Source organism: Pseudopipra pipra, chromosome 1, assembly GCF_036250125.1.
Source record: "Pseudopipra pipra isolate bDixPip1 chromosome 1, bDixPip1.hap1, whole genome shotgun sequence".
In the NCBI taxonomy this organism is placed as follows: Eukaryota; Metazoa; Chordata; class Aves; order Passeriformes; family Pipridae; genus Pseudopipra; species Pseudopipra pipra.
Window position 1 is genome coordinate 118,122,464 of NC_087549.1, and position 144,179 is coordinate 118,266,642.

The 144,179-nt window shown below is 38.4% G+C and overlaps 5 protein-coding genes and 1 long non-coding RNA gene across 12 annotated transcripts; 4 read left to right on the forward strand and 2 right to left on the reverse strand.

Moving 5' to 3' along the window:
* The first annotated feature begins 39,768 nt into the window (after nt 1-39,768).
* SGO1 (shugoshin 1) lies at nt 39,769-47,885 on the forward strand. Of its 2 annotated transcripts, none has more exons than XM_064673314.1 (9): nt 39,769-39,900; nt 40,250-40,392; nt 40,476-40,672; nt 41,072-41,176; nt 41,630-41,697; nt 41,862-41,998; nt 42,546-43,475; nt 43,979-44,150; nt 44,407-47,885. In XM_064673314.1, the coding sequence occupies exons 2-9, from the start codon at nt 40,257-40,259 to the stop codon at nt 44,483-44,485; spliced, it is 1,824 nt and encodes a 607-aa protein (XP_064529384.1). In that variant the 5' UTR covers nt 39,769-39,900; nt 40,250-40,256; the 3' UTR covers nt 44,486-47,885. The 2 variants fall into 2 exon arrangements, with proteins under 2 accessions (XP_064529384.1, XP_064529374.1); XM_064673304.1 differs by having other exon boundaries at nt 39,770-39,900; nt 41,859-41,998.
* On the reverse strand, nt 46,573-87,002 carry KAT2B (lysine acetyltransferase 2B). Of its 2 annotated transcripts, XM_064673251.1 has the most exons (18): nt 86,772-87,002; nt 78,226-78,352; nt 73,301-73,446; nt 72,709-72,798; nt 70,767-70,948; nt 68,309-68,500; nt 65,722-65,828; nt 64,916-65,041; nt 63,406-63,542; nt 61,796-62,004; nt 59,384-59,510; nt 56,925-57,035; nt 55,157-55,300; nt 52,999-53,113; nt 52,211-52,247; nt 51,803-51,866; nt 51,621-51,705; nt 46,573-48,562 (listed from the first exon to the last, which is right to left on the reverse strand). In XM_064673251.1, the coding sequence occupies exons 1-18, from the start codon at nt 86,985-86,987 to the stop codon at nt 48,369-48,371; spliced, it is 2,409 nt and encodes an 802-aa protein (XP_064529321.1). In that variant the 5' UTR covers nt 86,988-87,002; the 3' UTR covers nt 46,573-48,368. The 2 variants fall into 2 exon arrangements, with proteins under 2 accessions (XP_064529321.1, XP_064529332.1); XM_064673262.1 differs by lacking the exon at nt 51,621-51,705.
* A 2,156-nt stretch (nt 87,003-89,158) lies between these two features.
* LOC135423267 (uncharacterized) lies at nt 89,159-117,864 on the forward strand. 3 transcript variants are annotated; one of them, XR_010434757.1, is made up of 5 exons: nt 89,600-90,258; nt 91,638-91,792; nt 92,719-92,789; nt 115,382-115,554; nt 117,676-117,864. It is a non-coding gene; the product is annotated as an uncharacterized LOC135423267 (long non-coding RNA). The 3 variants fall into 3 exon arrangements; XR_010434760.1 differs by lacking the exons at nt 89,600-90,258; nt 91,638-91,792 and adding an exon at nt 89,159-89,564; XR_010434758.1 differs by lacking the exons at nt 89,600-90,258; nt 91,638-91,792; nt 92,719-92,789 and adding an exon at nt 110,145-110,745 and having other exon boundaries at nt 110,799-115,554.
* PP2D1 (protein phosphatase 2C like domain containing 1) lies at nt 96,836-103,290 on the forward strand (the record flags this gene model as incomplete). The annotated part of the gene is given in 10 exon segments (XM_064634924.1): nt 96,836-96,941; nt 96,944-97,137; nt 97,140-97,471; nt 97,571-97,573; nt 100,762-100,850; nt 100,853-100,996; nt 100,999-101,310; nt 101,855-101,870; nt 101,872-101,952; nt 101,954-103,290. Coding segments are annotated over 10 exon segments (1,413 nt in total), but the record flags the coding sequence as incomplete, so codon positions are not given.
* RAB5A (RAB5A, member RAS oncogene family) lies at nt 102,928-112,990 on the reverse strand. Its single transcript, XM_064673326.1, has 5 exons — nt 112,828-112,990; nt 109,345-109,496; nt 108,243-108,365; nt 106,273-106,366; nt 102,928-103,818 (listed from the first exon to the last, which is right to left on the reverse strand). The coding sequence occupies exons 1-5, from the start codon at nt 112,988-112,990 to the stop codon at nt 103,703-103,705; spliced, it is 648 nt and encodes a 215-aa protein (XP_064529396.1). The 3' UTR covers nt 102,928-103,702.
* Nucleotides 117,865-125,703: 7,839 nt separating the features above from the next.
* On the forward strand, nt 125,704-140,331 carry EFHB (EF-hand domain family member B). Of its 3 annotated transcripts, none has more exons than XM_064673284.1 (13): nt 125,704-126,051; nt 126,280-126,342; nt 127,255-127,398; nt 128,723-128,903; nt 129,504-129,614; nt 131,379-131,505; nt 131,873-131,956; nt 133,487-133,554; nt 134,937-135,091; nt 135,803-136,010; nt 136,402-136,596; nt 137,110-137,291; nt 140,082-140,331. In XM_064673284.1, the coding sequence occupies exons 1-13, from the start codon at nt 125,869-125,871 to the stop codon at nt 140,226-140,228; spliced, it is 1,848 nt and encodes a 615-aa protein (XP_064529354.1). In that variant the 5' UTR covers nt 125,704-125,868; the 3' UTR covers nt 140,229-140,331. The 3 variants fall into 3 exon arrangements, with proteins under 3 accessions (XP_064529354.1, XP_064529362.1, XP_064529344.1); XM_064673274.1 differs by having other exon boundaries at nt 125,707-126,051; nt 136,390-136,596; XM_064673292.1 differs by lacking the exon at nt 135,803-136,010 and having other exon boundaries at nt 125,705-126,051; nt 134,937-134,984; nt 136,390-136,596.
* The last annotated feature ends 3,848 nt before the right edge of the window (nt 140,332-144,179 follow it).

Sequence of the window (144,179 nt, forward strand, 5' to 3'; positions counted from 1 at the left end):
ACATGATTTAAATAGAAAGTATCTACAAAAGGTAATTCTGGTAGAGTCCAGACTAGGATTAAAGTATTAAAGTTAGCTTTAATATTCAACTGGATAATAGTTAGAACATTCTCATTTACAGAAGTGACCAACAACACAATTTCACTCTGTTTATGCAAGACTTTATCTAAGTGACATCTAGGCAAGTCCAGTGGCATTTGAGATCAACACTATTTCCAAATTAATAAGCATGGAAAAAAAAAAGGCAACTTTACTCCAAAGTGAAACATTGCAAGATATCTCAAAACTAAATTTGCAGCTTGCTTAGCTTCTAAATAACTCTCAGGTGATCAAGAAATTTTCCCACCCATTACAGATTTACGTATATTATCCACAGATACAGGCAAAAGACTAGGAAAAACTATTAGGACATTGTGAGAATTGAAAAAAAAAAAGAAAAAAAGAAAAAAACGCCGCATCACCAAGTCAGTTTCTTACTTTTGTCTATCATGAAAGAAAAATAAATCTAAAGACATGTCCTACACTTACTGTAGAGCATCTAGGTGCTCTACTAACAGCATCTGAGAAAGTATACACAATTTACTCTCATGATAATTTTTTTCCCAAACATTGCCCCTCAACAGTATGCAGTTGAATTTCAGAATATAACAAGGCGATGCACTTCAACAGAATCAATGATGATATGAAACTAACTCTAATGAGTTTCTTCCAATGTGTTACTATATCAACAGGTACATACCAGCATATCTCAGCAGAAAATAGTAAGTTGCTTTACTCTGTTTTAAGAAGTTGAACATAGAGTTCTGTAGAGAACATAGTTCATGTAGCCACAAAGTGCACACAGCTGAACCAGAAAGAATTTTCTCTAAGAATTTTCAAAAATAAGCACTTCCTTCATGCATCATCTTTCTTTTTTCCTTTTTCTCTTTTTCCCTGCCACTTTATATGATTACAAATTAAATTAAAACCTCATGTCATTAAAAGAAAATAAAAGAGTATAAATCAGAAAAGTTAAAGAGAAGTAAAACAGAGAATTGTGAGGATGGTCAGATCATCTCTAGCCCCTTAGTTTTCAAAGTGCAGAATTAGAGTCTGGAAATAGAGAACAGAGTTTTCAAAGTGCTGAAATAGAGTCTGGACTTCCTGCATGTAACATTAGGGGTGTATTAATCACAGCTTATTGCCAACCCAATTCTGAAGACATAAGCACAAGTTATATCACCTTAAGTGGTATATGCAGAAGCTATTGTCAGAAGTAAACCACTGAACACCTCCTGTTTCCCCTTCTGCTTGCATAAGAGTTTATTTTTCTTTAGATTGATATTAGAAAAATTTCTTCTTTTCCACAGAATATGTGTTCTTCATTTTCTTTACTGGCATGATATGAAAGATGCTCTTGTTCAATGTATAAATATATAGCTAATGCTTCCATGTGCTGACTTAGCATGCACCAAAGCTAGTGCTAAGCAAAACTTTCCCAATGGTTACTCATTTAAAACGTGGTTTCAGTTTGAGAGTCTCCAGTTCTAAATGCTAAAGCCTAAAAAAAAAAAAAAAGGAGAGTATTTCTAATACTTCTGTGTTGCTTCAACTTTCATTAAGCTAAATATTGCTACTCAGGATCATATATAACTCCATTGTACTGTTAGAGAGAATCCTAAAAGTCAAAAGAAGGATTTACCTCTCCAGTGCCAACAGCCAACTGCATATATGTGACTAGCTACTGAAATTCAGCTGGTGCATGGATACTGGTTAAGAATAACTCATATATCTCTGCCCTCAAGCTCCTGCCTTCTTTTTTCATTTTCTTGTATCTTCATCTTTCACACATAATTGCATAATTATTTTCACATCTACCAAAAAGGTCCTCCCTTTTTTATATAGAGAAGCTTAACATGTGTGCCTTAAGCTAATGCCTATCCTTTTAGCAAAGACGGATCCAGAAATAATAATGTATGATAATGGTTACTGTAGCATGTATATGACCCAAGCAGAATCAGGGGCACACCATGCTAGATCCTGTCCAAACAGAAGATGGCCTCAGGTTTGAACTATATTAAAGGATGACCAAACAGCATGGCTGTAGACTTCTGATCACAGAGAAATAAAAATGAGTTGCTGAAAAGTTAAGGACTAAGTCAAGTGCAGAATCAAGGATAAAATCAGATCTACAGAACCCTAATCCTAATGCTTAAGCATGACCTATTTTCCATAGTGAAGAGGCTCATGACAAATAGGATTTGTACTTCTGTTATGTATAGGGTACAGCCTGTGCTGTTAGCCCTACAATAACTTGGTGACTTCACAACTCAGAAGGTGGGCAGGATGGAAATATGTCACTTGGTCCTTTATGAGGAGCCTAGGACATCCTACGAAAATATCCTTCAATCCATGCTCTAAAGGTCATGGGAACATATGCTGCAGAAACATGTAATTATTTAACATCTGAAATGACAGAAATTTGTTGGTATTTTTCTTCAACTGAGTATTTTTCTCTTTTTCATTCATGGTTAGTGAACAGTTATTGCGAGTTGATGAATCTGATTGCATGAGCACTGTTAAATTTCTTGAACTGTTCTGGCTAAAAAGCAGCTGTTTGTAAAGCCTATTTTATGACATAATGTAAATTACTTACATTTTCCTCCCCTTTCCCTAAATAACCTTTTCATTGCCATCCCCTTCACCATCCCACAGTCTCTTTTGATAAGATGCCTTTATGCAGAATGAAAATCTTGCCACCCAGAACACTGGGTCTTTTTGCTCCAGTGCTGAGTAGATTTGTCATCTTTCTGTAAAATTGTTAGCAACAGCATCCACTCACATGTTAAGAGAAAAATAATGGGTTTTTCCTCCATAAATATCATACTTGACAAGTTACTCTATATATCAGGTTGTGCAAATGCTATGTTAGTGCCCATAAAAGATTTATGTGTTTATGGCAAAAAGTGTAAAAATTATGTATTTCTACATTTTATTATTCTTGCTGCATAATCCTAGCTGAAAGATGCTGGCTATTACCATGGTCTGTAATGCTGTATATGACTGATACACCCCAGCATGCTAAAGATTGATTGCAGATATTCAACTGTGTGACCTGAGGACTTGTCTTACATGTTTTATTTAGGGTATGTAACACATGGAGCCACAGCTGGGTTTGCTGAAGCACCACAATACATTATGTTGTTTGACCTATAAAAGAATCCTTGCACAGAGGAAATGGGGAAGAGCAAAAAAGATAAGTAAATGCTTGCTGAATATTATAATATTCAAGAGGTAAGAAACACAATAAAGAAAGGAGCTGCAATGAAGAATCAAGCTTCAACATCTAGTATATGAAATGGATAAGGATGTTGATATCAGTCAAATGAGGGAGGTAGTAATGTTTGTATTTTCAAAACCTTCTCCTTCCTCCAATATTTTTTTTATTTTTGGAGCCAGAAGTAAAAGGTCCTTTTATAATGCAGTTTGTATTTCACAGCTGAAAGAGTTCTGCCTCCTAACCTAGACCACTGTTGACCACATCTCCCTCTAATTTGTACTTGTCCATTTTATCTTTAAGCACAATGAGCCAGCCTATGATGTACTAGTAATAAGCTTTGGGATGGTAGCATAGTTAATATAATTTTTTATTTTACTGATTTTGAGAAATCTGGCATCCCATTTTTTGAGATGAGTCTTTAGCAAACAGAAGAAATAACCAGAGGGAGAGTCAAGATCTGTAAGTATTCCCTGTTGTCAATTAATATCTGTTGCAGAATTACCTAAAATAGTTCACGTGCCTCATTATAGCCTTATTGTCACAGATCACCTTCCCTCCCACTAAATTTTAGACACAAATCTATGTAGCCATATCATAGCACAAGGATTTTACTATCTAGAAAGCATTCCAGAAATGAAGTTAATTGCATTTATGTTCATAAGATCCAGGGACAAGTAGGTGGCTCTATTTTAAATCACTATTTTTATTTGCACTCAGCCAGGACAGAACCACAGGATGCACTGAAGAATGAAACTGCACTGCAAAGCAAGAGTAGCCATGGAGAGCTCTTTTCCAGAATATCTAAAGGGAAAGTTCCCTATGGACATGCATCTGTGCCATAGTCTAGCTTCCCCAAAGATAACAGTAAAATTCTGTGAGAGTTGTTTAGCCAATACATATCTTCCAGATAATAAAAATCTTACTTGGGAATCAATTCAAATTCTTTCTTTTATTTGTGTTTTATAACTATGTCCTTAACTTATTTTTACATGATCTACTTGTTATCTATCCTAAAGTCCAGGACACAATTTTTCTCCTACAGGGATAAAAGTGCACCTGACAGGACTGGGATCTGATACTGTAAATTATGACTACAACACTATGTAGATCAAGTGCTGTCACTTGCTGAGCATCCTTATCTCCTTACAGAGCTGAAACCAGTGCAAGGATTTATACAGGGAATCCCAGTGTAAGGCATAGAAGCTCTGCTATGCATCCTATCCAAGTGTTGGAGGAATTCCTACTGATGGGAACAGTAGGGATGGGAGAGAAGAGTGGGGAATGAAGGCATATGCACAGTTCTGTTCCTTTCCTATGACTCTCCACATGGGAATGAGGTATTGGAGAGCTGGAGACAATCTGCAGAGCAGCATAAGGAATGCAGGAATTGTTACTTTCAGAGCAGGAGAATGGAATTTCGGGTGTACACAGAGCAAGAAATGTGAGTGGAGGTCCCTTTACTAATTGCCTCCTGAGGAAGACTGCTCCTGATCATCACTGAGATGGCTTGTCAGTATAAATTCATAAAAACCTTTGTAACTATTTAGAAGTTAATATTCCCAGGTCACCTTTCTGGGGGAAGAAAAAGGAGGCTTGGTTTTAAGCCACAGTTCCTTTTGCTACATTTAAACAGAAAAGGTACAACTTTTGACAAGTGACTTACTTGACATTTTATATCAATCATGTCATTCACACTGTATTTCCTAATGCAAAGTGACATGGGCAGCACTAAGTCAGAGTCACCCATCACGCTGTTGTGTCTGCAAGAAGAATTCATATGAGTTAGAATTTGCTTAAATTCAGAAGTGGAGTAAGGATGCCTTACAATGAACTTTTCCTTTTCTTTCTGAAAAGCAGACAATACAGTGGAGCACATTTTTCTGATCCCCTAACGTTTTATTCCCTGGCATAGGAAATGAATTATTCCCGTAAATAGCAAAGGCAATACTGACTCTCCCCTCTATTTAATAGATTTGTTTTTAGTGAGCATCATAATCATTAATAATCTACTCTATTAAGATTAAACTAAACTATGCCAGCTGTTAAAACAAAATATTAAAAAGTCAACAGTTGAAATGGGAGTGAAACAGTACCAGTACAAATTAGCCTTCCAGTACCTAAGATGTAGTTATAAAGAGGATGGACAGACTCTCTCCAGAAGGAAGGAAAGCGACAGAGCCAGAAGCCACATGCAGAATCTGGGATTTTACATTGAAGTTATTTACTGTGAGAACACTTAAACATTGAAAGAGGTTCCCAGAGAAGTGGTGGGATCTCCTTTGCTGGAGATATTCAAGAATTGCCTTGACAGGGATGTGTTTAACCCAGTCCAGTGCCCTGCTTTCAGCTGGAGCTTGTACCAGATGAACTCCAGAAGGCCTTTCCAACCTAAGGTTTTCTGTCACGCCAAAATTCTAAATAATTATTTGTAAAAAATTTTTTTTAATTTGTAAAAAATATTTTTTTAAAAAAATCACTATATGCTACTATCTTCATGTGTTTCTTTTTCAAGTATAGCATAGCAATGTGTCACTAAAATGTTTCAGACACCTTTAAAAACAAAGACTAAGCATGAAAGTCACTGAGGCAAAAGCTGTCGTTCACTAATGGTCTGTATAGCACCTTGCACAATGCTGTTCAAATGTGTATAGGTACAGGCACTGTAACTAAACATTTTATAAGTCCTCCAAAGCACTTAATGCATTTGGCAGGAGCACAATTGTTGTTGCACAAATATCTTGCACGTTAGCCTTTTTCCTTATCTACAAAGAAAACCCAGTAATGAACCATAACCCAAAGGACTACTTAAAAACACAGCAAAGAAAACAGAGAGATCAAAGCTTCTGTTTAATCAATCCAGCCCATCCTGATGCTTTCTGATCTGCTTACTGACACTTACCTAAAAGCCGTAACACTTGGTGTTTAGCTGTAGAGCCACATCGTAAGAAGCTTAAAAATGTTTGTTTGTAATAAAAATAATTTACTTGATAAATAAAAATCAGGGACATAAGATGAGATTCTGGAAATAAAACTTCATAAGATTTTCTGGAAAGACAATTTTATATATAGAATGGGACCAGTCTACTGACAATGCTGTCAGCAAACTTGAACTCTTTTGTATACCAGTGCAACTGGTTTTTTTAGTAACTAATTTATTTCCCCAAAGTGCTTATTCAGTTGGCCTGGCATTATTGATGGAAATGCTTAGGAACTGGCAAATACTTCTGGTTAAGTTAAAAACATATTTACATAGAAAATACATTTATCCATTGCCCTTGAACTTTCTCTTGCCCTTGAACTTTCTGGGAGATCCTGTAACTCAGTTTTCTGAATGATTATTTCTTGAAAGATGAAATTAAATTCTCCTTTTCCAGTTGCCCAAATCATAGTAGATGTCTTAATCAAGACACCCCTATCTATCACTGGCCTAATTAACAGACCATGTGAAGAGTTATCCATTCTCTCCTGCTGTGTTACACTTAATATTACTTAATATGCAAATAGGACAGCAATATTCCTATCTCCACCAAAAGAATATGCTACCCATCATCCCTTCCCTCCCTGATACAGCAAGTATTCAATTATTTATGTCCCAAAGAAATTTAAAAATCAACACCAAGTGTCATACATAATGAGTTCTTTCTCTCTTTTTCGAATCTTTTGTTTATGTTTGCATGTATTTCAAAAGTAACACTACCTAAATGCAAAGCAGTGGAAGATTCAGAAAAGTGGTCATAAGATAATTTTATTCCTAAACAGACCAGTTCAAGATCTGCGTATTTTTGTATTGACCAAATTTACATCAAATGATCTGCTATGGTTTTAACTTTGTTTCCAGTGGAAATTTGGTATTTGCTAGCTCCTAACCTGTAAGAAAAACCACAAGCAGACTATAAATACACAATTGTGTTCCCTCTGGGTCAAAGTCCCAACTGGCTGTTTAAAATTTCAAGGACCTTTCTTAAGGAAACAGCAAATCAGACAACCATATCTATTTGATTTTAGGAAAACAAAACTCTTTGGGTTTGCTAGAACAGAAAGCAAAATTCAGAAAAGCCATGGGCATTCCTTGCCAGAGATGCATGCGTGTCTGCACCAGACCCACAGGAAAGACAATAATTTCAGGTCTAAAGGAAGAGTTTTCTTGAAAGAATCAGTGGTTTCTATCAGGCAAAAATCAGTTGACTTCAAGAGCCTTCTTTCAAATGATTTCTCATGATATGTTTAATTTTAAAGATATTGAAGAAGTTATGATTGTAAGATCCAAGCCTGCTAATGAAATCTAGCAGGTTTTCCATAGGTTATCCAGGATATTCTTTCACATCTGTCTTCCCAAACATTTTTTTTCCTAACTCTCAGGAAAAAAAGAATATAGCCCTTGTGCATGTTATAGCTTTCCAGGTAGGATGTATCTTTCATTCCCTTAATATTATTCTAGGTTCCTCTTGCTCACTCTTACCCATCGCTACTCAATAGAGCTTCGTTACTGAATTATTTTACCTCTTTTTTTTCCCCATATATTTTTGTGGTTATGTTAATGTTCTGAGGACAGTTTTCTGAAAAAATTATAAGATTTCTGTAAGCAAACATTACTACACCACTTAGGGTTGGGGGTGAACTGATAGAGTTTGGTTTTTTTTGTGTGGGAAGGTTCAGCTATAACTCTCAATAAATAAATAAGAATCCCATTCATTATGCTGGATTAGTCCTTGGCTATTTCCCTGGCCATAGGTCTTTCTTTGAACAATTGCACTACAAAACTAACAGGTTGAATAACCATGCTGTAGGTAAATTTAACAAGTTAAATTTATTAACTTTAAACAAGTTAAATTTATTAAACATATTGTTACAAACGTGTATAAATAGAACAATTCAAGTGTTCAAGGAGGATTTAAAGGAAAGGAAATTGCAATTAGCTCCTGAAGCTACCGGAGGAAAAACTGAGCTATTTGAGTGTCAGGGTCACATTATCCTTACTATAAGATGAATAGCCACATAATGCTCATAATTTAAAGAACAGTTGAGATTTAAGGACAGCACAGTAAATATCTTCAATAGTCCTGCACAGATCTTATTAGATGAAGGGATTGAGTGTACTCTCAGCAAGTTTTCAGATAACACCAAGCTGAGTGGTGCAGTTGACACACCTGAAGGATGGACTGCCATCCAGAGGGACCTGGACAAGCTCAAGAAATGAGCCCATGGGAATCTCATGCGGTTTAACAAGACCAAGTGCAAGGTGCTGCACCTGTGTTGGACATGAGCTGGCAATGTGGGCTTGCAGCCCAGAAAACCAACCCTATCCCGGACTGCATCCAAAGCAGAGCGGCCAGGAGGTCAAGAGAGAGGATTCTGCCCCTCTACTCTGCTCTGGTGAGACCCCACCTGGAGTACTGCATCCAGCTCTGGGGTCCCCAGTACAGGAAGGACATTGATCTGCAGGAGCTAGTCCAGAGGAGGAACACCAAGTTGATTAGAGGGAGGGAGCACCTCTCCTACAAAGACAGGCTGAGAGAGTTGGGATTGTTCAGCCTGGAAAAGAGAAGGCTTCAGGATGACCTTAATGTGGCCTTCCAGTACCTGAAGGGAGCCTACTAGAAAGATGGAGAGGGACTTTTTACAAGAGCATGTAGTGACAGGACAAAGGGGAATGTTCCTCTCCACTGCAGGGGTTTTGGAAGTCAATGATATTTAAGATCCCTTCCAACCAAAGCCATTCTATGATTCTACGATAGAATCATAGATTTTGACTTGGGATACATGGATAGAACTGCAAATAGGTATATTGGAGACACATTAATTTAGGATGAGAAAGAAGGCTCAAGATCAAGCTAGACATCAGAATTAGAATAAGGCCAAGTAGAGATTTCATAGAATGATAGCAAAGTTAGCTTAGCCTTTTCTTCTGTGCAGAGGTCAGCTGCACTGACATGAAAACCCAAAGAGAGTCCTGAGCCTGCCAACAAGTCTGTGATTTCCATTATAATAGGGACAGATCACAAACTGTACAGGATTAGATCCATTCCAGACATTAGTCATACTTTTTAGACATTTCCAAAATTATTGAAATGATACATCAAGAACCCCATGATAGTTGTAAACCAGACTCCTGTGGCATCACAAATTTCTCATCACAGAAGTACCAAATACCATGGATTGTTTTAAACGTGCGCAATACAAACACATGATGGGTCCTTCCGCAGAAATTACCGTATGTGGTTGGTTAGTGTAATGACCTTTAAATTTTCCTAAGAGAAGGTTAAACCAGAATAGTGCCCAGGTTCTCCAAACCTTTAAAGCCTACTTTGGAATTATGGTCATATGTCACTCAATAAAAGCACTTGGAGTCCTAGGCACCACATTTAATCAATGGATATCACAGGCTTTCTACAAGCCATTGGGAACAGACGGACTCCTACAGAAATCCACAATATCCAAAATGAACTCACAATTTGAACTGTCCTTTCGTACAATCCTGTGATCACGCTTTTTATCCAGATGCAGAGAACATAAAGGAAGAGCAGTAAGGTACTTGTTCTGGCTGTCATTCTCCAGCAGTGACACTGGCTTCCCATCCCAGTCCAGAGTCATGCCTTACCAATCTAGCAGATCCAGACTTGCTTCAATTTATCATAGGGTCATTTAGGACTCTGCTGCATGCTATTACCTTCTTATCACTGTCAGGAAGATGCACAGAACTTTTTACAGCCCTGAAAGATATAAGAATGTCATTAAAATGAACATAATATTACTAGAATAGCAGAGGGGGAAAATGAGCTCTTACTGTTTAATCAGCCCACATAACAGTTTAAATTTGTTTTATTATTCTAATTTTACCACAGTAATTTTATGAACATTTACCCTAACCTTCAGCTTGTTCAGATTCCTCCTCAAGTCCCAATTCATAACTGTTTGCTTAATACTTGAGGGATTAAGCCAGTGAGACTGAAATAATTTACCATGGTCTTTAAAAGGCTACTTTTCAGTTTTACTAGTGCCTTACACACTTGATAGATCAGCTTGCTTCAAAAGCTTGCCTCAGGTCCTGAAACATTACTGCAGCAGGCGAGCGGATTTATCCAAAAAAGGTCTTCCTGAACTCAAATCTCAGGCTGCAGTGGTTGCAGGCTCAAGACTGAAGATCTGCTACAATTTCAGTGTCCTGACAGGTTGTCAGAGATCCTCTGTCACAGGGGACAAGAGGGGAACAATTGGTCTGAAACACATGAGAATGAAATTGTAAATTGAGGCTATGCAAACTGAAGAGAAATGTGTAAGTTCAGGCATCCTTCTTTAAAGTTCCCCTGATCTGGTGGAGAATTTGAACTGGAAAAAAGGGTGGTTGAGCAGAGTATAGAAGTCTGCAACACACAGAACACACTGCTTGGGCCCAACTATCTGTAAATATATTAATACCCATGAAATGGAAGTATAAAATAAAACTGATATGATATTGTGTCTGTGCATACTATGGTTTGATAGAGGTAGCAACGTGAGACATAAATTAGTTGAGAACTGGAACATGTTCATGATCACACACGACTCACCAGAGCTTGGCTATGTCTGAAGGTAAATGGAAGTCAATCAAGTTAACTCCTACCCTGCATTTTCCTAACCTGTCAGTCATATAGACAGACAGAATGCAAGCCTGTTAATCTGACGTGAACTGAAATTAAAAAAAAAGTCAATAATGACACCAGAATACTTTGAACAAAACCTCAGACTTGCATTCATTTGATTTTCTCATTTTCATGCATTTAAAATTTATGTTTTGCTTCATGTTATGGGAAATGTAATAAAAGCAGTTAACAACATGATGTTAAGCTTCATTTGTGAACTGTTTGAGAAAAATCAGAATCTGCCCAGCCCATTAGTGAAATGAAAATTGTACAGGCAGAATTCCAGCACTTTTGAATAATTGAATCTAGATTTGTTCATTAGAGTAACCTTCAGGGAACTATAATGCAGATACATGACATCAGCAGCTTTAATAGGAACAAAACCATGAATTTGTTCAGAAGAGCACCATGAAGCTGATCAGAGGGATGAAGTACCTCTCCTATGAAGACAGGCTGACAGAGTTGGGGTTGTTCAGCCTGGAGAAGAGAAGGCTCCAGGGACACCTTAGAGCACCTTCCAGTGCCTAAAGGGAGCCTACAAGAAAGATGGTGGGGGATTTTTTACAAGGACTTGCAGTGACAGGGTGATGGCTTCAGACTGAAAGAGGGTAGGTTTAGGTTAGATATTAGGAAGAAATTCTTTACTGTGAGGCTTGTGAGGCACTGGAACAGGTTGCCAGAGAAGCTGTGGATGCCTCATGCCTGGAAGTGCTTAAGGCCATGTTGGATGGGACTTTGAGCAACCTGATCAAGTGGAAGGTATCCCTGACCATGGCAGGAGGGTTTGGAACTAAATGATCTTAAAAATACCTCAAACCCAAACCACTCTATCATTCTACAGTGATAGATATTCTTAAAATCTTTCAATGTTAAATTGCCTTTTTGCCTACATACAAGTATACACTCTTTATATCTCTTTACACGCAAAGTCATTAACTTTATCTCATGTTACATGTAAGTGGGAGAAAGTAACAAAAAGAAATATATATAAATGGTTTTGCAGACACGAGTGCAGCAGCTGGGGTGTAAGGCTCCTCTGCCATCTCCTGTTACAGGGTTCTCAAGAGGCAATGACTGTGACAACATCTCAGTTAACCATCTATACCTACCAAGTATCGGTCACACTTTGCTACCAATTTCTCCTCTGCCTGAGCCTATCTTCATTTTTTGCCCAATCCTATGGCCTATCAGGAATCTCTGTTTTCTAGGCCTTTATGCCTGTAAGCAGACTGCTAAAATCTTGTTCTCAACTTCTATTTCTCACTTTAGCTAATTCTAAAAGTTTGGCACAAAATCAGATGGGGAAAAAAAAGTTTCTACGTAGAAGTATTTGGACCTCTTGCTGTACTACACCTTAGCCTAATGACTGCATGTCTTAGTCCTGCTCTATCTTGACTCCTTCCATACTTGCCTTCCAGGATGAAATCAGATCTCTTTGGAAGGGATAGTAACATTTCCTTTGATGTGTTAGGAGGGTGGCACAGGAAGAGCAAAACTGATATCACATCTCCCAGATCCTCTCTCTCTTTTGTAGTCCATCATTAGGATAGAAAGAGACATTTGAGAATTGGCTGTGGCAATGCTTTCTTTGGATAGCTAAAGCAGAAATGTGAAAATGACAAAATACATCCTACATTTGTAAGCAAGTGATGCTGTATTTGCAGGTACATTTGGTCTTTTGCTAAATTTGGCAGACCATGCAATATTCCCCAACTACAACGCTGCCTGAGTTTCTCCACTTTGAAACTATTACATAATAGAAATGACAGAGCAATCAAAATGCAAACAGTTTTTACTGGTTACGGCTTTCCATTATTTATAGCTTCATGTCCCTTTCGGGAAATGCCATCCCAAAATTAAACTTAATTTTAGTCTCCAAAATTAGGCGAGTCCTATGACTCAGTGGAGGAGAGAATGTTACACATGCATGCTTCTAAATGGGGCGGGCAGTTTAGTCTATTAGAATTCATTAGAGACTGAGTCATAATTGTGAAACTGAATTTACTTAGGACAATAACCTTCAAGTGAAAATAAGTATGACAGTGAGCCAGTTCTCATTTCAACAAGAAGTCAGGCAGCCTCCAAGCTTTCTTAATTGCAGTAATCCCTTCAAGTTCCTGCCTAGCAGGATTTAGGCCTCCTCTGCTTTCATATATAAGAACTTTACCACATATGACACCTGCAAAAAAATGTCACATGAAACTGGCATTTGGCTGCCTGGAGTGTTTAGACTGTATAACATCATTATCAAGACACTAAGAATTCATTCCCAGTCTAGTTAAGGAGTAAAATTAGAAAGGGACCAAATACAAAAATAACACGAATAAGTGGAAACAGCTGGCATAATTCCCTCTGCACATAGCAAATAAAGTCTAATAATAATTTATTAAAACAAAATGTTAAATGTCAGCTGAAGATCCAAGACTAAAGTTAAATATTGGGAGTACTATTTCAAGAATGAGAAGGCTTGAGTACATCACTCTTGATCACAGATTATTGACTGTTGCTATAAAAAATAGCACTTAAAGAATCAACTCGTTGTCTGTCAGCAGCTTCTCAGTTTGCCAGAAGGGAGCTGCACCCCACGATGTGAGGGTATACTTCAGTACTTCAGTACTGAGAATTACTTCAGTAATTCTCCCATGTTAAGCACAAGAGAGTCAGATTCTTTCTCAGTTCTAACTTTGGAAAGTACTGGGGGAAAGAATAACAACAGAGAATTTCCAGCTATTTGGGCTCTGTTATGGGGTCATAGAAGTAACGACGCTGAGGACAGGTTAGCGCAGTTACAAATTTTTATAGTGACTGCAGAACAGCAAGCACTCACTTTTCATTCATTCCTGGTTGAGTGGTTGCGCAGTGTGTGATATTCATGTACACTCAGGTGGTTCTGAATTCAATTTTGTCCCTAAAGTACATAATTAACAATTAATACTGATGCTTCACAATTCACTTAAGCATACAGCAGTCTTCTGTTTTTCACAGTGGCAGTTGTGTTCCAACTCAATTGGGACCCTCCCTAAATCTATCCTCTAATAGCTTGCCTAATTTTATTTTTGTATTCCACAGTCCTTGATAACGGCAAGCTAATTTCTGTAACTCCGTTTGATGAAAATGTGCTGATGGAACTCATATTTCACTTCATTGACTGTAATGAGCTATTTCATCAAACTGTCCATGTGACACTATTATAGAGAAAATGACAAATTTACTAATTTATTCACTAGAAATTCCATTGGAAATTTGAAAAGGAAAAGAAAAGAGCCATGAAGTGAGTTACATTAGACTTCCACCAAATGATATGTCAGGGTCTACACAAAACAAAAGCACTGACTACTGCTACACTTAATGGAGTGTAAACATTAAGTATGTGTTGATTAATCAGTAGGTTGGCTGAAACTCAGAAGAACAAAAACATGCACCAAAATGCAGGTTTTCCCTTGTAAATATTTTCAAGCTTTACCTTTTCATCACATGTGGCACTGCTGCCATTAGAAATCAGTTTCATTTAAACACCTCCTCCCCATCTGTGAGACCTCTTACTCATGTTAGGCACATGGATTTGGATAAATTCAGCAGCTGACAACCAAGCTGTCATAGCAAAGAAGGAATTCCTCTAAATATCATTTTTACAAAGATTATTTGCATTTACCTGTTTTAAAAAGGAGGTATGTGCAACTACACTGTTGTGTGGGATGAAACTATTTTGGAAGAACATTAGAGAGTATGTAATTACACAATTCATCTCATGCTAACATTAGGCCTGAAAATAGAGACAGTATCACATGGCCTGCCTGGCTTATTTTAATTAGATGTCCTCCACCTGCTATAACAGTTATGAGCCACAAATTTGATTGCTTTGCCACAGACCATCCCAAAACCCAGGCATCAGCCTGGAGAGCAGACAAAGGGGAAAACCACAAAACCAACTAGGACAATTACTGACATTCTTCCATGCATCCCATTTTGTGCCTATAGAGGGGCTTTCTTCATCTGTATTCAAACCTGTAGCACACTCCACCTGCAATACTAATTTCCTGCACTTGTTTATTGCGGAAAGGGATTTTGTAAAAGGTTAGAAAATAATATTAAAACTCACATAATTTCAATTACCTTCAAAAAAGTCTAAAAGTAATAACAAGGTTCAAAATAAAATAATATTTCATATCATAGAAGATTCATTTACTGGACTTTTCTGGTCCACATAGTTCAGGTGAAACTATTTTATGCAGGGAAGTGTGGGAGGGGCTTTTTTATTTGGCTGGTTTGGGGTTTTAAATGTACTTGACTAAGATTGTTACTTTCAAGTGACAATCTGGAAGACTAAAATCCAAAACAGATGATTGCATAAAGGGCTCAAACAACTTATTTGCACAACTTATCTTGTAGTCACTTAAGGATGCACACATAAATAGAAAAATCCCACAGGGAGTCAGCAAGAGGGCTTGTCTTTTTCCTCAGAACCTGAACATTTTAAGACAGCTCACTCCCTACTCAAAGCTGGAGACAGCTGGCTGAAGGTAGTGACTGAGGAACAATCACCTTGCTGCTGCACAAAGCATGTCTTGTCAGGGTACATTACCAGGAAAAACTGCTCAATTCACATGGTTTAAATCAATCAAAGAAACCAATGATTTAATAACAATGTGATTAACTGGCAATTGGTAAGCTACACATTCAGGATCAGCATCAGGAATATAACACATAAACCACAATATTAGAAGTTTCTGGAATGTTAGTAAATACCTATAAATTTCTAAGCACACTGTAACTAATCCCAAGAGTTACAGCATCCCCCACATTCGTAGTTACGCACACACACCACTCTCTCACAGGGCTCAAGGATAATGAGCCCTCACCACTCTCTTCTGGAAGTGCAGTTCCTCCTATTCACACCACCATATTCCTGGAAATGTGAGTTCTTTTGCTTTGTTTGTATCCATGCTACCCTCTACAACCCCTATATGGCTGAGAAAGCACACAACAAGTTCACTTACACAGGTCCTTTCTTTTTGCTCCCTGTCTTGTCACTGCAGTGACTGGATTGCTTCCATGTGGAGGATGCTCTGTTAGGTCTAGACAGAAGTGGTCATGCCAGAGGGTGACTTTTGGAAGTATCAATATAGGTTTTGACTGCTTCTCTCTTTCCACTTCCCCCTCCCTTCCTGTACCAAATTTACATGCTTCTTTTACACTTCTTTTCAAGTTGACTCATCCATTTATTTCAAAAATCTCTTGGTTAGATGGCAGGCCATGTGGATACCCCAGTGAGGTACACCAACAGGTCCAAATGGGGAAGAAGGCAATTAAGAAGGATTTATCAGACTCAGCATATTTCTACCCTTATTCATCTAAATAGCATCTAGCCAGAAAGAGCTCACATTCCATCAGGGCAACATATGGAGAAAGCTCACCACTGGTGTTAGCAGAAGAATGAGGGCTTACATTGCTACCAAACTGACTGCTGGATTGCACTCTCCCTGCTTGGACTGGGCCTCTGGGGAAGTGCCATTTAACCTTCCACTCTGTCTGCAGCTTTAATTAGTCCTAAATTGTGACAACATTTAGACATATGAATGATCAGCACCTTGTTCTGCTAAAGTATCTAGTCCTTAGGAACATAACCTCCATAGATCCTCTAGAAGTACAAACTTTGCTTTAAAAGTAGGTAAACATTGAGAAATGGAAGCTGCTCTCTTTTTATGAGAGCAAGTTCACCCCTTTATAATTAAGATATATAATTATATAAGTCCTGAGTGCATCAAGTGCCAAGAGAGCTTCCTAAGAGACTTGTGTGTAATAGGCCAATTAGTCCCCAGACCCCTATCCTGGATTTTGAAAACAATGAGAAGATCCAAGAAAGATGGATTTTTTTTTTGCTATTAGTAAAATATATACCACATACCCATCTTCTGCATGGCCATCAGTAACCACTATGCTGCTGATACTTGTACAATGTCTGTCTGAGGAGAAAAGTTCCCTTTGAGCAGGCTTTTCATAAAGCATAATTAGATGAATTAAACTGCCCCTGGTAAATCTGCAATCTCCAGAATGCCACTGTATGGTTAATTTACTTGCCTTTGTTCCAGCTTTATTGTGCTCTTTTTTGTATTACATGAATTGATGTAGCAACGATCTGTAAACATGAATATAGTCCTGGAATAATAGGGAAAACAAGCAAACAAACAAACAACAGTTTCCTCTGCCATGCAACAGAATACCTTTAGATCAGGCCAGACTGTCAGATAGTTTTTATGCAGAGCATGGAGGTATTAAGGAGAAGCAAGTCATCTCTCTGAAAGTCACTTTTGTTCTCTGTGCTATGGCAGGGAAGCAGAAGACACAACGTAATGGAGACATTAAAGATATTTTAGTCCTCTTTGCCAAAGATCTGAGTCTGAAGGCTGTTACTATCAAACGTTACTGTAGGGTATTTTTCTGGGTGGAGTTACAGTCTGTCAACAGTAAACAGAATGGGAACACAGCACAAAGATCATAACTATCCCATTTCAATACAATCAGTATTAAATATTTGATCAAGTCTATTAAAATGGATAGCAATGCAGGTCTTCAAGGAAAACAAGAGTAAAAGTAATTTAACAGAAAAGACTTGTAAAATAGTCTTCAGAATCTGATTCTGTAAGCAGAGTAGCCAAGCACCAGAGAAAACAGACTAGCCAAGTCTTTCCTCTTTCCCAGTCTCCTTACACATGTTCCAACTCATATTCAACCTTATAGCAAGACAGGTATCACCCATCTGTATGAATATGAAATCACCTATTTGTCACTCTCAGATTACACTCTGCCCACAGTCCCTCGAGCATCAACCATGTGCATCATCACAATGCCTCTAATTCATGTCCTGTTTCTTAACAGCAGTGAAGAGAGTGATCCCAGAATCACTTATGTGATTCTGTTTGGACTACTAATACAAGTAAAAATTGATCAAAGGAAAGCTTACATTAAAAAATAAACTCCCCAGCTGTCAAACATCTGAAACATGCGTTCTTTTGACGCGGTAAGATGTTTGAAATTGGAGGGCTATGTAAAGTAGAGGCATACAGAAGTGAAGAATTATTAACAAATCTCATGATGAAAACTACATGTTGATTTTGATTTGCCAAGTTGCTGGCAGTGGAACCGAAACAGCCATTCCTTGATTGAAGTGCCCTAATACCATACTGAAAAAATACAAAGCAGACTTAGGAAAGAAGTGACCACCAGAATAGAACAATATGTAAGAATCACCAGAATACAGTTCAACCACAGGAAAATTATCAGCATTCAATGCAATAATGAAATACATTGTTTCACAACGATTATAACACAATTTATATAGAACAGAAATTATTTCAAGTTACGAGTCATCATAAAACACATTCTTTCTACAAGGTGATGAATTCTACCAACACTAAGGTTTGACTATTTCTTGGAGTACGGAATTCAGCTGGAATTTCAAATTTAAGCTCCAGTTTCTAACATGATGCCAAAAAACTCTTGATCAGCAACCCTGGGAATAAAACATGCTTATTCACTGATTCAATTGCACTCTTTCTTTGAGTTGGCACAAACTATTTGTTGAATAGTTCAGACAAAGTTTGCAAGCCAAACCAAACAAACTATTTAATCAGCTCAGAAGAAACTCTTGTTGACATGGCTTTCCACACGGCAGTGTAACTTCTATCAGTCCGGTTTGCACAGACAAAATCAAAACACTTGTCATGGTGCTTGGAAACCAACTAGAACTTGCATGTTTTATATCTGTATGGAAAATAGAAACAAATTAAATTTTAAGAATGCTCCTAAAAATGCCAAGTTTTCTTTCAGAAGAGAGAGCAAAATACTTAAACACTGTTTTGGACAAGTAATCTGAGTCTTATTAAACCTCTAGAGCTCAGAAAGAATAAATTAACAGAATTTAATAAAAGTACAATTTCTTTGGCAATTTCTGTCTTGCTAATATAACCTTAACACGCAAGTTCCTAACTGGATTCAGATGATACTTTACTGGTACAGATGCCTATTTCTTGCACTCTATCACTGTTTGGCAATGGACACTTAACAACCTGGCCGATCTGAAGTGTATTAATGAGGCACTAAAATGTTTTAAGGCATAAAGTAGGTGTTGAAATTTCTTTGATACATTGTATTCATCTAACGGCAATTAATTTAAAAGTTGCAGGTCTTCTTGATGGGCATATAAAAAGCTTTGTTATCTAGAGATTTTTCTCATTATTCACTTTCAGAGTTCATTTTCCTTTGATTCTCTTATTAATTCAAGCAGGCTTCACTGTTCTCAGAAAAGGAAAAAACACACCATTTAATATACTTTGGCACAGTTAGGGTGGATTAGGAAGGAAAAAGACAGGATACAGAAGAACAATCCATAACACAAAAATGACAATATACTTTACCTATACTACTACCTATACTACTCATTTCTCCTCTAATTTGTCTGTCCTATAACAATATAGGTAAGGGCTGAATCCAGAAGGCTTTGGAACAGAGAGACACTACTCCATTCAGGGGCAAGGTGAACTGGCCCTAACTCTTCCAGGAATAATTACATTTCACTAGAGAGTGAATAGTTTCAATGAACCTGTTCATTAATTGAAATTCAGGGAGATTTTTTGCAGTGCAAACCAGCAAGAATTTTGCTTTGTTTCCTGCACAAACAAGCAGAAGGTAGGAAACTAAATTAACTGCTCTTCAATAAGAAAGGAAATAACTAAGCAAGGCTCTGAATATCTATCAGCTAGAGAAAAGCTGTGGGGAATAGAAAGCAACAACAATTGTCTGAATTACAATTGATCACCTTACCTACTCCTAGAGAAATATTACAAAAATTTAGGGAGGTTTTCTGGACTAGATCCTCAAAGTGTAGAGGCTTAGACTCATGGATAGCATCATACAACTATTTTCTTTTAGATTTAAGGAGTTCCACTTCAGGGCATCTGCAGTTTTGTTTACTCCACTGTCATAAACACTCTGTCCTAAAACCTGCATGCAACAATAGTTAGAAGCCTTTGTAAAGTCTAAGCCTACTCTTTCTTGTAGACAGATTTTATTTATTTCCCTTTATATCAAGGTTAGCACTTATCATTCTTTTTCCTTTTTTTTTTTTTTTGTCTTCTTTATGGTATATCTGGACTCAGAGGCTTTGTCTCCACCTGTTGTTTGTTTTACTAAATTAGAACATCAGGTTCTCTGAAATACAGAAATCATTACCTTGGCAAGAGCTGACCACAAACAATGTAGGGATATTACAACTGCTGTAATTAGCCCTGCTGAGAAACACCTTTCATTAGCCCAGGGATTCAGTTAACACACCCGTACTGCCCAAGACAGGCTCTGATCATTGGCAGAGAAGGCAGGTACTGAGAGTTGCAAAACAGGCGTGATCCTCTACCTAGTTTGTTTATGCCAGGCACCTGGAGCACCAAGCTGACTACTTTTTCTGGGGGAAAATTAGGGATATGTAGACTGCTGGTTGAGCCAGCAAGTCAAATTAGCATAGCTGTTCCTCTGCCTTTCCCTCTTCTAGCTGGCATTTCTGTAGCAAAAGCAACTTAGCCTTATGCTCAGCCTTCAAGTGACAAAATAAATTTAGTCTATGACAATGAGCAGCCTCGAGCTACCACTGACACTGCCTTTGGGATCACGACTCTGTGCACTGCCATTTTGTTCTGGCTGTTTCTGGGATCTGCCAACATGTCCCTAGTTTCCTTTTGTATGACGTAATTTCCACAGAGCTCGCCAAAAGTCTAATTTGGCTAACTGATCCATCAGGAAGAACATCAGTTCTCTGTGAAACTGTGTAAAGGACAGAATGGGAGCAGATATTAAACACAGATAAGCCAAGATACTTTTGAGGTACTGAGGACTGGATTGTGCACTGTTTCAAGGCAGAGTTGCATGACTGAATTCTGTTCGAAAATAAATTCCCAATGTTTTACTTGCTTTACTTTTGCTAATTGTAATTTTCTGTTTGTAGTTTACTACACTTTGGGACAAAAGGCAAATGGAACGTGAACAGTGGTTAGTTTTTGTTACTTGTTACTTTTTTTTGGAAGGGATTGATGGAGGGTTTTCTCCCCCAGTTATGACTGCTGCTTTGAGAAGACAGTCAAATAACAATTCCCATAACCATGGCATAAATCTTTTTTTGTTAGGCGATGTTTGACCATTAGCATTTGGCCTTCCTATGAAATTACAGTTCATCAAGCACAAAAAGTATTCATCAGTCTATTAAGTTTCCGCTGGAATCCTCCAATATTGCTCACTTTACTGTGCAGCCTAAGCTTCTTCAGGATCCAGCTGGTAAGTGACCACTGCCATCAAAGAGGAATTTTAACCACTGCTTAGCCCTCCCCTTCATCAGTGGCTCCTAACTTTCTCATGCAAATTCTGTCAAGCCAAAAGTGTCTGCGCCTGTTCTCAGTCCAGTGATGAATTATTTTGGAAAGCATGAGTAAAATCAATTCAGTCACTTGAGTTAAGCCAGCATGAAAAATAAACTGCACTTTCGCCATATGTCCTGATTGAAATTTTCAAGCATGGAAATCTTAAAAATGGCTAATTCTCCACACGTCATTCCAGGTTGTTTTATAAATCCTCACAGAGGAAGGAAAATTATTCATGGCTAATGAAAAATGGCTCAGTAATTGTAAACTTACGTGCACTTAAAGTCACACATTTGTTTAAATTTTCCCTGAAATAAGGGATGAGTTAATGCTGCTCAATTTTAAAGCTAATCAATTACCAGTAATGCTCCTTGGCGAAGTCTATTTTAGCATACAATAAAAGTGTGGCTGTATCATATTTTTAAGTACTTTTTCTTAAAAACAGATACAATAAATAGCATGGACACAAAAATAATGGATGAATCTATGATTCTAAGATATCCTCAGAAATATGTTCTTCCTCCAGTATCAACTCAACACTATTCAACACAATCAATATTTACACTGACTGTCCTGCACTTGTGTGAATCTTGATGTATTATTTTTTTTCTGTTATTTAAACTCTGTACCTTGCATACAATACACAGAAAGAATATAGTGAAAACAAAATTATGTTACTGATTATGTATCAGGGATAGCTCCAGGGATGGAGGGAGGGAGGAAGAAGGGCTGTGGAGTCAAAAGGACCATATTACCTACAAGTCAGGGTAGACCAAGTTTGTGAGTTACTGATTACAGAGAAAAGGGGAGGAAGCCTTGAGCCTTTGGACCCCTCCCCAGTAAACTGGCATTTGCTCATTTAATGCAGGAGACAAAATTCCTTGGTACTCCATAGAATCAAATGGAATGAGAAAAATCCCGCTTTAAGAGCTTTCAGCTTTCAAGATAATTGGGTGCAAGGAAGAGTGAGATATCACGTAAGTGGATCATTAAAGGTATGACAGTGCCTGTCCTCTTGGATGTATTTTATTTGATGGCTGGGGGGGGAAAGTCAGGAATTATGGCAGGTATAGGGTTAAAAGAGCTGAAGTACAAAAAAAGACAGCAGGGTAGAAATATTAAGATGAAGCAAATGAAAAGAGTTATGGTGCAGAGCATATGAGAAGATTAAAAGACCTACAATCCTTTAAGGAAATACCACCACCTAAAATGCAAATCAGTGGAGAGTATTGAGCTAAAGACTATTTTTTTCTCCCAATTTCCTAACTGATCTCTCTGCTGAAAGCTTTATCTATCTAGAATTAAAAGGAGAAAAAATGCATGAGAATGAAAGACAGATCTTAGAATTTGGCCTCTAGTATTTTCACCTGACCTATTTTTCACATCATTACTAGCAAGCTACAGCTTTATGTTAGAAAGGTAAAGCATCTGTGTAATCGCAGTCAATAGTGTTCTCACTAATGTTCTTAAAATTGTTTGAAACACTTTGTTTGCTATAGGAACAAGGTCAAAGTCTTGCAGAAGTAAATTAATTGTAGCAGTGTTTGTCCTAGTTGAAAACACCTGCGGCTACTCCTGAGACCTGATGGTCAACATCACTAACCTAATCTGGGAAGCAATGACATGAAACTAATGATCTTGTCACAGAAATAATCTTGTTGTTTTTAAAGATGAGAACTTAAAAAAAAAAAAACAAAAACAAAAACAAACACAAACCTCAAAGAAAACCCACAAAACAAAACAATCACCCTACAACAATATTCTAGCATAAGTAATAACTTTTAAAAAACTTTTAAGTCACTGTAGAATCAGCACCATGGGATCAGTAGCTCCCCTGCTGCATTATCACCTACATTTATTCCTTTAAATTTCCTTTGTTTAGAGGAGTTGCATGTGTTCAACTGCGCTAAATATCCAAGTGCTTCATTGCTTCATGTTTATATTCCAGGCAACGCTCAGGAACCTGTCCCTACAGGTCTGTTTACAGGTCTGATGGATCTGACCACAGCATAGGCTCTCTCCCTCAAACAGTGTCCAAATGCTTTTGAAACAATCCATGTAATAGTTGATCTCAATTGTGAATTGAGTCTGTATGCTGCAGAGCTAATACCTTGATGTGAGTCAATCATGAAATATTTCTCAACAAGAAAATGCCTCCTGCCTCAGGCTATGCTTCAGAAAAGTTAAGTCAGATCCAGTACCAGGTTTTTATGCATTATATATTTGTGTTACATTTTCACTCTTTTCCTGAAAGTTTTTAACACCAATATAAACACATAACAGAACCATTTATATATTTTAACCACTTTTTCATAATTTTTCATAATTACGAAGTCATTACGTAACTACTTCCTGGGAAAATCAATACCAAAAAAAAATTTTCACCTCATTAATAGTGTGAATAGATGCCAGTAATGGTGGATCCTTCCACCTCTAACAGAGCAGACGTTATTGGACAGATGATCCATCTGCTATATGAGAACCTAGGAGTAGGACACCTGACATATATCTTCTCCATGGGAAGATAGCAGGGATTCTCCGATTTGCACAGGATTTTGAACCAAAGCGCAGCAGCTGTGTCTTTTCAGTTTAAGAGTTTTCGTTATGGCCCTATTCTTCTCCCAGCAATTGCTTAGTGGCCAGTAAGCTTACACAGTGTGGAAGAGAGGGGAACTCATTTTTCCTTTACCTCAGAGTTTTAAAATTTGTTTTGCCAGGAACTTAATCATTTGACTACAAGTTATGGGGGCAGAAAATGCTCTGCACTGTCTTGGTGTGGTTGTGCTACTGCATAACCAAGAGAACAAAGATTCCATTGGAGGCAATGTTTCAGCAAGACTGTTGCTGAGGGTTAAAGCTTTTCAGTTCCCATATTGAGAATAATGACACCTTTTTTTAATCACCTTTACTTCCCCACTGTGATTTTTACAAGTTGACAACCAGCAAGCTTCCAGAATGGGCAAAAGGACATACTCATCATGTGGCCATGTAGCATGCATGCCTGACAACCTAGTGTATCAAACCTCCTGGAATGTGACTGGACAGTTTTAGCTGAATTGCAACTCATGAAACCAGGACTTTAATATGTGGAGCTATAAATATTGGGTGAACATCTAGATCTTCACTCGGCTCAAGGATAGGGTATTCTAAGCATTGTCACTGAGGTGTCCTTTCACAAGTGTACAGGTGAAAATAAAAAACAAACATAGGGCCCTGAAGACCCTCAGTTAAACATACACCATTGCCATCTGTTATCCTTGGGTTAATTCAAACCTCAACTCCAACAACTACAACTCAGTGCCAAATACATGAAGCAGTGCTTCATGTATTCTTACAAGAATATGAGTATGTCCTGGGAACAGAGCATATACTCTGCATTCAGATACCTCACATTTAGTAAATAACTTCTGTTTCACATTAAACCTCCTTGTGCTTCTGATGCAGTTGCCTAGTTGCAAATGCAATGTCAGGTATTTTTATCTTGTATAAGACTATGCTTCCATGAGCAATTATAATCTAATTAAAGTCATTAATGTTTATGCCCTAGGGAAACATTCAGTTATTTGTAGGCATCTGAGTTTTTCCTGTCTTCCGATCCTTGTTGTAATTTATGCTTTATTGAGCATTTCTAAATATCCACAAGTTATTTCACTTGCCACCTTAAAGCACTGCCACCCTTAGCCTATGGCACTGTTTTCAGTGCTTCTATTTAGAATTTAGAATAAAAAAGGGTAATATATCTATTAAAGTTTCAGAGTTGGAGCTACAGCTTTTGAAGCCAGATTTTATAAAGTCTTTCCCTTATACCAAAGAATGTTCAAGCTTTCATATCATAACTCATGCCTTAATCAGAGTTCAGAATTATCTATGCCTTTTGAATGCAAGTAGACACCTAGGAGGGCCTGAAAGGATACACTTGTGATTTCAGAACCTAAAGCACTACTATAATGATCTATGAAAACTATTTTGGAGCTAGAAAGAGCACACTGCAAAGTTCAGTGAGGTAAAGATTTTAAAATAGTGTTGGAAAATTTCCTGTGATTTGCCAATTATCTAGCAAATATTTTCATCACTAAATTAATAATATTTCATAAAGTGATGGAGTTTTATTTTCAGGGTTCTGCTAGGACTTGATCCATAGACATTAAAGCCAGTCTAAAGGATCCCACTGTTTTAAGTAGCCCTGGAGCAAACTTCTGTGTATCTCTTAGTGCCAGTGCATTCAGGTCACAAGGTAAAAGAAGGAAGGGCGTCCCTAATAACATCCCAGGTTCCCAGGTTAGGACCTTTTCTACTTGGAACTGAGAATGTTTGGGTGCAAGGTGAAACAGCTGGCCAAAGAGCACACGATTTCATTTTCAAGCAATCCAACTCAATTACTGCAGAGGGTGTGGGAAGTGATCTGTGTGTATCATTGCTGTCAGCCCGAGGGAGGATCATTGCTGATGGCCTGTGACAAGTGAAACATTGTCATGGCAGCGTCTACTAGCCTATCACCAAAAAACGTTCCCCATCACTACAAAGAAAAAAGGAATTTCAACTGCAGCTGTGAAAGAAGTATTTTCTCATGTAATTCCACATTTCAAACATTTTTCACTCCATGTTGGTATGAAACCAAAACTTCTCAAAGGTTTTCACAAAGAGAAAGCATGCTTTCCCTGACACTCCCAGATCAAGTTCAATGTTTTGTACAACCCAGTCTGAACAAGGGATGTAATTTAAGCCTTTCTCTAACATATCATGAGCTCCAGGCTGTCTTGGGGTGGATTTTATTCCCTGCCAGTCAAACTGTTGCACATACATGCCATCTATAAACACTCAACCATCTTACTGCAGCCGGGACTTGATCCCAGTAGAGTTTGTGAACTTGATTGTTGTGTTTTGGGACTACATCTGCTTGTCCATCTTTATCTTTAGCCAGCACAGGGTCAAGGTAGCTGTCCCAAACTAAGCTAAATATAGTTCAGTTTGACAACTAGTCATTTTATGACAAAAATAATTTCAGTAAAATATTCCCAACCAGTGGCAGGAATGGTCCTTTTGGAACACATTCTAAACAGCAGTCAGCATGGCCAGCCTGACCTTATCTGAAATCTGTTCAGAACAGATTCAATTAACATGACTAGAAAGCTAGAATAGAGTCTGACATGGCCTGTATTCTCCACAGACTTTTGTTTTAGCTAGAGTTCTCTTTAGTAGGGGTCTGATGCCCAGACAGTACAGTCATGGTCAGGGCAGCACTTAATTGTGTCATTAACATGAAGTCAGTGGGACTTAAGCACATATTGTTATATACAAGTTGTCCTAAATTTGGATTATGAAACCACTGATCATTGAGAATTATTCTTAATATATGCAGAATTTAGAAACACAAGCAAATATTCTGTGGGGCTTTAATCTCAATAGTGTAAATATAACTTTACTTACAATGTTTTTAAAGCTGATTTAGGAATATGTACAGAAATTCCCTTCTTTCTACAAACTGTTCCATTCACTATCCTAAGAAAAAAAATTAAAATATTTTTCTCTGTTTTCAAACTAGAAACATATCAAGCAGTTCTGAACAGCTGAGTTGCTTCTATTACTCAGCAGAAGTGTTCATCAACATTTAAGCATGTAAACCCCACATATTTTAGGTTCCTTCATCATACCTTCTTTAGTGTGCATGTCAGGACACTGTAAATTTAAACATTATGCTGAGAAGGTTTAATTATCTGCTACTTCCATCACATATCTCCAGCCCACACTTTACTGTCCAAGTTATTAACTGAAAATTTGGAATACAACTACAGATTGAAATGGATTTATTTGATTAATGTGTGTATACAAGTGTGTGTTCTCTTGTGAACTATTCAAGTGTTGAGTTTAATTGAGCTACAGCTGGTGCTGACTGTGTTTTCAGAGAGTAGGGATTTACTGACTGATTGACTGTCTCTCCCTTTTAACCTGGATGAAGATGCATTCAGCAAGAAGTGAAATTTCCTGATGATACAAAACCACAGGGAAAATAGTAAAAAAGAGAAGAGCATTAAACTGAATGAAAATAAGAGCACATAAAATCAAATAGCTTATATAAAAGGAATGAAACTAGGCATACCAGTTAGAAAATACACTAAATCAGGGATTTTTTTGTAAATCTCCAATTCAACCAAGGAGGGAGGAAGAGGGGGAAAAAAACCCCAACAAACAAATAAGAGCTATTATTCCAATGACAATGCAAATCTCCTTTGGAGAGGCAGAATAAATTAAATTAATGAACTTTTAAAACTCTTCAGCTGAGAACCTCTTTCCCTTGTTGGCAGAGTTAGATACAGCTGTTCAAATGATATCACAGAGGAAAGGCAGAAAATCAGAAAAAGAAAGAAACTAAAAATATTGTCTTCCCTGTTCGAGCAAGTCAAACATCCTGTGTGACCTGACATAAGTACTGCTTATCCTAAGGAAAAAGGGTGAAACCAAATGCAAATTGCTAGGGTGCCATCAAAAGTATAAAAAAGCAATAATGCTATCCAGTTAGAAATAAAACAAAAACAAACAAACAAAATCTCCCATATCTCCACAGCCTTCATTATATGGAAAAACACTGAAAAACTTAATGTTTATCATCATTTTGCCTGAATGGAAGTTCTGTATGATCATCCAGAAAGAGGCCACCTCAAGGACTCTTCCCAACTATTCTGGATTTGCAAAACCAACACTCCACATTCATCCAGCCCCTATTTCACTGTCCAGCATAATCACACCACATCCTACCTTTCCGTAGGTGGGAAGGTCAACTTCTGCATTTCAGGTATTTTCTTCTGTTTGACCTTTGCTCTTTTTCATCAGTAATTTCATTGCTGTCTTTCCATAAACTATGATCTGTTCTTTACATGCAGATTTAATATACTCTTCTTTTTCTTTTTTTTCTCTTGTAGGGGAGAAATATGGTAATTTTTAATTCTCCATAAGGTATGTCTTGTTGATGTTCACAGTTATAAATTAAGATATTCCAGAAATATGGTTTATTTTCTTTATGAATGTTTTCATTCACTGGAAAAGAATAGGTTCTATGTGAAAATAATTGCGGAAATGTAATTACTTAGAAAATCTTAGTAGTTCTGAATAATGTCCCCAGTATGATTTTGTATGTAAAGTCCAGGAAGCGGTAACATCAAATTTTCATATACTTTCTCACTTTTTCATACTAGGATAGGAAAAGTTATAAGAAGGCTCTGCACCAGGTTTATCAGTATCTTGAAGGCTTGACAATCTCATCATCTGACTCAGTGGGTCATAGAAGCAGATGTACTTCTAAATACACACAAGAGAACTGCTGAGTGAAGACATACAATGTATGGGACTGTGAGGACATTATGGCACTGGGAATTTTGTCTTTTAACTTCGTTTTCAAAGCACAGATCCCCTACCTGGCTAATCTTAAGCTCCACTCTCCCAGTGTTGTGGCTTCTCTCCTATTCCATACCCCCAGTTGCCAGATATATCTGTCAACAGATGCCTGATTGGGACAACCAGCTTCTTTTGGCGTGTGGGGTCACAAACCAGGAAAGAGCAATGTTCTCAATATATTATGAGATAAAATATGACGCTGGGGCTCGAATGACAGAGTAAATGAGATCTGACAAGTCTAAAGAATATATTGAAAGTTTAAGACTTTATTCACATACTAGTCAGAACAACTCCTCAAAAGTATCTATCCTTATCCATCTGTCTCAGAGGAATTCAACGCACACAAACATTGAAAAGGGAGAATAATAAAGAAAAACCACAAAAATGCCAGAATATGCACACACTTCCAGTAGTAATTTCTGATGACTGAGTATCACAATGGCAGAGAGAGCTATAAATTCCCCAAGATCTTTGTTACAATGTGCACAGTACATATAATGCAGAATAAGAACAAGTTGTGACTTCTACTGTTGACACTTCTTTAAATAGCGTTTCATGCATATGGATAGAAAAGAAATAAATTGTAAGGAAGAGTTGCTGAGAGTTCTCTACACTTCACAGAGTATAGAGAAGGTGTTTACAGTTTAGTATCCTCTCCTCTTCTCCCTCTACAACAGAAATACATTAGGCGCTCTTCTTGATTTCATGAAGAATATTTAAAAGATAGATACAAGAATGGCACAAATTTAAAATATTAGCAGGAAAAATAATAATTAAAAAATGTATAAATTGCTAATAAGCTTAGCATTAGCAACCTGAATTTCTAAAAATTGTACAAAGGTTGACAGCTATTCATACTCACAGGTTTGCATGTACATTGCCAAATATACCTACACTATTCCCATTTTATTCTGGCAAAAGGAGATAACCTTTACTTAGGCCAGCAAGTCCTTTACTTCTCCTGTGCTAGAGTAATTAAAAGCAAAGATATAAAACTTCTAATTCCTCCAAGGGTTTATTGAAATCCCACAATTTCTTTCATTATCTTTCTCCAAAGTACTATTTATAAATCCTGCCTTCGAAAGCTTTTCTGCAAGCTATTTGTAAAGCATATTCATTTGCAGAGTGATCTGGCTCCACCAAGTGACGATTGCTGTGATTGCTCATCTACACCTGAACCAAAGATAACACAATTGGGTACTAAATAGTAAAATAATTTGGTACCATTGAGATTCTGTTGGAAAGCTTTGAACTTCAGTAATTCATACATTTTAAATAGACTACCTTGTAGTGTAGATGGCATTGGAAAGCATTGTAGCAAGGAACATATTTGCCCCACTGGATGATGATAAAATTTTGCTTACAGAAGTACACATACTACTAGTAACTCCAACAATAACAGCTATGAAAAAAATTGTAGTAAGGTAGGAGAGAGGCAGGAGAGCAAATTCTTTTCTCCAGATTCCTTCCACAACTTCCAGATGCTGCACAGGCAGATAACTAGAGAAAGTCTGCTGGCATACAAGGAATGTGTATGAATGAGCTTGCTATGCTGTCTTTCATGTAAGGTCTAAAAGAACATGCTTTAGAAGGTTCGAAACAAAGTGGATAAAAATCAGAGGTGTAAGGAAGGTTATTAAAAAATGTATTCTGCAATATTATTTTTGAATATCAGCATATTCTGAAAGGAAATATTTTTAAAGCACTCCAGACTGAGGAGACTGAAGGCCAGGGAGATACCATGGAAAGCCAGACAGTGAGACCGATGTTGCATTAGATGCTGCCTGCATTGGCTCTGTGAACCCACCCAAAGATCCTGGGCTTAGCTTTTGCAAGCTCACAGAGGCATGTAAAAGTAGATCTGCTGAAACTTGAAACTACCATGATGCAGTTGATATGCTTAAAATATCATTGTTAGTCAACTGTAAATTTTACCATAAACAGCAGGATCTCCTTTATCATCATTTTTACTTGCAGTTTTGTTACTTTTGGTAAGGAAGACTATGGAAAGGCTGAGCAAGCCGTCTTTCATTACCTCAGATTGATTAATTATTAGCAGAGAAAACAATAAAAGAGGTCAGTTGCTATTGGAAAGGATCATAAGCCCATGCACACAGATACGCATGTACACACACACAGAGGGCATATAGATTAATAGAAATTAATATTTTTGGCATTATAGTTCTGTCTGTCATTGCCTCTAGCTATACAGTAACACAGTATTTGTTTTATTTGTGTGTTCTCAGTTACATGTTCTGTTCCTTTGAAAAGACTGGATGAGGAGGAAGCCCACTCCAGATAATGGGAGATAACTCAGCATGCCTAAGGGAAAGTCAAAGTGGACCACAAGAAGGAGTAGACAGGACATTCACAACAAAGAACAGCCTGCTCCAGAAAGACTGAAAAGAACTTCCCAAATAGGACTACACAGAAATTGTAGGCACTCAGTAGCTGAAATCCATTCTTTATGCAAAGTGAGAGTGGACAAGAAGACAACAGTGCATAAATTTTATTTCTGTTCTATCGCCTCAAGTTGCCTTAAGTTTTATTTATATAAAAAAGTAGAGAGGCAACCTCTTGTTTAAATTAAGTGTAGCTACTTTTTAGTTTGGAATTTTTTGGATCTTTTGCAGGAGCTCATTATAAGATGAAAGTGTAAGGCATTTCCACATCAAAGCTGTACTCTACTCTGCATCTTGTCACGGGAGGGAACAGACAACCTTGCAGACCAATGGAAGCTGCTAGTGTCCTAGATCCTGGTGTTATTCTGAGAAAGGGCAGGGGATTGTGAAGAAAATAACAAGGAAAATCACCTTGGGACCTAAACTGATTCCTTTTGAAGAACATATTGAGGTGCTTCTTAAAGCCAGATTTCTGCTTAGATTCTTTGTTAATCTGACACTGCACATAAAGGGGGGGGAGAGGGGGAAATGACACTCTCCTTGCTAAAGATCAGGGGAAAATAAAAATCTTGGGGGTTTTTTTCTAGATTTTGAACAGGATTCTGTCCTTAGCATTCTGGCACTTTATTCCTTTGGAGTTATAGACTTTTATGACTCATGGACTTAGGTATCAATCAGTGGAAAAAGGAATCCTGAACAATGTGTTATTGTCTCTAACAAACACTAGCAACACCAAATTCCCAAAAGAAGACATCCACGCTAGGGTTAAAATCATATTTATCCCAAACTGCAAACTGACTATCCAGCAAATATCATCTTAATCAGGAAACAGAGAGGAATAGGTAAGTAGAATACAACACAAATTAAAAGAAGAAAGTATAGATCCGGGGAAAGTCTGTGCTGAAGGCTGAACTGAAGGAAAGAAATACTCTGTTGAAATGTCTGGTAATTTTGCATTAAACTGTACTTTGATGCAAGATTTCAGGATTAAAAAGAAAAGCCATAGTGAGCTTTCATGAGGCAATAGATACACTATAATAAACCAGTACTAAGGAAGACACATGAAACCATCATCTTCAGCAAAAGGATTATGGCAAATGCAGACTTCCTCATTGCTTCCTCACTAGTAAATACTTTCTAGCTGACTACAGAAGACCACATGCTAAGACTGAGCCTCTTTACTATCAACGAATGCACAATCTGATAAATTAAATAAAAATAACAGAATTAAAATGGGTTGGCAACTGGGTAATATGTGGTTGTTCAGCCTACAGACAATCAGATAAAATATAGTGTGCACTTTGAGCTTCTACTTTATGCATAGCAGTATCTTCATCCTATTTCTAGGACATCTGTGTTTCTAGACAAATTTTCCAAAAAGAAAAGAAAGAGTCCCAGATTCACTATAATTTCTTTGCTGGCCTAACTCATCCAAGAGACTGTGCATGTATGTGTCTTTTTATTTCCTTGGCTGACTGGGGCAGCAGCAAGCACACCTGATAGAGGTGTGACAGTATCTGTAGGAATGAAACTAGGAAAAGCAGAAATAAGTTTTATCTAAACGTACAAAACAGGAACTAAGAGAGACTCTCCTGTGGCAGTCTGCAGCTACTCTTCCTAACACAAAAATGGCAGGAGACGTGTAGGAAGGTAATTGCATGTTGAGTGGGCTCTGTGTCTGCAGTTTCATTTTCTCCACATCATATGCACAGATTCCATCAGGTCTCCTCCCAGCCTTTTATTTTAGAAATTGTTGGCTTAACTACAGCAAAAACATTTCTGGGAACATATTGATTACATCAAAATTTGTTATATAATTGCTTAATTACTTTTTTTACAGTAATATTCAAGCATTTTACAATTATTTTATAATGAAAAATGCTATGATCTACTTCTATTGACTTCAACAGCTGAGATTGAAGGAAATTTGGTCACAGTATCTCATTTTTCAAATGCTCTTCAATTTTTAAGTAGCTGAATCACACAAAATAAACTAGAAAAGCCATGGAACATCCATTAAAAACACAGACTTTTGCAGCATACTGCTTTTGTGCTTCTTCTTCCTTAATACAATCTCTAGTTCTTACCACACTGATTGTATCTGCATATGAATATAAAATACCAATATTGGTATGTTTTTATTATGATTTCTTCAACAAAACTGAGAGAAAATATTCTGAAAGGAAAGAAAACCAGGTGAAATCATGGGAATGAAAAGCTGTAACACCAGACACTATAATACAATTGCAAAGTAGGATTAATAGAATGATAAAAGGTAGTAAGACACAGAGAAGCACATGTTAAGAAAAGTGCAAAGATAAAAAGCTTGGAGAATTCTGCCTCTGTTCTGCTTTTGTCAGTCAAAAATCTTGTCATGTTTGAAGTTCACATCTGCTGCAGTTCAGTTGTCTTTCCACGTCTCTTTACCACTGTCATGCCACTTACAGCTTTCGTGGGTGACATATTTGCTTCAACTGTTAAAATAAACATCAATATGTTAGTGGCAGGCCAAGTTACAAAAACAAAACCTTATAAGCCATTTTAACTTCAAATGTTATAATGTGATTTTGGCCATATAGTTATTATTTCTGTGGATCCTAGTCATTCAAGCCCCTCATTTCTTAAAAAACAGCAGTCTTAGTGTGAGTACATACATCATCAACAGAAGCACCAAATGATGATTGCAATGTAATCCTTTATCATAGAACTGATCGTTCTGTTTTTGCCTCTGTCTTCTGTCTGGTAGTACCCACAGCATTTCCTACAAAGCCTTTAAGTAATAAAATTATTTTATTTTAATTATGCTTATTTTAATATGGGCAATGTACCCAGAGCAGAATCAAGAGGACCACTATGGGGTAATGATGTTTGCTTCTTTGTATATCCTTGGTTATAAATTATGCCCTATCTTCCCCACATTGCTCTCTGTGGTGGACTGAAGTCATTAAAGAGTGTTTGCGCAGGACTCCTTGTGACAGAAAAAAAGTGTCAGTCTATAACTATCTCTTCTACCTATGAACGATGATTAGTTCTTTGAAAGTCATTCACCCATGCCCCAAACTTCTGAGAGCTGACTGCAGCAATACAACCCCAGCAGGGAAGAAAATTGCTTTTCCACACTTCATAAAAATCCTCCTTAACTGAATATTCTGATCTAGAGTCAGAGATGGTTGTCAAGACATTTTCCTCCTTGCCCAGCGACAGTGTGCTCTAGTCAATGTGCATGCCAAATGCTGCTATTAATTTCTTCAGTCTTCTGTCTTTCTGTTTTACCAGTGGCTTTAGGAGCCAGTAAGGGTTGTACAGTACCTAATGCTATAAGACCTCAAATAAATACTTGTACATAATGTGTACATATAGAGTAGTTGTGTTTAAAGAGAAAGGTAAAAGCAAAAAGATCAGTTCTATCTCCAGGTTTACCCACACAAACCAAGACTCTCTCCATTGGCATCACAGTACATATAGAGAGAAGGTATATAAGAATGGGAAGATGGTGGCACTCTGTTCCATCAGGATCCAGGATTTCTGCACTTATTATCATATGCTTAATATTCACCACTCAGATTATGTAGCATCACAAAAAAAAACTACACTAAAATATGCTCTTGTATCCATGAAGAGTTTCATCCCATTATGTCTGATAGTATCATCATCATCATCATCAAAGATCCACTATGAAGGTAATTTTTGCCTTTGTCTCTTTTGCCACTATTCTACTAGTGGCATATTCTACTACTGAGCTATTTATTCATCAGGAAAAAATGGTAATTATTAGCGGAAAGCCATATATTTATACAAACACTAGATGGAAAAGAACCCCTGTTTTGTCAGTAAATATTCTATTCAATAGTTAAAAAAAAACTTTAAAACTTAAAAAGAAAAAGGTTTACTTACTTAAAATTACCTGGAAACCTAGAACCAGTAATAAGCCTCACTTCAGTAATGTGAGACAGAGGTTGGTATGAGATTTGGGGGTAGAAAATTTGAGGGGGAGGAGGTTGCTTCTGACTTCATGCTCTATAACTTCTGCATACTGGGGAAAGCCAGGGTTCTAGTCAACTGACAGATAATATAATAAAATTAAAATAGGTACTCAATGGAAACACTAAGAAAATGTTAAATGTTAATATACACTTTATTAACTTGTGATTCCTCCTTTGTTCATTAGATCCATGTATTTAAAGATCTCAGATTGGTACTTATATTGTTGTGATAGTGCTATGGATTAAGACACTCTTCTGGGATTCTGTATTTTCCCTGGCACTGAAAGGAAAGATTTTGTGGCAACTCAGACTGTTTATCACAGTGTCTATAGTGGAAAACATGGCTGTATCTCACCCATATAATAATCATTGCATATATTTTTGTCTCTGGAGTCTCCCTCATGAATAGATAAAGATACTTATTAATCTTTCACCTCCTTACATTAAACTGATTAATAATTGAAAACATTTTAGAATTATTTAGAATATATAGAATTGTGTATATACATAAATTTAGAACTATATAGCATACATATGTACATCAAAAAGACATTGACACTAATGTAGGTATGATGATTTATAGTTTATTAGTTTTATCTTAATGAAACACGTCTCATGCTTTAGGCTTCTTTTCCTCTTACATCTGTGGTTTTATTGTAAGCGGAATAACACTATTTTTGAGAAAGAAAAATATTGAAATTGTAATTAGAAAGTGGTTATGGATAACAGAATAGAGAACATAATACTAATAACACATTAAAAAAAAAGTGGTCTGAACTTTGGCAGCTTATGGTTCTAATTTGATAAATCTTTCTGAAATGTGAAAGAAATAGCACATAGGGATATACATAAAAAATAATGACACCCAAGCAACGCTCATGCTTCTTTTTAATCTTGATAAAGGACATGTATCAATTTTCTGGTTGTCAAAAGCTTTTCAGCTCATTATTTCTACAGGATTTTCAGCCAAACTTGGTCCCGTTAGTAAAAGACCTTTTCACTCAGATACATCTGTGCAAGCTTATTAAAAAAGTTTGCTGCTTTTCTGTTTTTAGAGATGAAATGAGTGCATCAGCATCTTGCAATTGCCACAGCTCTCACATATCAAACAGTCTTAGACTCCTGACATGACATTTCCAAGATGATGATAGCTACAAACATCCTATTCAAAATTGATTAGAACTGAACAGTTTGAGGGCAGTTCAGAAACAAGCCATCTGATGGTCAAGGGAAAAGCACTGCAAGGCAGCATCAGGGTACAAGTCACAAGAAATGAGAAACAGAGCCAACTCAGCAAGCCATAAGTGATCTTTCCAAACCCCAAAGGTAATGGAAGGCAAAACAGTCCTGTGTGTCACTAACCAGTCTCTCTCTCTCTAGCTAAAGGAAGGAAATACTAGTAGTGTTTAAGAGCCACTTCTAAGGATGTCCTCTAACAGAGAATACTTTGCAGTATTCATTAATGTGGTATTACACAAAAAAGTATATTGTATATACTTTTTAGTTTGTCATCACAGTATGCACTGCATTTCATACATTGTAGTTTCCACTTCTGCATCATTTTTGGTAGATGTAGTAAAATATGTGTCATATATACTACCCTAACTGAGCTACTCTGATGGTTGACAGTATAAACATCATCACTGTGGTTGCCTGATGTGGGGCTGGACGTTGAGCAGCTGAAGAGATGAGTGAGATATTTAGGGTGGGTATCTGGAGGTTATCCAGCTGCCCCCATCGACAAAAGCTTATCATCTGTCACAATATCATGGCTGCTCTTCTCTCCCCTACTGGTGATTACCAAAAATGAGTGAAAAATAGATAGAGCAACTCTAAACATATGTTCTTACAGAGCCATACAGTTTATCCTGTTATTAAAGCCAGTAGAAGTTTTAAAAATATTACTCAGCAAGGACTGGATTATCAATACCTCTCACAACCATCCACTAAAAAAGTTTAAATTCGATTTATTTCAAGACTTTTATGTTGGTAGCAATACAAGTAACTAATAGATATTGCATAGGATATTTCATATCTGATTGCTTGCTTAGTCAGGAAAAACCACAACTTTCTAACTTTGAGTCCTTTACATAGACCATTAACTAAGAATGTGTTGGACATCAGCATGTAACACCACACTCAGATGTGAGCTCTGATGAGAAGTATCTGGAATGCTCCCAGAATCACAGCTCTGATTCCTGTAATTTGCTGTAATTATATGAAGAAACTCTTCCCTTGTAATGCAAGTCAGTAAATCTCAGATGAGAGGAAATCTTTTCATACTCCAACTCCCGTCGCAGCAGCAGCTGTTTTGCCACGTGAGTACGCCCGCTAGAAATAAACTAATAATCCAGAGCAACTCTGGCATCAATGACAGCATCAATTTTTATAGAGGAAAATGTGAAATTGCTTACAGCGAAAAGTCAGTCAAGCTAGAAAAATTCACTACTTGGAATCCTACACTATAAATAAATAAAATTATATGGAGGATGTAACCCACAAATAATCTAATAGAAACACAACTGTCTTGAGATAAAAATAATGCAGAAATGAGCACACCTTGGTAACAGTGAAAATGTGGATATAGAAATTCAACATAAAAAACACAGAGATAATCTGCAGAAAGATCCCACAGTGTTTCTGAAAGAGGTGTAACAAAATTGATGGAAGCAATAGAAAGAAAAAAGGTGAAGAGAGGATTTCTTATCTTGATACAGGTATACTCACAGGATAACAACAAAAAAAAGTAATTAAGAGTAGTACTTAGATAGCAATAAGGAAAGCATTACTTTTTTAATCAAAATATGGTTCATTTTGTTGCCTAAAGATCTGGGGAAAAAAAACTCCAGGCAAATTTAGTATGGATAAGATAGAGAGCAGGTCTTTAATGAAGGCCTTCTGGCAGAAGGAGTACAAAAGGTGCATGCACTATGTCCAGTGATTCTACAATTTTATAGTATTAACCATCCAATCCCAGAACTATCTGCCCACCAGATCCTCCCCAAATATGCCCCTCTAGCCACCTCCCCAGAATTGAGTCAGAGATCTCAAGACCCCTTTCTTCCTCATCTTCACCTCCTTCACAGCACTACTGTCTTTAGAGCTTCTCCAAGGTGCCAGGCTTGAAGGCTGCTTTGACTATGACAGTATCTTATTGTTTAGGCCTGAGAAAAAAAAGGCTGAGAAAAAACAACCCCACAAGCCCTCAGAAAAGGAGTTCAACAAAGAGTTCCACAAGATTGTTTCATACAATGTTTAGAGAGAGCTGTTTGCAAGGGTCCAGGTGATGCTGTTAGCTGCTGCTGAGTGGAGGAGTGTGCCCAATTATTGCCTTTAAAACAGTATTTCGAGAGGGTATGTGAATTTTTTTTATTATTATTATTTTCTTTTTTTTTCCCCAGGTCTGTGGGCTTTTTTTTTTTTTGGTTTGGTTTTGGGATAGTTGTTTGGGGGCTGGAAGGAGGGGTTGGTAATTGTTTGTAAGACTAAGCAAACAGACAGAAACAAAAATATGTAATGAGAAACTGAAATTGTGTGTTGCTCTGGTTTTGTGTGACACTACTAAATAAGAGGGTCCATTGCGTTTAAATTGCTTATATCTTTTCATGCTGAATTCTAAAGAAAATACTAATTTCCTTTTTTACATGATCCTGCGTCTCAAAAGGGATTGTCACACTGCATCAAGAACTGTGTTTGCAGGGCAACTTATTTGCTGACAGGAACAAAACCACAACTGTAACAATGTCTATTAATGGAGTAAGAGAGCAAGTTCAATGCTATTTATTTACATTACTGCACAGATAAGGCCAGCTATTCTGAGAAACAAGTTACATAATCTTCCAAGGAGTGGGAAAGGATATATGCATTTACATCACGGACTGTAGTTTCTGTCACAATCCATGAGAAGTTCCCAAGTTTGAAATCAGCTCGCTACACCACATCCAAGCTGTAACAAATAAAATCAAGAAGTCAGGAGTAGCTGTAAGAAAGGAGAGTAGCAGATATGAAATGCTGATTTATCAGGATTGAGAATATCATTTATTTTATTGTTAATAAGGTATCGTGTAGCTGATTTTTTTTTTCCTCCCATCATAAAGCAGTGTTTAAACAAGGTTCAGCACTCCATGTTCAGTGTGGAGAGACACCAGGACGTGGAAGATCCACCTTCCCTCAGTGCCGGGCTGAGCTCAGCCACGCTGGTCCTGTGCTTCACCGCCTCAGACAGCACCCTCACAGAGCATCAGCTGCCCTCATCCATGGGATTTTGGAACAGGTTTTTTTCACCCACTAAGTGCTCGAAAGCATGTTTAACCCTGCGGCTTTTCCAGTATTTCCACTTCAACCTGCAGCAGCAGGATGCAGAAGCACTTCACAAGAAGCACGCTACAGGAAGAGCGAGAAAGGCTCATCCTGCTACTGCTGCAGCAACAAGCAACTGCTAGAAATAAAATATCCAAGATTAACGATTTTCATCCCCCGGTCTCGCTGTTCAATAACCAGCCGCTTTGGCCTCCCCCGGGCCTCCCGCAGCTCGGCGCTTCCCGACGCTCCGCCGGGCACGGGCGGGGCCGGGGACGCGCGGCGCGCGCGCTGTGACGCGGCGCTCGGGACGCGCCAATGGGAGGCGGCGGCGGCGGGGTTTGAACGGCGCGTGGGGGTGTCCGGGCGCGCGGGGCGGAGGTGCCGCTGCGGGGCCCCCCGGGCCGAGCCGCCCGCCTGCGGGGCCGCACAGATCCGGGCACAGCCGCCGGTCCTCTTGCGGGCCTTGCCGCCTCCGCCGGGGGCTCGGGCGCCCGCGGCCAGTCGGCAGTCGGTTCCCGGCGGCGCCCCCGCCTCCCCGAGCAGGTACGGCTCGGAGTAGTTGGGCCGCGCTGTCTGCGGGGTTAAGGGGAGCGGGGGGCTGGGAGAAACCCCCATGGCCCGGGATACCCCGCGATGCCGGTGTTTAAAAGCCCTCGGCGCGGCCCTGGTCGCGGGCACAGTGTTTTGCAGTTCAGACAATGCAGCGGCCGCGCTGCAGAAATCGTGGTGAAAATGGGCCCAGCTGCGCGTCTTTCTGTATTTGCGTGTCTCTGCTCTGTGTGTGTGTGTGTACGTCCGCTTAAAACTGCCGCAAGCTTTACTCGTGTATCTCCGTCTTTTTTCTTTTTGCGCTGGGTTCTTCGTGGGTTCTTCACCCTTTCTGTTTTTAAAGGTAGAAGATGACAGAATACTCGAGGAAGTCCTTCAAGGACAGTCTGAGAGACATAAAACAGCGTATGAGAGAGAAAAGAAATCAGAAATGGGCAAGGCTGGGTAAAACTATCCAGTTCTCCACCGTAAAGGCCAAAAGAGCAAGTAAGATGCTTAAATATCTTAATATTTGTAATCTATTTGTTTTCTTTTAAAAGCCAGTTAAAACACTCACTATTCTGCTGCAGCCAACAGCTCCTGCAAAATGAAGATCATTCAAGCAAACAACAGAGATCTAGCTCTGTCTTTGCAAGAAGAAAAGCTCAAATTGAGGGAAGCCGAAGCTACCATTCTTCAGTTAAGGAAAGATTATCACAATTTGAAGGCTCAGATGTTTGACTTGCAAAGAAATCATAGGTTCCAGCAAGAAAAAGGACTTGTGGAGGTATTTTTAATAATAACTTTATGAGTTGGTGAAGCTAAGTATCAGAATCTGAACCAATCCACTGACAGATGTCTTTACAATCTTAAATGTTTCATAAAAAATTAACTCAGTATATGCACCAAGTTTTTTTAGTGTTTTCACCTAACCTAGTGTGCTGGTTTGGACATCATGACACCTGGTAATTAACTATTTTGTTGTTGTTGTTGTTGTTGTTGTTGTTGCTACTCTTTCTTATTTACTTAAAATCTATCTTCTGTCAAATTTATGGGGTTTTTATCACATGTGAAGGCACCTGACAAAAGGTTTCTTCTTTTAGTTATCTTCTAATGCCAATAAGAAGTTTGTAGTTGGTACTAGAGTATGACAGTAACAGTTTACTGTCCTTCTTTTGTCCATTAGAATCAACTGTCAGCCTTGAATGAGATAATTTCCAAAGTCTCTCAGAATTTACTGGACTCAATTGATCTCCTTGGCCCAGCAAAGAATTTGTGTTCCATAGACATGGTAAGTACCTTTTCCTCTTGAGGAGCAGGACTTGTGTTAATTATTCCCCTCACTTGTTCCGCCATAGATGCACATAGTTTTGAGATTCAAGCCTTAGATTAGAGGATGGACTAGTCCTACAGTTCCCAGTATGCCGCAGGGTGCACACTTTGGGGGGGTGTCATTACACTGTGAGTGGGACTGAGGCTCTGATAGGAGGTGGTTGGGGCACTCTGATTTTCTGGAGTTTTGTGCACAGTTCTTTTCCCTGTCCGGTCTTTATAGGATTGGGCTGGTGATGTGTGTGCTGATGTGCAGAAGCTCAGTACGTGACATCCCACAGCACTTGGTGTTAACCACCCAGAAAGGGCCTCTTTGGTCCTTCACTGGGTAACTTGGCTGTTGTCTAAAATTTGTAGATGGTGCAAGCTTGTTTTAGTTATTTAGTCACGATAAGATTTATTTTGTTGACAGAATCAAAGAGTGCTTTCTTCAGGTCCTGAAAACAGTTGCTGCAGTGTCACAGGACCAATAGGTTCAACGTAAGTATATTTTATCAATGCTATGTTTATGTTTGAAAACTCTGTTACAGTAAGTTTAATTTTCTGACTGGAAGAAGGGAAGAAACCCAGTGTAATTAAATTGTTCCTTGTCATAAAATATATTGCTGTTCAGTAAATACTGTGTTTGGTATTTTCTCTAGAAGGCCTCTGCAGTGTGCTTATGGACATGATCCAGTGCTTCCAAGTAGGACAGAAGACAGTAGTGATAGAAATTCTTGGTCAAAGACCTGTGTGGAATCTGACAGTGACATTTCCTTACCCAAAATAATTCCAAAAAAAGGTAACTTAATCAAAGTATCAAACACTGCTCTGTTCTGAATTAGGAACAAAAGTGTGAGTACAAGTTTAAAATGTAACTGCTGCTTTTGAAGGAACTGACAGGTAACTTTTTACTTACTGTCATAAGGGGGAGATATTAATGCTGGCAACTGGTAAAATGTTTGAATGAAGATGCCCAGCAAAATCAGGAGGAATTTGAAACTTTTTTCTTCCCTATACCTGCAATCCAGTTTCATTAACTACCAAATCACTGTTAGACATGCATTAGCATTTATGAAAGCAATAAAAATTTGTTAACAAAGCAAACCAATCAGGGGAAAAAATGACCTGTAGATAACCTTTCCAAAAGGAAAATACTAATGCCGCATGCCTAATTGCTTTCTGCATGGAAACTGTATTAAACTCGATTTCCAAATCCTAGTGTATACAAATCTGTGGAGAAAACCCAAAGACTAGTCTGAATTTTTGACAGTTTTGGAATTTCTTGCACAAAACCTTAACATGGTGTTACTGTTAATTTAATATGACATTTTCTCTTGGATTGTAAGGATGGACTTTTGATATTCATCTGGACAACATAGAATCAGAACTGCAAAACATTTCTTCAAATGGAAAGGCTGGATTTGGTAGGGTGTTACCAAAAAATGTGTCCACCAGACGTTGCTTTTCAAAGATGAGAAACCTCAGTGGAATTTGCACTGGTGTCTTGGACCACTCAGAAGCACCTGATTCAATAGAAGAACTTTCTGAAGAGAAAGAAATTAGGCTTGAGGAAAGTCTAGAGGAGTGTGCTACAGAAAATGTAAATGCTGAACATCTAGAGGAGCGTGCTACAGAAAATGTAAATGCCAAAAGTCCAGAGGAGTGTGCTACAGACAATGTCAGTGCAGCTGTTTCTCACTTGAATGAAAGCAAGGTAGATTCAGAGCAGGTGTTGAGGCCGAGAAATTCTGGAACTGCACAGTTCAACTTAAAACATAATTCTAATCTTAAACAAACTGAGTGTAAAAGCAGAGAAAACTCTCAAGGAAGGAAAGAGAAGCACCAGAAGAGAGTACTGAAACAGCCTAAAAATACTTCCCAACAAGGACCAGGAAAACAGGATAAAGAGGCTTCCAAAAAAAAGCTGAATTTCTTGGGTGGCATCAGTGATGCTTATGACTTTCATTTGGAAGAGAGTGTCCATGTTACACCTTTTCGACAAAACAAGGTGAATGACAGAGATACTGCTGTGGATGACACAGAAGACTCAGATAAAACTGATTCCATCGAGTCGAGCGATACCGGAGATGATTCAGACGACAGTCTCTATGAGCCTTACAAGAGTAAATCAAAGAAAAGGCGAAGTTCAGCAGACGATAATGCTACATCGCCAATCCATCCAAGGCCAAGGTCTAAAAGATGTTTGGCACAGCGTGAGCAGAAATTCTGTCATGAAGAAGAGACTGAAAACAACAAATCAAGTGACAAGGCTATTAGTAAGTGCGGAAAGTGTTCTGGAATTGGCTTCGTTTCCTTGGAAGATAACATTGTTTAAGCGGTTAAGGCTTTTATATTTTAGGGTTTTTATTCAATAACAACAAACAGAATAATGTTATAAGAATGGTTAGATTTGTTCTGTCTGCCTTTTATTTTCACTTGGCAGATATTAGAATTAAAGATATGTTTTTAAGAAATTGGCCAGCAAATTAATATTTTGCTATAGCTATGTTAATGATACATTAAAGTTGGAAAAAGTGAGCAAGATATAAATTGAGACAGAAGTGGAATAACAAATGACACTTTGCCTGGCCCTGCTCAGTGTTATTTATTTTTCCAAATTAAAATCCTGAATCTGTGTTTTTTCTCTTAGGTATTTTAAAGTGCAAAAATGGAGATGATAGTGACAGCTGAGATTTAGTTCACATCTTGTATGTTCACTGACATTTTCTTTTAAGCTGACTTGTGTGAATGATCTGAAGTGTGCCTAATTTCTTCACAGGGCAGCCTTCTGAGCCACCTCGTGGGCATCTCTGTGATGTTACCAATACCACTGCATTGCTCCCCAGCACTGGGGATGCAGCACCTGTCCCAGAAGGAGAAGGACCACGGTCTCCAAAACGCAAGCGAAGCTGTACTGTTACTGTGAGCTATAAAGAACCAAGTATTACAGTGTAGGTATCTTTACTTTCCAATTTAAAATAAAGTACATGATAGTCCATCCACTGGAGGATTTGAGAGGCTTATTTAAATCTTGAAAATAAGTCCTTTAATGAAAGAGCTTATTCAAAGAGATCTGGAGTTAACAATACAGCCTAGTTCATGTGAAAGGGAACTTACTAGCTAAAAGTTATTGTTTTAAGTAATGTAGGGAGCAGAACTCAGTTTTTGCCTTTTTTTTTTCTTTTTTTTTTTCTTTTTCCTAAACAGGAAGCTCAGGAGAGGAGATCCATTTACAGATACACAGTTCCTGACGTCTCCAATTTTCAAGACGAAGAAAAAATGCTAAATGATGTTCTCCTAAGAATGAATCTCTGAAAAAAGACAATGAGAAATTGGTTACCTGTCATTTGAGATTTTCAGCAAAACCGTGCTCGTGCCGTGAGGAAAGGAAATCTTTCATCCAAATTGCTGTTGCACAATACCTTATATAAGTATGTGAATATTTGTGTATCTAATATTAAGGGTATCAGATTAAGGAGGTATAAATTTAATCTAGTGACTTGTTTTTAATGATACAGATCAATTACTTTTATAACTGAAATTATTACATTCAAGCTCTTTTTGACTGGATCTGGGAGTGTATGAGAAATCTGATGGATAAGATGCTGAATGTCATGTTATGACTTGTAGTCAGTAAGGTTGAACTTTAGGCACTTGATGTTTTGTGTAGGGAGTCTTTTTAATAACAGTTTTTGTACAGATGTTGTTTATGTAGTGGTTATAGTTTCATACTGAATCTTTATAATAAATGTCTTAGTGTTTGGAAGCAGCTCAGAGCGGGTTGGTGGTTTTTTTGCAGTTTCCTTATGTGCTCCAAGGGCAGTAACATCAGCAGTGGGCGTTAGAGGCTTATGTACTCTCCCTATCTCATGTGGTGACATAAGCACTGTTTAGAAGCATGATTGTCAGTTGTAGTTGGATTCTGTAGCTGCAACTTTCAAAAGCAGCAACTTAGGCTTGGTTGGTCCTGCTCTGAGTGCAAGCTAGAATCAACTTAACCAGACAGAAACAAAGCAAATTTCTCCATGAAGGTTGGTGAAGAGGGCTCTGCTTCGGTGGAATGTAAAGCAAACTATTAGTCTCAGCTGTTCTGGGACTATCATAATAATTTATTAATTTATAATAATTTTGTCCCTGCTTTGCCAAGTGCCTTTTGCAGAAGAAGAGCTGCCCCATCTGAGCTGGTGCTATTTGGTGCCACAACAGGCTGCATGTGAGAACACTGTTATCAACTGTCCAGCACACAAACTGCTTTTTCTTTGCTTGAGAAACACTTAAGTATTAACTGATACATGAATAACCCAATGAAAGCTACATTCCAAATAAATAATGGGAAAGTACAAAAATACAGGCTCTTCATTTGCTTTGCAAGTGTCTGTCTCACCTGTCCCGCCTAAACAGGTGCAAGATCTCTCCCTTTCTGTAATAAAAATGAATAGTGTTAATTACTATTTTACTTGTAACTTACATGTTTCTCTCAACAGTAGTAATACTAGCTGCAGCTACTGAGTGTTTGAACATAGTTGTTCACAACACAGCCTCTGAATGTTCATACTGAAAGTTTACCTTTGTATCCTAAAATTCTAGCCCTGAGTGTTACCATCTTCAGTCTGGAGTTCTAGTACTAGAGGAACTTCAGTAGAATGATTGAACTTCAGGTGCTGTTTCAGCAAACAAATCTGTAACAGCTGTTTATCAGGGGCAGTAAAAGAACAGCATGATTGCAGAGCAGCCCAGGGCAGGTGTACTTGGTCTGGGGTTTTTGTGTTTGTTTTTTTTAATTGGATTGAAAGCATTTGAAGAATTGAAGTGATGAAACTGTAGGGAAGGAATCAGTCCAGATTACCTAATCTCTACTGCTATCTCTAGAAGTGTTCAGGAAAACAAATGAGTGTCTTTTGACTTTTACATGATGTGACACAGGACCAAAATTTGAGTTGATGGGAAACCAAAAAACCTCTTCCTACTCTCTAATAACCTGTCAGGTATCAGACAGGTGCAAGGTTTATTTATGGCATGCAAAGTAAGTGACCATCTCAGTAACATCATGGTGACAGTACAAGCTCAGCATGGACTGCTACATATATTGTGTCTTGTGAGTAAAGGGGTCTCATAGGCAAGTATAAGCATGCATAGAGGTGAAAAAATCAAAACTTGGGAACAGCTAAGTCAAGGAAGTATTGGAAGTGTTGAGGAGATGGGAATAACAGCACTGTATCTCAATGTGGAGCTGGGAATGGTACTTGGACTGGTCACAGCTCAGCTTATCCTGACAGCACTCTTGTAGATCCATTGTGCTCCCTTGTGAGATTGCTTCACTGTGTACATTTGTACCACAAGTACTCATTAATGAAAAAAAGAGACCAAAATAAGTAGGGTTTTGTACATATATAATTTAAAACTATTCTGTACCAGTACAATATATTAATTTGACAAATGTAAAGTTCATCAGCTGTTAAAGCATTTGCAAAACCACATATTCTACCATAACTTTATTGCACAGTATCTAAGAAAATATTAATTCTTAAATTAGAAAACACATGTTTCAATATAGAAGAGACAATCTGATTGAAAGACAATAAGAAAATCTACTCTGAAAATAAAAAAAATTCACAGGATACCAAGCTTAACATGTGCATCTGTAGGCCCAATCTACAAAACAGGTTTATAGCGTCCTGTTCTGGCTGTTAAAAAAAAGTACTCACTGTACCTTTGTTATAGATCTCAATGTAGGTCAGACTAATCTCATACAAAAGAGGATGGCAAGTCCAGAGTTAACATTTCGAATACCTTGGGTACCACATTTGCTACTACCAGGTAGTTCCTGACAACTACTTGCTGAATTGACTTGTGATCTAACACTGCACAGGCATTTTGCAGGAATAGACTCTTTGACACAGTACAGGACTGGGTTTTTTTCAGTCTTATAGCTATTGAATTTTACCAGTGTAACATCTGTAAATATAAAACATCAAGAATGGAAGTTAAATCTGTTTCTCACGAAAGCAATTATAATTTACAGTTACAAACTCCAATTAGAAAACATAAGGGACAGGTTTTTGGCCTGTACTGATCTCCATTAAGGAGTTAGGTGTACCCCTTAAATGTAGTGTAAGCAGCAAAATACGTATATATACACATATATAATATATATATATATGTGTGCTCTACTTGAAGATATACCAACATGAGTTGTAAAATGTTAATATGTTCCTGGGTCTAAATAATTACAGTTAATAAGCGTTTACAATAAAGCTTGGTAGAAAATCCAGTTTATCATGGAGCCAAGTATCTAAGCTCAAAGCTGTCCTATATTGACTTCTTTTGTGTACAATAGTCTTATCTCTGCTGAATAATCTAAAGAATTTAACAGTGAAGAGTAGTAAGTAGGGTGGATCATGAAGTGCATCAAAACCTTAACTCTACTAAACCAACTGCAATTGTCTAGTAGATGAGAAGTAGTCTTTAAAGTTATTTTGGGTACTTATGTCCTGCATAAGCCAAGTCACTATGACATTAAACACCTAGCCAGATTTGGTTGTTTTTAAAAGAGTGGTTATGAGATTACAATTTGCAGGTAAAATATTTATCAAAACTGAAAACTAATAGAAAAACTTGCATCTATCAAAGTTTACAGGCAGTCCTTTCTCAGAACTGACTGTTCTCTCACAGCTTTTCAACCAGCTGTTTCTTTTAAAAAATAATATCTTATAAAAAGATTCTACAAAGAAACAAGTGTTTCAGAACCCCCCCAACTGTTGTTTTCCCTTACAATTTTCTTTTTTACTGGAAAAAAAATAATAAAACTATATCAAATAGGTACTGCATTAGGTAAGCTATAACATCTGTTGTCTGGGAATTTTCTTCATCTTCCCAAATATGTGCAACTTCCCCCATGTTTGTGGGGTTTCTGAGGCTGTAGCTGATAAACGTATTAGGAACATACGGTAATCGGCACACAAAAGAAATTTTCCGTAATTAAATACATTATAAAGCATTTTAATAAAATAATTTCTGTAACTTCAGTATAATACATGTCTTCAAAACTAAAAGGGTTTTTAAAAGTGCTAAGTATTAAACAGAAGTTTCTTGAAAGTCCCACAACTCATATATAGAACAGCTTCCCCTGCCCATTATGTAGGCACGCTATTTGGTTGTAAAAAAGGCTGTCATTTGTCAATTAATCCAGCTTCTTTAATTTTTGTGTAGAAGAATTTCTCCAGTATATTGGCACATTTGTAGTATTCACTCTCGGGGGGGTTGTACTCTCTGCAGTTTGTAAAGACTCGCTGCAAGTCTGCCATGAATAATTTCTTAGACACGTAGTACCTGTTCTTGAGTCGCTCACTCATTGTTTTGAGATCTGTACAGAAGAAAAACAGATTAACAGCATTTGATTCAAATAGTTTTTGTATGCAATATCCCTTTAGACTGATTTGCCATTTAACATGAACTGGCAAAGCTAGGAGGATTTGGAATGGAAATTGCCTTCATCTAAGGCATGGTCCATTTTTTAGCTTCAAAAGCAGCTGAGCCGCTGGAACTAAGCAATATTTCACTGTAAGGATGAATTTATGTAGAGTTTAGTTTTATTTCTTTAAAACATTAAAGCATAATTTCTTTTCTGTTCTCAGAGCTCTGAGTTTTCCATGGGTACTAGGTGTTCCTAACGCTCTTCTAACTGCTCTGTGAGGCAAACTGTTCTCAGCTCTGCTGGAGGAGGCCTTAGGAGTATAGGCAAAGAATTCAAACATCACAAAACACGTATGTTAACCTCAAATCCTCACTGCTGTGTGAACACAGCAGAGAAGAGACATTGGTCTATACTACAAGCAGTACTTGCAGCTTTGAAAAAAAAGATTAAATTTGTTCTACACTCTACATATATTTTTATTACCTCTTAAGAGTTTATAGTCATGTTTTCTTTTCAAGAGTCATGTGAGAACAAATCTCTCCTGCTTTCAGAGCATCATGCAAAATATTTACTTACAGAACATTCTTTAAGTGTTCTCCTTTATACGAAAATCAGTCATCCATAAAATATGTAAATCATCTCAGTGTTCTCCAGACAGTTGCTTTACCAGTCATTCTCATCAGGCATTTAAAAATTTTGTCTATATTACAAGTGTTCTAGGAGTGAGTACAGGAATAGAAGTAGTGGGAGGTGTGCTGGATGCCGTGGCTTTTCTCACCTCAGGTGCTCTAACAACTATTTTTTTTAGCAACGCTTGAGCCAGGCTTCAGCAGCACCTTTTTGAAACTGTAACAGAAGCAGCTGAAATGGGTCAACGAGTATTGCAAGGACAGCAGAGACCAAAGACCTCCAATGCAAAGTAATCAAACTTTTTAACACCAGATTTAAAAATATGGGGGGGGTGGTATACTTTTGGTGGGTTTGCTGGTAGGTTTTGGATTGGTTTTAAGGGAGATTTGAATTTGTTAAAAAAGAGGAAAACCCATCAAACTGACAAGATGGGATTATTTAAGAAAAGTTTGATGGATGCTCTCAAATCCCTTTTCCAATGATACACAACTTGCCATTCAATAGTTTTGCACAATATTTTGTAAAAGTAAAGGCTCATTCAGCTCTCATAAAGTCTGAAATTCAGGTGCCTACATCTAAACTGGATATCCATAGTCTAGTTATAGTACCCAGCTGAGAAGGCTGTTCAGCTTACCCTAAAGCAAACGTTGCCTAGCTGGTGAGTTAAGTAAGATGTTCTCCTCTGACTACAGTGGAAGTTTGGTTCCATCTGTCACTCAGCCACACAACTTTTGTATGGCAGATTAAAAGGAAGAAAACCTCAAAGTATTGCTTGAAAAAGCACCTGAAGAGCACTTAAAACTGAGGTTAAAAAGCATTTACACGTGAGAACTGACCTTAGGAGGTAGCCAAAAACTCTACAGCCATACCTCTCAAATACTGTACAATTTGTCTGTACGCAAACATAAAGGCAATTGTTATATCTTGTCTGAGCAACTTTTTACAGTGTCAGCATGCTGGCAGGGAGAGCAGAAAGGAATCTGAAGTTGATCGTGAATCAAGACATAGCTTAGTCATACTGGGTTCCTCAGCTGAAAAAACAAAGCAAAACTAAACCAAAGACCTCAGCTTAGTCCTCTCAAAGGAGAGCTGCTTCCCACCCCCCAGTGTAATGCATCTGAACAAGGAAAGCACAGACAACATTCCTACTTTGGGTTTGCCAGCTCAGGCTGGCTGTAACCACTGTCCAGATTAAACAGACACCTGGACCCAGCCTCTGCTCAGAAAAGCAGATGCAGAACACTCTGCCACAGGAGGGCGTCAACATTCATGGCTATAAAATACATTTGTGTCAGGGACACAGGAAGCCAGCTACTGGTTTATAAAGTTTATGTCCATCTGCTATTTGGAAATAATAAATTGAACATAAAAAAATCACTAAACTGAACTGATATACATGGGCTTGGAGCCTATGCAAAGCAATATAAACAAATACTTCCATTCTCTGAGAAATGGATTGCTAATAGCCTGCCATGAACCTGTATTTCATTCTCTAACAGTATTAAAAGGTTCAGAAACTGTAATCAGAAAGATAGAGGTGAGTATTGCATAAATAAGGAAGGACTAGCAGGAATCATTTTTAAAACTGCATCAGTACAAATCAAAACAAGCATCTGTTTAGAGCATTACTGAATTATCATTGAAACCTGCAATAAAAAGCTGGGTCATAAGAAAAGCAGTCAAAAGAAAAACATTATTAGTAGTTGTGTACTTCCCTTTGCAAGTAATCCTACATAAACAACAGGTGCATGACTTATACATAAAAATAAATAAATAAATAAACCACCTCAGACACCTGTGGTAGATCTAAAACACAAAGAAAAAAGTTAGCTTACAATCAGCTCACATGAAGCATTTTCCTAAACTTAAATTGGAGCAAACTGTTAAGACCTAATTAGAAAACCCTGATACTTTTGGAAAGGTTTTTTTTCCATGTGATTTACAAAGCTTAAGTCTGTATTTCAAAGCAACACAAATGCTCAGGTGTTCCTGAAAGTTTGCCTTGAGAGATTATTTAACACATCAGTAGGATCTGCAATGACCAGTTACCACACACAAGAACATATTCCTACAACTCACCCAACACCAGCTCGGTCCTAAAAGTTTCTAGCTGACTGCACCATTTAAGAGGTTGTTAGGGCTCTCTAGGGCATGCTAAGATTTCAGATGTATACACTGTAGATGTTTCACAGAGGTCACAGAACAGTCATCAATTCAAATTACAGCATCATTCTCTTGGTACTTCAGAGCTGCAAGGTATTCAGCTGCAAGTAACATATATCTTTTACCATTAAACAATCAGATTAAAATTTATCTGCTATGTCTCCAGCTATAATGATTTTTAAACTCTATACTTAAAAAATGTTAATGGCATTACCCATGGGAAACCTTATAACTTCATAATATCCAGGAGCTTCTGTTCTCTTCACAGGTTCCATGAAGGGCCAAGCGCTTTGATGGCTCTTTGGTAAAGAAAAGAGTAAGGTATCTAATATGGAAACTCTATATTGGAAATAATTTAAAAATCTTTACAGAAGATAAATTAAAACTAGCACTCACCTTCACCTGCTGCAGGATGGTTTTTAATGTGCTGTAAAGTTGGTCTGGATCCTTGGACTCCTTACTTGAAGGAAAACATGAATACAAAAAGATTAGCTTGAATCCCTTTTCTTCATTCCTACGATTTGCATCTTACCTAAAAGCAACTCCGAAGTTTCAAGCATTTTACAGAAGAAATAAAATGTAAAACAAGCAAAGAAACAAACACAAACCCTCAAAAAAGAACACCACCACCCAAACTGCACCTGCCCACAAAAAACCCAAACAAAACTACTTAAGAACTCTTCCCTTGCAGATTATTTATCTGTTTTCCAATGGATGGAAGGAAATACCAAATTACATTGTTTATAGACTTTTCTGAAAGGAATATCCCAACTGCTTCATCATTTTACTTTGTGCAGCACTTACCCTCTTTCTTTTCCACTTGGTTTCCAGCCAGTCTCTCCTGTACACCAACAACATGAGACATTACATGGGAACTACAGTAGGTCACAATATTAACTGAGTTATTGCAACTCTAAAAAGAAAAGCCATTTCAGCACTGCTGCAGTAAAATGGGTTTGTTTTAATAAAAGCTACTCCTAATAAATAACACAGCCTACAGCCCCATTCAATTTCCTACATGCTCTTCCTCCAGACTGCTGAAAAGACTCTAAAATATTTCTATATGAAACACACATTTTTTTTCAATAATTCAATACATATTTTACCACAACCCCTGTAAAGAATAATAATGACAAAGCTATTCAATTTGATTCCCTAGGGACAGAGAATAAATTGAAGAAAAGCACAGCTGAAAAAAAAAATCTCTCAAAAGATAATACTTAAATTTTTTAATTCTATTTTGTCCTCTAAGTTCATGTCTAGCACAAAAATCATCATTGTTCAGAAGTGCAGTGCATTAACAATGGTGCCAAAGGGAAATTGCTGCCTACACTGATGCAAATCAGAGGGATCACATGTAAATAAAATTACACACATGTACATGAAAGAGGATCAGCCTGGGATACCTTGGGGAAATCTAAAAGACAGCAATTGCAATGGAAACACAACAATCTCCACAGAAATCAAATCAGCAAACCAAAACAATTACATTCTAATCAAAAAGAAATATGTGACTACATTAGTATTTCTAGTCTTAGATCTTTCTTTGGCTGTTCTGCTTCTGTTCTACATTAGAAGAGGTTGATACATACTAATTCCAGGAATGCTTTCTATAGGAATCTGCCGTACTCCATCTTTGAAGCAAGAAAGGCCAGGATAAACTTTTCGTATTTGAGCTTGTTTCCTTTCAATAAGCTTTTTAATGATCTGTAATAAAGCAGCAGAGAAAACATTCAGACCGCTATGGTTTTACAGACTATTTTCTTTGGAAATAATAGAGATGAACATATTTTTGTTTTTAAGGACCTTCACTCCCTCACATGTAGTATTTACTCTCAAAGAAGAGGAAAAGATAAAACCAGACCTTCAATAGAGCTTAGAAATGTTAAGAGAATATACAACAACACCATGGCCAGATTCCAGTATAACATCAAAATACTTTCTGACTAATTGTCAAATTCAACTTAGACCCTTCTTATAACTTAGGAACTAGTAGCTGTTCCTGATTAAAACAAGCTGTTCAATCAGTAACATTGACTGCTCACAAGTCAGTAGGTCACAAAGCTTTGCATAAAGGGAATGGTCGTGTTTTTTCAGAATGACTGTAAATGAGCTAGAGGTGAATAGTGGCAGGTGACATGGTCTCAGCAGCCACAGACACATACTCAATTCTTTAAATAAAAATTTAGATCCCATGAAAAGCTTCACTTCTAAAAGAACAGGTCTTGAAAAGTATGTTGTCCAGTACTGGCCAATACAAGCACCCAAGGAAATCAGTACATAATCCAAACTGTCAACATTCAAAATTCTCCTTATTTCCACGTATCATCTTCACTGCTTTTGATATGAGCAGACAAGCAAATATTCTTCATAAAGCTGCAGGCTGTGAGGGCTCTTTCTAGATTTCCTTGGAACAGGGAGAATAAAAGGCCTGATCTGTGTTTTGAGTGTTAAACAGGCAATTCTAAGATGTACTTCCAAAGGGGTATATAATTATTCTCAGAGAAGATCAGCAGCATAGATCACTGCATAACAGCAGCTTTTTTTCTAATAATGTTAAACATGAGATATCTGGAGGACCAAGCACTTTCTCTACAAGTGGAATGTCTCCAAGTTCTTTAGAATAACATGGACATAACCCAACATAAGAGTGAAGAATGCTAATAGTGCAGTCCCAGAGCCAAAATCTTAGAAACTATCAAGTTTTTGGAAGTGACATTTTATGTTGATGGTTTGGGCCCAGAAATGTACTACTGAAGTTAAGCATGGCCTGAGATGTAACAGGCTCCAAGGGACGTGTCCACTATTCACACACACACTGACAACATCCCATCCCTGAGAGGAAGGTGGCATGTCCAGCAGTAGACTGGAATCTGAAGAGTAACCCAGCCAAGCAGAAATGAAAGGGAAAAAATTATGGTCTATGTTGTATGGACATACGAAAACTTTCCCAATGAGTAAAATTAAAAAATCTTGTAAAGTAAATGTATAGCAATCAGATTCTGTCTTTCTTTCTGCAAGCATGGACCAAATAGTTCTATTGGAAGAAAAATTATTGTCTCATAAAGAAGCTTTTTAACAAAATAAAATGTCAGGTTTTAATAACCTTGAAAGAACAAATTATCCTTATAATTTGTATTTCTTTAAAAACCCAGGAAGGTATTTAAACACAACTGGAAACATCTTAATTATTTTGCTAATAAACTACCTTATTATATGGAATACTACTATGAACTAAATAAAGAACAGCCCACAGAAACTGCAAAGAGGGATAGACTGGAAATTAAGACAGTACACTCTTGATTTATATATTAAAACAATGGCAGAAAAAATAATCATCTTTCTTTCAAGTAAAATAGAGGCTACGCAGTACAAACACTCCATTCAAATGTCACTCTAATGAACTCTACTGTTATGGGCAGGGGGAGAAATGACAAAGCCATAAAATATATCAGCCTCACAAGATTTTGCTTACTTATCAACCAGGACAAAATTTAGCTGTGAATTAGTCCTCAAAATATCAGTACTTTAACACTTCTGTTATCATTAAGTCAATAAGGTACAATATAATGCTTCAACTGCAAAATTATGGCACTGGGACTTGAATGAAAGGATTAGTCTAACTAATAAAAATATACATTCAAATGTTTTAAGCACCAAAGCAGAGAAGAGAGCTAACCTGGCACTGACTGAATTGTTTCTAAACATCTGAATAGATGATCATGTTAAGCATTTCATTTCGGCCTTTACCTCTTTTTGCTTTTTGATGATGACAGAAAATTCTGTGTAGGGGATCCTCGGATTTAATTCACATCCCATTAATGTGGCACCCTCATAATCCTTGATGTAGCCAACGTATTTCGCTTTTGGTACTTTAATGTCTTTGGAGAAACCCTGACAAAGAAAAAAAACTTACATTGTCATAATGCCTTTTTCCTTTTACATTTGTTTTAACTGAAATGCTATGAGGATTTAGAAACAAAATCATCACGACGTTCATATACAAACAATACAGTGGAGTGAGTTACAGGGCATGGTTCAGTGTTGTAAACACCTTCTTACAGGAGGCACATGAATTGCTAAGATACAAGATAAAAGAATTGCTAAGAAGGGAGATAGGAGAGACAAAAAGATCACAGAAAATATTTTTTCGGTGGACAAATTTCCTAGGTTTTTCCAAAAATTTGCTATTTAATATTAAAGAATGGCAGTCCTGTAGTCATAGGTCAAGGAAAGTTGCTGTTGAAGTTGATGAGATGATAGCAATCTTACAGCTGGAAAATTTTATTTTTTTTTTACTTGTGTATTTCAAGCGAAAAAAAAAGTTAACAAATTCTATTTAAAGTTCCAAAGTTAAAAAAAGTTTAAAAAGTTAATTGAAAAAAAAAGTTAAAGATCAAAAGTTAATTGAAAAACAAACCCACAAATGAATTGACCAAGAGAATAAAAAGCAGTGTAGGACTCTAATTTGGGCTGCATTTTATTTTTCTGTTACAGTGGTATCTATGAAACCTCAGTAATAAGCAGAAACCCAAATAGGACTTCTGCCTCACAATTTAGCATCAAAGACTTCAGACTTAGATGGAGGCTGAGCACTTCCAAACTGGGGAAGGGATATTGCATACATGAAAAGGGTCTGTCTGCACAGATCCAACAGCTGTATCACAAGCCCAGCTTTTATTCATTTTGAATGTGTGAAGAGTAAATTGGATCAGTTTTATATAGAGAATCATGGAACAGCTGAGGTTAGAGGGAATTTAAGGAGGTCATGTAGCCTCATCCCCACTCAGAGCAGGTCTCACCACATCTGGTTGCTCAAGGCCATGACCAGTGTTTAAGACTGTAAAGGACAGAGATTGTACCATCTCCCTGGGCAACATTTTTCGGTATTTCACCACCCTTAGAAAAGGAAGAAAAAAACACAAACAAAACATTTTCCTTCTATCTAGTTGCAATTTCCTGCTATCCAACTCATGTCCTGTTGCCTTTAGTCCTAATGCTGTACAACTCTGAGAATAATCTGACACAATTTTTGCTCTATCATCTGACCAGATAGTTGACACTTGTTCATCAAATTTATTTGACAGATTAGACATTGGAATCTTTCCTGAACCTGAAATTCATGCTTCAAATCAGGAGGAGCTGTGAGTGTAGGTCAGGAAAGGTCTATTCTGTCACAGATATGTCTAGTCCTTCTTTATATTTCTTATAGAATCAGTGAAGGAATTGAATGAATGAAGAAGCAGCCAAGCAATATTTGACTATTTTTTAGACTTGAGAAATTATAGGCTATACCATATACCTGTACTCAGACAATTCTATAAAACTAAAATGTGTTAGAAGCCAATAACATTACATATGATGAACACAGAGCACAGTTTATAGATTTTTTAAAAAAAAAACCACCTTAAAATTGCACTATGCATTTTATCCAACTACTTTGTCATGTCAAGTTGTTTAGTACATCACTGGCAGATATTAAAATTCTTGCACCAAGTAATTGCTTGCATTGACTTACTTGTTTTTTGAAGTAGCCAATAGCATATTCATCTGCATATGTGAGAAAATTGAGAATGTTGTGTTTGATGTGGTACTCCTTCAGGTGGTTCATTAGATGAGTCCCATAACCCTGTGTGAAACGTATGAGCAAAAAACATGACAGAGCCTTTGGGGACTGCACGTATTAGAAACTGTGGACTGAGGGTTATAACAGACTGTTTTGTAAAATGCAGTCTTTCCTCTAGATCCTATTTTAACGATTTTTTCATAACTAACTTGGTGAGGCATACTCAAGTGCAAACTCTTTTCAGCCTTGTAAGGGTATCTTTGTGACCCAGTATGGAACACAAAATACCAGTTTCTGGTGTCTGATTCACTTTTAATCTAAAGGAGACCAAAACCTGGACTCTTTTGAGGGGTAAAGAGGTACATTGTCCTGGAAATTGTAATTCAAGGTGCCCATCCTTTTTTTTCCTCTTTTAAATTAAATAATAACTATTAATAGTCACATATTTCACCAATAACAAATCTACATATACTGTAACAATAGGGCATTCTTTCTTACCCATATCACTTCAAAACTGCAAAGCAGCAGCAATACTGAAATTATTCCAGCAGTCTGTGCACCTGTAGCAGAAACAGCCTCTGCCTCAAAGGATTTATAATCTAAATTTATCACAAGGCATAAAAGGGAACAGTGAAAGAATTACCATAATAAGCAGCAGAAAATTATTGAGTCCACAATCAAATAAATAGCTATGCCTTCTGACTGCACACAAGCATGATTTCCATTTTCATTCAACCCCAAAGTAAACAAAAGGTTCCATTTATTCACATTACCAAGCAAGCTATAGCCTTCCCCTTCTGCTGTGAAATGAAGAAATGCAAAATAGACAGGAAAGCCCACAATAGTGTTTTGTTCCTGAATATGTTCCAATTTTATCATCAGGTATGCTGATGGATGCTTAAAGAAAGATACATGGATTTGTTTTGGGTACTCAGTTCTTGAAAACTGGGGAAATTTTATTTATGTACATAAGCCAGAAAAATAAATTAGAAAATACAAACTTCTGATTTAATTTACTATTTAGTATCCCCAAACATGGTAATAGCCAAATAAAACAATCCTAAAAGGAAACTAAGCCATGTACAGTAAAATTTAAAATAATTTTGCAACATAGGATCAAACGATCACAAAAACAATTGAACTTATATGGGAAAACAGTTCCTATATTTCTTATGCCAGCCTCAAACTGAATTAAAATAGGAATTTAATTTTCCCAAGACTAGGCAGAGGGAATGTGTGACCATTTATTTTTTTCTCAGTTACCTACTGACAGGGGTCACCTTACTCAGATAGAAAGTTGGGAAGGCACATTTTCAGAAATAGTCAACTGATACAGCGAGGCACCCAGAGAGTAAAAGAATAAATTGTGCATTATGCAACCTCGGGGGCAGTCGGATGGGTCAGAATTATCTGCTCTTTGATTTTGAAACATTATTCCTAGAAAATCACAACACACCTTTTGCAGCCCCATCTGTGCAGTGCAGTTAAGCATAATTTAAGTATATATTGTTAGGGTTTGCATTTGCTAAAACACTTCAGATACTTTTATGATAGGCCACTGCTAAGTGTAGGGGAATGTTCCTTTTTAACATCAGAGTTGAATAAAATTAAATATAAGCCAAGTACTAACAGTTGTCACAGGCTTTCAATCCCACTGTGTTACCCTTTCACACCAGGGTGTACAATTTCTGCATGTTAGCTGTTACAAACTCTGAATTAGCTCACATCTCAGCTTTCACTGCTTCTACTGAAAATCATGAAGCTACAGCACCATCTAAAGGCAAAATACTGAACCAAATGGCCATAGTTGATTGATTTACCTGCAGTCACTGAAAAAGCTGAAGGAATCTCCATAGGAATATGTATTCATAGTGCTCTGTATTTTTCCAACATAGATGCTAATTCTCAACATTCTGAGAACATTCTGTAAAATTAACTCAAAAAAGCATGCATAGAAGGGACCCTGTGCTTATTTTGAGATGCAAAACTCTACCTTTTTTTAAAAATATCTCATTTTGATTGAAGTCATTTAATATCACAAAGGGATTTAACATGATAATGTCGCATACAAGCAACACCTATTTCAGTAAACCATGAGGTGTTACACCACACAGAGACACAACTACTGGAGACACAGGAGTGAACAGTCCAAGAATGGGAGACGACTGACCAACTATTGCTGTGTTGAGAAAGATTTTATTTAATTAATTAATTACAGCTGCTCCTGCTATTATGATGATGATTCTAAATCTGCATATTTGTTTAGTTTTAGCGTGTTATATTCAGAATCACTTTATCTTTCAAACTCTTTCTCTCTGGGAACTCAACAGAATATTCATTGTGACTAACAAATTAGGAACACACGCAGTAGGGAATGCGTTTAATAAACTCAAATAGGGAATTATTTTTACCTTGACTTGCTCATTGGAAGTCACAGCACAGAAGACAATCTCCGTAAATCCTTGGGAAGGGAACATCCGGAAGCAGATACCACCGATAACACGACCATCTTTTATTAATGCAAGAGTTTTGTGTTTCCTGAGTAGACAAAAATAACAATCGCTTTAATTCATGTACATAGTACATAAAGTGCCATTACCTACCTTTTCTCAGAATTCTTGAATCTCTTGATTCACTTCTTTTCACAGTGCTAATGCAATTGTATATGCCTCAAGTTAGCCGCTTGTATCTACAGAAGAGTTGTTATTTTAACATCATGATTTGAATTTACTATAAAGATCATCATCATGAAGCAAAGTCCTGGCCTTGCCAAGTACTCTGATATACTAGGGTAATATCCAATAAATAAAAGTTGTGCTGCTTTTATTGAATCCATTGATGACAGTTATGCCACTGTGCAGCGCTCAGGATGATTTTACCCTGAGTAAATTAGAAATTAATGGAGTTACAGTACAGCAAGTCCTTTCTAAGGGATTCCTGTTTCCTTGCACGCATTCTGTTTACCTGAGCTATCAGTTTCAAATGCAGCTGATGAAGCAAGAGATGACATTTCTTATTTCGAATCACCCACTCCCAGCAGAATCAAGACCAGAAAAAATATCCTTTTCTGTTGCACTACCAGGGAAGTTGTAATGAGGTGCAGTCTGAACTCTTGTGTCAAGGATAAAGAATTTTAGTGTAATCTTCAAGGTGTGAAAAGATTTACACAGCATCTTTCTTTAGATTAGTCAAGACATAGTATCATATAAATTGTATAAACAATACAGTAAATTTGCAGAAGATATTTTTGGGAGGAAAGCTAGTGCCAACAGCAAGCCTCTGTCAAAGAAGTTAGTTTGAAGAATGCATGAAGGAGGTTTATACACACATTTTATGTATTATTCTTCTTCCTATACTTATTTTAGTGCTTTTTAGTTGTGGAATGACAGCAGCAATGTAGTAGCTAGAGCTTCTGTTGTGGTTTGACCCTGGCTGGATGACAGGTGACCACCAAAGCCTCTCTATCACTCCCCTAAACTGCACAGAGGAGAGAAAATATAATGAAAGGCTCATGAGTTGAGATAAGGGCAGGGAGAGATCACTCACCAATTACTATGACAGGCCAAACAGACTCAACTTCAGGGAATAAGCTGAATTTATTACCAATTAAAATCAGAGCAGGATAATGAGAAGTAAAGCAAATTCCAAAAATGTCTTCCCCCCACCCCTCCTCTTTCCCGATCCTCCAACTCCGTCCCCCCAGTGGCACAGGGGTACGGGGGGAATGGGGGTTACAGTCAGTTCATCACGTGTTGTCTATGTTGCTGCTTTCTCTTCAGGGAGAGGAGTTCTTCCCCTGCTCCAGTGTGGGCTTCCTCCTCCAGGCTACAGTTCTTCACAAACCGTCCTAGCATCCCCTTTCCATGGGGTCTCAAGTGCCGTTATCAAACCTGATCTAGTGTGGGCACTTCTCTCCACAGGGCTACAGGACCTGCCTGGAGCCTGCTCCAGTGTGGGCTTTCCACAGGGTCATAGCCTTCTTTTGGGCATCCACACGCTCCAGTATGCGGCTCCTCCCTGGGCTGCAGGGGGACAGTCTGCCTCACCGTGGTTTTCACCATGGAAGGAGAAACTGCTACAGCAGTTCATGAAGAACTGCAGCCTCTGGGAAGGACCCATGTTCGAGAAGTTCATGGAGGACTGTCTGTCATGGGAAGGAGCCTATGCTGGAACAGGGAAAGTGTGTGAGGAGTCCTGCCTGTGGAAGAAGGAGCAGCAGAGACAATGTGTGATGAAGTGACCGCAGCCCCCATTCCCTATCCCCCTGTGCTTCCTGGGGGTGGACGTAGAGAAAATCATGAATGAAACTAAGCCTGGGAAGAAGGAAGGGTTGGAGGGAAGATATTTTAAGATTTAGGTATTATTTTCTCACTATCCTACTCTGATCTGATTTGTAAAAAATTAAACTAACTAATTTCCCCAAGCTGAGTCTGTTTTGCCTGTGACAGTAATCAGCGAGTAAGTAATCTCTCCCTGTCCTTATCTCTACTCAAGAACCTTTTGTTGTATTTTCCCTGCCCCGTCCTGCTAAGGAGGGGAGTGACAGAGCTGGTTTGGTGGGCATCTGGCATCCAGCCAGGGTCAACCCACCAAAATTTTATGAAAAAGAAACCGTTTGCCATTAACATAGCCATCAAGATAGTATTTGGGTACAATCCAACTAGGCTGACCAGAAGCTATGAGGGCTTGAAAAGACAGAAAAGTGTAGCACCAGCAGAGCTGCCTCCATGCCACCTCTGCTGGCCCCTTCCTACACCACCGCCTGCAAAGAGCACCAGGCTCTCTCTGCCTCACCCACCAAACGCCTCTCCAAGGATACTCACGGATCAAAGACCAAGCGTGTGATGTATTCCTTAGGCATTCGAGGCAGCTGATGGGAAAACACATTCTGCAAACCAACCAGCCACATCATGATCTTCTTGTTGGGCTTCTGGTTCAGGGAATTGCCAACCACATGGAATTCAATCACCCCCCTGCGCTCCTCCAGCCTTGCTGCCTCATCCCGGGCCGAGTGTGCTGAGAGGAAGTTGGTCTGTACCACACCAAAGAGGAACAAAATTAAATTTTTGAGATTTCACATCCTCTGAGAAAACAGCGTTAATGAACAAACAAATAAAACCCACTCTTTTTTTCCAATGGAGCTATCAATGATTACCTTTGGAATGCACCTTTGCATAAGTGTCACCATCAAATAAGCCAGATATAAGTCTACATTACAGTGCATAAAGGCCTATTTGAACTTATATTGGTAAAGGCTAGGTAACACCTGCAATGGTTAGGACTCAATGAGTTCCAAAGCTCTCGAGGGACAGCACTCATCCAGTTAAAGCCTATGCCACTAAGTCATATTTTCTTAAGCCTTAGCCAGCTTGGGCAAGAGTAGTGGATCTGCCTGTGCATACTGAAAATCACATATTTTAATGTTGGTGTAGGAAAAGTCATGTTATTTTCATTTAGTGGTGCTTTCCACTATCTCTACCACTATTGTAAGAGCCTAAAAAGAACATTTTAATTCCTACAGAATTTGTTGTTACATCTAGCAATTGCATCCATATACCTGAAGACAGATTAAATTAATACAGAACATTTATTTAACTTATTTTTTCAAGATCATTTTACAATGCCAAAACATCTCTGCATGCACATACTGTTTACTTTTTAGAGAAAAGTTTGGCTGCTGGGTTTCTAGTCACTGCCAGCCTCAACAACCAGGCTGGCACTGCATTTACAGTATGCAGAGCCATCAGTCACAGTGCACAGTTTGAATAAGAAATGTAGGTGGTTCCAAATCTTCAGCAGTTTCTAGCTAAACCTTGGCAAATGAGCTGCTGGCAAAACATAGCCTGGCAGAGGGAACAGAAGGAGGAAAAGCCAGCCAAGAAAAAAAAAAAAAGAAGTTCGCAATTCTGTACCATGGCACAATTCCGCGATTCTGTTTGTTTTTCTGTTTCAGCAGAGAAAAGAGCAACTGGGGAAGACAGAGCAAATAACTGTCTAGATCAGTTTCTGCACTAGTTAACTAGTGGTTTTAACCAGAGGTTTTACTTTGGATCTTTCATTCTGCTGCAATATTTGAACCCCATTTAACCTTGTCTTATGAGCTATATCTATTATATTAACAATTAAAAGCATACTCTGGACCCATTCTGTAATAAAAATGCAAGGTATTTTAACCCGGGGTCTACTTTTTTACTATCACTACTTTCCAAGTCTCTTTGCTAGCCATACACACTGCATTAAAAAATTGTAGAACTATTCTTCATGTTAATGATGTATTTCACACAAATATTTTTTCACCTAATCATACTCTTTCAAAGTCTATTTTTCTTGACAGGACTTGCAGCTTATCATCCTCTATCCACGTGGAATATTTACTAAAAACAAACTGTTTACAAACAGACCATTTTCAACACCAAGTATATATATTTCTCACCTCTGGTCCAAGCATTGCTGCAGGATCTGTAATTGTTGACATTACTTCGTTGATTAACTCAATAGGAATATCTCCTACAACCCTTGGTCTTTTGGAATCCTCCATAGAATAGGGTTCATTATTTTTTCTCTTTTCCCCTATAAAAGAAAACTAGGACAAATTAGAAACCACCAAACTGTCACAGACTAGCACTATGAAGTCTAGCACTTCTGTTATATTTTTTAGTTTGTATGCAAGTTTTGGGGTTGGGTTTTTTTTTCTTTAATCCCCATAGGAAGGGAGAAAGAGAAATAAATGAAATCTGAACAATACTTATCACTGCTTGATTTTGGCTTTGCACTGGAATATTAGCATGAAGCAGGATGAATGTACCTCTCCTTTTCCTATACCTCCATGAAACTATTTGATTCAAAATCCTCTTCATGGAACCTCTGTGCTGCTGTCTTGGAAGGCCAGTGCTCAATATACATATTGTAGTGCATATTTCCACATAACATGAAATCCCCATTTTAGGATTCAAGGGAACTAAGTATCCGTTATATATTTCTTTCACCCATTTTGTAAACCAAGCAGCATGTACCCTCTGATGCATCATACAAATTTGAGTAAAAAATTCCATATAAAGTTTCCAAATCAAAATATGTCATGTTAATTATTAACCGCCCTACTAACTGCAGAGAAATATGTACTATAGCAAAAGCAACTAGTAAAAATTCATGAAAGAAAAGTTCACCAAGGACTAACAGAGGTACAGTAGCAGATAGAGCCAGCTGCTACCTCAGGATTACCCCACTCATTATGCTACTCATTCCCACTTCTGAGGGACAAGTTGAGATATGGCCTTAAAGAAAGCTGCAGATAGGAGCTGCCTTAAATTCCTCTGGAGTGAACCCAGGCTAAGAATTAATTTAGGCCACTTCTTTGAGGACTCATTTTATATAAGCTTAGGATCATCTCTCTGACCTACAAACTCTCTTGACAGGCTCATTAATTCTGAGGTGTTTGAAAAAGGATTTATTAGGAGAATTTATGCATTCACCAACTTTTTTCCTTCCAAGCCTTTTTTTTTTATTACCTGACCTCATTCAGGTTTTAAATTTAACCTTGTTGATGTGTTTATGCTTTTCTTTACTGCTCAAATGTAGGCACTTCCAGTACCTTGAAAGAATAAAAAACCAAATGTGATGGTCCCTTCTACTGTGTCATTATTTAAATTAAACCTTTTTTCAGTATAACAGATGTATTCCAAGTAAAGTCTTTTTCAAAAACCTCTGACACTAGCAGACCTTTCCCCATTTTAATTTAATTTAAACAAATTTCTTTTTCCAAATACAGCTGCCTCTCCTGCTAGTTGAACATTAACCATACTGGAGAAAAAGTATGTGTGCACATCTTTCATCAAAAACATCTCAGGTTTGCTATTGCAGAGTGAAGGCAAAGGTTACCATACACTGCAACTACCAGTAATATCAACAGAAGCCAAAAAAAAGCAAGTCTCTGTGCCCATTACCTAAGTTTGGGTCAAGGGCAGAAGAAACTTTGCAAGCTGGACTCATATTCCCACTGTTGGGTTGCTCCAGTGATGAAGGACTTGTACTGTATGCAACTGATCTTGCAACAGGAGGTGGACTGATAACTGCAATGACATAAAAGATAAACACAAAAAATTCAGGACATGGAACCCATTATGGTGCTGACTGAAGGACTATCACAAAGTTGGATCCACCTTCAAACTTACCTTCACTTGAAAAGTAACAATTAGCATTGTGCAACAGAGCAATGCCACCAGTTCGCAAGCAGAGACATTAAAGCTTTATCTCAATGTGTTTTTCTAACCTAACTTCTATCTAATGAGGGACTGCTGGATAACAGAGATTGCAAACATCAGGCTTTATTATTTTGCAGTGCTGAGCAGAAGCTAAGAAAACAAACTTCCTTCACATACCTGCCAAGCCTGCTGGCATTTAACTTCATGAAAGGGCTTTTTGTAGGGGTTTATTGAAAAGCAAAATCTCATCATTCAGCTTCAGCTGTCTGCTTTAACAGCATTCAAAGACTGGCTGGATAAATCACACTCAATAAAAGGACTTGTTTCACCAGTTAAGAAGATGAAACTATTATTTTAAAAGGCCACTGACTAACATATCTCTCTCTAATATTAGAAAATAAAAAAACCCACAAAACAAAAGGAACAGACAAAAAAAAAAAAAAAACCACCCACCCACCCCCACCCAGAGAAAAAAAAAAAAAAGAAACCCTACTAATCTGAAATTATCCGAGTTTCATTTGTGTTATTCACCACTAAATGCAAATTACCTGTCTGGATTCCTAGCTGGCCAGTTCGGGAACTAGACACCATGAAATCCTGATCCCAAATGGGAGAATTCTGGCTGTACACTTCTTCTTCCAGCATAGACAGAAATCTAGGCACAAAACCAGGTGAAATATAGGATCAATCAAAACAGGTTCTTTTTCAAAAAAAGAACTTGCAACACTTTTAAATTAAAAATATTTACTGAGTCAGTAAATGGCCAATTCTTTCAAAAAAAAAGAACACACACAAAATCACAAGCCAGAGTAGACATTAAGTATCTTAATTCGGTAGAGTACTTTCACTTACAAGAATTTATCTTTGATTATAAGTAATATTTATCTAATTTGCAAATGCAGAAAGAAACAGTTACAAACTACTTTTACAGAACAAAACTGCACTAAGAAAGCTATAAGCTGACTAATGTTGTACAATGATGAAAAAATATGTTTGGATAAACCAGTGTTTTCCAGATGTACTTGTTTTCTGCCTCTTACAGATTTATAAAATCCCAGTGTTAGTTATTAACAATGCTCTTAGGAAGATATTTTCAATCCTTTAAGTGTCCTATTGTAACATTCAATTGCATGTTTGTGCTTGCATAACAGTATTTTTAACCTTACTTTGGTACAGTTACAGAAACAGCACGATTTTAAACGTCTCTTGGCATTACTATATGGGAGAAATTCCACAGGTCAGATAATCCAGCACACTGGCCTTCTCGGGATACATCAATTCCCACTCAGAAGCAAGACAGCTGCTTATTCTATGTTCCACAAAAGGAGTTTTCAGAGCAGAAGTTGACATGGCACATTTTTACTCCCTAGAGTCATCTACATGTATAGAAATTAGCTGAAACCAAAAGGACTGTTGAGTAAGACTTTCTTGAACAGGATAAGGATTTTCAGGATCAAGTCGGGCTCTTGTATTGTATATATAGAACAGCTATACCTAGGCAATGAGCTGTGTTTGCTGCTGATTATACAGCTGATAATGGCTAGAAAGGTTTGTAACAGTGACCTGACCGACCATCTGTGACAGAGCAGAAGGACAAATTAAACTTTAGCCAAAGCTACATTTATAGGCAGTACAGAGGCTCTGCCTTCAGCCCCGTTAGTGACTAACTCCTAGGTACACAGACATAACTAGTGGGTGCTTCCTTTGGCCAGAAAGGAGAGTCTGGGGCAGATGGGAGCCTGTGCCAATGCCAGGCTCCATGCTCTGAGAATCAGCATCTCTGTAGGGTTCACTCAGCATAACGCCAGCAGAGAGAAAAATGCTTCACACAAGTACAGCCCATAAAAGATTTAAAATGTTATTCATATATCTCACAGATCATCTGCAAATAGTGCTTGTCTTTCTTTTTTTCCCCAGTAAAATATCAAAAGGAACTGCAGTGAATAATAATGCTTTTCGAATTGCTGCAAAAGGGTGTAAAAGGCACTGATAACAGGGGCATATGCACACCTACATCCTCCACAAATCTGCTCCTTGCATCAGTGTCATGTTAAATCCTTCTTTATACCTATTTCAGGACCAGGTCAAGATCCTTTTCTAAGATACATACAAACATTCCTGTATCCCTAACAGTCTACCCCAGAGACAGTGTACGTCTTTCAAAGTGGTAAAATATGCTATTAATAACAGTAGAAGCAACAAATCCTGGCTCTACTCAGCTTTGGAAAGCTCATGTTGAGCACTAAGCCAACTTGCAGCCCAACACAGTAGCTTGCATAGCATCAGTGCCACCAGGTCTCCTGAGGTTCAGTTTATTTGTTCTTAGGAGGGACAGGTTTTTCAAGGATGACCTAGAGAGCCAAGCCACCCTCACAAAATAAGGATATAAGGATACAGTATTTTAACTGGAAGATTACAATGAATGATCCCGTCACCACTACCTCCCCTCTTTATCACCAGTAAAATGTTTGAAATTAAGGACTGTCAATGTTGAGCATGTTTTGAGATAAATCATTCTCCCACATTCCCCAATGTGTAATTATTGTTGCTTAATTGTGACAGAGAGTTGTCAACATTCCAGTAGCAGAACAGGTAGTCAATACAAAATTTATGAGTTTAGGATTCACTGGTGCAGTTTTGCACTGACTCATCTCTTCTTTGTCAAATAAACCCATCTCTTCTGGGCATGGGGTGACTGCTTTGTTCCCTATTACAATGTTGAACTAAACTGAAATTCTTAGGTGTTTATAAACTGCTGTACAACACTCTCTTTTTTACTGCTCCATCACTAAAGCAGAAGTGAGCATGTGTTTTTGGAGATCTGGACCTATTTTGTTTCCAAAGACTACAGAAAAAGAAAGTAACTGACCAGTAATACCTGCTTAATAGGCAAAAAGCACAGTCCACCAGCAAGATGAACACTCCTTTTCATAAAGTAAACCCTAAAGTACCCAAAGCAAAGCAAGAGGTTTCTCTACATAAAATACACTAGTTCAAGCTATGGCAGTAAATAAAGCTGCAGTATCTACTTGTAACTGAACAAAAAGAGAAACTATTTTAAACCGCAGGTAATTTTCTGCTTTCCACAACAAAGTTATGGTTAACTTTGAATGCAGGCACACCGTGACCCCTTACTTTGGAAAATGAGTGAGGATTAGTGTTCGTTTTTCTTGAGGAAGCTTGTCTTTCTCTTGCCTGGCCTGCTCCAGCAGTTGCCGCCTCATTACGGTGAAAACAGAGCGAAGCAAGGTCCTACCGAAAACCTGGGTGGTTTCATACCTAGGTAGGCTGTCACAGAACTGAGGGACATTGCAATAACAAAGCCACCTGTAAAAAGGAAAAAAGATAATTATCACCATCTAATATAAGACTTAGTGCAATAAAACCACTGTCTACATCATTTATAACTCAGCTGAGAGCTATATGACTGTATAAATCAGTTCTACAACATGGCTGGACAGAATTAAGCAGTATGTATATTGCCCAGTATTTTAAAGAAATGACAGACAAGTAGTTTTAAGTCTCCATATATTCTTTTTCTCTGCAGTCTAGTTTCTACAAAGTGTTCTTGTTCCAGAAAATAATCATAGATTACAGAAAATTCATGTTGATGTCAGGGATTCTCTCCACAGCTTATTCATTCAGCCTCCCACATCCCCTGCCTCTGATTCCAAAGACCCTTACTATGGTCTGTTTTCCCCTCTTAAAACTTCTATGTTTCTCCACACAGAGGCAAAAGGGGTGACACTTTTAACTAGCTCCATGTTAAACTGCCTGGACTTCTGTCCGGGTTTCCCATCAGTTTTCTTCTTCCCATCACACCCTGACTTGTTACTCTTTCATTACCAGTATCTCCCTCCATAATGAGTTTTGCATTAAGAAGTATATACGAAAATTATAGCATGTCATGTTTCTCTTCTTGGAAAAGGGACCATGGTACTGAAGAGATAATTCAGGAGTACACTGCCTATGTAGGTCACAAAATCTGTTAATCTTACAAATGAGTCTTCAATATCTGTGTATAAGTGGTATCTGGTGCTGTAGCAGACTCAGATCACAACCATGATGAAAGCTCCAGCAATGACAAGAAAATGTTAAGAACTGGATGCAAACAGACTGTGTTGGATCCTACATGGATCCTCATCCAGACCCAAAGTACAGCCTGTCTCAAAATGGTCTCCCAAACTCTTGTTCCTTAATCTTTGCAAACATGAGTTGCAAAAGAGTTGTGAGATAGAGTTGTTAACAGACCTCTACTCCCTGTTCTTGGTTGATAAAGAACATCTCTCAAAACACAAGGATGCATGTGAAATTCTGATACGGTTTCATTCAGATCCTCAGGTTTTCCAGTGAAGTCGGTGACTGCAAAAATTCAGGAGGTATGCCCATGGTGCACAGCAGCACCCTGAGCAATGCTTCAAGCAGCACAGAGGAAAGAAGCTTACAATGACAGGTTAGATCCGATGGGAAGAGACGGCACTTTGGGTCGGAGGGAACCTTAGGGACTGTGGGCAGGTGGGTTTGAGAAATGACAAGTGACAAAATTATTAACAACAAAAGCCACGGACCAGAGCCAATTAGCTATTGATTCCCAATAAAAGTTAGCTCCTACCAACTCTGGCTGATATCTGTTATCACAAACAAATAGAGGCCAAACACCCACCAAACATGGTCTTAGGAGCCTCATGGATTATAACTGTCCTTTATGCCAGGCAGTTATTTAAGGTGACAAGTCATGAGAGCATCCCAGTCAGGCACAGACACAGCACAGTCTGCTGTATCACTAGCCACAGCCTCAACTCACACCAGGGTTTGCTGTTCACCTTCATGGAGCTGACCTGTGTCAGAGGAAAGGCCATCAGGAAAGCAGTCAGAAGGTGGTGCTCATCCTCAGCCACGAAAAGTCCCCAGCAGCTCCTGGTAACCAGGGTGCTGACAGAGGTTAGCTAACTGCTGCCTGCACTTAGCTGCTGTGACTATGCTAACTGAAAAAGGCACTGCACTACCGTTGTGAGAAAAAGAAAATTAAAAAAGACACGGCTTTTTATTCTAGCTCTTCTTCCCCCAGTGACTAAGTTATTCCTTTGAATTCTAACAATGTATTAAAAGGTCATAACAAGAACTACCATTTTAAGGAACTGAATAATATCTACTCCCCAGTCAGTATTCAAGCACTTGCAAAATTATTTTGATTTTTCAACTCCTCTGTGATTTGGTTTCAAACAGTGATGCTTTACAATGCTTAATGTTATCTTCTTTTTCTTTTTTAAGCTGAATAACAAATAGGGATCTTAGATACAGCTCAAATCTTATGAAGACCAAGAGCACTTCGCAAACACAGAACATGCAAAACCATTGTTAGATACAGATGTTCACAGCCTCTACTCCCTGTTGCTGGCTGATAAAGCACACCTCTCAAAACGCAAGGTTGCATGTGAAACGGATGTACTCTCATTAAAATCCCCAGGTTTTCATGTAAACTCCATGACTGCAAAATATTCACAAGGTACATCCACGGCACAAAACAACTGGTATATTCCTGAAAGTTGTACATGTTGTGAGGAAGACTTGTAACAAGCAAAGGCAGTGTTACCTGGTATAATTCACTTTATAGCCCGCAATATCGTCATTGGGTGATCGTAGTCTTCGCTGAGAAGGTGTCTCCAGGTGCCAGTAGTTAATGCGGTTCAGAAACATTTTAGCCAGTTCCACTATTGTTTGTCTTTCCTTCGACGGTAAGTGGCTAAATTTGTACTGCACGAAATTATTCACACCCTTAAGGAGGAAGAAAATCCTGTTTAAGTATTTAGCCATAATTTTTGTAGGAGAATCCTCAAATATTCCTCACTTTATGTTTATTAACCCTGAACTTGCATTACATGGGAAAGAAAAATATTAGAGACCATGAACTCCTTGCTCAGCTACTTATGTAGCTGCCACAGGCTGGTTCCTGTGTACACAGCAGCAGGTATATACAGATATTTTTATGTAATCCATCTCCAGCAGCTGATGTAAAGGTAGAAAAGAAAATTCTTTATTTTTCCTTGCTTCTCAAAGTCAGGGAACAGAGAAAGTTCTGGTAGGCTTTCTTCTATATGCTCCGTAAATCAAGTATCACCTACAAAACTCTCTACCTACTTTTCAATAGAGTAGGGCTTGTGGACTTCTACTTAAGTTTGTCTCTACACATCATATTACTTCTTCAAGAAGTGACACTACTTCAGAAGCATGTCTCCTCATTGCACTTTGGATACTGTCCACTTTAAAGAAAAATCTACTGAATATAGTTAAAATATGTGACTAAAAGTGCTGCAATATATATTTATTATAAATCAATTATAACACCTGTGCTTAGCAAATAATTTTGTTTGATTGAGTTGCTGAGCTGCTAAAAACAGAATCGAAAGTACTGGTCTATTTTAAAGCAAAAATTATTTCAAATAAACTGTAAGAAGAATTACTCTTATCTCTGTGCTTTATTTTCTTAGGCAAATTGAGCAAACAGTAAAAAGAAGGTGACAAAAAATTATATTGCATAATTTTTATTATGTACACCTTTTTAGTAGTGTATTTTAAGGACTAAGAGTATATGGAGATTACATACCCTCATTTTTTGTTTATATTCAAACTAAAGGAGAACTTCAGGTGAAGACTTCTCAGAAATTCAGCAATAAAGTGGTTTGATTTTCTAAATTATAAGAAGTGACAGCTGCAAGAAATAATTACTACACGTAACAGTCCTCACATTTAAAATACCCTGTTTAAGAATAGAGCATCCATTCATTCACTGATGGGAAAACATTGAGCTCCCGTTTCAGCAAGGTATGTGAGCCACTGCATAGTCTCACTGGAGCTAATGGGCCCACTTGTCTGCCAAAAGTGCATTCTTGGGAGCTCACTTCATTAAAAACTGAATTTGTCATATGTTCTTTATCCATTGTGAGTTACAAAAGCCTCAGTTATTCTTTGGTTTTGGCTTTGCTTATTTGTTGTGTACCCTTTGAAAGAGAAGGCTATGATCTCACTGAATTGGATTGCAACATTTTCCTTGATTTACAGAAGGCAAGTGTCATTTTAATATTGGATTTCAAAACTTCAACAGCATTTTTCATCACTTGAAACAAAGAAACATTAGAAGTGCCCACATAAAAGTAGCATTTCAAGTTAATTTTCTGAACTCACAAAAAAGTCAGTTTCATTAAAGCATAAGATGAATGATGAGAGAAGTCAAATAATGTAACTATTGTGCCAATACTAAAGGAGAATCAGCAGAAGTCTCCTATAGTCCCCCATTTGTCCTAAGCAATACACAGAAATTTCTGCAAAGTGCCTAAAATGCCCTGTTTTCAAAACCAGTGCACACATTTACCAAAAAAAAAAGAAAAATCCAACAAAAAAATCCCCAAACTCCCAACCCCTCACCAAATAATAAAAAGTAAATAAAAAATTAAAAAACAAACAAATAAAAACAGAACAACCCCAAAAACAAAAAAAAAGACCACCACACAAACCAAACCCACATCTTGACTCTTTACCTGTTCAATGCTAGGTTTCTCAAATGGAGGACTTTCCAAAGATCCTTCTACTACAGGTTTTCCCATTTGTAAAATGCACTTCCTCAAAAGCTGTTTGAAACATAGAGATTTTTTTAAAAATTAGTATATTTGCATACACAGAGTCAATGGAAGTCACAAGTGCATAACACACCGCGAGCAGTGTTGTAAATCTCTTGGCTATACATCTGCTTGTTTAGTCATCTGAATTTATAATTACTAAACTTCACTGTTAATTCACCTTCTTTGAAATGCATACAAGAGGCTTCTCCGAGGAAATGTAGGCAGCTAAGTTAGCTTTGATATTAACTGACTTTATTTTATGTAAGTAAAGAAAATTGTGCAGTTTATAGATGGGACTCAGGGTCAGTTCCTCTATCAGCTGGATGACTTTTGGAATAAGAATCAATACACTTCAAGTACCAGAATGTCCAGCCCACACTGATCTACTCAGTAGAGCCTCACCCTAGTGAAAAAATGTCCCATCAGATAAAGTCAATCCATGCATGAGTGAAATTGGCTTATGGGTGAGAGAGCGAAAAATCCAAGAAGACACTTCACAAGTTCAGCTTACTTTGAACAGGTAGAAATAAACTTGCTTGGTGTCTGCATCTTCTTCTTTGTGGACACAGGTGAACAGATACTCCACATCCAATACAATGCCCAGAAGCCTATTCATTTCTTCTTCAGACACATTCTCCAGGTGAGAAACATGAGCAGCTAAACAAAATAAAAACTCAAACTTGTTAAGAGCCTACTGAGAGAACCAATAACACAAGTATTCCCCAGGAGATCTCAAACAAAGCCATAACCATAAAGGCACTGATCCTGTAATAACCTATTTAAACAGAACATCTTATCAGAGGTAACTGAAACATGTGTCACATTGAAGCAATTTGCAAAGGCTGTCCCGTGGTGGTAATTTCCACAGCAGAGGAAGGATGGCTGCTTGGAATGATATCATCTGTTAACACTTAAAGCTGACCACACAAGTCCTGCTTGTATTAATATGTTGCACTATATAACTACATACATTTTTGTCCCTTTGAGACAAGGTTTCTTGACTAAAGAAAATAAATCCATAATTCCCATAAATTAGGTAATCCAGGTGCAAGTAGCACGACACTCTGTGAAAAGTAAAAAAAAAAAATCAGTGCCGAAAATCTGCCTGGAAAACAAAATTATTGGTTAAGTCTCTTACTTTCATATGATGTAAGATCAAACTATGCTTTGTGCACAATACATTAACAGAGATTTTGCAGACTGTACATGCTCATTTGTTTGGAAGTTTACAAAAGAGCATCTTTACATTTATTGTAATTTCCAAGTGACAAACTCCCTTTTATCATCTCCAAAGGTAAATACAGCTCCTCATCTGTAATTTTCAAAAGCTTGAGGTTTCTACATGTAAAACAGGGCATTCAGTTCAAGCTGGTTTGAACAACTGGTCCCAGGAAGAGAGAAGGCAATATAAAACAAGAGGTCAGTTCCCAGAAAGAAGATATTTGCATTACAAAAAGCAACAAGATCTTCAGTGACTCTTGGCCAATGTACATGGTATGCATATCCTTTCCTCTGAAAGGACAACAAAACATGTTACAAAGAAAGGGAAAACAACTTTAAAGTTTGGGCATTTCTTTTTGGGCATTAGCATTTCTATAATTTAATGAATTTTAATGAATTTTATCAATATTTACTTTTTAAGATTAACATCGTATCTTTTCATCAGAAACTTGAGTCCTCAGTTGGGGAGGTAGTGAGGAAAAATAACACCTGATTTGAAAACGATCATATTTATTGGCCACCCAAAAAAGATGGTTTGTTTTGAGAAGTTTAGTATGACACCAAAACATTTAAATTCAAAAAATTTGTTCAGCTTCAAGTAAAAAGCACACCATAGCTCAGAACATGAAAAAGATACCAGCAATTGCTTCTTAGGGGGTATCTTAGGGGGTTGGCTATCATGAGCCTCCTTTAAGGACAAATATTCAGCATTCTAGGCAGAATAAAATGATTTAATTTCTGTCCTTGAGACAGGCATGAAGGGTTAATATTCCAAGCTGTCTGTCCTGATGTTTTAAAAGTAATGACTAGCCTCCTAGATGAGCTTTGCATTAGAAACTGATAACATTCTAAAGAAACTTTGCATCAACTAACAAATGAATAAAATATCACCACAGGAAGCCATTTCTATGCAGTATCCATAACAATACTGAACCTTGACTGCTTAGTGGCCATGTTTAAACATTTTAGTAAACTAGACAATTATTACCCCTACTGTGAATTTAAAAGTACAATAAGAGTATTAACAGCATGTATTTAGTACCTGTCACCATTTCCCATAAAGACACCAGTGTTTGTACATAAGCTCAACAAACTATTGTTTTTTCAGATGTTCACAGCCCATTCCCGAATTCTGTGGCCATTAGTAAACCTTCTGTTAAAATCAAAGTTTTAGAACACTGATATCAAATACTGCATTACTCTTGACTAGAGTTACACAGCCTCAGTCACATGCACTGCCAGCTGGTACACCCTGCCTCATGCCTGAAAAAAAAAATCAAATATCACATGTATAGATTGCTACAGCATGCAGAGGAAACAAGTAGAAATAGCAAAGGTCTGCACTGATATGAAGACCTGCAAATTCAATAAGCAAGTACTGCAATTAGGAACAGTGAAAAAAGAGGAATGTGTCCAAAGTCTATCTCAAAATCAGTGCGTACATAAAAACACTAGCAATGTATATTGGACAGACAAACCAAGAAATACCCAAATATGCTCGTGAAGGTGCATAGCAGGAACTGAAGGCAGTGCTAGGGGAAAAAAAGGGGCTGAATGTGTATACAAAGTATTAGCATATTAATTAACTAGTTTTTAAAGTGATTCAAGACTGAAAATGTTTACCAACAGAAAAATAAACCCTGTAACACAGGAAAAACCAATCAAATATAAAAAAGAGCCTCTAACTACACAACACCTGGTCTTGAGGCTGGCAGGAAGTGAATTCTCCCAGCACTCAATTCAGTCACCACTTCACAGCAACATATCACCCAAATAAAAGAAATATTCATTAGAACAACCATATTGAGCCAAGTTGTGGGGCTGAGCACCAAAGAGATGAATACAAGTTGTAGGTAAGTAGACTATAAATTAATACACACCATTAAATAGATTTATGCACCAAAACCTGCACTGGCTTGAAGATCAAACCACACTCCCAAAAAGAGACATCTCAAGCAAGACAAGTATCTAGGATTACCTTACCTTTGAAAGAAAATAATAAATCTTAAAAAGGAAAAAAAAAAAAAAAGAACATCCTACATTTTACATCAGGTACAACTTTAACCAGTACAGGAATTTCTACATCGCTATGTCAAAGGCTTTCCAAGGAGGAGAAAATTCAGCACAGATAATCTGAAGCCTACACACCTTGTCATAAATTTGGTTTCAAAGGTGTTCAGCAGGAACACACTCATTTAGAGGAGATGAATAGGAAAATTATCTTGGAAAACACCACTGAAAGACATGTTTTTGCCAGTAGTATGAGGAAGCACACAGCAATTCATTTCAGTTATTTCAAATGAAACATCTTCCTCATTAGCTGCGGTCAGAAGAATAAGAAACTTTAACTTTCCTAAAAAGAGCAGTAAATAAAAATACAGTTTCTTCCATAAAGTACTTTTACTGGTTTTACACTACTGGATTTCCCTCGTTCCCTAGGTAATGAGTGAAGACCAAAACCAGCCTCAGCCTTTAGAAAAGTGAAGTTTTCTACACAAATACATAACATGCACAAATTCTGCTGAAGAACAGAGAACTGACAGGCACATCTTGCTACTTTAAAATAAAATAAAAAAAAAAAATAAATAAAAGAATAAGCTCTTTCTTCAAAGGCCAGGAATTAAAGGGATGGGTAACACAAGCCACCTCAACCACATAAACAGAAGCAGCACGGAGAAGCTATGTGATGAAAAGTTGGAACTAAGTTGGTTAAAGTGACTAAATTTTCTGGGATGCCATGCATTTCTTAATCTCCTGCAAGCAAACCCAGAGATTGGGAGTATCGGGAGAGGAAAGAACTGCTGAAAAGCCTAGAAATAAATTGCATGTAATGACAGCATAAAAAGAATAGAGAAGAAATGGAAACAAATCCCAACTAAAAAAAAAAAGTATTCCATACAAACTACAAGATTATTTTTCAAAACTAAAAAAATAAATGACCTATTGTGAAGGTTTTAAATTTCCTTTTTCTTATTTCACTGTCCTAAGTTTTGGACAGCAACAAAAATTAAATAGCAACTGCTCCTTTTCAATTAGTTCTGAATTATATTTTAGCTCAATTTTTATTTGATATTTGCTAAAAAGGACATGTATCAGTTGGAACAAGTCTAGAGGAGGGTGACAAAGGTGATCAGAGGGGTGGAGCACCTCTCTTACGAGCTGGGAGTATGGAGAAGAGAAGGTTCCAGAGACAGCCTACAAGAGAGACAGGGACTTTTTATAAGGACATGTAGGACAACGGGTGATGGCTTTAAACTGAAAGAGACTAGGTTTAGATTAAAAAGAAGGTTTTTTACAATGAGTGTGGTAGAAAATTGGAACAGGTTGCCCAAAGAGGTAGTGGATGCCCCTTCCCTGGAAACATTCAAGTTCAGGTCAGACAGGGCTCTGAGCAACCTGATCTAGTAGAAGGTGAACCTGCTTTAGTAGGTGTACCTGCTTAGTGCAGGAGGGCTGGACCTTTAAAACATCCCTTCAAACTCGAACTATCCTATTTGCAATAAATACAAAAAAAGTCATCAGCTTTTATTCTGGATAAGTATAAATTCTTAAAATAATACTACAGTGATTCACCACTATTTTTCAGGCTATGTAGGTAATAAATTGTTATTTATTCTAAGTCTGAAAAACAAAATCCCCAAAACCTCAACAGCATTTAACAGCGGATTTTGAGCAGTTGCTTCCAAGTTTGCAAGCTGTCTGCACATAACTTAGAAAATGCTAAGATGTACAACCTAGGTATTATTTTGCGCGACACAGAAAAGGCACAGTTCTTTTGATAGGTAGGAGTACCTGCTTTTGAGAATATTTTATACTTAATTCTAAAATAAGGAAACCTAATACAGCTTACCAAAGAGTCATTCATGTGGTATCTAAGGCAGCTGACGTAAATCTATGTGAGGTTAATGTATATGTAACACAAAATATTAAAAGTGCAATGGGTAGCTTAACAGTGCTTTTGCATTTTAACAGCTTTGAATGTCTGTGTTGTTAGAAGTTTTACCATAGCTGAATTTATTCAAAACTAATTTTAGGATATTTCTATGTTAAACATGCTTCTTAAATATTAAACATGTTTAACCTAAGTTATTGACATTTACATCTAACCGTAATCTCCACTTCTAGGTCTTGGCGTGGCATCTTGACTTTCATCTCGCAAAAGTAGAGATTTCGGGGCATGGGTGCACAGACTGCAGGAGAAAGGGAGACACTTACCCAGAGTGTGGCTGCAGCTGCGGCAGGGCTCAGCCAGGCTGACAGCCGCCTGCTGCAGCTCGGCCCGGGGCGGCGTGGGAGGCGGGTTGGGGTTCTTCCAGCCATTGCATTTACAGGATTCCTCAGCCTGAAATCAAAGCAAAGGGATATCGATCAACACTGTAAAACACAGGAACTTGATGATAGCGTGTTATTTCAAAAGCCATAAAAAGAAATACAAGTTGTTGTTTGTTGGGGTTTTTTTAATTACAAGACGCTTTTTTGGGGGGGAAGGGGATTGATGTTGAGGGGATGGGGACTTGGGGTGTTTTGCTGTTGTTTTGCCCGGGTTTGCATTTTTATCGACCACATTACTGGCCCTTGAAATAGTCAGAAACAGAATAGTACCCCAAACAGAGATATTAACACAGTTATGGTAAACAGAATACACACACAAACCCTGACTAATTCCTTTACAGAAAGCCCTCACTCAAGTGAAAGAAGTTTTCAAACACTGACTGGTATATCAACAGGTACAGATCCTACCACTGAGACAGTTTTAATGATTTAAACACAAACAGGTTACCTAGCAGGAAACACATTAATCACTGCCTCATCAGCTACACCGGCAACAAGGAATCATGCAACTGAAACCAAGCCCATGACAACCCAAGCAAGGGTTAACCAATGCTGAAATAACAAAACAATAACTGCACTACTGGAGAATGCTGTTCAAGGTAAGGCTTGGCCACAAAGGCAAAAGATGTCAAAGACACTTCCACTGTAACCTTCCGCTTTCCCTGGAAAGTTTGTTTACATTCACTGAGTGTGAAACATCAGCAACAGACTGCAGCTAAAAGGGAAGATCATGAAGGGAGAGGTTGTGACTTTGGTAATCATATCTCAAATCACTCAGAAGTTCAAAGCTCGGATTCCAGTTATCCAAAGAACAGCTTTAGAAGAGGGAATTTCCTTCTGCATATCCAAAAGATCTTATTTATTTTGATGGCAAAGCACTTCTAACATCATTCACGCTCCTATTTGAAGATCTAATTGGAAGGAAAGTTGCTTTTCTACTGTTCAGAGATATCTGTGCACTGGGTTGTAAAAAGATACTCAGGAAATTGCACTGCCAAGACCTCAGTGAGGAAAGTATGCCAAGTGCTGCATAATATTTATGGCTGAAACAATCTTAGTAGGAAAAATTGTGATGTTAATATATCCAGCACCCATGTCATTTTTCAAAAGCGATTCTGCATACATTTAATGCAACCTATTTCAGGAATCTATTTCATTTTCCTATTAAGTTTCCAAATCCCACACTACCTAAGGAAGAAGAACCCAGGAGAAGCAGAAGGGATCATAGCATGACAGCTCCTAACACTGACAGCTTTGTAGATGGCTGGTAAATTGTTCTTCTAAACTAATTTTAATATTCAGCAACCTGAGCACCAAGAAAACTGCTGCCTGCAGTTTGCTGAGCACCACATGATATTTTTACCATCTCTAGCACTTAAGCATTTATCCAGCTGGGCTCTTGGCCCTGAGTGCCATGCCCTTCTGCCTGCACCCAGGGCAGTCTGGCAGGTACTAAGGGCCATGAGTGGCATTTTCAACAGCCAGAGCCACCAAGATGACTCAGAAATTAACCTGTAAGTGCCCAGCAAAACCACATCGACATATTTCCCTTGAAAAAAGAACAATCTGCAGTGCTTGAACCTCCTGGCTCTCCAAACTCACTGTATGGGTGCAGACCACCTGCCACCCCATGTATTCAGGGAGGTTTCAGAACGAAATGAGGGGAAGAATAGAACATTTGTTTTTTAAGTCTCATAAAATGCAAACTGAAAAGACTTAGAAAAAGAACATAAACTTCACCCATCATGTTTTCTATGACTAATATGATTGGCAGAGAACTGAAGGCAGTCCAATGCTATTTTAGCATTTATCTATTTTATTTAGCTATTTATCTCTTACAGTTTCACGGGCATTGAGCCAGTTTTACTTTTGTTTGCCATCCAGCCCTACAGCAACTCTTAAAATTTAATTACTAGAGAGATCAGTGATTAAGTGATACCTGTGTACCACAGATTGCCCTAGTGCAAGAACTTTGGACATCTGCAAGATGACTTGAAACACCATTTTCAATTAGCACCTCAAGCTAGACAAAACTGAGGCCAAATAAACTTTACACGTTTGTTTTGTGGGAAAGGCAACGTTGCCATGAAAGTTTTTGCATTGAAAACAATGATAGAGAAACTGCTAGAAAAAAAAGTCTGAAAGTGAGATTATTGCCAAAGAAAATAAAAGACAATTGTGAAGGAGCTCTCAAACAAAAAATGATTGAATATTATTCTAGGGAAGTAAGATTTGTTCCTTCCCATGCAGCTGTCCAGACAAATGTTTAACACTCTAAATTAGTGACATAATATAATGCTTATTATTAATTGTCTTAAATCATGCCACAACGAAACGTGTCCTCAAACAAGGCACAAGCTTTTTAAGAATTTTTTCTTTGAGTGGAGGCAGTATTTCACAGAAACTCACCAAACAATGTTTACTATCAAGGCAAAAAACTATAAACAGCGAGTAACTACACAAACTTTAGTGTCACACAATAATTAGCAGCAAAGCTGCAAACAGATACACGAATAGTGATAACAGCTTAGTTAAACTGCCAAAAATAAATATCAACCCACCCACAGAAGAATAAAAACAGTGTGTTCAACGGCAAATTTTTCTGCCCTCGTTGGTATTTCCTCGCCAGATCTTTTTGCAGCAGCTGTTAATTTGTATTGTTCAAATTATTTCAGAGACCTTTCTCAAACAACCACCAGGGTGTTTGTTTTTTTTTAATCTCTCTACAAAACACCAGAATCAGAACAGAAATGTTCTGTTAACCAAGGGGAAACAGAACCCAAAAAGGTCCTCTTTAAAACTTAGCTTTCACTGTAGCTGTTGACAGTGCAAGTATTTTGCAGTGAATATGCAATGTGCATTCCTCAATGGCTTAAACTGCTGAGTTGTTTTAAATCCTCCACAGCATTTTGTTCATTCAGACCTTTCTTTGACTATCTTTAGCTTTTTCCTTTATTGCTTTTTTTTAATGTCACTCATCTGCTTTTCATTAAAAAATAAAGTATGACTTCACCTCCTCAAAAACTCAATTTCAGATCAAAACAGTTTTGAGGATAGGAAGGAAAAAAGCATTTGAACTAGCATATCTAGTCCTTAAAGCCTTTTTTCTGGGACATTTGCAGAGCTTTAATAAATCCACTGGAGAAAGCTAGGGATGACTTCTGCCTTACCAAGGCCTTCAGCATAATGACTGTCATCTTTATAGGCCCAGGGATCATGACCACTGCACCCTCATTGGTGGTTTTTAATAAAATTGGGTGAGTGCAATATAATAAAACACAACAGCTACACAACTGTTGCCTGTACTCTCCCTCCAAAAAAAACCCCAACCACAAAAACAAACAAACGGGTAAAAATTATGTACATTTTGCAATGCAAATGTAATATAATTGAAATATAAGTGAATTATAATTTCAATCTGGTTTGGGGGTTTTTTTGCCTTTTTTTTTTTAATCCTTCCATGTTCAGTTGAGTGCTACAAGGTGGGAAATCAAACCGTCCAGTAGCCCTAGGCAGGGAAATCTACAGGACTAGGTAAACTAGAGTTATCATTTCCTTTAGAATATTGAATATATTGATATATACTGAATATAAATGGACAGTGAAAAAATACAGCACATTTTACACACCTTGCTAGTATTTTCATTTAGAAAGGAAACACATGAATGTTACAACATTGCACATCTTAGCTCCTTTTAAGTGGATTCCAGGTGTCCAAATAATAAAGAATAAATGAAGAATGTTACAGTAACTTATGGATTTAAACATTCCTCCCCTTTTCAGACAGTGAAATGAGCCTAAGAACATGGAAACTTCAAGCTAACTTAATTATGAAGTAAAATACCCAACAGTTTTAAGACTGAGTTTCAAATAGCTGTTGTATTGGACTTTTCTTTCCAACTCAAAATCATACAGGTTGCCCTGCTTGGTAACTGAGATTCAAAGCAGACTCAACATATTATACACACAGTATTACAGATCTTTTTTATTTCCAGCAAGTATAATTACTCTAGAAAAAAATACTCATCCTCCCAACACAAAAGCCATGTAAAACACCCTATAAGCTTTTTCCTGCAAGCAACAAGCTCAAAGGGACGATTTCAAAGAACTCCACACAAATGATAACAAATACATTGATGAACTTAAAATAAATTTTTTTCCCACTCAAATGTCCAGTACTCAGCAACCAGACAGCTAGACACTGCTTGGAGAGCCACTCATACATATCAGTAAATTAGCTGACCCATTTATCTTTAAAAATACAAAATAATCAGTTCAATGGGCAGCTCTAAGGACATGCTCTTCATTTACTGATCAATCCAATTATTTCATTCCATGTATTTTACAGTTTTACTTAGAGAAGAAAATTAGGCTACCCTATATAGCTTTTATTAATAATAGGCACCCTGTTTCTACCTTGTAAAGTTAATAGTAAATTTCCTATTTAATTTAATGGAAGATGCTTTAATTGGGCCTGTAAGACACTGTAAAACAGATTTGCCCCAGCACAAAAATGATTACAAGAAAGTTTTAGATGTCTCGTATGCCTCCTATACACTTCTGCAGAAAATAATCTAAATACACATTTCAAGCTGAGCTTCAAGGAGCTCTATACAGAGCCCAGCAGGAACATGGTCAAGTCTGCCTCATCTTAATCTGCCTTTTAAAAATCAGGAAAAAAAACTTTCCTTATGAAAAGGTGGTACAAGTTTACCTTATGAACTCATGTGTGGGAAAATTCCATAGAGGTCACTCAAGTGGGAAGAAGTGCTTCTAGCAAGGGTCAGCAGATGGTCTGGAGCCTGGGACCCAGAGTTTACTCAGATCTGTGGCTCACCTGCTGCAGGTCTTTGGCCATGTCATCTCATCACAACCCTTCTCTGTCTACTTTGCTTATCTAAAGCACAAAGTCTTTCTTCAAGGAGGTATTATTACCTGTTACTTGTGCAAATGCCTCAGGCTACTGGGTTATAGTTATATTTATAAACACCCAGGCATTACCGTAAGATACATAAAATGAGAAATAAACAACTTTACAGAAAACTTAGTGTACTAAAATAGTACATATTTCACCTTGTTTGTAAAAAAAAACTCCCAGGGAGACTGGAGAGAGAGTTGTACTTTCATATACTGTAAAGCAATAGGGAAAAAAACTGCAGAGGAGTTTACTTTCGACATCTTCATTAAATATATGTATGTGTGTAAGTCACACAGTGCTGCTTTTATATAAAGTGCTGCAAGTTCGCATGCCTAATGCTCAATTTCACACTGAACAAAAACAAAATGATGTATGCAGCCATTCATACGTGCACAGATATTGCAAGTGCCAAATACGAAATCCCTCACAGCACACAGCGCTACTGTGCACCCCCAAAAGTCAAGAAAACTGTGCCAACTTCTAATATCTTGTTTAGAATGCCACCCTCCTCCTTGAAACCTGGGCCTTTTAAGAAGGTTTTTTCTACTCAAAAGAACCTGTCCTGTCACTTCCATCCAGACTTTCTGTCACAGGGGAACAAGTCAAGTGGAGCAGCCCAACACCTACAACTCTCTTCTGCAGTTCTTTTATCAAGAAAAAGAAGCAAACCCCACATTTGTCTAGCCTTGGTAACAGCTGCCTAAACTTCAGTCTCATTCTGCTCAGGATACATGCATGCTGAACATGTCTTTCCCATGGCTTTGTCCATGTTTCCTATGAAGAAAAGGAGTAGCCTGTAAAAGGAACCCTCTTGAAGAAGGAGGTCCCTCACTTGGGGACCAAGCACCCTACTCCAGAGAAGTGCCTTTCACTCTCTTCTGCTCGATCTTTCTGCTATCACCAGTGAGACTCACCTTCTGCATGGTCACTGACCTCTCGACCTTCATCCCTAGTAAACAGATGCTCCCTGTCTCTGTTACTCTCAACATCTCTGAAATTAGGCTCCTAATAAATTCTGCATGCTGAATCTTGCAATGAAATTTATGTGGGAGAAGGTGACTGACACTAAGGACACCATTACATATTTTAGCACTCCAACTTGTACAAGATCCACGTATGGTCACTACTTGAATGAACACAGACATCCCCAGCGGAGATGGCATAAGTCTTTGCCTTCTCTTACTGGCCTGCATTCACACACAGAAACACAAAACAAATGGAAGAGAAGTTGCAACTCAAAGTAAGAAAAAGTTCAAAGTTACACTGCACTGCTACAGTTTCTGGCAAACCACTAATGTTACAAGCCAATAAATGTCATTCTGGAGCACCTGCCAGGTCTTCCGGAAGGAAAATAAAACATTCTTCCATCCTGCTCCATCCTTCCCCCTTTATCCCATAGGAGAAACTGTGTGGTTAGTTTACAAGGAGCTTCCCATCTGCCCACTTGTTTCTGTTATGAGACCTGAAAGCAAGGTGCCTGCCACTGAATTACTGAAGAGAAGTCAAATACCAAAGGTAGAGTTTGCATTCTAATCTTAATACAAAACAGTGTTTAGTGCTGGTGCTGTGCCTACATCCTAGCAAGAGGAAGAGGCCCTGGTGTGCTCCCAGACATGGGTCCTGTTCCATTCATCACTGGAATGCCAATGGAACATGCATCCAGGACTTGTCGTGGATGAGGGCCAGCAAGGACACCCCAGCAGAAGACTGACAGTACGAGTGGTCCCCAATCTGCACTCCAGCACCAGAGTCCTGTGAGAGGAAAAGAGGGGCTGACAGCAAGCCACAGCGGGCCCTCCTCCCGTCTGAAATGGTATGTCTCCCTGACAACAAGGCACTGTGACAGCACATATGTGAGGCCAGTGAGTCCCCAAAAAAGCAAAGGGTTTGGGAAGAGACAAGGCTGCCTGCACTTCTTTATAGCACAGTCACCTCTGTGGGGCAAAGCACTACAGGAGAAAGCTTTTATCCTCAAAAACATCATCTGGAGACACATCAGAGGAAGAAAAAAAGCACCAATCAAGGAAGAAAAAAGCAATTCAAGCACACACGCATTTCTCTAGCAGCCCATGAAAAATTTACCCACTCCACAACCAGCTACGTTTAACAGCAAGTCTTAGTAACGTTAAAATATAGGGGTGCAAAGGAGACTCAACACTGGGAAAGCTTCAATTCATGGCACCCAGTCTGCAATGAGGGCCACAAGGTTCAAGTACACAAACTGCTGACACCAGTGTAATCTTGCAATGTCCCAGCTATGTGCCAAAGCTGAAGCGTAGGTGGCTGCACATTTGGAAACAGCTAAGAAATTGCAATATGTGTAATTTGCCCTCCTAGGACAGCATTGTGGCATGCCTTCAGCATATAGTTAAAGCTCCTCACACCACCACAGGACTACAGAGCCATACAGTGATGTTTCCTCTTGTATGTTAGCATTTAGTTTGGCCTTTCACTTAACATCTGCATGCGGAAGAGAACAGAGAAAATAAGACGCACATTTCTCACAAACAGCTATTCTTCAACTCTGAAAGCACTACTAGAGGATTTGACATCAGCACTGCCAATCTCAACATGTCAGCCCTCCCGTGCATCCAGGAATTGCCCTGACAGCAGCAGTGCAGTCTGTGTCCTGAGCTCCCTGGTCCTCTCCTGCACCCCGCACGTGCGCACAGGCGACAATGCCCGCGGTCACTGAGCTCCGGAGGCGGGAGCGACAGCTCTCACCGCGCTCTACAGTAAACAGGCGAGTCCTGTTTCTCTCACCAAGAGGAAAATCGCAGGTGGACATAAAGTGCTTGTGGAGGGAAACCCAGGGCAGCTCTCCTGAATGCGAGTGCCGGGCAGACAACGGCGAAGAGACCCCCACTAGGGCAGGAGCTCGCTGTCCACCCGGTCACCACACACCGGGCACCGGCCCGGCGCTACGTGACCGCCAGGGACACAACTTTCCCAAGCGCGGAGGCCGCGCCCCTCGGCTCCTCTTCCAGAGCGGTGGCGACGGTGCCATTCTCGGATCGGGGCAGCGGGTCCTGCGGGGTCAACAGCTCTGCGATGCGGGGCCGCAGCAGCCCCCGCCCGGGGCCGTCCCCCCCCGGTATGTCCCCGCTCCCCGCTGAGGTGTTTACGGGGGGTGCTGCGGCAGCCCTGTTAATTAACCCCGCGCTTACCGCCGGCCCGGGAGCTGCCCCGCCCGCCACCGCCTCCCTCGGAAGGACGGACGGACGGAGGGAGGGACAGGCAGACAGACGGGCAGCAGGGAGTTGGCACTACCCGTGTCGGGTGCGCGTGTGTTTTGTTTTTGCGACCGCCAGCCGGAAAGCTCCAGTGGGAGAAGGATCCGCCGGCACCGCCAGAGCCGCCACTTCCGCGGGCAGCGCCGGGCGGCAGCGGGGCCGCCTCCCGCGCCCGGCGCGGCGGGGCACGGCCCTTCCCCGCCACCTCCCTCCTTCCTCTCCCGTCAATCCCCACCCTCCGTGGGCGGGTGGGCGCCCGTGGCCGCCCGGCCGGGTACCTTGCAGGCGGAGTAGACGCCCAGCTTCTCCAGCTTTTTGGCCCGCGGCGCGGCGCGCAGCTGCGCCTTCTTCCCCGCGGTGCGCGCCGAGCCGGGCCCCCCGGGGCTCTCGGCGGCGCCGCGGACCGGCCCCCCGGCGGTCACCGCCGCGGAGGCCGGGGAGCCCTGCTGCGGCCCGCCCGCCGCCCCGGCCCCGGCGCCGCCAGGCTCCGCCATGCCCGCGGCGCGGCGGCAGCCGCCCGTCCGGCCAGCCGGCGCGGTGCGGGGCGACCGGCCTTAGACCCTCCCCTTCGCCGCTCCGCCGCCGCCGGCTGCTCCCCGGGGGGGGGCAGGAGGAGGGACCCGCCGCTCCGCGGGCGGCTCCTGCCCCGCCGGCGGCGGTGGCGGGGGGGCCGGCGCTCGCCTCCCGCCGCTGCGCACCGCAAGGGCGCGCCCGCCTCCCTGCGCGGGGGCTGCGCGGGGCGGGCGGCGCCCCCGCGGGAAGGGCGGCGGCGGTGGCGGTACCCGCTGGGTGCGGGAGCCGCTACGGAGCCATCCAGGCCCTCCGGGAGGCTGCGCGCAAAGTTGCCCCAGAAAGAGGCGGCATCGCTGGCGGTGTCGAGCGGTCCCCAGCCCCGGTGAGCCCGTGGTGCAGCCGCCGCAGCCTCTGTGGCCCCTCGAAGTGCCGCTACTTTGTTTGCCTTAACCATTGCGTTTCCACATTGTGCACTTTGAGGCCGCCTTTAAAGGGTCCTGTCCTTCTTTTTTCCCCTCCCCAGATGATTTCTAATTCAATAGATAAACATGGGTCAGTTTGAAATACCGGATAATTCAAAAACTCTCAGCTCAGCTCCTCGTGTCATGGTTCTGGGGCTTGATTTTTTTTTTTTTCATTTTTTTTTCTTTGTATCCGGAAACAAGTGTTGACAGCAGGTCAGTTTATGTCTTCAAGTGATTGCCTTTTAATTGAAAGGTAAAATTACGCAAATGAGAGAGAGTAATAGAGACTGTACTCCATATACAAGAGCCAAGTGCATTGAGTTTAAGGCGGTTCTGCCCCGTTGCACGTATGTAAAAACGTGGTTGAGCCGTGAGAAACCACAAATGGCAATTCTGTAGAACAGCACCGCGGTTTAAAAGGTTGGGATTGAGGCTGGGCGCTTGCGTAGGATCTACGACTCTTTGATGTGTAAACCTAAAGTAGTAGCATGAGTTTGGAAGGGAATCTCAGCGTAGAGACCTCTCGCAGGCACAGGGCCTTGCCACCTTGCATGGGGCAAGCAAAGATGACTCCAGACTTGAGCGAAGTTAGTTGTAGCATTTAAAGGTGGAAGGGGTGCGGGGTTGTGACAAAACCCTTTCCCTTCCTCTTCTCAGCTTCTGGAGATAGGTTTATACGGCGAGTTTGCACTTTCATTAAACGATAGGGAAAAAATGGAATGAAGTGCTACAATATTTCATGAAATGGGGGGGAGGGAGTTATGTTGTTTTCCTTTATTTAGTTATGTAATATTTTTATTTTGTTGAGGTCCTAAAATCAATAGTGTTGATGCGGGTGGGGGTCGGGACCTGCTCGCCGGCCTCCACTACGGGCTCCTTGGAGCCGGGGTACCCCGGGGAGCCCTCGGCAGAGGTCGAGACTGGCTTCGGGCTTCCCAGCAGCTGTGACAGCGACCCGTAAGATGGCTGCTGCCATCCCCGCTGCTTTAAGACGGACTGTTTAAGGTGGAGGAGCCGCTGCCCTTGGCGATTACTGCCCCAAGCTTGACAGCAAATCAAACGTGATAAAAAAAAATCCAGTTTCTCTGAAATTTAAGAATTATCCTTGTAATTTTTTTAAGTGTCCGAATCATGTTGTAAAAGAACAAATAGCCGCTGTATGGTAGCAGCTACCTAAGAAGTTCTTTGCATTTTTTTATGTTGTTCAGGTTTCTACTTTCGGAGTTGAAAATGAAACTGTTCTGCTTAGTTTCACTTTCAGCTTTCCCACGACTCCTCCTCGGCAGCAAATGTTATGAGCAAAGAGCGCATCTGTAACAATACTCTGGCTCCGATGGACCACTTAATACCCACGCCTGAACATACACTCCTGTTTTTTCTGGGAGTTGCTGTAGCCTTTAAATCTCCTCTGACGTTTTTTGTTTGTTTGTTTGTTTTCCCCCCCAAATTATCAGCTTCTCCTTTAACCAGTTAATTAATGATATTTAACCCAGCATTAAGTTTGCACACTTGCATATAATAAATTATAAATTTTGATGCTGAAAATACCTTTACTGTTTTCACACAGGTGAGTAACTCCACTGATGTTCATTAAGGCAACTTGCAGGCATTTATGTCTGAAGCTACACAGGTGAATAACCTTATTCTTTCACCTCATTCATTCTTCAGGGTCCTTAGAAGCCTGAAAACTTTATTGCTTCCATTAAAGTAGAATTAAATATGAAAGTTGTTAGGAAGCAGATACTGACTTTGGTTTAAATGCCTCAATGTTTCTTTACATTTTATGGTGTGTTTATGAGGGTCTAATGGAAAAAACACTGCAGTAATGCACACAGTAAGGCACTGGTTGGTATAAAGGCAAAAAAATACTTTTTCTGCAGTTCCTTCTTGAATCCTCCAGAGCATGGCTGTGTCTCTTTTTTTTTTCCATTATACCTTGTTGCTCACCAGATAACCAGAACAGTAAGTCTACCAGTCTGTGACTACACATACAGTTACTATAGTAACATTTATAAACACTAATGTCACTACACATGCAGAACTGCTGCCTGCTAGGAGCAGCTTAGAAAGAAATCACTCTTTAGCTGCATATAGGTAAATATTTTTCTTTTTTTTTTAACTTTAAACTCAATTTAAATCATTGCTCACATTCTAACTTTGTGCAAATATATTTTTAAAACCAAAAAGAAAAAAAGCTTGACTTTGTCTTAAACTGCTCCAGTGAAAGGTAAAATGTTGCATTCACAATTTTGGCAAGAATAAGGAGTGAAAAGACCATTTGCTGTCTGGAAATGTGTGACTATAACTTGGGTTATGTTGACTTGTGGTGGCTCCAGTGAATGCAATTAGGTCACAACAGGTTGCACTACAGTAGGAAAAAACCCAAAACAACAAACAAACAAACAAACAAGCCTATGCTTTGACATATGAGTGGACACATGTCATTGTTGATTGCATATCCAAGCTGGCTTTTTTTTTGGCTGAATTCACAAGCAGAGCACATACTAATTTTCTAATTATAATACATGCATAAATCTGAGCACCACACAATTCCTTTGTTGCTTGCTTTTTATCATTTAACATGCACTATGAAGGTATTAAATTAGATTAAAACTCAGAGCATTGTCTGAAAAGCCCTTGCCATCTTTTTCACTTTTTGTCCTTTGGGGCATATCAGTGGGTTTGCACAAGTTGAGCTGACTCTGAAACCCGCATTAGGAAGTCCTGTTGGGAGCAGGTGATCCTGGCTGCCTTTGGCCTGCCTGTGTTGCTCAGCCGGCAAACTCAGGTGAGTAGCCGGGTGACGTCAGGAAGACAACTCATCTACATCAAATTAAGTAAACCAGGAGCTGGGTGAGACACAAGTCCCGGCTCTTGTGGGTTTCAGGTCTCTCTCAGGTTACTCATAGCCCTGAGGAGGATAGCCTGCTCAGAGCCCTTGCTCCCAGCAGATCACAGGTGCATCTCATGTTTGTTGCTCCTGCACAAATTCCCTGTGAACACCTGACAGGCTTAAATGCAAGAGTATGTGTGTTATTATTATTCCATCAAAGGTTGCATTCTTGAGTCACAAAAGAGAAATTAAAATGCTGTTTAGGCTGTACCAGACTCCTGGTTATTACCTAGTTGTCATTTAGGGCTTTTGGGGCCTATCTTGCTCATATAAATAAAAAAAATTACTCAAATAATAGCAGCCTAATGCTGAATGCTACCTCTCTGACGGGGACCACCCAGCCTGCAGCCGAGCTCTGGGAGCCCACCTCTACCCCTCATCCCTGCCTCTCAGCCTGGTCAGATCCAGTGTGCCCAACCCAGCCTTGTCTCCCTTTTTATTCAAGATGGGTCTCTCTTCCAGTGCTCCCACCTGCTTTTACTCTTGCCATTCAATGCAAAGTGCAGCTCTTTCTCCTCCAGGGAATTTCTATGAGAATAAAATCCTGTTGTGTCCTTTCATTAGCGCATTCCTTATGGGTGAAGTGACCTCCCTCTTGGCCACCACGCGTTCAGGACTGCTATCAATATCTTATGAATCACTGGTAGTATTAACAGTGCAAAGGTTTTGTTCATTATGCTGTCTCTAGCACCTCATCTGCTTCCCATGGTGCTAACATGTGACTTTAATAATGCAGATGGCAGACCTTCCCATTAGGCTTTTGTCTGTCATAGGAAACTTCACACCCCAATTACCCAGTTTTTAAAGGAAAAAAAGAGGGAAAATAAATGGAAAAAATGTCATTGCAACACTCAGGGCTGTTTCAGTCACACAAACTTCTTGTTAGTAATGGAGCATTTAGCAGTTTTTATATGCTTCTTACACAGAAGATGCTCTTCTTGACTGCAGTCAGAGTTTTGGTTTAGCACAAACCAGGTGAGAAAACCGAAGGCTGGAATCATGCAGCACAGGACAGTCACTTGTGCCTTTACTCAATGTGAATTGTGCATGTCAAGTTCAGAAGCTGTTTGTTAAAGTTATTTAGCTATCAGCAGTTACTACATAGGCTGACACTGTTATTTCATGGTACTGAGAGCTCTGGATTGCTTCATACAAACGTGGGATATACTATCTTTTTTCCTTACCTTCTCTTTCCTCTGACTCCCCACAATTCTTTTGTCGATTCCTTTCTCTAACATATTTTTCTGTTCTTCCTTCTTCTTTATTTGTGGTAGAGATCTCCACAATTCTCTGGGACCCCACTTGGCATATTTTGACTGCCTGTGCTCTGACAGTTTTGCAAACCACCCCATTCCTATGTAGGGCAGGTCATTTGCTGCTGGAAGCCTGACAGACCACCAGGAGACTGGCACAGGCTCTGCTGGCAGAGGTGAGAGGAAAGGGACCTCCTTTTTGTTACCTGCACCCGAGTAGCTGCCAGCCAGCACCCTTAATATGATACCAATTTAGATAAAACTCTGCATAGAAAATTCCTATTATTTCTATAAGATGAAGTTACAGTGGCCTAAGAACATCTAACTGTGCAAACCCAGTCATGGGCCTTCCCCATATCAGTGTGCAAGGGCACTGGAAACCCTAGGAACTGGGAACACAACCTCAAGCTCCACAGCTTGGCCAAGCAGAAGAAATTAAACAGGTTAAAAATCTCCATTTAGATCAACTGTAATAGTGCTGTGTACAGCTGAAAAAAATAGAGGAACCCCAGGAATCCGGCAGCAACCCCAGATGTGGGTTTGTGAGGTGAGGGAGACAGGATGTCACTGGGAATGCAGAAGGCACAGTTACATTGTCTTCACCCATGTTCCACTTTCTGCCACAGCTTTCTCTTTGAGTATCTCCAAAACCTCCCATGGCAAGGCCAGCAGGCTTGTCGTCCCCACTCAATGCTTCACGGCCTCTCTGCCTAACCCAGGCACTTGGTGGGCTGCAAACTATTACCTTTGCCCCACCAAGACTAACCCACCTACAAGGAAGAGCTGCTAAATATCTGGAGTGTAAACAGAAGTAGGTTTGCAATTGTTTTGCTACTCCCATTTCCCAGTCTGATGCTTCCTCCCAGCTGAGAAGCTGCATCTCTGCCCAAGTGGACAGCGTCACAAATTATAACTCTTGTCCAAGAAGACCTAATGTTGGGGACTCTTATTTTATAGGATGACACAAAACCAGTGGGCCTGGAATCCCAAGATTATAGTTTTGGACAACACTTAGGAAGATAAATAAGGAGACTAATTATCTTAATTTATTCCATAATTATTTTAATTATTAATCACTTCCTTCTTTCTTGCCTATCATCAGGTCTAGAGGCAGGACTGTTCCCAAGTCCTGAATGCAGGCTCTGCCCGTGGCACGCTCCCGTGACTCACCAGGTTAGTCTTTATCTCTTCCCACACCTTTCATAACTAGATTTTCTTGAAACTGCATTGTTGCTTCTGGGGATGCAGTAAGTAGGCTATACTATGCATATCTAAGTTGACTCACTTGGGAGAAGATGTCTTGTTCCTTCTGCACCATTCCCTCTGCAGATGGTTTTAGAGAACAAGAGGGCCAGGTCTTCTAAAAGTAGTGAAAGGTATAGGGCATGGCTGCTGAGTTAGCAAGTGAGTTCATCTTTTCAGGTGAAGAGTTTTTCAGAGGTCTTATATGAGTTTAAGAAAGGCTACATAAGGGTTTTCACATAAGATATTTGCTCTTTGCTGCTTCGGCCAAAGGTATCCACATAAAGTTGGGACCTGCTAAGGCAGCACCTGCAAAGCAGAGGCTGGCTCTGACTGTGCCACTGGGCATGCACTGCACAGCACAGCCAAGCTGCACCAGGCAAATGCTGCCGCCTTACACGGTGACTCCTTGGCAGGTGCTGATGGTGTCAGGCATGCTGCAGCTCAGGGACAGACAGTCCTGGCAACGCTAGGAGTCCCCATCATGGTTTCTGTAAGTGGGCGTGATGCTTTTGCAAGCAGTTTTCCGGGGAGGTGCCACTGCCAAATTGTGTGACAGGGCAGAGGGAAGGGAGGTCAGTAAGAGGAGAGGAATTGGGCTGAACACCTGGAGGCAACGAGCCCATATCCTGGCATCACAGGCACATGGGGAAAACACGACTGAAAAGGAAGCGCTGGCTGAGGCATGAGCAAGAAGTAAAGCAGGGAAGAAGGAAAAGACAGGCAAAGAAGCTGATGCTCATTCAGCAGGGATTTGCAGCAGCGAGGCCTGTTTATACGTACTAGTTGATAATACTGTGATTAGAAACTCGGGAGACTGTGACCTTCATTTGTATCACACAGCCCTTCTCTGCCTCTTCCTGTCACCCACAGGCAGGCTGGCAGGCAGGCATCTTTCCAGTGCTGGTTTCAGCATCAGTAACAGGCACCATTTTCTAAGACCACAAATATGTAGCAAATAATAAAACACACAAAACTCACAGAGGAAGGAGTTCACAACTAGAGATTGGGCAAGTTAAGTTCTGATGGTGCCAAAGGTAAGTGAGGAAGAAGCACTCTGTGGGTGGAGATAGGAATGATGTGTTAGAGAGAGATAACTGCATATGGGACTCTTCTGTTTGGATACAAATCAGATCCTGGATCCTCAAAGCTCAGGGACATATTCCATCTTCACTAATTAAAAAATGAGATTGTAGTGCCAAACTGCAGAAGCAGAAAATAATCTTGCCTTACCATATTAACAGCAAGCAGCTCCAAGTGTCATAGTTAGAAAGGTTTTCCAGAAATATGAGATTTACTTGGACAACGGTATCCTCTGCCATGTAAGCCTCGTGCTCTGCTTCCATTCTGCCCCTGTTATAGACAGGCCAACGTATGACAGAGGTGGAGCAGCCTTCCTTTCCAAGTAGCAGGATTAAGCACTGACCAAGAGGCTCTTTGTTACGACACAAAGAGTAAATACAATTTTTTGCCCTTGAAAATATGTACAGTCTCAAACTGTGGTTTGCTCCCCATTCTTCTACATCTAATTTCTTTTTATCTGCTTCTATTTTCACCTCAGAACATTAAACTGTGTTGGATTTTGGCTCCCTAAATAGGCACAGGGAAACTGCAGTGAGCTAGAAAGCTGAATTTTATCTTTCACTCTCTGAGGCTAGAATGCTTTAGCTTCGTGTATTGTGCTTTCAATAACTCACTGTTATCCTTTAACCTGACAGCAAAATCCTCTGAGTCTGTATCTGTTCCTAATGAGGGAAATGCAAGGAGAGAAGGAAACACAGACTAATCTTTTTACTTCATAAGAGATCAACAAAGGAAATGTTTCATTTTTTATTCTATTTTTACAAGGTTTTCAGCTATTAACATAAGCAATTTATGCATAGTATAAAAAAGTATCGGGGTTGCCCTTTTAATAATTATAAGCAGATTTATTACAACTGAAGACTTGTAGCATATCTTGTTACATGAATTATTATGTATATTATCCTGGTTATTTACACATTGTAATTAACTGAGACTGTTCTGAGGCTTTGAAATTTGTGATTTGCTAGCACTTACACCATTTATGGAGATACAAACATCTCTAAAATGTGTGGGAGTGTTAAGAATTAAGTTTACTAAGGTCAAACTATCATTTTGCTCTCTCTAATCCAAGGGGGTTTTATATACACTAAATGTAAAATGGAATCACATTTAAAAGACAAAAAACCAGCTTACCAGACTTTCTATATATATTAGTCCTAATTTTTCTCAGGCCTGAATGGATCATCATAATGACAGCAGTGAAAAGGCTTTTGCTGCCTCCCAGTCTCAAATTCAAACTATGCAGAATAAAGGAAAAAGAGTTCTGCACAAGCCTATCTTCTGCTGGTGTTTTAACCATGTCTCCTTATCTTGTCCTGCTGAAACGGTGCAGCACTTTTAAAGGAGGCTGATGCTCACCTCTTGTTGAGAGATGGACTTTCCCATAAAGTTGTCCTACAGCAGACTGAGAGCCATAGCCACCAGCAAGCCACCTCTGCAATGATAAAGTATACTGCAGTCATGAGGGGCTTTTAAGTGGCTCTGCTAATACTGTTCACCCTCTACAGAAGAGATTTTCCTTTTAAAATGTTATAATTGATCTACCTCCGCTGATCAGAGGCACTTGATTCTTTAAGATGTTGGAGGAGGTGCTGGAGGAGGTTGGGGCTTTGACTACCATGAAATTTTATCAAACAAATGTCATCACAGGAAAGAGTGCACATGTTGAAACACAAACTGCAGAAATGCTTACAATACCCAGGCACTGAACAGAATTAGTGAGACAGAGGAAAATGTACTTCCTAGCTGAAATCCTGGAAGAGACAACGGCTGCAAAATAGTTATTCAGGTGTGGCCATATCAAGTGCAAAGAGAGAACCCCAGTAAATGGATGAGGTTAAAGTAGGATGAAATTACTAAAGGCTGCTCTTGTAACATGGCTGTGACAAATTGCTGCTGCTAAACTACTGTTATTTACCCTGGCAATGGATTAACAGCAGTTAACAAAGATTAACTGAAACAAAAATCTCAGATGAGAGAAACCTATGGATTTTTGTCTGATATTTCTCATATATACATATATAAATACTTAATCCTAAAAAATAAACGTAACTTGAATGTAAACACTATGTTTTCATACTTAGTAGATAGATGATATATAGGCTGGCAAGCTGAGCTGCTCACATGGTGTCAGGACTTTGTGTTGTTATGGTGTCTGTACACGTATGTCACATGCTGATTTAGAGTGAAAGCATATAATGCAAGAAGCAGCTCATATTAGAATTTTCCAAGCCTGAAGCAGAATAATTTGAAAAAATCCTAGATAATATGGTTCAGCTGTTTCTGAGAATATCATTTGGAAAATATGTTGTTCTGCGTGTATTAAACTAAAATCTTGATTATTTTCTAGAGAATGTCCAAGATCATCAGGTTTTAAACTACAGATTGGCAATTTGGCTGAAATGGCATCAGCAGTGCATCTTTTGTCACTCTTATCAATTTACCCAAATCAGAACAAGTTAAAATATTTAAAAAGCAGCATCAGTTTGCCCATGCCAAGTAGAGACATGCCAGTGGGCAGGTGCTGAATTTGGGCAGTCCCCTCTGCACCTGTTGGCCTCTATCAGGAAGCACCTCACTAGGAGTTACTCTTATAGCTCTGACTCCTGGGGTTGCAGGTGCCAGACCTAGGAATAGTGAGACAGCATCAAAGATGTAGAGTGAGGTGAAGGAGACTGAGCTGATGAGGGAGATTGGAGCAAGGACCTTAAATTTAAAAAACAGAGGTGCATAGGGATAGGAAGAATGTACGAGCTTCGGCTGGAGAATGGGCAGACAGGCTTGTGGTGATTAGACCCTATGAAGTCCCTGCAGTACCTAAATTCTAGATTCCTAAATTTTCTGACACAGATAAGCAGAAGATTATTCATTTGAATTCCACTCCCACTTAATATTGTGATCTTGCTAATATCAACAATCCTGGTCCTTTTAAGAAAGTAAATAATTCTTTAATAAAAGCTTTACCAATTTGCAAAGATAAAAATCCCACATGGCAAGGAGACACAAAGATAGGTTTATTGCACCAGACAACTATGGAAATAGGTCAGATACATGTTTTCTGGAAATTCTTGATGGCTGTCACAGTGTGACAGCTGCAGAAACAGTTGCAGCAGAGCTTCCACTTTTATTTCTTGATCAGCTTTCTCAAATAGGTTCCTCCTACAAAAATTAGAAGGACAAAGTGCAAATTGTAGATTTTTTTTTTCCACAGTAATTAAGGCAGATTACAAGGAAAAAGAGAAGATATTCTCTGACAAGCCAGGCAATGAGGAGACCAAGATGATGACCAGTCCTTACAAATGGATTCACAAAGTGTATGCCAAGTCCTTTAGGAAAATGCAGAGATTTTTACAACTGGGAAGAAATCAGGTTTCCAAAGCTCACTGGAGTGGCTGTTCAGTGGTTACCTCTTTGGTGGAAAGCCTTCCCAGCAAAGAGACAGATGGCACTGAAGTAGAAGAAAGAAAACACTGTGAAAATAACACACATAGTCAATTAGGCAGAAGGGCCAAAGGTGTTGCTGGACCACTGTACTTTGCTATTTATAGGTATGTACATAACACACCAGAATTTTTTTTCCCTTCATGCAACAAAAGAAAGTATTAGCTAACCTAGATGTTTGTTGGCAGTCAGTGTCTGGAGATAAAAAGCAGCAATTCCTTTAGCTTGACAATGTAAAGCAGATGTGATAAACTCCCTTGCAACTGATACTGCTATCAGACAATAGTATTCAGCTTATTAGATAAGTTGCCTAAGCATGATATTTGAATTAAGGCAGCAAAATCAATTTACTAATGTAAAAGTTAGGAAGCATTCCACAATACACAAGTGACTTCTGTAAGAAAATACAGAGTGGTTTCTTTTATATCAAGGGGTTTAGGTTGTCATCACTTTATGGCAGTCAATCACAAATCATCTGATTTTAGATCTGATAAATTCCTAATATCAATGAAACACGCTTAAGATATTCTTTTTATTAATTTGTTTCATTGGACTAAGTGCCACCACATTTTGCTACAGGCAAACTGAAAACATATTTTGAGGGAATCATCTGAATTACTAGTTTCTGAAATAGGCTTTTACTGTTGTTGTGGAAGATCTATTCAGACATGTTTTCTTATAAAGTAGGACATTGTTTTGCCTTTCTTTAGTATAGAAATCAGTTATTAATTACAATCAGAAACACTGATACATCCTTAATGCTTCTCCACCCACCCCTGCTGCAGCAAACACTAGACAAAGCTCTTGCAGACTAGCAACTCTGGTTACTGTATCTTTCCCACCTGGTGATTTTTATTACCAATTATATCCTGTTGTGGTCATAAGATAGCTGTAAGATTACAGGCAAGATGCTTGCTTTCCCACAAAGGAGTGCACACACAGAATTATGTAAAAAAGCAGGTGGGTGAATAGTTTCAAAAGGATTTGTGTCTACAGTTACATTCTGTAGTGTCTTCCAGTCTCTACTTTTCTATTAGTCTGCCTGGCATTAGTAAGGAGTGAGCAGATACTGCAACTGTTTCTGCATATGAAAGTTGACTGAAATTAATCAAGAAGGTCAAAGATCAATAAGAAAAGGGAGAACCATTTGAGAGGCTTCACTGTTTTTAGGAGGGAAAAAAAAAATTATATTCCACATCTGGAAAAACTAATTCCATATATAAAAAAAAATACTTCTGCTTAACAGTAATTGCATTCCTCTGGCAGTCTGAGAAACACTGTTGCTCCTTGAACATGCAACTAGTGTGGTATATCCTCCCTCCCACTATTCTCCCAATGCTTGTTACTATAGCTGCACTGTACTTCCAACAAGCTTTTTGCAACTATATGAACTTCACTGTTACAGGTATCAAAACTGGTAGTTTAGCCCTAGCTCTATTACTTTCAGGAGATGCAGTCACAGCCCTGTAGCAGAATACAGAATTAACTCACATTAAGACTACAAGGTTGTTTTCAGATGCATTTGTTTCCACCTTGTTGTGAAAGAAAACCACTTTATATTCCAAAGAGACTGATGAAGATAACAACTTGGGTTGGGTGAATTCTCTACCAAATTTCTTCTTGGTTTTGCTACCTGCTTCCATCCATCCCTACCTGAAAATTTAATTGCTGGCTGCAATTAAAGATACTATAAACTCAAGATCTGATAATGAATTAAGGTTTGAAGTTGATCAGAGATACTTTAAACCTTTTATGATTAAAATCCACATTTTTGAACCACATTAATTTAATACACTTAATTTTCCACCAAAGGTATCATACCACAGAAAAAGATTTGCACAACATCGACCTTCATTTCCCCCCCAAGAGTGTGTTCTTACATAAGTAGAGACATGTTCCTTCAGCTCCAGGTAAGCAACTGAAGAGGATGGTCAGATACACAGAGCGGGAGAGGGTGACATTGGCCAGCTCTGTCTTCATTTAGTCCCACACTGATAGGCCAGTTAGGTTTTGTTGATTCTTTTGCTGTCTCTGGTTTGCTGACAAGACTTGCATCCAAAAGCAACTAGATTTTACTCTTTGCAGTCAAATTGTTCCACATAGGTTATAATTAGGCTCTTTTTTAGGCTTACAGCTGGTGGTCTTATTCCAAGGGTTCAAAGGATATTTTACACATTTTTCTAGCTCTCCACAGAAATCAGAGGAAGGAGAGGGGAGCAAGCACAAGGAAACATTCATGGAGCACAACTTAAGGTATCTACATTGTATAATTAATCAAAGGTGTGTCCTTCAGTTCGATATTCTGAATCACTTTCAAGAGAAATCTGCCTTCACACAGACTACACTTAGCTGTCTCCTACGCTAGACTGCCAATACTGCTCAAGGAACACTACTCTTGTATAAGCAATGCCTACTTATACACACTTTTCAGAGGTCTGTGCCCCTAGTCTAGGTAGATATTAAAAGTACAACATAAATGAACACACTGCAGCCAGCTTCATGTCTAGAAAGGTACCACTTATCTCACTCAAGTTCTTTCTGTAAGGCATCACTTTTGCCCTTAAGCCAACACATGAGAGCAGACCAATAACCTCCTCTGACATAAAAAATGGTCTCCCAGGGCAGCCATAGAGGATCTCAAATAATACAGCACTTTGGGTTGGAGCTCTTTCCTTCATGCTCTTCATTCAAGTCTGACAAGACCTGCCCCCCCTGCAGTGATGGAATTTCTAACACTTTAAATTCTCAGATTTCAGGAGTGTTGAGGGAAAGTTAAAATACCTATGCCTGCTAAAGGAAAGAAGTCAGACCTCAACTTCCTATGATGACTGCTAGAACTCTTGCTCCCTTGGGTATTTTAACCAAGGAAGAGATGTAAGGCATCATGTTAGTAAACTAAATCCTACACCATATCCAAATTATTTTTCAGTACTAAAAATTATATGCTGCTAGAAACAGTCTGAACCTGGAGCTTCCTGATGAGTTCATTCAGCCATAATATTTTGAAAGCACACACTCTCATAGGAGTGAAAAGAAAATATTTGAAGAAAATACGCACTCTTGCTCAAAAACCAATCAAGGTGCAACTTTTCTATCAGACTGCACTTTAAGCTAAATAAAACATCACTTAAGACTCCTCATAAGAGTTTATCTGCAGTCAGGAGAATAAGATTCTGAAACAGTCTTCTAATAATGAAATAAAAAAAAAATCACAGAAAACTTTGCTGTAAAACAGAACCAAATTCACTGAGGGACATATTGTTGCCTGTGGCAGTAGATTACTCAACTATGATCTCAGTTTTTTTCCCGGTCCTTAACAAAAGACTGTTACTGTAATAGCAGTATCTTAAGAAAACCCAACAGTATGCTATATTAAAAGTATTTCAGTTTTAGATGATGTATATGCAATCTTATGTAAAAATGGAAGGAGTCACTGCCTCTCAAAAGAGCACAGCACTCATGAGAGAAAACACTTCAGAACGGTGGAAACACCAGCACTAATACACCAGATGGATTAGTAGAGGGATACCTGAGAACTACAAGGGTTCCTGGACATCACAGAGATGCAACAAAAAGAACATCTGTTATACCTGTAACTCATATTATATCTGTACCTATCAGTTTCTTATTTTGGCTTCTAAAGGGTTTTGGGAGGTTTTGTATTACAATGAAGTACTGGCACCACCTCTGACATCCACTCCTTATTTGAGAATGCGTGAATGGTGTTCAACGAAACAGGACTTCTCTGTGTGTCAGTATTCAATGTCCCTCACTGAAGACAACCTAAATGACTCAAATGCTATTAATAATCCGCAAGATGGAATACAGATATTGTATTCCAATGAAGATATTTTCCACAGTGACTCAAAAGGCAGTCTGAAACAAAATAAATGAAAATGTTCTAAGAGGAACTACACACAAAGATGGAGTTCCTAAGGAAACTGACAACAAAACCCCCCCCCAAACCAAACCAACCAACAAAAAAAACCCCAAAAAAGCAAAAAGAAAACCCCCCAAAAAAACTAACAAAAAACCCAAAAAAACCCACAAAAACCAACCAACCAAAAAACACAAAACACAAGCTAATTCAGAGCTGTCTCTTTTCAGTAGCAATTAAATAAATTCAAAGAACAGAGAGAAACCACTCCAATTCTAGCATACAAGGTAGTTCTGAAGAACTCAGTTTGAGGACAGAAAATTTCATGTATGAGTTTTCATCCACAGTGACAGACTTCAGAGCAAGAAGAAACTGTTGCCTTCTGTGCAACAGGTCCAACTCGCAGCCATAAACATCTGCAACAGAATGTAGTGGCAAGAGGGTCTAAAGTCACGAAACAGACCTCAAAAGATAGAAAAATGTGCCAGCTAATTGTGACTCAAGCCCACAGCTGGCAGAAAAAATGGACTTCAATGTATTTTGTGACAAACCGCAAGTGATGCTGGTCAAGACCTGCTGAAGTCTGTATAAGTAGTGGGTTCTAAACCACCACCAGTTTGAAAAAGACACAAAAATACACCCATCCAATTGCAAATCATCAGCTGCAGGAAGAGGCACAGACAGCTCTGAGACACTACAACAATGCAACAAGCTACGTTAGGGAAAAACTGGCAAAAACTGCATTAGCTTCAGGTTCAAGAGATAATATTACTGTTTTGATTGTATTTCTATATGGATGTGATAAGATACCCAATTACCTCAACATTTAAAAATAGCTGAAGTGCCAGAGTATATATAAGACAGGCTTATATTTAGCTGTGTCATGAATTTACTTGTAATCATCTTAAATGCTGACCCACTCAGTAAATCAGACATCTTGTCTGGAACTGTCATGGCTGGGCTTCGCAAACGAAGATTTGGGGAGGGCGCTACCCATGTTTGTTGCAAGCGCATTGAACTGTACAAATGCAATAAAACCATCTGAAACTCTCAATAAGAAACAGTAATCAAAATTTTTTTAAACCACTTTATTCAAACCTGAGCACCTCAATATAAAACTAAACACTGGTGAACTGTCATTTTCCTTGCTAAACCCAGATTACTGCAAATTTTAAATCTGCACAAGTAAGTTTCTATCAGTTCAACATTTAAATAGACTAATTCATCTCTTCTGACACACTTTGTAGATTTCATATAATGAAAATAACTAAAAGAATTAGTGCAATATACTGGACTGATCAAAATAAAATGTACTTTGGAAAACAAAGTTGCAAAGTTCATTACTGACAGACAGCAGTACTTATGTTACAGATACAGGAGCATCATTTATTACTGTTCTAGCCATAAAGGAAGAACTCAGAACCCCCTTTGATTAGAGAGGAAAAAAGTTAGCTTTAAGTAACTGTACATTCTGTATACCTTTAAGCAACTCTTAAATATTACAGAAAGTATTAAACAAATGTAGACTACAATGCAGAGTACCTATTTACAGTACATTAATATCCAAATTTAAAATCAAGTTGGATGTACATAATTGTTAGTGCACTATTTTTTTCCTTAGGGGAAAAACAAACTGTAATGGCCAGCAATGATCAGAAACAAGAAAAGTCACAGACACCGAGTTTGTTGTGGTTTTACTTGAAGAGCTCTTACAGTTTGTAGAGGAAAAAAAACAAACATATCCTAAGTCATAGAATTGAATTTACTGGTCTGTACCCTCTGAAAACATTAGAAATTAAGTTAAACTTGATTCATCACTAATTCATTAAGATAACTAACTGGGTTGATATAATTTACATACAGTGTACCAACTAAAACTCCACTGTCTGGCAAGCAAAGGATTCTTAAAATTGTTAATGCAAGTATTATTTGTAATTAAATTATTAAACTATGGAATGTATAACTAAATAGTGGATACCTGCAGAAACAACTGGTTGCATCAATACTTCAGAGAAGTTTAAGTAATTTTTAGACCCTGTTTCTAAAAAGGCTTTAAAGCACAATTGAGAATTATGAAAAGACCCAATTCTATTTATTATAACAGTGATCAGTATTGAGGCTACAGGAACTGGCCAATTAGGTCCACAGAGAGCAGTTCTTCTACACTCCTAATAATAACAACTGATTTTTAAAACCTTTCAACTGAAGGAAGTTTATGTCCCTTCCATCTCTCCTCTACTGCTGAAACATTATAGCCAGTGGTGGATACATGCATGTTAAAATTTTACATCAAAAGAAAACTCTGTATCATGAACTTGACTATTATCATAAGTCTCTTCGCTGTTGGGAAGCTGTACTGGACCAGGTTAAGCACTCCAATTCCATGGTTATTAACAGTTAGGAAGCAGAAGAATATTCAGAACAGTTTAAAGCAATTGATCTTTTAGTTACTACAACATTGACTCTTGGGTGGTTGTGTGGGTTCAGTAAGGTCTACTCCTCTTCCTCTGGCAGAGCTGGCTCCTGCGTTCTGTGGTTCATTCTTGGGCAATTTTTTTGCTGTAAGATGAACAGGATATAAGAGTTAAACTGAGATTTTACTAAGATTAAATCACCTGAGTACACAAAGTCAACACATTATTACTCTATAAGCATATCAGTATACTCACCATATAATTGGATTTGATTCACTGCATTGGTAATGAAAGAAGTTAAGACACTTAACTTCTCAATGATTAACTCCCTTATCTATGATTTCCAAGCATAAAATGCATTAGTAACTTGAGCAGTAAAATATATCTGCACAGGTGTGCTATGCCAGGAAATGACAGCTCTTGTGGGAATCCACCCACATGGAACAGGCTTTAAGATCAGGATGTTAGTGAGAAAAGATACAGAAACACTGAAAAGGCACCAAACACAGACAGAAACGGGTCAAACTAGTTCCCAGATATCCAGCCAGAGTAAGGATTTGCATACAACATATAAATGGCGCCAGCACCAGATCAAGCCTCTCTTATTTTTTTCAAGCTGTCTCTTCTCTCCAGCTCCTATGAATCAATTGACTGATAATTTCTTTGTTGCCTTTGTAGCTCCAAGGTACCCTCTCAGTCCTGACATGAAAAATAAGGGTGACAACTGTTACCTTTCTGAGCAGTAGCTTCTCCTAGATTTCTTCCATCAGAAAACTGCTTATTTTAACTATAAAAGTCCATAAAAGGATTTCCATGGGCCTGTCTTGCACATGAACTGGGACCCAGCAACCACTCCTGTTCTACAGTTTGGTTGCATGTGCTTTCACTCCAAAGTAATTAGTTTGGTTAGCCTTTTAAAGAACAGCTTTTTCTGAAAGGAACAAAATGCAGCCAGAAAAAAACAGCAGAGCAAACATCAACAATGTGCTGTGGTGCTAGATAATCTCAGGGTGCTAAGTAATCTAGACTCCCTTTCCCACAAAAGGGTGGACTAGAGGCATCTTCTGAGGTCCCTTCCGACTTGGGCTGTTCTACAATTCTGTGATAAAACCCAAGAATTCACATGGTACTAAGCTGCTGAGACAGCACAGAAGGACAAAGCACCAGTAGAAAAATGCCTTCAGAGCACTATCATTTTGAATTCTCTAACTGTATCTAGATCTCAATTAACATTTTTTTTAACTGAAAGTTTTGAACAAACTCTAAAGCAATCAATTTACAAGCAGCTGTAACTTGCATCCCACAGTTCTGTCAGTGTTCCCATTTCTCCATTTTCTCCCAGTTTTGAAGATTGTATTTACACATGGTCCTGAGAACTGCACCATGTTGTGCAGGCTATTCCAAATTCCATGCAATACTCATAGCCTCCAAGATTTCCTTCCAGAGTCCACTGTTGCATAGATCTTGTTCTGATGCACTGACAAAGCTGAATTTCACCCCACTGATGCAAAAGAATACTCACATGGCCAAACAACATCGCAGACAAAATACCCAGTTATTAGTTAGCCATTGTTTTCCTCAAATTCACTTTGTATACTTCATTAAAATATGGAGAGGTAAGAATTATTGTTGATATACCAATTCAAAAAAAAAACACCCAAACATATTTGGTGATTCAGTTTTTTTTTTTAAACAGGATGCAAACTGCATCATTAAACACGTTAATTCTGAAATTTCACCAGAATGGTGCAATTGAGCATTTCTGTATCATTAAATGCAGGCCTATCTTGAACAATTATGAGAATATACTTTCCTCTCATACAGTTATGTGTTTGTGTCCGTCCCCCCTCCCCAAGTATTTATAGTTAATATGAAGGAAGTACTTGTTATAAAGTGTTGCTATAGTGATAATTTAATTCGCATCTACTGGAAGTTTGAAGCACACCACAAATTATCTTCTGCTTTCCTGACTTGAAAAGCAGAGGGTAAGAGCTCTTTAGAAACATTTCATTTTAACAGCAATGATTTTTTTCCACAAAAAGCGGGTTGGAGAGGTCACCGTGGTGCAACATACAAAACAGTTTAATGAGATTATTTGATGCTATAAATGACTATTACTGAGCAGCAGAGCTCCTACTGTGATTAAGGTTATTATTTAACAGGTTAGTGACTGGTCTAAAATGTATTCTTTTTCCTCCCCTTTCAAAAGTTCATCAACAATTAAATACAATTTTGGTTATATCAATGGAATACACAAAATTTCTTAATAATTTATACTTACTATTAGATGTTGGCAACTTTACAGAAATCCTTAAGATTATGTTAGGTCTAAAAATTATTAGTAAATTTACTTTTCATATGCAGCATCCTTTACATATTACTTGGACAGTGAATTTAAGCACACATCGCCATCTTTGGCACAACTTTTGGATTTCAGACAGCTACCTAAACAAAATTAAACAAATAAAAGGTCCTAAAGAAACTTCAGTGCCAGAAATAATTCAGGTTACAAACGAAGACCTTGGGTTAGGAAGATTGCAATGGTCTGCATCTCATGAAAAAAATTCTTTTTAAGTTCTTAGTTTGTTCATAAACTCACCAATTGCCATGAATATTTCATTTACGTTCATAGATGTTTTGGCAGACGTCTCCATGAACAATAAGCTGTTGTCATCTGCATAAGCCTGTGCTTCCTGCAAGTTAAAATAAAAAAACATTACTTCATTAAAAAAAATTAAAAATCACATAATTACTACACATGGTACTTTTATTGCTACTAAGGAACAATTTCTATACCATTTTGAAAGAAAGACAGTTTGTTGAAACACTCATGTGACAATATGTTATTCATTAGCTACGGAGAAGTTCTAATTGTTTAGCTGCTTGATGGAATTATAAATGCAACCTCAGAAATTCTTACTAATCTTAAAAATATCCATATAGAAAAATATCAGGCAAAACTAAATAATAAATGAAAATATTTATGAAAGGGACAACCCCAATCCAAAACACTAGCCATGACAGCAAGAACAAATGAGCTCCAGAAAGTGCCATCAAATGTCAGCAAGTCTGTTATTACCCTGGAAAGAAGGCAGTTTGCAACTATCTCGAATCTTTCAAGCACTGGAGCAGATGGATCAGAACAATTTCATTATCCTGATAGAAATTCACAATTATAACAAATAAGCAGTATGAAGTATTTTGCCATGTTATCTCCCCTTTCAGTATGAATTTTCATCTGATACACTGCTCATAAGAACTTAACTATTTTTGCCACTTCCTACTACTCAATTCAGCTGAGAATCCCTGTCTTCTTATGATTATGTAACTGCCTTTGCATTCAATAAGAAATCTACAAAGAAGCCAAACTACAAGAGACCTATGATGGAAAGAATAACCTACAGCATTCTATAATTAAGTGACATTTGCTAAGATGTAACTATACCTGAAATAACACATTAACAAATACCTAGAAATCTAATATGTGATTTGCAATGAGAAGGGACTGTCAAGCCTGCCAGAAGCCCAAAAATCCACATTAGCAAAAACCCTAACATTCGAAAAATATTAAGATTCTAATTGTTCAAAAAATGTAAAGGTAGGTCTACTTTGGTAGTTAAATTTGATTACATGTTTGACTGCAAGACCTCATACTTCGTGATGTATGACGCTTTTGTTAAATACCACAACTTTTCACAAAACACAAAGATCTTCTGTCACATAGCTTTATGTTACAACTGACATGGAACTATAAAACTAGAACACCGAGTTGTTGAATTCTGGTAGAAAAACACCTGAACCACTGCTAACCTTCATAATTTGACTCTATAGTTGCAAAGGGATTCACTACTATACACAGCAATATCTCACACACTAACATCAAATATAGATTAAAAACCATAACAGAAGTAACAACTAATAAATACTATCTTAATTCAAATTCAGTCAATCATGAATGGACTAGAGCTACCAGCAGTAAATTTTTTATTCATTTTGGAAGCTATTTTCTGATGACCTGGCTAAACTTTCTAGAAGATAGAATACAGCAGCGAGAACATCAATATTATCACTAAACTGAAAAGAATACCATGAAAAGCACAATTAAAATTTGAATACTGCTTCAACAGTACAGCCTAAGGAAGCTGGGCAAATCAATCAGCTTTGTATCACATGATAATCAAAATTCTCTGGCTGACAAGTCAGACAGAACAGTTTGCACTGAGTTACTGCTATCTCATCCATTGAAACTCTAGTTACTGATAATTTCCAGTAGAAGACAGAGGTCACATGAAAGAACAGATAATTAATTAGCCTTAAAGATACTCAAATAAATTAGTTATTCGTCCAAGTCAAACTTAATTATTCAAAAAAGTCTATTGCTACATATCACTTGTACCGAAATAGGTTTTACAGTAGCATGTATAATTTAATTAGTCTCAGCTGATGTTTATATTTAACAGCATGACCTCCACAACAACTAGCCAGGCTATGCATGTAAGCTCCTTCTAGATTTATTTACTATCTATTCAAATAAAATGATATTTCTATGAAAAGAAGTTATGTACATACCTGGAAATCCACAGCTCTTTTGTTAGCTAGATCAGCTTTGTTTCCTGCTAAAGCTATTACAATGTTAGGACTTGCTTGTCGCTGAAGTTCTTTGACCCAATTTTTCGCTCTGGCAAAGGACTCCTGTTAATGATTGCAAAATGATGCAACTGAGTTTTATCATCCTTTTGTACTCACCTATTATCCCCATCTCTGTTATCTACACTTCAAGCACAAAAGGCCAAATGCAAGGCCGCTACCTTAGTCCAAAGGCACACTCCAACTCGCCAACTGAGCTTTTAAAACAAAACATCCCCACCTTAGTTCTCAACTGTGCTTAGTTGAGATAATGCTGAAAAAGCAAGTAAAGATAGGAAGATCTTTATGTAGACAGAGTAAGGAAAGAAGTAGTTAGAAGATAAAAATGGGAATTCCAATTTCTCTAGAATAATCAAGTGTATGAACAGCTATATTGAAAGGGTCTCAAAATTATTGACTAATTAGTGAGCGCTATTCATTATGGTACACGATTTCTGGGGTTTTTGAGAGTTTTGGGGTTTAAGTCTCATTTTATTAAAAACAAGTGAAGCTTATCTAAATTCAAATAAAAAGAAATCAAATAACCTTAGGTTTTGGTCTTAATGGCTTGTGCCACCTTTCCAATCCTTACTTGCAATCTGCAATAACACAATATTAAAATGTCTTTCACTATCAGAAATAAAACTGCCACCAGCAATGTGGTGAGAGTAACAGCTCCCACTTGGTGAACTGATTTAAAGGTGGGTTTGAAACATTTTTACACTAGAATTTACTTTCTTTCTCTTTTTTTATACAAAAGAAGAAAACCCCCTATAAATGGCCTTTTGACAAGAAAAGTTTACAGACACAAATTAACATTACATAGTCCAGCATGAAACGAGCAACCTGCTCTAGCAGAATATGTCCCTGCACATGGCAGGGATGTTGGACTAGATGACCTTTAAAAGTTCCTTTCAACTCAAACCATTCTATGATTCTATGAAATCACAAATTGATTCACACAAGGCAGCGAGAAAAACTAAGGAACGGTCAATATAAGACTAACTTCCAAACGCCCCTCGTGCCTCCCTAGTATGGTACTTACCTCATTTGTAATGTCGTACACCACTATAGCTGCTTGTGCTCCTCTGTAGTACATGGGTGCTAAACTGTGGTACCGCTCTTGCCCAGCTGTATCCCAAATTTCAAATTTTACCGTTGTATCATCCAGACATACAGTCTGGGTTAGAAAAGCAGCTACAAAAAAGACAGAGGTGCTGAAACCAGAAGTCTGTTTATATCTCTATAATCACACAAAATTATGCTCACAGAGATGCAAATATGATCTCCTTAAACAATTCCAGCCTACTATTGTAATATAGCAGGTTTAATGCAAGCATTAGCTGACGGACCATAACTGATCAACACAGAACAGTCATTTAAACAACCAGACTTTCCTCAAGTTAAAGACACAAGAAAGGAAGAATTGGAAAGGATTCCTTTTTTTTGCAATAGTGAATCTGAGTAACCATAAGCTTTCTTTTAAACCTTCTAGATATGTTTCGTCCTGCTTCAACACACTGTATGACAGAGCAGCAGTAACAGTATCCCATCAGGCTATAATCCCACAGTTCAGATATTTTCAGTTCTACACATTTACATCACTTGAATAGTATCTTAAAAGCTTTGATTTTCAGCTCCTGACAACTTCACCTTAGCTAATGGGCATGGAAAAAAGAAGAAGCACTTCTCAAAAGTTCTTGTTCTTAAAGCAGCATGACTTTGCAAGTGATCTCATGAGTTAATTTCAGCATAATTTCGACAGCCTGCAGTTTCAGGGCAGTTTGCATCCATTGCCACTACAGCCAAATGCATTACCATAAATAATGTTCTTTCGGTTACAGAAAATAGTAAGTAACTTATTCTAAGTCTTCAAACAGTTACTCCTAGCAAAGTTTTTCCATTAAGATTAAGGTACATATTACAATTACAGAGGCCAAGTACCCACACAATATAGAAACTAGTATTACAAAACTAAGGAAAGCCCACTACTTGGCTGAAGTGGGGATTCTCGTCACTGGGCATACTGACAGATTGTGGCCAATCTAAATCAAAGGTCTGAAGAGACACTGACCTGCCTACATACCTGGGATGTTATCCTGTCCTACATACTCCAAGGCATCATAGCCGATGAATCATTCCAAAACTGCTGCAACCTTCAACTTATTACAGAAGCCAAAAGCAAGCCAATCTTGCTTCGTAAAGGACATTGTAACTAGCATACCAGAAGTGTCCCTATTTCAGCTGTGAGCGAGCAGCTGCAACTTAGTTGCTGGCTGGGGTTAAACCATGACAAGAATCTGACTCCTTAAGTGGTCAGGTGCTCCTGCTTCAAGGGTATTAGCATCCATCACAAATGAGCAGACAGGCTGGAGAAGGTAAAGGCTTTGATGATCCAATGTTAAATCCTCGTAAAACTCTCTAAATGTTAAATATCCAAGCATCAGTAAAACAGGCTCCACTTGGCATCTCCTTAAGCAGCCCAGAACCAAAACAGAGTGAAAAAACCTCCATATATCCTGCACTAAACTAAGTGCTTCCTCCTCAGAAGTAGCTCAGTATATCTGTCCAAGGCAGAGACAAGATGTCAAGCAAGTGATTTTGAAGTTCTTATGGACGTTATTCTCTTAACAGAAAAAACATACTTAAACTCCATAAATGAAGGTATTTACTTGGGAAGAGAATTAAAACAAGGTGTTTATTCTATGATATTCTCATTTTTGTCAAAAGAAACACTTTAACCTCCTTAAAACACCTGCTAATTTTTGCAAAACAGGTATCTTTCTTCTATCTTGCAAGGCCATAGTAAATTGACAGTTAATCAACTGTGTTAATTATCTGAAAGCCTATCATCCTTAACAGCCATACTTTTGTCTTAAGCAACTAACAGGCATTGCTACACTAGTCTGAAGTGGCAAAAACACACCACCACCATCCAACATGTCTGCCTTTAACTTCACTCCCTTTCAGATGTTTTTATTCAGATTCACAATGCACATAAGCCTCTCTTTGTTAAAAGGCCCTTCTGTGTACAAAGAAAATTATGCCTTAGGCAACTACAAGCTACACAGACAGCTTTCTCTGTAGAAAACTTTTTCTAAATCCCAACATTGCTGCATTTAATATCTCTCAGCTGTATTATATGGCACTTTGGTTTTTTCTATCTTATACAGAAGAAGCCCAAGTTAATACAGATCACACTAAACACTACATATCTGAACTTGAACTTAGGGTCTTGTTTAACTTCTGTATAGATTTTAAACAGTGTAACACATTTCGGGTTATCCCAAACACAAACACTAAAACAAGAAAAAAACTAAAAGGAGGTTAAATGAATTGGAACAATGAATTTCACTAAAATTTAACTTTTTTTAAAAACAAAAAATCTCATTGATATTGGAAAGTTAATTCACTATAGATCTTTGAGAATGCTCTCCATGTTACTGCACAGTTGTATTAGACAATACAGAAACCTTTCACACTAACACCTACTCTAAAGCCACAATAAAATGCGCAAAGCCAAGTGTGCATTAGTAAGATTGCTAAAGGAGAAAATATGTGGTTCTCCATGTATGCTGACATACAAAAAATAAATACATGTAACAGCTAGAAATAGGGCAAAAGAAGAATGCAATGAAACTCAGCTCGTATTTATTTTTGTAAGCTTTGTAAGCTTTTTACTTTTCAACAACTGTTGGTGTGCGAAGACACATACAGACCACTGAAAGGGTCTGTATATTACAAATGTACAAATATTACAATGTAACAGACTGACTCATGCAAGCAACAACTACTGGAGAGTATTTATCAATCCATAAAATCCAAATTTTTTTAAGTCTGTATGCTGTTTGGTAGTTTTAGGAGAAGTTTAAATTTATCCAAGGAGGAATACAGCTCAAAGCACAAACAACTTCAAAATACAATATAACATAAGAAATCTGTCAAGGGGAAGAGTGGCAAAAAATCTGTTCAGTTTAACAGATTTTTTTAATTCTAGTAACCAGCACCTGTTTTGTTTGAAGTCACAAAATGTAAAAACAGCACATGAAATTCTGCGATTACTAACAAAGAAAGGTATATCCAGAAATGTAGCAAGTTCACCCAAATCAAATGCAAAGCCAGGATGCACAAATGACAAAACACAAGCTTGTGTTTGCAGCACTTTTTTTTTTTTTCATAGGAACTAAGTTCTTAACTCTTAAGCAGTCATTTCATGCATTAAGCATACACCACAGTTAAAACAGCTACATATCCACTCACAAACAAAATGTAACATGGAGCCCGGGTTTCAAAACTACACAGTTCAAGAACACATTTACTTCCTCCACTTGACATGCACATTTGCTACAGCCTAGTGCCAACTATGTTTAGCTTAGAAAGTTATAATTCTCAATTACAGACACAGGGCTCAGATATAATCCTTGCTGTCAATTACCCAATGTAGAAGTGCCATTACATTAAAGGTTGACAAGGGCAAGGACAGTACACAAGCTCAGTTCAAAACAAACCAACAGGATAATTTTCTCACCTCCAATTGTACTTTCTTGAAACTCATGAAACTGTCCTTTTACAAATCGAAGCACCAAACTTGATTTGCCAACTGCAGACTCTCCTAAAAGTACTAGTTTGAACTGGCAAATTTTATTTCCAGCATTTGGCCCATTGGGTCTTGTTGCTCCTCGATTAGCCATGTCCAAATTAGAAAGAAGTCCTTTATTTCAACAGCTTTTGAAAGTAAGTTCCAGGATTCAGACCTCAGTGGTTCTTCTGCCAGTAACAACCTATTTGTGAAAAGACAGTGGGTGGTATTAGATTTACAAACCAAGTAAGAAAGATCTCATTCACTAATGAAACATGTACTACACATAACTTGATCTAATATTTACCAAAGTGAAAAGTCCAGAGTATAGCTACCATCGCTGCTAAGTTATCAACTATAGCCAGAATTTATGACAAATGAACCAGTTATTTTCTTCAATACCTAGTCTTCCCATTAAAGCTTTAAATTAGGACATTGAAATTCAATTATGCTGCTTCTTGCAAGATTTCGGTCTCTTATTTCTTAAGATATCAAGATTGAAGTATAATACAACATATTCAGACTTTCAAATTATTGTTAAAATATCAAATGGCAAGAAGTAACAATTTTTCCATAATTATGCCATTGCTAACCAATATTCCAAAGCCGGCACCAATAAACAATGCTAAAAAACTGAGCAAATTGGGCAAACTAGAACAACACAGTAAGTTCTTTCCAAGTGTGAGTCGTCAACTCACTTTTATCAAATGCAATTTCCTTAAATAAAAGCACAGAAGATCTTCACATACTCTAGAGTATATATCTTCACTGATATATACTCTAATTAACAACTGTACTGAGAAGCAACGGTAAAGCCTTCCCTATGAAGAAAACCAGATTTTTCTTGACCAGTAAGAATTCCAGATCACTTTGTACAAGTCACCAGAGAATTATGATGTTAGATTTCTATTTCCAGTACTAACACGTCCTAATAGATCAATATTCACAACAAAGATCTTTGTTAAGAACAACTATAAACAGTGTATTCCTTACTCTGTCTCCTTTTCAACTCCTTAAAAGGACCTCACCCCCTGTATTTATTCATATGGACAGAGAAGCCTTTAGAGTCTGCTGGTATCACTTCTATGCCTAATATTTATGCTTTTACACACTTAACAGCAGACACAAAACAAAAGTCACACCAAAACTAGCCTATAACTTCGTCCTACTCCAGTTGATTATCTACTTGAATTGTGCACACTTTGTGGGGATACAGCTTCTCTAGTATCCAGGATGCAAGCAAGTTAGAGTACATTCTCCTAACGCAGGAAATGGCTTCAGTACTTAGTTGAAAAAGGTAAGCAAACATAACACTTTCAAATGACTTCTTATTCTTTATTCCTAGTGGTAAAGCAACTGCATTTTAAACCAAGCAGTAGTCTTTAGCCATCTTCCTATTTCAAACCCCTTAGCACACAGAACAGGCACTTGAGCATTCTAGTTTACCATACGCTGAGCTCAGACACTAAGCCTTCGTTCTCCTTCCTAACTCTCCTTTTGTAAACTCAACCCAAGTGCTGAAGAACCTTATTTCCTGTAAAGTGCTTCAGCACTCTAGCAGAACTCCATCCTCCAATGAGATACTTCCTCACAAAACTAATTTTCATGGAATAAATCAAAACAGAAATCTAAGCATTACTTACTGAATTACATTCCAGTTGAAAAACAGGTATTCTATTTCTCAGTGTAAACACAACTTGAACACAGGTATTAAAAAACCATTTTCAACATCCTAAAGACACTCCTATTTGCTGATGTTGCTTCTTTTCCCGTATCTCTCAAAATAATTTAGCTTGTTCCAGGTAGGATATTACAGTTCTGTATTCTGTCCTGAGTTTGTGTCCTATTTGACTATTACATCACCCTTAAATCAAAAGATATATATTTTTTAAATTTTAGTTGTACAACATAGTCTAGTAAGTATCATGTTTTAGATGTATGTTCTTACAAACATGTGAAAGTGTACCATAGCAAAAGAATGTTTCTATGAAGCAAAAAAGCCTTTGCATATCTCACCACCATTAAGTATGGTATTAATTCCATACTCAGATTCTTACTCATTAAATTAATTTTGGTGAAATATTTCAGAATACAGGAATGGATCCAATTATTTCAAAAATACCAGGCCTTTTATCCTTACACCATAAAACAACAATTCATGCACTGCTGGTGTGTTGGTTCTCCAGCAAAACTCTGCCACCTCCATATTGCTTAAATATGGATTAGAAGTTGTGGAGCAATTTGGATAAAATAATTGATCAGTGACAACAGTTAATCTCTCTCTAATTATACTACATTAGAGAAAGTAAGGCATAGCCACAATATAGGTAGTTCAGAATACTGTTAGCCATTTGTTTATCTTTTCCTTTGGAAAATGAATGAAGACAAGTTATTTCTGGTTTAAAATGAAAAAAAATCTGTTTGCTGTAGCATTCCAGTGTGTTTGGACAACTATGAAATAATTTAAAACCCTTTAATTTTAATACATCCCATGTTTTTCTAGACTCTGCAGCATTCATAAAGACATAAGGATGACATCCAAGGACTGTGCAACTTCGTACTCTTGGGAGCAAGTGACTTCTGGATGACACACAGTGAGGAAATCAACCCACCACGCTGGTTACTTGCTGTGACCGCTTTTTTGCTTGCTGTTCCCCACACTGAGAGCAAAACGAGGTATGACAGAAGAACGGGCAAGACTGATTTAACTCACATAATATTTACCTGTTTCAACTGGCCATTTAGAGCTTCTAGTTGTTCATATTTATATCACTTACGAAACAGTAGTTACTACCCCTTGCAAAACTCCTTCAAAACACAAAGCTGAAACAAGTTGTCAAGACAAATATCTACTTCAATTTTTATAGATGCCTAAGCTACAGAAGCTACAGCTACCAGAGAACTTCAAAGTTTACACCCTTACAGCATCCCTCCCCCAAAAATCATTCTAGACATTCAGATACCATGTACAAAAATAACCAGCTGCAAGTCTGGTAGCAAAATCTAAGAAACACACTGCAAACTTCATTCCTTTGATAGTCACATCAATATTTCTAATAAATTAATAATAAAACCTACTACAGTCATGCTACTTGCTTTTTAACAACTAAGGATAAAATAAACGCCAGACTGAAAACCTGATGGAGCACATCCAGATGATTTTGATATATTAAAAAAGTCTCTAATACCTTCTATAAGTGTATATTGAAACCATCATCTTTTGAAGTTTCAGGTGATGTTGAAACTCTTTACTTAGAGATCACAACATGGCAGCATACATACACAAAAAGCAAGGGAAGTATTTCCTTATTCTGAAGGGAAGCAGTACTATAGTTTGACACTGCCATCATAGAATGTTTTTTGCCTGTTCTTTTCACATCTGTGAGCTCAGCATAGTGCCTCACAAGGATTTAGAAGTAGATTTCAATGCTACCAACCCCATGCAAACCCCAAGCCTCAAGTCATATTCATTCTCCTGTTCCTTAATTTATCAGTAAAATACAAAGTTTGAGAACCAGAGGTGAATACTACAGTCAGTACCCTACAGATACATTGAAAATTGAAGTATTTTTTGACAGATCACTTTCAAGACAATTCTAAACACTTACTCAAGGGCTTGTCTGCCATACCTATTTTTTACCCTTAATTCTGATGAAAACTTCCTGGCAAAGACCCACTATCATGCCTTCCGTCCCTGCCTGCACAAAATTTTGCATGTTATGCACACTTTGTAATCAATACATTTGAAAGGTGATGAAAGAAAACCTTGGTAAGAGATTTTCATTTACCTACACAAAACGAAGTTCATAACTGTTTGACTGGAACCAAAATTAATATATATGGGAGTTATGCAACGACAATTATCAAAATCTGCTGAAGAAAATACTATAAAAATTTCTGAGATGGATGGCTTCACATGAATAGAAATGAGGGAGATTTTCTTACTTTTACAGCGTTTAACATAAGAACTCCATCATATATTAAAAGGCTCATTTTGCAGTCTTGGGCACTACAAATACATAGGTCCCTCTGGTAAACAGGAACTTTCACTCCTCCCGAATATCCCCAAGACACAGCAGCTCCATGCTGAAATGCCAGAACGTAAAGCTTGGACTATATTATTAGCAAAGTACTCCTGCTAATCCTACCAACTGATTTACCAGATGTTGGGTATTCTCATCGCTCTAGAAGAGAAATTTGTATGCTGCAAGCGAGTCTGAGTTTTATTTGTGAAAGAGTCCTACAAACAAAGATCACATACAAATCTTATTATATTTGAATCTGTGTGCAAAATACCAACAGCCCTAGCCAATACCCACAAATTCACAATTTGATGGCATAATTCAGTCACGTAAGCTTTCAGATCAGTGCCTATTTTCAACTACAACACAACTAGTACAAAAGTATCAAAGTGACACTGCTGACAAAACCCAGTCTACTGAAGAGATTAAGAGACCAAGCACTGTTCCTACAACTAATGATTAATTGCATTATCAAATACAAAGGCTACAACAGAAAAATTCACATTAAATTTAAAACTGGAACATTTCACCACATTTATATTTCATAGCAAACTACAGTGTTTCTTACCATGAACACACTTGCTGTTGTATCAATTTCTAATAAACTTTTTCACACTTCTTTAACAGAGATCATACAATGCTGAGGTTGCAACCATTATCTGTCTACTTTAATTTCTTTATACTTGACTACCTTGAATATTTTTAAAAAGCAGTAACTAAAAAGCCTGATTATTAGTCACTCCTACTGACCAAGTCTTCTGCTTTTCCTTTCCAGGTCCAGCAGAACTAGGGTGGCACCTTACTGCAGGGTTCAAGACAGTAATATGGACAACTAGCAAAACAAGTGTCACACACAAGCCAGTTTATATTGAAACATAATGAGACAGTAAGTTAAACGAGTGAATCAACACAATCGCTGCAAAAAGTCATAGCCTTCCCATTAAAGGTAATAGGAAGCTCATAAGCTCATCTGAATGATGAATGGTACCACCTGCTTTCAGGTAAACTGGTTTATCATACAGGAAATGTAAGCAACAATGATGACTACATACCATTGTCTCTAGCCACCTCACTTCAGCCAACATCTACCTTTTCCTGATATTTCTTACGGAAGAACAATACATACATGCAATCTAGCCTGACTGTAACTCTGACAAGTCACTATGAAACCAGAAAAGAAGACGTAAATGCCATGCTTTTTACTTGGTCTGAACATTACATGGAAGAAGCTGACTAATTTCAGCTGCTTAATTAGCTGTTCAGCCTCTCTTTTTCATCCCCAAGCTCTGAAAGAGGCATAAGGTAGAAAAAACAAGTCACCAAAAATGCTGAGAGAACAGCCTTTTATGGCCCTGTTGTTTGGAACATTTTGATAGCTCTTAAGCCATTTAGCTCTCCTCTAAAAGATAAAAAGGCATGGGTTTGTTTCTCCACCATACTCTGGCTTTACATCTAGTTCCAATTGAGCGTGCCGTAGAACATACTAGTATACCAGGCCTGTCGTGATTCCCCCGATACCGATGCGTTGTCGGGAGTATTTCTACTTCCCACCTAATTCACCGTCCCTCCTCCAGCCGCAAGCGAAAGGGAAAGCGCGGGGCATATCACCCAACCTCCCCTATCGTATCTCACAAGCTACTCGAGGGCAACAACCCTCACCGCCAGCCCCGGACAGCGATACCTCCCCGCAGGAGCGCTCGCAGGCCAGGCAGGATACCCGCTCCCGAGGGCCCAGCCTCTATAGCCCCCGCCGCCACCTCCCCTCCCCCGCGGCTGCCTTCCAGGCACAGGAATAAGGGGAAGTGGGAAAACCGGGGGCGCCATTTTGAGCCGGGAAGGGAGCGACCCGCCTCTCCTCCCCGCACGCCGGGCCGCCCCCTCGGCCGCCCGCACCGCGGCACGGCGTCCCCGCAGGGCCCAGGGAGGAGTCCCGCACAACAGGCGCCCCCCGCCCCTCTCCCGCCACCGGGGCCCCCCCGCGCCGCCGCCTCCTCACCTGGCCGGGGCGGGGGCCGGGGCGGCGGCGCAGCGATGTCCGTGGGGGCTGGCGGGCGCTGCGGGCAGGGTGTGCGAAGGAGGGGGAGAGGGGAGGCGGCTCCCGTCTGGGGGCGAGGGGCGGGGGCGCGGCCGAGCTGTCCCAGCCGAGCTGTCCCGGCCCCGCCGCCACTTCCGCCGCCGCCGCCCCGACCCAAACACGCTCGCACCCGCGCACACGCACTTCCGCCGCCGCCGCCACGTCACGGCCCGCAGGCGCCCTGCCCTTCCGGTCCGCCCGCGCCGTCACGTGGCTCCTCTTTCTTCCCCACCTTTCCCCGCCTCCTTTTGTTCCCGATCCCCCGCCTTTCCCGCACCGCCCCTGCCCGGCCGCGCCCAAGGCATCGGAGCCCGCGCTCCTTGTCAGGGTGTACCGTGTCTCCGACTTACCCCAGCACCCAGAGGAGGAGTCTCTGCGAGCGACCTGAGCATCTTCCCGTCGTCTTCCATTTCCTGTGAGGGTGGTGAGGCGCTGGAACAGGTTGCCCAGAGAAGTGGATACCCCCATCCCTGGAACTGTTCAAGGCCAGGTTGGATGGGGCTCTGAGCAACCTGGTTTAGTGGAAAGTGTCCCTGTCCATGGCAGGGGGATTGGAACAGGATGATCTTCAAGGTCCCTTCCAACCCAGGCCATTCTATGATTCCATGCCAATTCTATAGAGACTGCGGGGGCAGTGCTGCTGAACTTCCAGGGATGGGCGCTGGGTATGACAAGACAGAAAAGTCCTGGTTTAATTCTCTAAAAGAACCATTTTCCATATTATTTCCAAAGCTATTCCAAATCAGTTCAAATGAGGAACTACACAGGCAAATCTGAATTGCAGTCGGGAATTTACCTGACTTTCTAAAACGTTGAACAGCCACTGATAAAGCCTTAGAAGCTGACTCATTTTTGACAGAGTGCTAAAAACTTGAGAGGACAGGTTGCTAACACAGAAAAGTCTTGCTTCATAGATGGATATAAACAATGTCTTGATTGCTTCATAGTGTGAAGAATGACCTTGTGAGAGAGAAGGATCAGTTGGTCACAAACTATGAGTGGATTGTATAGGAAACAGAACAGTCAAGACAAAGTATTTCCACAGTATAGCAGATTTTACAAGGTCTAATAGTTTGAAGGAAATAAAAAAAAATACCTGCTAAGATGTTTAATAAGTTTATCAATAATGTTATTTAGTAACTGGTACAATTTAATGAAGCTTGTTTAGATACTCCATCACAGGAGATACTGAATCGAGAGTTGATGTTGCTGTATTCTCAAAATAAGTTTTGGCTCAACCACATGTGTTTAAATGAAACAAAAATTATGTTATGGAAGGCCTGTGGTCAGTGTTGTGCTAGAAGTGAGGCTCCATAATGCTGTTCATTCATAAAATATGACTTTATTGTTAGTTGTCCAGTCAGTTCTCTTGCCAGTGCAGCTTTATCTCCTCCTGTTGTTGTTGGTACTTTAGAAATATGCTGATTACAGAGGAGAAAGGTTAAATCAATCATATAAGAGCTTCTTTTTTTTTAATAATCCCCATTCTTTAATGCTGCTTTAGAAATATTTTTCTGCTTGTAAAATATTATAGGAAATGGCCTTGTAGAATGAGAGGGAAAACAACAAATCTCATATCTGTCTGCTTTTGTGTTTTCCATTTTTTTGTGTTTTTTTTTATCTTCCCTAATATGGACATATCGATACTTTAACATACTGAAGTATGTTTTACTGGAGTAACAACAGATTTTTCTTTTTCTTTTCATCTTCGACAGTTCTTCTTTTCCATATACTTTTCCCTCGGTACCAGTTTGGTCTCAGAGTAATAATTTCTCCATTTTGCTTTACTTAGTTGAAGTTAATCAGTTACATAAATGTTTTTGTAAAGCAAATATGTGACTTCAAAAAGTAAAAGTGTCCTTGTGTTCACCAGTGATGTAGAATGCCAGCCTACTTCTAGAGAAACATGTTTGAAAGTGTGCAAGTCTTCTGAGCTGAATGTAAGAGCTGTCCATTAAATCAGGTAATCCTGCCCTGATGTACTGCCTACTTGTCATAACCCTCTGACTGGCTTCGTTCTGTTCAACTAGACTGTAGAATTTGGTGAGCAAAACATCAGAATCCTGATAAACAGATGTTTTTTACTGTATACATTATGAGCATTACATTCAGGCACCAGCCAGCATCCAGCCAACCTGGCAGCTGCTTGCTCACTCACTCACTTCCCTGCAGTAGGACAGAGGACAGAAGAGGAGGAACAAAAGCAAGACAACTTGTGGGTCAAGATAATGATAGTTTAATAGATGAAGGAAAGAGGGAGGGAAAAAGCAATTCAAAGGAAATCACTGACTACCTCCCATAAACAGACCAAGGTCCAACCTGTCTCGAAGCAGCAGCTTCCAGCTTGGAAGACATCTTCTTCTACCTCTAATTTCTATTGCTGAGCATGATCCTGTGTGATATGGAATATCCCTTTCATTAATTTGGTTCGGCTGTCCTGGCTGTATTCCACTCCCAAGTTTCTTGCCCCTCTCCAGCATACCTTCTGGGGGAAAAAGAGAAAGTCCTGACGCTGTGGAAGCACTGCTCAGCAGTAGCTGAAGTATTGCTGTGCTATCCACACGAGTTTAGTCACAAATGCAAAGCACCATTCAGGCTGCTGTGAAGAAAATTAACTCCATTCCAGTCAGACACAGTACATACATGAACAGTTTCAGATGAAAAAAATTAAAATATCAAAAATTAAAATATCAAGTTATTAATAGAATAACTTGAACTAAATTCAATTCAGAGATTAAATGCTCATGTCATACATGACATCTAATGTTTCATGTAATCTTCTCAAATGAAGAACTGCTGATGGAAGGTATGATCCAAGTCCATTTCTGTTTCCAGCTGCAAACTTAAACCTCTAGAGTAAGTTGTGATATCGTATAGCTGCAGAGTGAGTTGGATGAACCAATGATGTTATGCAAAAATTATTCACCAAAGGACATAATTTTGTAGTCTGAACACAGCAGATTGAACTATCTCTGCTGTGGCTGCAGGCTCTCTAGATCTGGTGCACGTGAGAGTAAAGGAGTACGAGTTCAGAGAAGACAATGGGCCAAGAACCTCCTGTTTGGCAGTAAGCTTTAGTTAGGTGCAACATGAAACCACACATTCAGTTTACACAACAAGAATGAGAGAAAATACAGAACATAATGCCCATAATGTTCAGGAAACAAGAACCAAAATATTCCATATATAGGGATCATATTCTGTGCTTCTAATTTAAATAGAGAAATGCTTTCTAGAATTGGAGTAATCTTTCAGATTGTCAGATGTACCTGAAGTTCAAAGCTGACTCAAATTTTTGATGCAGGAATTCTGTTCATGTAATATAATTGCACTAACAAAAAGGAAGCAAAAGGGATAACATATTACTTTTGCAGGAGAGATTAGAGAATTTTTCAAAATGCTTTGAGCAGAATTCAGAAGTGCTGCAGTAGGCCATTTTGCTGAAACTGCTAGCATGAATGGAAATCTCATATGCTTTTTGTCTGTTAACTGTGTAGGCGGTCCGTGTTTTGGATTATGGGATGGATGCACTCTGAAACTGGGATCACACAACAGCAGAGCTACAATACTGGTGTGCTGTTAGGAAGCCTGTGTTACCTGCAGGAGGTTCCTAATGGCTGACTAACTCCCTGACCACAACAGTCATGACATAGTGCGTCTCTCTTGCTTTGTGAAGCTCCCAAATTGTTCACAGCTGGTTGATGCTGACAGAGAGGGTCAGCAAACAGCAAAGATGTATTGTGAATGTGTGAAATAGAGGAAAGAGAACGTGTGGCAGTAATCAAATGACTGAGTTCCCACTAGTGTATTTTGGGCTTGACAGGTCTCTGTGAATGCTAGTGGTGAAGATGACCTTCTTCTGCAGTAGCCTGGAAAACCAGATGTTTAAGGAAAATGCTGAAATCACACAGATAGCCCTACCAGTGATCATGTGTTCATATTTTATTTCATCGTGGGTCATATGGCAAATACCAAAAGTGAAACTGTGCTCAATGATATTAACACATTAAGTGGGTCATGATTTCACCAGATGGATTTCCACCCATTTTAGCCTTACTCTGCAGAGTTCTTTGCTCAGCCTTTTTGTGTTTCAATCCAGTGCTAGATGTGTAATTATAATGGAAGTTGACTTTAAACAATGTGCAGAATCTCTTTAGTGTGTTTGAACTTCCCATTTTTTTTTCATGTGTCCATCTGCTATAATATCCTTTTTTTGTCTTCTATCTCTGCTTGTGTACATTTTTTCTGTACCTACTTTGGTTTCATCATATCATAGCTTATGAAATGTGTGCAGCACATAGAAAGGAGTAGTTTACTATCTGTAAATGAGTTGAACAAAAACCATGAAAGTAACCAGGCAATAACAACAGCAAAATGCATTGGCATAGCTGATGTCCTTTAGGTGTTTCACAAAATTTGCACTGGACTTCCCTGACCTTCAGAGACCTTAAGGAATTTACAAAGTTAGTGCTTTGACTGCCGTCTGTGCCAGCACCATAGTCAGTGAGAACTGATGAACATGGGGTGTTTGATGAACATGGGGTGTTTACGCTTCATAAAGAAAGCAAAATGCAGGGTTTTAGGCAGTTTCCATTCCTGCCTAAACAAGACAGAAGAAGGTACTAGATTGTGGGAATTGGATGTCAGCAAACAGTGATATGTCAAGTACTGTTGAGGAAAAAAATGCTCCTGTAGAACGGAAAATTTTATTCAACTTTTTCCAAACAGATTTCTCTAGAGATCCTACTTTTTTTAACATAGGAGATGACAAATTCATGCTAAATTAAAAAGAGTTTTGATCTTTTTTTCCCCTAAAATTGCTTTCAACTTGTTTTTGTTAATTCATGAGCTTATCTTTAAAATTTACAGATCCTTTCCACACTACGCATATTCTTCCTGTGGATGAAATAACTTTCAGTATAAGAATGAATGAATATGATACTGATTCCTAAAATGAGAAGAATTATAGGAAAGAATGTATATTGTTAGTAGGTTTCAAATTGATTTAAAGGGATCTTTATTTCTGCTGAAGAGAAAACAACCATAGAGAGGCAAAAAGAGAAGGATGAGGACTTCTGCTCTACTTGTTTTGGCAACAGGCATTCTTTTTACATGGCCAGGTCCTATTTTTCTTCCTTTGACACAGCCTGCTCCATCAGGTCTGAGTGGACTCTTTCAATTAGCAAGTGTGGCCACCTACCGGGGAAAAAACAATGTAAAAATAAATCAGCAAGGTACAGAATGTACAAAAAATGATAATATCTTGAGCACAGATAGAGAGCCATGTAGAAATACAACAAACACAAGGATAAAAATTGAAGTGTCCTATTATTACTGTCTAATTTGTGCATTCCTTTATTTTGTTCTTCCTCTGTATAAATAGTTCCCTCTTCTTCTGACAGCTTTATCCTTACACAGGTACTTCTCTCAATAAGATCAAATTCCTCCCAGATTTCTAATACATCCAGTTTTGTTCAAATCACTATTTAGCCTTTACTAGATAAAAAATTGCACCTTACAGATGAACAGATCACAAGGCAAGGCATAACCAATCATTTTATTTATTAAACTAACAACTATTTTGCAGGAGCACTCTAAACTTTAAGTAACAACAAATGTGATTGCAATAGGAAATGAACTGAACACATTAAGAATTTAAAAGAGCTTCTTTAGTTCCCAAGTGGTCACAGATGTTCTGTACTAGGAGCGTGGTACAGCCATATCTACAGCAGAAAAACACATCTGCTTTTGAAAAAGGGCACTAACATGGCCACAGCTAGATCACAGCTGATGCTAACGTGATGCTTCTTGCCGGAGAAGACTAAGCTAGGTTCACACGTGCTGGAAGTTAGCTGATCATAGCACTGATGTGTACTGTCAATGACTTCGACAGCCGGAGCAGGTTGTCAGGCACCCCTAGTGCCTGGGGAGCAATTGCTTCCTGAGTCTCTCATCTTCCATTTATAGGTAAGGGTCCTGAGAATTCAGTTTTAATTTAGCGACCTTCATTTAAAATCCTTATCAAACAAATGTTAGAGCAGAGACTAAAATGGTAACAGCTGGTAATGTTTGTTGATTAATTATGATTGTGGTCTGTATGTTTATCTAAAATTGGTTTTGTCATCGTAGGACTATAGAGAATGCAGCAGGATGTGATTAAATTTTTATGTTTTGCTGGGAGGAAGGGGAGAGTTTGCTAAATGTCATCTGAGAATAAAAGTCTTTGTGAGAGCTGAAGGTCTGTTAAACAGCAGTGAGACTTGTTCAGTCTTACCCATGCTGCTTTTCTGAAATAACCGGCATCTGCTTCTGAAAGGCAAATACAGTGGTTTACATATACGAGGTGTTAACTCATTTAAGACAAACATTAAGAGCACTCATAGGGGTAATGCTGTCACCCACCTCTGTGCTGTGTGGATGGGAGTTGCAGTTTCCTCTAGAGGAACAGTCTCAGCATACAACATTTGTGAAAGGGGCTGTAGTTTTTATTACAGTAATAAAGATTTAAAGTTTGATCAGACTTTTGTCCATGTAAGACCTCATTTCAACCCTAAGAAGTCTCAACCTACGTGTCTGAAATCCGGTAGATTTTCAAGGACTGGTCTAAGAAATGTGCTACCTCTGTGGTTGCGCCTTATTTTTTTTTTTCTTCATGACAGTTACAAGATAGCCCGAATGCAATTGATTTCTTGATTTTCTCCCGGGGTGGGAGATGCGGGGGGATGGTGTGGGTTCTGAGGGCAATGGCGGAGCGCTGTGAGGGAGGCGGACGGTGGGCGCTGGGTGCGAGGGCGATGGCGGGGCGCCGTGAGGGGAAGGACGGTGGGCGCTGGGTGCGAGGGCGATGGCGGGGCGCTGTGAGGGGAAGGACGGTGGGCGCTGGGTGCGAGGGCGATGGCGGGGCGCTGTGAGGGGAAGGACGGTGGGCGCTCGCCTCGCACGAGCGCTCCCGTCGGTGCCGCCGCCGTTGCCGAGCGGGCGGCGGGAGCGGCCGCCATGGAGGGGCAGCCACCACCCTGCCCCGAGGGGACGGAGCCCGAGGGGACGGAGCCCGACGGGACTCCCGAGCAGCCGGACGTGAGTGCCTTCGCCGAAGGGATCCCACTGCTTTCGCGGAGCCGCCCGCCCCTCTGCCGGGTCTCGCCCAGAAGGGGCTGGAAGAGGGGCAGCGTGTGAAACGGGCAGGCGCATCTCCGTGCGAGCCCTCTCTCTCCCCCCCCAAAAGTGCGCGCAGCCCACATTAGTTGTGTGCATTATTACAGTGAGCTTGGTTATGCCTTTTTTTTTTTTGATTGCATTGTCTAGGCTGGGAAGTTGCGTCCTGCTTATGGCACAGTTGCGAGCTGCCTCACCGACCTGTTACCCAGGGTGAGTTGGTTTTTCACAGGCTCCTTGTGAAACTTTTGTAATGATTTCCCATTAGCGAATGCGCTTTGAGACAAGCCCTGGGAAAAAAAAGTCAGTGAAGCTTTGTTGATTTTTTTCTACATCTCTTCTCTTTAGAAAGTACTATTTTTTGTTTTCAGTGTTAGTTTTTGTCACGTGGGATCATAAAGAGTAGCTGACAGGATTCAAAACGCTTCTGGCAGATCTTTTTCACTTCACCTGTTTTATAAAAGTCACCACGTATGCTTAGTTAGGACTGAATAGAATTATTTAGGCAGTTTTTTCCTATGGTAACACAATTGTAGTAATTATTATTGGAATTAATATGTCTTCTGATGGAGGTCCTTCTTCTTTACAAGGATGCCCCTCAGAATTGTGATTCCTACTGGCCCTTCCCCATGCCCCTGAAGAGTCAGAGGGTACTGAGACACAAACGGATCCCATAAATACAGTTCTCCCTTTAAATGATATTTTAAAAAAAAACCAGACTCTGGTTTAAATGATTTCCAAAATTGTTTCATTCATGGTGGAGTTGTGAATTTGGTTCAAGGTTTCTGAAATTGATGAGTGTAACATCCATTTTTCATAAAGAACATGTGAAGTAGCAGTTACCCAAATCAAAGATTTGGGTTGAAGTAGCAGTTACCCAAATCAAAGATGAGAAGAGTTGAAACTTAGCAACGCTGGTTTGATAAAATTTAAGCTGGGTTATGTTGACCTTAGACTCACAATATCAGCATGTGCAGGAGCATATGCATGTGTTATAGCCCTAAGGCATCCTCATATTTTCTTACCTCTGTGAAATCAGACTGAAATGTCTGCAGTACATTTTCTTTTCATTAATGTTTTGTGAATACCTGGTGTAAAATTGTTTTTGCTTTGCCTTATATATAGCCCGTTACTCCAACTACTGTGCGAAAGTTTCGAAATACAACAGATCCAGCTCCTGGTGCTAAAGTGATATTCTACGGCACAGCAGATGATCCCGACATTGCAACTCACTTGACACATGGCATAAAGTCACGTTCCTCATTCAGTGTAAGGATGTGACTCTCTTACTTTTGTTTAAGAATGAACCCCTTAAGAGTGTTCTTAATAGCAGTAGCTTATTTCTTCATAGTCAGGGATAAAGGTACATAGCTGAGTGATTTATAGTGCAGTATGTCACAGCTGTTGTGAATTACCTGAATTCTGAGGTCAAGTGTTTTCCAATTTCAATCATGCTAAATAAATCCTGATTTGAAGTTCAGTGACTTTTATCAGTGACTTAATTTTTGCAGTGACTACTGAATTATTAATTTCATTTTAAGATTTAAGTTAATGAACAGTCTTCTATCCACAAATTTTGCTGCTTTCTTCTTATGGATTACAGAGATAAAAGCAGTTGAGTTCTTATCAGGAAAACTGCTGAGAACATGCTTATAGTTTGGTGTAATTATTATGTATTTTTTCTTACCTTTGGGTTGAAGCTGATTTTGTTAGCTAAAAAGTGGTGGTTTGGGCATGTCAGACTATTTTGTGTGTATTCTTCAGAAATTATTTTTGTAATCTGTAATCAAACAACTGAAGAGATCTTGCTGATTTTATCACATAGTTAATGTTCACATGTCTAAAAATAACAGTTGTGTTAGTAAAAATGCACTTTTATGAAGGAAGTAGGGCCTGACATTAGAGGATGTTGAGTAGGACATTTATTAGACATATCCAAAATGAAAGACAACCAGGTTTTGCTGTCCCTCCCCACAAGTTTTATGATGAATGGATTGATTTGTTTAGCCTGTACTGTCTTTGAAGACTTCGCATTATTAATCAAATATTAACTGGAGGAAGAGTTGTAACCCTAGTGAGTTTGTGAAGCGTGGGTTTGGATCAATTGTATTTGCTACTATTTTTTTCAGTATTTCTTTATGTAACATTCAATGAGAGTCTAATCGCAAACCTTCTCTAGAGTCCTTGTTTCTTTGATGGGCAGCCTGAAAAAGCAAATCACTTAAGTTTTGGTCATACTATAATTTTACTCTAGTTTCTAACATGTGCTAAGAAAAGAAAGGTTGCAGTCAGAAAATGTATAAATTAACAAGTGGAAAACTAGCACTAAAAAAAAAAGTTCTGTCTCGTAATAAGTATTTTATTTAGCTGGGGATTTAGCATAGCACTGATTATTAGTGGCCTTCTCTCAAGCTACAGTTTCGGTTTGCAACTTGGTGGTTAAAATCATATCAGTGTAACCATATAAGATCTCATTAAAACACTTCTGAGCAAGCTTTTGTTCTTGTATATGTGTGTAGGTAGTCATACTGATGTGTGAGTGATGTTATTTTGCTGGTTTTCCCACCTCTTGTGTTGTTTGTGATGTCTTTAGGTAGCTTCATTGATAAGTCCAATTCCTAAAACTGTTTTTCAAGAAAAGGTACAAGACATGAAAGAATCAATCTACTATAGTAGTCGTGAAGAACGTTTGGGTAGAACACATGATCAATCTTTTATGTTACCTGAGGGCTTGGATATAATTAATACTACATTTGGAAAAAAAACCATCAAAGGTAGGAAAATTTACCATTAAAATATATTTCTTGTAAATACAAGATAATCTGCAATTTAGGATCTAGCACATGCTCTGTGCTTCCAACAATTCCATTTTAACAGAAAAATTGTTACAACAGTTATTGAGAGGCCTAAAACTGTATTTTCCAGTTATAGTGAAGAAACAAGCACCCAAGAACATATGGTAACTGGTGGGGCCTTTAGCTGTGTTCCTGATCCGTGTGTATAGATTTCCCTGGAGAACTATTTAGGTAGCTGTCAACTTACTTTCCTTTTCCCAACAATTTTAATAGTCTAATGAAAAAAACTTCCTTGACCTGTCCATCTTTCCTCCATAGACTGGAGGAAATCGCATGTGTGTTGCCCTTGAAGCTCTCTTGCAAAAGTTCATTTTGATTTCTGTGATTTTTTTTTTTTCCCTAGTCCCATGTCATGTTAGATTAACTATAGACTGACTATAGATTACCTAGAAATGTGGTAAGAACTATCATTCTTCCACAGTATTAGCAACTTCTTTAACAAGATACTGTTTAAAATTGGGAGCCAACCAAACAAAACACCCACCCCCTTATCTCCCCCAACCATACATTCATTTCCAGATATACCAGCTGGACTGCTTGTAAATCCACCAAAAACCTTTGAGGAAGTGGATAAAGAAGCCAGAGAAGGACATGATTTGTATGTTGTGTCACATGAGGCTTATGACGTGGGTAAGTTCAGAGGCTAATAAGAAACCCCATAAAAAATTCCTCTACATGTGTTCAACACATACTGTATGCTATTTTTTGAGATGTAAACTATTAATTTTACCACTGTATTAATACAATATAAGTTGTTTTTAAAAGTAATTATGTGAAAAAATATGCATCCAAGAGAGCATGATCTGTTTCTAGAACAGTATTTCACTTCATGGTGGGCGTTTTAAAGGGTGTAAGAGCTTAATGAAGGATTTGGAAGCCTGATTTCTTTTGGGTGCTCTTTGAAAAGAAGAATATTTCCAATTAACTAGAAACTCATAGATGTCCTGGTTGCCTGCTGAGTTTGACACTGTCTATGCCACTGAAGGCAGTCTTGTCCTTAAAGCCACAGACTGTGAGCCCAACACATTCCAGTACTTTCAGCTTTAGTTGGTCTCTTTTGTCAGGATCCAAATAGAATCTCAGAGCAGCCAGACTTTCTAATGAGGAGCTCACCATCAAGCTAATTCCAAAAATTTCAGGCTGCTGGGTGGCTCTCTGGAATGCAGCCTGCAGGATCCTGCCTGTGAGTCCGTCTCACAGCCTCTGTCTCTGCCCTTCCAGTGGGCTGTGGCTCCACTGCTTCAGCCTCTGGGGGCTGTACTTGTGTGATGTGATCTGTTCAGGGGCGGTTACCCTTTATTTCACAGGTCTGCACAGGAAGAGAGAGACAGACAGGACTCTAAAACACAGCACATGTATTACTTTTGCAGCCACTTCTGTTTTTCCCAGTTCCACCATTTCCACTTAGACCAAAAGACTTAAATTGCTGGTCTGTAAGATTACTATTATAATAAAGTTGCTGCTTGTGCTAGTAGCCAGAGTTTTGTAGGTGCAGGCCAAACATGTAAGAAACTGCAATCCACATCTTTCAGTTGTAATAATGTAAATTTCATGTGGAGACAGTTATGTAGAGGTGAAATTATAGTACTATTGTCTTACTGAGAAATTCTACTACAAGTAGTATTGGTATAAATTGGCCAAACTTGTAATTTTATTTCCCTTCTCCCCTGCCTTTCTCAGGTGTTTTGGTTGAATTATTCATTACCTGTCTCTCTCTCCTTTGTAACTTCCATCCACAAGATCATGGAGAGACCAAGACAGAAACAGAAAGACAGAAAAAAAAGAAAAGTCAACTATGTGCCCCAGCAATAACATAAAAATTCTATGCTACCATACAGCCAGATTAAACCCTTATTAGAAAGCATTCAGTGAATTATATTTTTGAAAGTTCTAACCACCATTCTTTTCAAAAAGTGATTGAAAAGACCTTGAAGAAACAGAATGACAGTTTTTTCTGTGACAAAAAGATGTAGCAAGAGTATATCTGAAAGTGCAGCACCTCAAAAACACTTTTTGCCTTTCTCATTTTTAAAAAACAAACAGTAAATCAAATCTCTGCTTAGGTACAGACATTATAAAGTGATTTTTTTGCATGACCCTCACCACTTAGGCTACCTGGTTTCATTTATTCTGTTGGGGTTTAATCAGACATAAAAGAATATCCAACTATTCTACCACTGAAGTAGTTTCTGCTTTTTATTTTGCCTTTTATCTTCACTTTTGACAATGAGATTATTCCTAACTACACAATAAACATAAATTATCTTTAATTGAACATGTTTGTTATTTATTTGATTTTGTTTCTTCATTGTTTTGTCTGAAGAGTGAAGGTACTTGGTGTATTTTTCTTCCTGAGGTGTTTTATATAGGTTGATATGCTTACTACTTCTGCAGGGGAAGCAGTCAATAGGAAGTATAACTCACACTTCAACAAGTCTTTTGTATATGGAATGGAAACCCCTCGCTTTGAAGATGGGCGAAATACAGCCAAGACCTTAAAGTGGGCCTTTGATCTGGAATCGTAAGTTGCAATGAGTTAACTACTAGTGTGAATTTTTCAGAAGAGCAAGTCTTCATCTTTGAAGAAATTGTACGTCTCACAATCCCATACTTAGCTGTATTGAACTCTACAGAAAATGCAAGGTGTGATTTCAGAACTGTTGATCCAAATCACTTCTACCATAGTATAACACCACTTGGCATGTCTCAAGCATTATGTAAAGTCCTTTGATTTTAAATAGGAAAATTTTTCGATTACTGAGTTTGTGTTTGTCTTACAGAGGACTTGCTGTTCCCTTTAAACATATAATAACATTTTAAAATATTACTGAAAAATTCTTGAATATTTTTAAACAAATATGTGTAGGAGTTATTTTCATAATTTGTAGGAAGAGAGCAGCTAACCTTGTATTGAAACGAAGTGATGATTTCAAGGAAAAATTTCAGCCTCAGCTTGGAAAAGCCCTTGATCCGTAAGTAAGCAAAGGTACCTTCCAAGAACAAATTTATACTAAACGAATTACAAGCACTGTAAGACATTCCCCTCTGTCCCATCTTTTGCAGTTAGAAAGGTTTGAAAGAACTGAAATATCTGGGATTTGACCATTTTGCTTACTCTGACACTATTTCTGGTAATCTTTGAGACATCACCTATAATCTCACTTTATTACTGCCTTGGAAAAGGACGTGGAACTAAATTTTGTTATTATTTGGCAGCATATATCAATCTCAGTTGAATCATTAGAATGCTTCATAAACCACAGGCGATCTGGAACAGCTTTGTAAGTTTACAGAGGAATGTTTATGGAGTGCCATAGAAGTCCTAAGGCACAGTGTGGTCAGGATGCAGGCATGCTACAAACCTAGTGTATACAAACTGTATGCTCTAGATTTCTACGAAATTGTGTCTGAACACAATCGTTGACTTCGGTAGCAAATTTTAATTTTAAACTCAAGATCCCAGGCTTAAGTTAGTCTGGAGAACTGTGCTCATAAGTACGTGTAAGGAATGAACACAAATGTGAGTCAGTTTCTCGTCTCCCCTTCACTGTGTCTCAGCTTACTGTGAGACAGACCTGAAGCTTGAGCAACATGAGGCAGTATGATCAGTCAGGGATGGGTTGCAGTGCAAGCTCAAACCCAGCACTAGTATTACAAGACAGATACAAGCTAACCTAATCTTATGTAGTGCACTTTACACCATCCGCATCCTATGTGTGGTATGAAAATGGTAAAAGAAAAATACACATAATAGTTTTTAGATTACAGTGCTTCCATCTCTGTGTGGGTTTTTTGTTTGTTTGTTTTGTGCTTTAGAACAGTGCACTGATTATCATTTCAATTTTGATGGAGATTTTTGATTAATGTATCAGTTTTAATTATTTAATTATTAAACATAAAATTAACATTACATCTTTTTCAAATTAAAAAATAAACAAACAGTTCTTTAATGTCACCGACAACATCTTCAATTTCTGGTAAATAATAGTGGACCAGGTTTTCCAGATGTATATTGAGTTGGTTGCTGGTTTTGGTAGACATAAAATTGCATGTGGAAAAGCAGAGATGTGATTCAATTTTTCCACTTTAGCCAAAAGTAGTTTATTCAGAGACATTTCAGTTTGCGATCTTATCCTAAACATTCCTATTATTTGTCTATGTTATAAGGACTTTTCTTGCACGTTTCTATGAGTGTCTTAGGAAAAAAAAATAGCATAGAATATTTTTCCCTTTAATGAGCATAAATGTCCAAAAGGTTGATGTTTACACTTGGCTGTGTTATCTTACAAACAGCAAATGTTCTAATTAGCTTTATAAAGGGATGCTTTTCTGGAATGGTAACTTCGAAACAAAGTACTGATAAAGAATTTCAGATGTATCACATGTATTTTTGTGGGTTATCCTTAATTATATAACATATTATAACTTTTTTAATAGTAGCAGAGGTTTTATTTTGGCTATTAACTGTGTGACAATTAACAAAGAAATGTCCTTATTGACAGCATAGCAGAAACTATGAATGTTCCCCCAGGTCATACATTTGGATTGGTAATCCCTCCAGATGAATATGGTAAGTTTAAAGGCAGAATAAAATCTTATCTTGCTGATGGGATATGCTGAAGTAAGTGCTGTTGGTTGTGTAGTATATAGTTTTCCTATCTATCTTAGAGGCAAGGTACAAAAATTTATGGATAGTAAATCTTTGGAGGGAAAATTTGAGAATTGAAGCTGCTAGTGGGGAAAAAATAAATGTCACAAATAAAGAAACTTTAGTTTTTGAATTATCATGTTGAGGGTTTTTTTTTACTCTTTTAAAGCCTGTGTATCTGAAGGTAACAAAATGGGAAACAGCAGAAAACTGTGACAAATTAAGATGACTACTTAAATCAATGATGCATCTTTCTTCTCAATGATTTTTTCAGCACTTCTTGAAAAAGAGTAAAAATAACAAGCAATAAATAATAATAAGTTTTTGAAGGTTGCAGGGAGATGGAAAGCAGAGTAAAAATAAAAAACTATGAATTTTCATTATGACAAAATTTTGAAAGCTTGTCAACTCCAATAGTCAGTGTTGGGATTGATGTTGTTTTAACATTGTGTTTAATAACTAGGGAATACAGTCAATAATTAGGAAGCAAAAAATGTAAGTGGCTCAAAGTTATTAAATTAGTCACGACCAGAGAAAGCTTGTTCAAAGAGTGCATAAGCTTTTATACATTTATTATTATGTAGTGTAATAAAGTTAAATATTTTAAATGTGTAGGTATAATTGTCCTATAAGAGCAGAAGGAACTGAACAAAAGAATTTACTATTAACAAGTGGAAAATGATGTACATACATTACTGTTAGAAGGGGATTATATGAGCTACTCATGTTTGTTACTGGACTCTGAATGAACTTCTTGCACTCTAGAGAGTGACTTTGGTGTCTTGGAGATTTGGATTAAGATTGTAGCTCAGTGTGCCAAAGTGTTTAAAAATATTAATAAAGTTAGGATACATAGAAAATGGGAAAAGTAACATAAAAATAGTACATTTTCTTTCTAGAAACCAGTGATATATAATTATCTGAAATCTTACATTGGGTCTCGTAAGTATCTGGAACATGACAGACTGGAAGTGGTAGATTAATAATATACATTCTTTTATTTCTCAATTATCTGGACATTGAGTAACTCCTACTGCTGTCAGAAGCTTTTGGAAGCAGTGGACAGATTCATGAAGCTACATTATGATGTTTCAAAATTTTTGATATTAACTGTGTGAGTAGAGAAATCATTATACGGACCATTGATCTTGTAATGAAATGGCTGTATCAGATGTTCAGCAGTGCTGAAAATCAGCCTCTTGAAACTTAAATTCTCCTTTTCCTTAAAAATGCAAGCTTTTTTTATTTTTTATGTCTGTTTTCTGTATATGCACAACTAATTGAGGAACTGTTCATTTTTATAGGACTTTATGATCTTCTTCATGACCGTGTCCCATGTGAGTTCCTCCGTGGTAAGAACAGAGAAAAAGCTATCTTGATTGCAGTTCGGCAAAGTTTGAAGAAAGCTAACTATGAGAATTTTGATGTGTTGCTAAAAGCATTCAGACATTATGATAAGGTTAGTGCTCTGAAAAAGTATAAATGTAATGTGTGACATTAGTGCTCCCGTGCTATGGAGATACAGCCATGAAGAAGCATAAGCATAGCAAGGTAAATATAGGTGAAGAATATAAAGACAAGGAACGAGCAAGGAACGTGTGAGCAGGAGTAATCTTAGCAATTTTTGCACATCAAAATTTGGCATTTCTCCTTGAAGGGGAAGGAGTTTGAAGGGATTATGTTCATATTTTCTTCCAAGCTGTACTTTTTGACTGAGTTGCCAGGCATCAGAATTTCAGATCTTTTTTTTTTTTCTCTCTAGAAAAAAAAAATATGATTGACATTTCATATGTAACATTAATTGTAACGTATACAAAGTGATTGGAATGATTGATGTCTTACTTTCAAAGGCATCTTGGCTTTTCCCCAACATTTATGATTAGATTGTTACCTTGTCACAATACCCTGTCACACTTTTACTCTCAAATCATTATATTATTTAAGTTGAAAATTACTTTTTGACACTTTTATATTCAGATTTCTAATTTCTAAATTACTTAGGGTTTATTTCTCTACTCAGCAACGTTACTGTTCTTGAAATGGTGTGTCTGGTGCTATTTGTGTGTAGATATCTCTGTGAACACATGTATGTGTTTCTTTTGGCAGTCATTTTATAATGGCAGTTATAGAATCATAGAATTTAACAACTGTTTTATTTTATTTATAATAGAATGGTGATGGAATGATAGACAAGGACAACCTAAGAAAGTCCTGTTTTCAGCTTAATCTGAATCTAGATGATGAGCTCCTGGATTCCTTATTTGACTGCTGTGATTTGGATAAAGATGGTCTGATTAATTATCTGGAGTTTGCAAACTTTCTGAACTGGAAAGACAAAACAGCTATTAAAGAGTTTGAAGAAAAAATAATTGCTAAAGGTAGATGCCTTAATACTTGGAACTTGTGGGGATGATCTTGTTCTTGGAACAGCTGTTGAAGGGACATTGTGTTGTAAGCTAAGTGCTCCTTTATAAGGGTAGGATTTAGAGAGTGCATTTACCTTGCTCACTATCAGCAGAGCCTCAGGTACAGATGCATTTCAGAACCCTGAAGTTCTTTGTTGCATGTTGAGATTGTCACTGGGAAGTTTCCTTAATACTATAGATTAGGAGAAAGTAAAACATCTCTTTGAATCATTAGCAGAAATGCAGATGAATTATATTACCTACTTTATAGTTCTTCAAGCAATGTTTTTTACCTCTTAGTCTACAATGCGTTGATAGTATATCCTGGCCGTACCATAACTTCTGTTTATAGGGAAAAAATTAGGTGCCTGTCTTGTTCCTGAAGACACACAGAGAAAAGATGAGCCACAGCCAAAGCAGGAAGATCTCATGTTAAAAGAACCGGAAAGCTCAGAAAAGACACCAAAAACGCCTACGAAACCAACAGACCGTGTATTTGCAAGTTATCAAACAACGTCTTCTCAGTATAATGCTGTAGTAGGTGGTCTCCCACTGTCCTGTAAGTACACTGGGCTGTGCTGCTCACTTCTGGGCATTCCTTAAGACAAAATCAGGAGAAAAGTTTAAAAGTGTTGCTATAGGTTCTACTAAAGTACAATAGTGAATTAATTTATCTAAACTAAGTTTGTTTAAGGTTGTGACTTGGAAGTTGGAATGGTTATTCCATTCAAAACATGAAAGTTAATCTAGATGTCTTTGAGAAATTATGCTAGTAATTCCAGGAGAACCATATCTTCTTGGAAACACCTCAAATACTTTCAGCAGGAAATACTGGATAAGTAACAGAATATTACTTCAAGATTCCCTGTTTTCATGCTCCACGATGTAGCTGAAGCCAAGATTTCTAAAAATGCGAAAAAAGATATAAGGAAGAAAATTACATGACTTGTTATTGAACCTGTGTGAGATGAAGCATCACATTTCTTCTTATTTCACGCAAAATGTTTTATCCTCCTTGGCACTATCTTTACATACAGGCTTTTCCATGATGCCTGTTGTTTGATTTCCGCAGGTTATCCGATGTGTGGTATTCCAACTATTCGTTCAGATATTCCTGCTCCTCGAATTCGTCGCCTCAGTGACACAACTAATTATGGTGACCAGGGCACTAGTTTTGCATTATTGTTCCCTTCTGTCTTCGGTCAAAATGGAGTGCATGAAAGAGAGCTTTTAAAAAAGAGACCAAAGGCAGAGGTATAGTGAATTTCTTCAGCATATTCTTCCAAGATAATTGTTCCTCTAGCCATGTGGGAGTGGAAAGTCATGTTATCAAATACACAGGTTGTAAAATTCATTGTTGCGAGATTACCATCTTTCTTTACATCCATTTAACGATCTGAAATATATGTACTCTTCACATTATAAATTATTCATAAAGATGGTAGATATTAATTTTATTGAGATCCAAAATATTCAATTTCTGAGCAAGGTCTCAAGCAACCTGGTTTAATGGCAAAGTTTGCCCTGCTTTAATTATGTTGTTGGATGGATGGTCTCCAGAGATCTCTTCCAACCAAAGTTATTCTATATTCCATGAGATGTCTTAAAAGTCCCAGAAGAAAATTTTTACAGGTGCATAAAACTAATTTCTATCACAGAGAGGTGTTCAGTGTAAAATTTTACCCAAAGTGCCTCCCCTCGAACAAACTTGGCAGGTTTTGCTAATGGCAAATTTGGGAAACTACTTGTATATATCTTTTAGATGCTCTGCTGAGTCACATTCAGAGGCTCAGTTCTGCAAAGGACTTGTACAGTGATAGAAGATATTGGGAGTCACGCAGCGATGCTGTGCTGTCTCATATTTCTGAAGAGGAAGATGGGACATGAGACTGTAGGGAATTTTCTTTCTGATATCTCTGCAGGCTGCTACCTCTCTGTTTTTCTCACAGACCAGAATTTCTCTCACATAAATACTAAAACAAATTTGCTTCTTCTTCTACAATATTGTTTACTCTTTTGCTTTTACATTTGTATGCAATTTATAGTGAAAAAATATAAAGAGAGAACTTCATTAGCTGAAGTACAATTTATGAGACAATTGCAATGAAATGTGAAATTCCAATCTAAATGAGAAAAGAAGCCTTGGCAACCTGACCCTCTCTACTACTCATTATATTAAATATTCAGTCACGCTTGAAAGCAGATCTGGGATTTGAATATATATTTTACAGAACAGAATGTTGCTAGTTACTGGCTGGATGTGAAAGGTGTGATATCACATTCTATACATATCCATAAAATACCTTGTCAGAATGTTGTGTGCATGAACCATTTTATAGTCTAACTCTGTAAGAGGAAATGCATGCATGCAGCATATGGCTAACAGTAAACAGAATTCATGCTTGATTGAGAAGCCAACTATATCTTTCAAGGACTAGATAGAGCTCTTCTTTGAAGCTATAACGCATCCTGAGATATCATACTCCATTGTAGACTATACTGACTATACAGAATTCAGTGCAGAACCACCTCTGAGTCTGTTAAATCACCCTATGTTCATGAAATGGACTGTTTTGGCATTTTATCATTACTATTTTTTAATTAACGTTTTAAAAATATCATAGTTAATGTAGTTATTTTATGATCATATGATATTATTATTAGATGAAAGCCCAGAGTAATGTAATACTACCAGTTTTTGTATAGACCTGTAGAAATGAATGTGAATTCTGGCTATAAAACAGTTTCCTGAGGTGACTCATCATCTTACAAAAGAACAAAATACTTCTTGGGCTTGCTATTTTTTTCACTGGAATCCAGTCTGTTGAAGACAATAGAAGTTCTGTAATTGAGTAATAGTGTGTAATTTATATTCAGCATGATCATGTTGACAATAGGTGAGGATCAGTTTAACCCTCTCTGCACACATGACAGTCCATGGTTTGGTCAGTGATGATTTTATGGCACTTGGTGAGTCAGGACAGAGCTGTTTGTTAATATGGTGAAGCCAAGTTATGGGAGCATGTAGTCCTTTATTGTCCCTGCAGTGTTCCTGTGATGGAATATTGCTTTTAGTTTAACTTTTAAATGTCGCTAGCTCACCGAAGACATTCGATCAGATCTGATTTGTTTTACTCATGGGTAGTATTATTGGTTTAACTGAAACGGCACCTCTGCTTAAAGAAACAAAATTCAGTCCCTGTTTTCCTCCTGCAATTTCAGCTGGCATAAACTCATAGATTTACTGGCTAAGATGAAGCTGAAGATTTGCTGTACTGGGGATCAGGCCTGTATTTATACAAAAGACAGCTTTAGAGAAAGATGATCAACTTTATCAAAGCATCCATAAAAATAACACATGCATACACACATTTATGATACAGTTGAAGCCAAACATTTGCTAATACTAACAGTCATATCAATATTCTTCTAAAGTAACCTTCCTCTAATGAGTCAACAGGTCAGTGTAATTAGGCATGTAGCAGGAAGCATTCAAGTGAGAAAATATAGAAAACCTCCTGTTTTGATGAATTTACACTTTGGTGTAAAATTATAGCAAGGCCCAAAGTTGATGTGAACCATTTTATTTTAATCACTTCACCTGCTTATCTATTCCAGCTGATGATCTTGTGTATAGTATTCTTGCTGTGAAATGCAGGTGATATATAATTTGATTTGTGTTGATAACTGCAAACAGCAAAAACAGTGGATAAACAGAACTTGACTTAGGGCTTTTAAAAAACATTTATTTTTACCCGAGTCTTCTGTGTTTGATTTTTTCCAATGTTGAAATAGTGTACCAACATTATTTTATTAATTACAGACAATTTTGTGTAGTTTTCATCACAATAAGATTTGGATTTACTTAAATAGGAACTTCTTTGGTTAAGGATGCAGAATGTGATCTGTAGTTTTTATTTAAGAGTGGGAAAATATTCTTTGGCAAATAGGGATTACTAATATGTGTAAAAGCCAGACTCAATACAGTTTAACAAAATGCTGACCGGAATCACGTTAATTGTGTATTTTGTATTATTTTTGTAGATTGCACAAATTCTCCACAACATTGGCATGGACGTTTCAGGTGAAAGGTTAGAAGAAATATGGAAGCAAGTGTGTACAAAACATGAGATAAGAGAACTTTGTGATTGTGAAGAAAGTATGTGGAATATACTGCACATAATAACATGAATCACATGCAAAAACCCATTGCTGATTCCAGTCTCTGGGCGTTGCATTTATTTAAATTGACATAATTCTGATGCTGAATACAATAAATATTTTCAATAATGTATGTTTATTGGACTGGAATTTTCTGTGTATTGTCTTTCTGAATAGTGGGTTCATCACGTATATATGGAGCATCATGTTCATAGGAACTGATATACATAGTAATAAAAGAGGATACAGCATGTTTGTAAATTGAATATTTATGTTATATTCCAACTTGCATTTTTTAATTTATTTTTTCTCTTATGAAGAAGACAGTTTTGAAAATACTAAAGATAAATGTTTCAGATATTCAAGACCTCTTAAAGATTACTGTAATAGAATGACATTTGGCCTTACTTCTAATATTCCATAATTATTGTCAACAGAGATCTGGTTGTGGCAAAACATTTGACATGTTTAAAAATTCATGTGAGAAAGTGCTTTACAGTAAAATAGTAAGGAAACTACATAGCCATGGTGCAGGATCTAAAGTGTTGTCATCGAAGAGACTCCGTAAAAGCCAATGGGTTAAGAAGTGCAAAAATAAATGCCTAGTTGTGTGGCAGAGGGCTCATATCCTCTATGCAAGCTTATGGCTATTAGTAGTAATCAGCTTTCACAAACAAGAAAAAAGAATGAATATTTAGAGGTGTTTGTGCTAAAATCTGCAACTGTGAATTGGAATGTTCACTCTTCACCTACAGTACTGAACTTGGTATAAAACAAATGGAAATTGTTCATTATTAACAGAGAAACGTTATTTCTAGACTTTCAAAGTAATATAAAAGAAAGATCCTTGCCCAGTGTAATCTTATCACATAGGATTTCATGAAGGATATAACTTTGTCACCTATTGATGCTTTAAATACCTTAGTAAGATTTGGAGAATGTTGCCAGCCAAGTTACTGAGTTCTACAATGAAAGTAAAGGTTCTGATACCTTAAATACTAGAAATGCACATGTACTGCCAGTGTACTTAAAATTTCATTGTGAACTTTTCCTCACATGATTGTTAAGCTTCTTTTTTTGGCCATGTTCTAGGAGCTTGTAATTTACTAGCTTGTTACATGAAATCTGCAATCTGCAAGCTAGACCCTTTTCTGTTTTATTATTGTGGCATTAATAGTAGCTGTCTTACATCAAATAGATAGAATCTGCTTTCTGGTATCACCAGGGAGCAGGTGGTGGAAATGCTGCTTGATGAAGACAGTCTCTCTCCTTCTGTGAATGTTTTTCTGTGCTGCTGTAGCCTTGCCTTCCCATCCTTCTGGAACACTCTGCGTGCAGTTGGAAGCATGCAGGAAACAGACTGTAACTATCCCAAGTGGACAAATGACAGAAAGATAAATGTATGGCTAATTTCAATTGAATTTATTATGTCTGTATTTCTTTACTACTCTTTAATACTATATGAATTTTGAAGATGACAACATAGATTATACAAACCTGTAGGAAAGATTTTGACATCTTTGACCAGGATTAATCTGCAAGGAGAAAGGTACTTAAAACAGTTGTCACTGTGCTCTGATTTGCCAAGACAGGCACTTGTTGATTTCTGCCAGGTGTGTGCAGCCTCTCTGAGGCCTGGAGTAGGTAGAGAACGTGTGCATCCTGGGTCCATGTTCCTTCTTCCAAGTGTGGAAATTTATATTTCTGGGGACACAGGTATGTGCAGCTGTGTTCTGAGATTATACCCTAGGAGATGACGTGTTAAATTCTGTAATACCTAAGGAGTAAATATTTGATGTATTCTGTATGTTTCAAAGCTCACTCATTCCAGTGCCTACATGTAAATGAAAATGGCAAAATCAAGACCTAATCTGAAAAAAAAAGAGGTCTAGAGTACCACAGAGACGTTTTATTCATGTGGCTTTTGTGAAGTCTCTCTTCCTCTAGTAATAGGGATCATATGGTCTGCATCTTAAAAAAAATAATAATCCTGTGTGTGGTGTATGTTCACTAGATAAGGTTCTACCTCACAATCAGCTCAAAAGCAGACAGAGTATCTTAAGAACACATGCTTCTAGAAATAGCTTTCCTGTAAGCCTTGAAATTTTTTGCATATTCTAGAAACTGTCAAGTATTTATTTGAATCTGGGGTGGAACAAAGGCCTGAAATAAAAGCAGAAGCATTTTCAAATGATACCAGTTAATCATGGGGTGATTTTTTTTCCCCCAGTAGTTTTCAACAGATTATAAAGACAGAATACAAAATCCTCTATGACTGCCTTACTAAAAGTGTGTTCCCCAAGGAAGTGACAAGGCTGAATGCATAAAAAAATGTAGGGCTTTTGCTTGTGAGCAATGAATATAACATAAGAATGTAGAGAGTATCTCTACAGGGCAGCCCAAAGGTTCTGTCTAGTCCAGTGTGCCATCTGACAGTGGTCAAAAACATGTTTATGGAGAAGTAGCCTATCAGGGCAAAAGTTTTGATGTTTTCTTCTGGGCAATCTTCCAGTGTTCCACTTGAAGTTCAAGTGGTTGAAAAGAAGGAAGGACTTTTTTGAAAAGCATGTATTTTTCTTACATTCAGTGATCTTAAACACATTTCTCCTCATGAGAAATGCACCCAGTGCGCCCTTGAAACTTTATGATACTCTAGCCTCTGCAACATCGTTTGGGAAGGAGTTCAATAGCTTTAGTGATACACTGAACAGAGAAATAGCTTAGTTATTGCCTGCACAGGAATTATTCCAAAGAGTTCTTTTGGCATGTTACTTTTCCCTGAGGTTTTTCTGATGCTGCAGCACATTTTCTGAGATACAGTGAACATGGATTTAAAAGTGGCAGACAGGAGCTTTCTCCGCACTATCAGTTTATTTCCCTCAATAGGGAAATTATTAGAAAGGACTGCTGTATTTCAAATGTAGAGTCGGGGTAGTTTCAAAAGTGTTCAAAAAGCTATACAATTATATTATACTAAGTCAGAAAGGCACTGCTGAGTGCAGCAACCATGGAATACATAGTTCTATGCTTAATGCAAACCTAGTCCCCCATGACCTGCTTTGCTTTTATAAATACACTGAGTCAAGTGGATTTGATTCCAGTTTGCATGTTCCTGTGAGAACAGAATTGGGTTGTTTGGTTCAGTTTATACAGCTGGACAGTCTACATATTTTCTTTCATAAAATGCTTTGGAGGTGTTGGATGGATGATGAAGCCTAAGATTAAACTGGTTTTGCTTTAATAAACACTCTCTTTTGATGCCACCATGGTAGATGTAGCAAGGTAAATTGTTAAGGTGATAGTGAGAGATATTTATTATACCGAGATGTAATACTTTCTTTGCATAAATTCAACAAAGGGCTCTAGCTACCCCTTACATCTATAATAGGCCAAGATTAGTGCACAAGCTCATGCTAACCCTGTGAAAATAAAGATCAAATTCAGTCTGCTAGCTTTCTTAAATGCCACATCACTTGACCTAGGGCAAAAGCTAATGCTATCTGCCAGTGTTGTTTCTGTTGTTTGGTCACAGCGGGGATGTAGATTACTGCTACCTCTGTATTTATTGGTCTTCTTATTTTAGTGGATTTATATAGGTGACAAAACATCACTCGTACAATGATTCACTCAAAGTATAGTCCTGCTGAAAGCCAGATGTCAGTGGATTCCAGACTTCTGATCTCTCAATAAGAATCTATTTAAATCCTTATTTGTACCATCTTTACAATGGGAAGCAGTACCAAAAAATCTGATGAAAATAAACCAAGCTAGTGATCAATTACCTCATTTGAACTGGGTTAAATTACAGTTAAAATAGTAACATGATGCATGGGGTTGTAGAGCTGGTTTTGGTTTTCTTTTTTTTTTTTTTCTTCCAAGTCCGCTTTTGTCCTTATTCTACAGACAGGGAAACAAAGACTCATATTACCATTTTATTTTGGGCAAGTGTTTAATGCATTGGTAGCTGTGCAACCATCTACT

Excerpts from the sequence above, each read along its gene's own strand:
- SGO1 (XM_064673304.1), top strand. The coding sequence starts at position 40,257 with ATGACAGAATACTCGAGGAAGTCCTTCAAGGACAGTCTGAGAGACATA. Across the intron at positions 41,698-41,858 it reads ACAGGACCAATAGGTTCAAC|AAGGCCTCTGCAGTGTGCTT; the intron begins GTAAGTATATTT and ends TATTTTCTCTAG. Across the intron at positions 44,151-44,406 it reads AAAGAACCAAGTATTACAGT|GAAGCTCAGGAGAGGAGATC; the intron begins GTAGGTATCTTT and ends TTTCCTAAACAG.
- KAT2B (XM_064673251.1), bottom strand. The coding sequence starts at position 86,987 with ATGGCGGAGCCTGGCGGCGCCGGGGCCGGGGCGGCGGGCGGGCCGCAG. Across the intron at positions 68,501-70,766 it reads TATAAAGTGAATTATACCAG|GTGGCTTTGTTATTGCAATG; the intron begins GTAACACTGCCT and ends TCCTTTTTACAG. Across the intron at positions 51,706-51,802 it reads CCATCCTGCAGCAGGTGAAG|AGCCATCAAAGCGCTTGGCC; the intron begins GTGAGTGCTAGT and ends TCTTTACCAAAG.
- RAB5A (XM_064673326.1), bottom strand. The coding sequence starts at position 112,990 with ATGGCTAATCGAGGAGCAACAAGACCCAATGGGCCAAATGCTGGAAAT. Across the intron at positions 109,497-112,827 it reads TCAAGAAAGTACAATTGGAG|CTGCTTTTCTAACCCAGACT; the intron begins GTGAGAAAATTA and ends TCTTTTTTGTAG. Across the intron at positions 106,367-108,242 it reads AAAGAGCTGTGGATTTCCAG|GAAGCACAGGCTTATGCAGA; the intron begins GTATGTACATAA and ends TTTAACTTGCAG.
- EFHB (XM_064673274.1), top strand. The coding sequence starts at position 125,869 with ATGGCGGGGCGCTGTGAGGGGAAGGACGGTGGGCGCTCGCCTCGCACG. Across the intron at positions 126,052-126,279 it reads GGACTCCCGAGCAGCCGGAC|GCTGGGAAGTTGCGTCCTGC; the intron begins GTGAGTGCCTTC and ends TGCATTGTCTAG. Across the intron at positions 131,957-133,486 it reads CTTGGAAAAGCCCTTGATCC|CATAGCAGAAACTATGAATG; the intron begins GTAAGTAAGCAA and ends CCTTATTGACAG.